We start from the raw sequence: 143,062 nt of genomic DNA, 5'->3' as shown, positions 1-143,062 counted from the left end.
GGTTGTACGATTTGGCAAAAACCAGCCATCCAAGTTAAATCTGAATTTCAAGTAAAGGGAAAAGTGTGGCTTTTAGTACACATAGCCCTCAAATATCATCCAAAGCAAATCTATCCTAGAACAACTATGTGATGCGTATCTGAAACTCAAATTTACCCAGGAGGTTTTATTGAGTTAATGCTGGGAGAGTATTTAGAATGGAGCCCATGTTGGTGGCTGGTGCCATCACTCTGTCCAGGGAGAGTTTCTGAGTTGCCGCTCACATACAGAGAACATGCTTCTGGAGTGAATACTGGGAGGGCTTAGTATCTGTGATATGAAAGGTTTAAAGCAGGGGTTCTCAACTGGAAGCAACCCCCACCCACCCATGTGACCCAAGTGGCTTTTGACAATAACTGCAGACATTCTTCGTATTGTCACAACTGGCCTCTACTTGGAAGCTGGGGATGCTCCTACAGGATTAGTGGGTCTAGGGCAGTGCTCTACCGAGAGAAGAGCAAGACAATGCAGTCTGAAGTGTCTCTGTCCGTGCAGGACTCAGGAACCTCCCTCCAGGCTGTCCTGGTCCAGCATTGTTTCTGAGATAGCTTGTAACTTTGGAAGTTGTAGGTAACTGTAACAACTTGAAATATCTTGTAACATGCAAATGACCCTGTTCCTGGAGACATCAAAGTGTCTTTCTCCCTGTGGCAGTTTGTCTGTCTGCACTGTCAACTTGCTGTTCTCCTGGGTGCCTGAAGCATGTCCAGTGTCTTTCTTCCACTTCTCTTTGGGGTCCTGGGCCCAGAAGAAATCAGAGTGAGACCAGTGGAAATCAGACAGCGGGGGAAAGTTAACAGCTTCTGGGAAAGGGCTGGGAAGCTTCAGAAACCATCCCACTGGCAACAATGGCCTGGTGCTGAGCATGGCGGCACACACCTTTAAATCCCAGCGCTGGAGAAGCAGGGGCAGGCAGATCTCCCTGAGTTCTGAGTTCCAGGCCAGCCTGGTCTGCATAGTGAGTTCCAGGTCAGCCTGGTCTGCATAGTGAGTTCCTGGTCAGCCTGGTCTGCATAGTGAGTTCCAGGTCAGCCTGGTCTACATAGTGAGTTCCAGGTCAGCCTGGTCTACATAGTGAGTTCCAGGTCAGCCTGGTCTACATAGTGAGTTCCAGGCTAGCTAGGGCTACAGTGAGACCCTGTCTAAAAAACAAAAGCACAAACAAAACACGATGTGTCTGGTTGCTCTATCTATATTTGTCAAATAAAATCTTTTAAAATGTGTTCATTTTATATCAAAACAGTAGCCACAATCTTAGCTTTAAGAACTACCCATACTGATACTTCCTTACCATGTCCAGTCTTGTCTTTGACTGGGTGTCCACTGTTGCCCGTGGCTGACCCTCTGTTTCATTTGCTCAGGGGTCTTTCTTTCCTTACTGGCTCCCCAGCTCCGCTTCCCCCAGGCCAGAGCACTCACACACGGAGCTGAGCGCCCCCAGCCCACCTTCAGCAGCTTCTGGGAATGGGCTGATGACCACCAGAACTTTCCCCTGCTTGGCTAGGCATTTCAAGTGTTTGTTCAGCTTCCCTCCCAGATTCTACCGGGCTCTGTTTGTCTCTCCTCTGCCACAGAAAGACGAGTCCCTCCCCCTCGTTCTGTTTGAATCTGAGATGCTTGCAGAGTCCTGAGTTGGGACTGTTCTGCCCATGACCACAGTCTTTCTTTTGAATGACAATCTCTCCCTACCTAAGTTTGACTTTATTTAGCATCCTCTAGTTTCAAGTTTCAACTCTTGGCACATTGCCTGATGGGCCCACTGCTTGTCACCACACTGTCTTGTGTGCCACTGAAAGAGTTGGGGGCACCACAGCAGCCGTTTGTAGTTTGGGGGTTTCCTGTGCAATGATTTCTGAAGCTTCACAGCCCTTTCCTGGAAGCTGTTAATTTCCCCACTGTCTGATTTCTATTGGCCTCATCCTGATTTCTTCTGGTCTCAGGGTGCTTGGGGAAAGTCTGTCCCAAACCTGCTATAGTGGAGTTTGGTTACCAGCTGGGGGAAGTGCCTCCTTCCTGGCAGCTGGAGGCCAGGCCCACTCCCTGATCCTTTTAGCAACAGAGGCCTGGGCAGACTACACCTGTCACTGTGATCAAGTCAGAAACTTGCAAGCCTGTGGTAGAAGAATGTCTCTTCTCACCCAGGGCTTCCTCTTCCGGTTTAGTGAACACCCTTCATGGTGCATCCAGGCAGGGCAGCAGCAGACCTAGCCAACTGTGTGCACAGAACTCTGCTCCCCAAAGGCCCCACACTGTCTAAAGCTCCTGCAATTGATTTGCAAACACATAAAGACTGACTTCACCATTTGGACACCGGCCAGTTTTTAACCCGAGTCAACGCTGCTCTTCATGCTTCCTAAAGCTTCCCTCACGATGTTATCTCAGGGGAGCTGGCCAAAAGTCTTCTCTTTCAGGGAAACATGACCCCTACCAGGGAAACACAAAGACACACACAGATACCTTCTTCCCAAATGAGTCATCCAGCTCAGAAGGGTAGCGGGTGATCAGAAACAGCTGGCATATCTGGAGTATGAGGGAGAGGGAGAGGGAGAAAGTGGGAGGTGTGCGTGTGTGTGTGTGTGTGTGTGTGTGTGTGTGTGTGTGTGTGTGTGTGTTGTAGTTCTCTGTTGGATTCACACACTTCACAGCTGCCCACAGGAAATCCCCGCTCCTTGTTTTAAGAGGGATATGGGAGCAGCTGACATGTGGTGAAGTAAGCCTCGCTCTGAAACCCAAGATCACAAGTCGCAGGGCCTCCCTTCCTGGCTTCAGACAGCAAAGGACAAGGCAGGTCTGGCATGAGGAAAACCCATGCTTTCTTCCCCTTCTCCCTGTTCCAGGTCTGTCGTATGAATCCAAAGCAGACCACAGACAATATAATTCTGATGTTATTAAAAACCTTTGGAGCTGTTGCTCAGTGGTGGAGCACTTGTCTAGTGTACACAGGCTGAGTTCCATGCCCAGTATCCGTGTGCAGGCAGTGGAAACAAACAACCCAGTTTTGTGTGCCAACTTCTGTTTGAACGTTAATGTCCCTCACAGGCGTGGGCATTGAATGCTTGGCCCCCCGCTGGTGACACTACCCTGAGAAATGGTAGGAACTTCAGCAGGCGGGGCTTAGCCAGGGGAAGTCCCTGGAAGGTGGCTTTTGAAATACACACGGCCTTCGGGTCCTCTCTGATTGCTTCCTGTCTGCAGTGAGGTGAACAGCCTCCTCCTCGCCAGGCTCCTGCCTCCATGGTGTTCAGCCTTATCTCAGCCCTAAACTAACAGGACCAGCCAAGCACAGACTGGAGTCTGAAACCCTGAGCCCAAACGAGTAATTCCTGCCATTAGTCTATTCTCCCAGTGCTGTCATCGGGGCTACAGAAAGCTGCGCAACACGCAGTGTGACTTCCTCTCCTCTGGAGAGATTATAGGATATATTCTTTCCTCAAGACTGCAGAGGATACCACGAGGTGAGGGGCCTTCCAGAGGGTGGCTGAGAGCTGAAGAGGAGATTTGACAGGGGTGTCTTTAATCTTACAAAATGTGGGGGTGCTGGGATTAGAAGGGGAGAGGAAACAGCCTGAAGAAAGTTCCAAAAGTTCCAAAGGCCCAGATGCTTTCGGAACTGAATCTGCCTGTGTCTCCAGCCTGCACACAGGGCCACAGACAACACACTTCAGGCACCGAAGGCTCTCTCTGAGAGGAGGTTTCCTAGGGGTTTCTCCTAGTGGCGGATCTGCTAAGGATAAATTATGTCTTCATTTGTGTGACCTCTTGACATTTTCAAAATACCAGTGCCCCCCCCCAATCTTCTGACCTCCTGTGCCTGATCATTTTTGTCAACCCAACACAAATTAGAGACAACCAGGGCGGGATAGGGGGATGGCCTCCATTAGACTGGCTCCTGGGCATGTCTGGGGTACATTTGATGGCTGATTGATGGAGGAGGCTCTGTCCCACTGTGGTCAGTGCCACCCCAGACGGGTGGGCCTAGGGTTGTAGAAGGAAGGCAGTGCTGCTCTGGGGTCTCCACTTCAGCCTGCCTCTAGGTTCCTGCCTTGAGCTCCTGCCCTTCCTTACCTCTATGACAGACTGTAACCTGAAGGGTGAAATAAACCTTTTTCTCCCACAAGTTTTGTGTAGCCGGTGTTTTATCAAAGCAACAGAGAAGCACATGAGGGCATCTTCTCAAGTGGGGACCTCCTACTGCCTGCTTTCCACAGTCAGAATGGTTACACGTATCAGCTCACAATGTCTGTGACATTGTCTGCGGTAACAGCAGGACCTTGGGCATTAGTACCATCGTCACCATCACTGCCACCAGCAGCAGCACTGGCTGGCACCTCCCTGTGAGGGCACAGGAGTGCCTGGGCTGCAGCTGCTGACCCTCTGTCTTCACAGTGCCTGACGAAGGGAACAGATATAGAGAGGTACATTGCCCCGTCTATGGTAAGCACCACAGGGCACCAGAGAGGTGTAGCCCCCGCACAGTCTCCGTCAGTAGTAGCCCCAAGTCCTCCAAATCCATGTTTTTAACCAGAACAAGTTGCTTGCTAAGCAAAAACAGCTACAAGGCAGGCCTCAAGACTACTCCTTGCCACTCCACCTACCCTCTGCATTTTTTTCCAATTCTCAAGTCCCTCTCAGAGTAGAAATTCTAGAACTGTCCAGATCTATGTCCAAGTTCACATGGAAAGAAACCAATGTGGCACTCAGTCATTTGGCTCCTGCGTGTGCAGTCTGGATGGTGTAATTTCTCTCAACACACCAACCACAGCAGTAGCAGTTTCCCGGTGCTTCTCAGAGCCGTCTTTGTTGTAAGCACCCCGGGTGTATTTGCACTGAGTTACTCTTTTTACGGTTGTGACAAGACACCCTGACAGAAGCAACTCAGGGTCTGTTTTCAGTTCCAGTTTGAGAGGTACTGTTCATCACGGCAGGGGGAGCGTGAGGTGTCTTATCACCCTATATCCCTGGTCAGGAAGCAGACACGGATTCTAGTGCCCAGCTGGTCTCTTGCTTTTCCCATTATTCAGTTTGGGAGCCTAGCCCATGGGAAGGAGCCACCCACATCCAGAGTGGGTCCAGCTTCCTCCGTTAAGTCTTTCTGGAAACATCCTCAGACATATCCAGAACTGAGTTGTTTCCAAATCCATTCAAGCTGACAACAAAGGTTAAGTATCACATTGGGCTTGTTCAGTTACGGTCTGGGGGGTCACAGCTGCAGGAGTGTGGATCTACCTGGCCGCTTCACTGTTTCCCTTCACCCAATTCCGTTCCTCTTCTCCATCAGCTGGTGAACAGGTTCATCGCCACGGAGTGGTGCTGGAAATACTGAATAGCCACTGTGGTGTCAGACACTGAGCCAGTGGAGGGTAAGCTGATATTGGTCCTCAGGCAGGAAGTCTGTCAGCCATTAATCATTCAGTGGATGTATTGGAGGGAGCATATGGGGCTTGCAGATAAGGGGCTGAAGGGCCAGGATGCTGGAATAGTAAAGGGACAGGAAGGGGCTGGGAGAGCCAACCACCCAACTTATGAATCAGCTTTCTACCCCTCTGACAAAACATCTAAGACAGTCAGCTGAAAGGAGGAAGTTCGTTTTTGGCTCATGGTTTCATTAGTCTCCGTTTTGTGGTCGCCTGGTCAGGTGGCTTTGAGCTAATGGTGGCGTATTATGTCATAGCAGGGGCATGTGGCAGGGTTGTCCATTCACCCGCGGCCTCCAGGAGGCAAACAGAGAAAGAGAGAGGCAGGAGAGGCTGGAGTTTCAGTAGCCCCTTAAGATTCGTGTTCCCAGAGACCAAATGTGCTAGTTACTTTTCTGTTGCTGTGATAAAACACTGTAACCAAGGCAACTATAGGAGGAAGAGTTTATTTAGGCTTATAGCTGCAGAGGGATGGGGTCCATCTTGGTGGAGAGGCGTGGCAGCAAGTGGCAGACACGGCAGCAGGAGCAGGAAACGGAGAGAATCTATCTTCCACTGCAAACATGAGGCACAGAGACCAGATTGGAAGTGGGGTGAGGCTGTGAACTCAAAGCTTGCCCCCAGAGACAAACTATCTCTAGCAAAGCCTCCTAAACCCCCTAAAAGGTGCCACCAACTGGAGGCCACGGGTTCAAATATGTGAGCATACAGGGAATAGTGGTGGTTTGAGTAGGAATGGCCCCCGTAGGCTCATGTATTTCGATGCTTGGTCATTAGGGAGCGGTCCTACCTGACAGGGATTAGGAGGTGTGGCTGTGATGGAGGAAATGCATTACTGGGGGTAGGTCTTAGGGGTTTCAAATGCTCAAGCTAGGCCCAGTGTCTCTCTCTTCCTGCTGCCTGCCGATCTGGATGTAGAACTCTCAGCTACCTCTCCAGCACCATGTCTGTCTACGTGCTACCATGCTTCCCAGCCTGATGACAATGGGCCAAACCTCAGAATGTAAGCAAGCATGATTAAATGTTTTCTTTTATAAGAGTGGCCGTGGTCATGACATTTCTTGACAGCAATACAACATTGACTAATACAAGGATGTTTCTCAGTCAAACAACCACATCAAATTTCATCCCACTGGGCCCCATCTCCTAAAGGTCCCAATATCTTCTAATGGTGCTGCAGGTTGGCATCTAGCCTCTAGCCTATAGGCCTTTGACAGGCATTTAAAATGCAGAACAAAGGCTGGGGAGATGGCTCAAAGGTTAAGAGCACTTGTTGCTCATACAGAGGACCTGGGCTTGGTTCCTAGCACCCATGTGACGGCCTGCAACCATTTACAACTCCAGTTTCAGGAATCCAATGCCCTCTTCTGACCTCTGCAGGTACCAAGCATGCATGTGGTGCATATACATGCATGCAGGCAAAATGCACACATAAAATAAAATGAATAGTTCTTTAAAAATATCCAAGCCACAGCAATCAATCACCTAACATGCTGGGTGCCCTGCCTTTCCTCTGCTTCCTGCTGTGGTCTACTGGGGGTCAGGTGTTATTTTCTTGCTGCTATTGACCTGCCTCAGTGACATAGCATTATTGCTGTGGTCCCATTTTTTCCCTAAGGCTTTGATTCCAAACACTCTTCTGGTCCCCACTCCAACAGGCCCTTTGGTATCCATCCATCTGTCAAACAGAGGGTAACTAGGTGACCACTAAAAATTTGCTTGACTGTGGACCTGAGCCAGTATTTTTAACTTCTTAGGCCTCGGTTTCTCTGTCTGTGAAAGAGGGACCATGACATTCATATAGTGCTGATAAAGTGCTCGGTAACTCTCAGGTGGATGAAGGCTTACAGATACATCTAAAGTTGCTGATGCAATGCAGAGGAGAGCTTGGTTTCCTCGCTGCAGAATGGCGCTCTGGCTGTGCCATACTCACCCAGGATGCTTCACAATATGAAATCTGCAACACAGAAATCAGGGCTGGATAGAACTTTAGAGGTGTTCTAGCTCAATGGTTTGCAACTTGACTCTGCAAAGCAACCTAAGTTTCATGAGATGTCAGTGGGTAGTCTGTGTGTGGATGTGGTTCTGTAATTTTCTTCTTTCATGGCCAAGAGATTTTGGAAAATGCTTCACATTCTATTTGCCTCTTGATGAGTCATAATGCTGTTTATATGTTAAGGACTCTGACCAGTCCTATAGTAAAGAATTATGTTTAACTGAGTGTACTAATTTGTGTCCTCTAGGAAGCAAAGTCCCCTCTCCAAAACAAAACAAAACAAAACAAACAACAACAACAACAAAAAAATCAACAGCAACCCCCTCTCCAAGTTAGAGGTTGTGATAAGCAATCTTCATTGTCGACTTGACACACCTGGGTTGAAGAATTGCCTCCATCAGAGCGAGCACGTCATTTTCTTCACTGCTAACTGATGTAGGGGGGCCCAGCCCACCAGGGGCCGGTGCTGTTCCTAGGCGAGCTGCCCTGCACTGTATAAGAAAGGTAGCTGAGAAAAGCCAGAGGCAGCAAGTTAGCAAGCAATGTTCCTCCTTAGTTCTGCGTCAAGCTTCTGTGTGATGGTATCGCGTTCCCCAAAATATTGTGCACTCTAAAAAACTTATCTGGGGTCAGAGAACAGAACAGCCACTAGATATAGAGGCCAGAAAATAGTAGCACACACGCCTTTAATCCTAGCATTCCAGAGGTAGAAATCCCTCTGGATCTCTGTGTGTTCAAGGATACAGTCAAGCATGGTGACACATGCCTTTAATCCCAGGGAGTGATGGCAGAAAGCAGAAAGGTATATAAGGCGTGAGGACCGGAAACTAGAAGCTTTTAGCTGGTTAAGCATTCAGGCTTTCAAGAAGCAGTTCAGCTGAGATCTATTTGGATGAGGACATAGAAGCTTCCAGTCTGAGGAAACAGGATCGGCTGAGGAATTGGCGAGGTGAGGTGACTGTGGCTTGTTCTGCTTCTCTGATCTTCCAACATTCACCCCAATACCCAGCTCCAGGTTTGTTTTTATTAATAAGACATCTAACAATTCATGCTACACTTCTGCCTTGAGTTCCTTCCTTCCTTGGCTTCCCTCCGTGATGAACCATCACCTCTAAGCCAAACATTTACTTCCTTCAAGTTTTTGGTTATGATTTGTTTGCTTTTGGTTATGATTTGTATCACAGCAACAGAAAGCAAACTGGAACAGAGGTTCAAGAGAGCTTGGGCATGGTGATTCACACCTGTGATCTCAACACTTGGGAGTCTGAGGCAGTAGGGGTTGCTGTGAGTTTGAGGCTAGCCTGGGGTACAGAGTAAGGCACTGTCTCAGAAAACACATGAAAGATGCAAGAGGCTTTGGGGGGTACCAACTGTGAAAATACAGAGAGCAGGGAGTAGAGGACACCTTCGGACCACAAGGAAGATCTCACAAGAACAATGAAGAGAGAGAAGAAAGAACTGTAGGACAAAAGGACGCTTAGCGTACAGTGTAGCTCTGGGAAAACCTCGGCCACCCAGAGGGAGACTTCAGAATAAAGCTGGCTCCACAGAGGTCTGCCCAGGTTGAAATGGTCAGTCCAGAACCTCTGTGTGCTGTCACTGGCTGGAGTCCGCTGGGGAGTCCATCTCTCCTTCTCAAATGTTTGGCACATACTCATTCATTAGATCCTCACAGTGGCCCCGTGAGCCGTGTCTTGCCATCGTTGCCACATTTACAGTGGAGAAAACGGAGGCATCAAGAGATTCAATGACGCTCAGGACTACCACGCAGTCAGGGAGTTGTGGCTTGGGACTGTAAGGACCGGCTGCAGCTGGGAACTCCGGCCCTGGGTGTAGAGGAGGTAGGACGGTGCGCTGGCATCCCGACTTCACTGTCACAGCACAGTGCAGACTGCAGGGCCGGCTGTGATCGGTCACCTCACTTCTGTGGCTTCCTGACACCCTCCCCCGCTAGCCCACCCCTCTCTCTTCTCTCCTCGGTTTTCTCCCGTTGTCCTACGCACAGTTTTAAGCTCCCCCACCAGCCCCTTCCCTCTGCTTGCGTCTTTGTGTAGCACATTTTGCCTTTCCTGCCTCAAAATCTGCCTGGCTCGTGCCTTTAACTTTCCACCCCAGGAGCCACTGGAGAATGCACCTAGGATCTGGAGTAAAATAACCAGGATGCTTCAGCTGGTGGAGACTTCCTCTCTTCCGGTCCCCTCCCTTTCGCCCCTCCTTCTTGCCCCTCCTTTTTTTCCTCCCCTTCTCCCCGCCCCTTTCTCCTTCCTTTTTCCTTTATACACCCAAAGAGGAGATTTTTCTATGGACTTGGGGTTGTCCGTTCGTTAGAGTATTAGCTTGGGCTCTCAGGTACAGCTAGCGGGGTTAAATGCTGCTCCTTCATCCCCTGTAGGATCATTCCTTGCACCTAGCTCGTCTGCGGAGCGAGCCTGAGAGCCGTAGGGCTCCTCTGAGGCGGTTTGAAGCTCTGTCCATGAGCATCTGAGAGAGATGAAGGACACCCTGCCTGGGGCCAAAAAAGGGCATATTCTGGGAGGAACCTCAGAGCTGAGCCTAGAGCTGAGTCACGCTCAGTTATGTGCCCCCACAACTTCTGACTCAGAGCACAGATTCCTCAATGTTCACAAAAGTAGACTCTGAGGGGACCTGTCACCTACTCAGTATCTGTGGCTGAGCAGCAGGGGGCCGGGTAGTGAAGTCTGACAGCTCAGCGAACATCTAGCCCTTACAGGAGTGCTTGGTGCCCGCTGGAGCTGGGGTCTCTAGACTCCCCGGAGACAGCTGATCTGCCTCTGCTCCTTAGGCTGTGCCGGGTCTGAACGGACTGAGGGTGTGTCTGAGGTCCAGCTACTCTGTCCTGAGCAGGATCTGCAGGGAGGCCTCAGCCTCCTGACTCATATTCAGAAGGGAGTGCCCCAGAGCAGACTTGGGACTAATTGAAATAAAAGTCTCATCAGGAGTGTGACTTGTGTCTCCTGAGACAGTTGTGGATGAGGGAAGCTGTTCTCTTCGCACTTTAAACTTTAATTCTATTCATTAGTTTATTATTTTTATTTGTGCGTGTGGAGAGCTGCCTGTGCCTCTCACAGGGGTCAGAGGGGGGCACTGGGTGTCCCCCTGTACCACCCTCTGCCTTGAGGACAGGCCTTTTGTCAACCTGGAATTCACATGTCAGCGAGGCAGCCAGCCAGCTAACCCTGGCTGTTCTCCTGTCTCCACCCACCTCAACGCTGAAGTTATAGATGTGTGCAGGATCACTCCCAGATTTTAGGTGGGTGTTGGCCTCCAGACTCCAGTCCTCATGCCTGCACAGCAACCGTGCTCAGTAAGCACTCTTAACTACCGAGCCACTGCTCCAGCACCGCTGCAGTCCTTTATATAGGACTTCTGTTAGAATACTTGTCCTCTGGTACCACAAATACCTGCCCAATTGTCCACTAGTCTGTGGGTTCCTATTCTCTCCCTCTCTCTCTTTCTTTGGAATTAATTTTTATTAGTATGTATTAGTTGTACAAACAATTGATTTCATTGTGACGTTCTCAAATGTTCACATAAAGGACTTTGATAATAGTCACCCCCACCCCACCCCTTGCTTCTCTTATGTCTGTCTTTTCCTCCCTACTCCTCCCCTTTGTCCCTTATTCCTGGACCTGGGCCCGTTTTTACTCTCATATGTTACTATTATTTTTAAGTTCTGATTCTGAAGTTGAGTGTGGTGGCACCTGTCTGTAATCCTGGCACTCCAGAGGAGGAGCACGGATCAGAGAAAGTGTGTGTGTGTGTGTGTGTGTGTGTGTGTGTGTGTGTGTGTGTGTGTGTGTAAGGGGGGGGAGCTTGTTTTGCCCACCACAATGATCTCTAGCTCTGTCATTTACCCGAAAACAATACAGTTTCATTCTTCGTGGCTAAATAATACTCTGCTGTGTGAAGGCAGCACATTTTCTTCATCCATTCATCCACTGATAAACGGATTCCTAGGTCGACTCTGTAACCTGGCTTTTGTGAATCATGCAGTGATAACATTCACTGATGGACTCCTAGGTCGACTCTGTAACCTGGCTTTTGTGAATCATGCAGTGATAAGCATGGTGTACAGGTCTTCACTGGAAGTGGACTGAGGTTCCTAGGTTTAGATAGATCATATAGCAGTTCTGTTTCATTTTGAGGGACCACCACGCTGATTTTCATAGTGGATTCACTAATTTGCATTCCTACAGCTGTCTATAAGGCCCCCTCACCCCCATTCTGGTCAGCATCTATTGCTGCTTTTCTTGATGATTGCCCTTCTAACAACAGTGAGATGGAATCTATGTAAATCTCCCTGATGGCTAAGGATGCCAAATGTGTTCTGTATGTTTATGGGACGTTTTACTTCATCTTTGGGGACTGTCTATTCATTTAATTTGTCCATTTACTGATTGGATTTTGTATTTGGTGTTCTTTATAGATTCTGGATATTAATCTCTGTCAGATGTATAGCTGGCAACAATTGTCTCCCATCCTGTAGGCTCTCTTCACTCAGTTAATTGGTTCCTTTGCTGTGCAGAATCCTTTTAAATTGATTCGACGCCATTTGCCAATTCTTGTTATTTCTTCCCGAGCTATTAGAGTCCTCAGAACATCTTTGCTTCTACCTGGAACTCCAAGCATCCCTCACCCCATGGCTTCAAATTTTCACCTCTTACATGAAGGTCTTTGGTCTATTTTGAGTTTATTTTTGTACAGGGTGGGAGATAGTTTTACTACTCCACAGTGAATATTCAATTTTCCCATTTGTGAAGGGGCTGTCTTTTCTCCAACTTACACTCTTGGTACAACTGTCAAAGACTCTAAATCCCAACATTGACAGTCAGGATTAACCATTCTGACGTCCCTTCATGGTAAGAGTCTTGAGGGAGTAGACAGGACGCACCGTGACATAGAAAAGGCTATATGCACAGCAAACTTACAGCCAATGTCGTACTAAAGCAGGAAAAACTTATAAAACCAGAATGAAACAAAATTTCCATTCTCTGTTCTTCTACTGTCTTAACTACTCTGGTAGTAAGACAAGAGAAAAAGAGATACACGTAGGAAAGGAGGAAGTCAAATGATCAATTTGTAGACAACATGATACTTAAAAGACCATTCTTTGGAATCTCCGTGGAAACACATTTCTGGGTGTATCTATGAGGGTGTTTCCAGAAAGGGTTAACTGAGCAGGGAAGACCCACCTTGACTATGGATGGTACCGTCGCATAGGTTGTGTTCAAGGATAAATAAAAAGGAGAAAGTCAGCTGAGTACCAGCATTCATCTCTCACTGCTTCCTAATTTTAGATGCAATGTCACTAGCTGTGATGCCTCACGCTCTTGTTTCCCTGCCTTCCCAGCTGTGATGGACTGTATCCTTGAACTCTGAGACCAGATACACCCTTTCTTCTTTAAGTTGCTTTTGTCAGGGACTTGACATCAACAACAGAACCAACGCATAGAGATGCTGAACATCATCACAGTCCTCCACATATATTGGGACGGCCATGTGATCTATGCTCTTAAGTCTGTTTATATGTTTTATTATATTTAATGATTTGGGTTGAATCATTCTTGCATCCTTGAGATGAAACCAACTAGGTCATAGTGTATGATCTTCTTAATTGCTGTTAAATCCAGTTTGCAAGGATTTTCTTGAGGATTTTTGCATCAGGACATTGGCCTGTAGTTTTCTTTCTTTCTTTCTTTTCTTTTCTTTTTTTTTTGTCTTTACCTGACTCAGGTGTCAGGGTGGTGCTGGCTTCATAGGATGGTTTGGTACTGTCCCTTCCTGTTCATTTTATGGGGCAGTTTGAGGAGTATTGCTGTTAGCTCCCCTTGAAGAGCATGGTGGAATTCAGCAGCGAATCGATTCAGTCCTGGCCTTTTATTTCTTAGCAAACTCTCAGTCTCGTTTGTTATGGATCTGTTTAAATTGTTCATAGTGTCTTGATTTAATTTGGGTAGGTCATGTATGCCCAGGAATTTGTCCATTTCTTCTAGATTTACTAGTTTGTTTGGAATATAAGTTTCTAAAATATTCCCTAATGCTCTTCTGGATTTCACTGGAATCTATTGTAACATTCCCTCTGTCTAATTTTATTAATTTGGATATTCTCTATTTATTTTGGTTAGATTTGTTAACCACTTGGCAATCATGTTTATGTTGTCAAAAAACAACTATTTATTGTTATTTTAGTCTCTATTTTATTAATTTTTGTTTTAATCTTTATTATTTATTGTTTTCTACTGCTTTGGGATTTGGCTTGTTATTGTTTTTCTAAGATCTCTAGATGCATCATTAAGTTATTTTCTTGTGATCTCTCTGATTTTCTTAATGTAAGCACTGTTAACTCTAAACTGTCCTCTTGGAATTGCCTTAGGTATATTCCTGAAGTTCTGGCAAGTTGTGTTTTCATTTTAATTTGATTCTAGGAATTTAAAACAATTTCTTGTTAATATTTTTATTGACACATTCCATTCCAGAGTGTATTCTTCAGTCTCCAAACATTTGTGTTGTTACTGTGGGCTGAGAAGAATGTGTATTCCATATCTGTTTGATGGAATATTCTGTAGATGTCTATTAAGCCGATTTCATCTATGGTATAGTTTGGGCAATCTATCTATACATGAAAATGGAGTATTGTATCAGGACTCATCTGACCCATCTGATGTTTTATGCAGTAAAAGTGTAGCCTGGATTGTGTTGGAGACCCCCAAATGTTGGAGATGCCAGAGCTGTGGATATCTGCTGGGGAGAAAGCTGCAGACAGGGAGTGGAGCAAGCCCAAGAGACAGAAGTGTGTTGCAGTCAGCAAAGCTAGCGAGGAGAGCCATCTGAGCCCTTTGACAACAGACATGGGGTTAGAAGATTTGAAGTTTTCCCTGCTGGGTTTCAGGCTTGCTTTGGTCCAGCATTTCCTTGCTAGACCTCCATTCTTCCCTCTTGGAAAGATAATGTGCAATCTGTGCCATTGTGTGTCGGAAGAACATAATTTGATTTTGATTTTACACGGGATGACAATTAAGAGATTGCCTTAAGACTTTGGATGTTTTAGCTATGTTGAGAATGTGAAAGACTATGGGGGCTTTTGAAGTTGAACTAAATGTATTTTGCATTATAATAGGTCCAGGGAGTGAAATGTGGTACCTTGAATGAGAATGGCTCCTATAGGTTCATCTAGTTGAAAACTTGCTCCCTGTTGGTGGCACTGTTTGGGAGGGATTAGGAGGTGTGGCCTTGTTGGAGGAAGTGTGTCACTCAGGGTGGTCTCAAAAGCCCTTGCCATTCCTGGTCACCCCTCTCTCTGCCTCCTACTTTTGGGTAAGGATGTAAACTCTTGACTACTGCTCTAGCACCACCATGCCTGTCTGCTGCCGTCCTTTCTGCCACGATGGTCATGGACTCTGACCCTCCGAGACTGTGACCCCCAATAAACTCTTCTTCTGTAAGTAGCCTTGGTTATGGTGTCTCTTCACAACAATAGAAAAGTAACTAAGAATAAATATAAAAAGGGGAAATATAAAACAAAAACCTGGTAAGAAAAACTCAAAACACTTCTAAAAGTATGCACGAATAAATGTACCAAGGGGGAATTCCAAATGGCATGTTGCGTGCCATGCTGAGTTGAACGTGTGATGAGCCTGGTGTTTGTCAGAGCTATCTTAGCATCAGTAGCTCCCTCCTTGTATACTGGCTAGCCACCCTTGGTTGTGCAGTCGGTGTGCCAAACCGGTTCTTCCACTCTTCCAAGACTCCCCAGTTTGTACCCCCTGGCATGGGTACAAACTGTCTCCTGAGCCCATTGAGAGCGGAGGAGGCAGCCACACGGAAAGACCATATGGTTTTCCCATACGGGAAAGCCTGTCTCCACACTTTCAAAGCCCTCTGAGTATTCATTACCCCACTGGAGAGATGCAGCCATAGACGCAGAGTGCTCTGCTGGGGCTTCAGAGTTATTTAATGACAGCAGCAAAACCTCACAGCATATGGCTGGCTCCAGAGGTTGGTCTGCTCTGCTGACCCCTGGCTCAGGGTCATCAAGCTCTGGAATTATTCTCAGCTACCAAGAGAGGAACCATCTTCCCTATGCACTTGACGGCCTGAGCCACGGCCATGGCTGCTTGCACTGTTTAGCCTCTTGCCAGCTGCCCTTCCCACTCTCCACAACTGGGAGGACTGCCCAGGGCTGTCTTCTCACCCTGCAGCTGTGGCAGTTTGAACTAGCGCCCCCAGACTTGGGACTGCTCCCTGTTCTCAAGCCTCAAGGGTACTCATCCTTAAACTCTAGGTTACCTTTCAAGCAAGACGGCATCCAGCCATAGTCCTCTGAGCCAGGGCGGCTTCGGTGATGGCCGACTCCTTCCACAAGAGAAGTCACTGTTTCAGCCAGACCTACAATGGGATGGATCTGAGGCTTGGGAGGGCTGTGGACTGGTCTTGTGGGTAGGACTGCCCTATGAGTAGGGCTACCATGATGGTCTAGAATAGTCTTTCTATCCAGGCCACCTTCTGCCTCACTCCTTGTCCCAGCCATAGAGCTGGAAAAGTGTTCAGCCTAGCTTTCTTCTTTTCAGGAACCCATCTTCCATTTCTCTGTACTTTCCCACTGCCTTATCCCTCCTTTTTCAGATTTCCAAAGCCCTTCCTTCCTCGTTTCTTTCTTTGAGATGGAATCTATTTCTAATTTTTCTCTTGTCCTGGTGTCTCTCTTTTGTCAGGCCACACAGAGGTAGGTTCTAGCCTGCCATCTTATCTGGAAGTCCTTTTCTCTGATTGTTTAGTATAGACAGTGATAATTAGTCATATACCTCCTTTTTTTTTCTGTGCTCAAAGTTATTGTATATGTTTTTATTTTCATTTGGTTCTAGAGAATTTAAAAATGTCTCCATTGATTTCTCCAATGGCTCAAAGGCATGTGCTTACTCTCACATTGCTGTTGAGTTTCTCCAATGACTCTTGCCATTGGTTTCTAGCTTTGGTTTTGTTTATGTTGGCTGGGCAGGGGTGCTGTTGGCCCTACATCCTGCATTTAAAACAGGGCATGACGTACTGTCCCTTCTTACAAAAGAACCCCCTACCCCCTAGGGTGGAGTGCTTATCTACAGGAGAATGACCTGGGACAAAGGCCCTGCAAACATTTCCTATTGTCTCCTTTTTTTCACTGACTGTAGTTCAGCTCATCCCTAAACTGAGTTTTGGCTGATATGGAAGTGTGAGGATAGGGCTAACAAAATCTTTGGGGAGTCTATTTGGGACCAGGCTGCCCATTCAGGCATGGCTCAGCTTCTCCTCACTTTCCTGAGGGCATTTTTGGAGCCAACTAGAAGATCATGGAAGCCAGGTAAACCCTGACAACTCTCTGGGCCGCTTGAGAATACTGTGTGGGTGGGATGCCTAGGGTAGTGGTGGTAATGGGGTTTTGAAGAAAAAAATGCTTCAATGGCATGTTTAAACATGATGAGGAAGACTCTTCTGGACCATCATAATAGGTAAAGGGCCCATGGCAATGGGGTTTGGAAGCAAGGAAGCCAGTCAAGTAGGAAGTACAGCCAAGGAGCGAGGCGAGGTCAGTAAGTGGAAGCCTCAGGGTGAGGGGATTGGCTTAACCCGGTAACTCAGTTACCCTGTTATCGCTGAGACTAAGTCCCTGGCCAAAAGCAACCTGTGGGAGGACAGGTTTTTTTGCCATGGCTTGAGAGGACGCCATAGTCTATCATTGTGGGAAGGCATGGCAGACTGTGGCTGGCACACCTCAGATCTGGGCAGGTCAGGAGGCAGAGAACAGGCAGGGCTGGTGCTCCGTGGGCTCTCTCTGTTCTCCTTTTTTGTGCAGCCCCAGCTTCGGCTCACAAAATGACGTCATCAACTTAGGGTGGGGGCTCCCTCCTCATTTAAACCACTCGGGAGACACTCTTGTAAGACATCTCCAACAGTAACCCTCACTACTGCCCTACATGTTTCTTAATTCAATCAAACTAGCCATCGTACCCACCTAACAGCATTTTTGATGAAGCCAAGTCAGGTGATCAGATGTCACTCAGAGGATAGTGGAGGGTTGAACAGAGTGGAGACGGAGGGATTCTTTATTTTCCCATTTAATTAATTAATTAATTATGTGTACCTCTGTGTGTGTGTATGTGTTGGGGGAGAGGTCATATACATGCTGCAGCATGCATGCACCTGTGTGTGTGTGTATGTGTGTGTGTGTGTGTGTTTGTGTATATGTGTGTGTGTGTGTGTGTGTGTGTGTGTGTATGTGTGTGTGTAGGTCACAGGACAATTTGAAGGGGTCAGTTCTCTTCTTCCATCATGTTCCAGAGACTGAACTGAGGCTGTCAGGCATGGCGGCAAGCCCCTTTACCATCCTGCCGGCCTGAGGATGGGCACATTCTTGATAAGGTGACTTAACAGAGTTCTTTGTTAAAAGCAGATTTTATGAGACATGCTCAGAAGGTTCAGGAGCCTGACCTGAGTTGGGTCGAGCGAAGAATCTTTGTTCAGGGCCTGTCGGAGGCCAGAAGTGAGGCGAGGAGGTACACAGAGGTCAGATGGTGTGAGGCCATAGAAGGGCAGTAGGTGTGGGGACCTGTGACACTGTGCATGAGAGGCGTGGCAGGAGAGATCACAATGGACACTGTCACAGGCATGCCCGGGGCAATAAAGACACATCCCTGGGGGCAAAGCTCTGGCCAGGAGCACTCTCCCACATCCCCAGCCCAGATGACTCCCTCCTCCCAGACCTGGGAAGGACTTGGTTTCCTTGATGATGATAACACTCTATGGCGTCTCCCAGCGTGTGCTCACTCACAGTGACACTCATCCCTTCATGCTGGCAGCATTCAGGAGAGAACATCTCTCTTTACTCTTGTGCGGAACTGGATGATTTCTGAATACAGGAAACTGGAAGGCTCCCTGAGATTTCCTGAACAAATACAGTCTTTACACCCAAATCACACAGGGAACAGTGGTGGGTAACTTCACAACCCGCCAGAAAGCCAGGGCAAAATGGCTGCTCTGAAGGTCTCTTTGATGTTTCGTTGGCTCCACCTTGTGGCAAAAATACAGTAAGTTATTTCAAGAAAAAAACATTTCATTCAGCAATGCAAATGGAAATCTCTATCTAAAAAGCCATTTCGGCATAAGCAATTAAAACCAGCAAAATACAGTGATGTATTTATCAAGATCCTGATTTCAAAGCCCTCTGGAGTCTAATACTGATCATTCACATATATATGTGATACCTGTTTGTCTATCTATTATTCACATACTTACCAATTATCTATTTATCTATCTATCTATCTACCTACCTACTTGTCTATCTATCTATCTATCTATCTATCTATCTATCTATCTATCTATCTATCTATCTATCTACCTATCTATCAATCATCTATCATTTATCTATAATCTGTCTATCATCTATCTATCTATCTATCTATCTATCTATCTATCTATCTATCTATCTATCCGTCTGTCTATCATCATCATCTATCTATCATCTCTACTTTATAACATGCACAGATGGAATCTGTCTCTAACAGCCCTTTGCTTTTATGTTCCCGCTGGCTGAGGCTCGGTGGCTGTGGTAGGCTGAGTAACAGCTTCCTGAAGACGACCACACCCTAATCTTCAGAACCCGCACTCACTGTCTTACTTTTCAGGGTAAAAGGGACTTTGAAGAAATGATATTAAGGATCTTGAGATGGGGAGGGATTCCTTGATTGTCCAGGTGGACTCAGTGCCATTACAAAGGTCCTTATGAGGGAGGCAGAGGTCTGAGTGGGAAGTGATGTGACATTAGAAGCAAGGGTGTGATGTGATATGAAGTAGAGACCCTAAGCCTAGGGGTGTAGTCAGTCTCTAAGCCCCGAGAAGGGCAAGTACATGAACTTCTCCTGCATGCAGGAGGAACTGTAAATTTACTCCAGCAAGGTGGTCCAGGATGTGTTCTGGGGGCTGGTTCTCAGACACACCATTCAGGGCATGGTTGTGAGCAAGTTCCCCAGTGAAGGCAGTGGAAGGAGATTCTTTGTGGGATGTTGGAGTGACACTCAGGTCTAGCTGCACCTTTGGGGTCCACTGCTTCAGGTGGCTAAAGATGACTGAGTCTGTCCAGTGTCAGGTTTCACTTTGCATATGTTAATTGTGCACCGTGGTTTTATTATGACAACATCATGCATGCATATGACGTATTCTAATCATATTAGCCCCCCATTACCTTCTCTGGTCTCCTCCTACTCTGATTATTATGTCTCTCTTCCCAATTAGTTTCCCTTCTTTCAAAACGTTCCCCTCATTTTGGGGGGAACCAATGAATATAATTAGCATCACTAACGGAAGCAAGGGTGAAAGATTGCTTATCGGCGCATGGGCATCTCAGCAGGCTGTGCCACTGAAGAAAACGTTTCTCTCTCCCAGAACAACCATCAATTGCCCGTAGATCCTCAGGGTGGGGCCCTGCGAAGCCATCCCTCATCCATGACACTTGTTTAAAAAAAAAATTTAGCAATTGTTTTTTATTAGCAAAAATATTTTATTAATTCTTTGAGAACTTTATACGATGTATTCGACCACATTTACCTTCCTCCCCCAGCTCTCCGTTACCATCCTCTCCATCCCTTCCCACCCAACACTGAGATGTTTCTTCTTTCCCCATTGAGGCCAGTCTATGTTGCCCTGCTAGTTCTAGGGGTGGAGCCTGTCCGGTGTGATGTCAACCTCCTGGGTCGTATCATTAAGGAAGACTGCCTCTCCTCTCCCAGCAGCTATTAAATACCAATTGCTCCTTAGTTTATGGTGGAGTTTTACGTCCATCTCCTACCCTCTATATTGTGATTTTTCTCTGGTTGGATTTGCACAGGTCTTGTGTATGTTGTCATAATTGTTGTGAGTTTGTTGTGGCATGTTCTCCAGAGAAGACTGCTCGGACGTGGGTTTAAGACAACAGAAATCTTTATTAGCTGACTGGCGAGTACACTGCGTGTTCAGGGTCCCAGTGTAGCACTGAGCCTTTCTCAGGATGAGCTTTAGGCACAAAAACCACATCCTGGGTTAGCATACTTCAGTAAATGAGAGCAGTTAGCCAGAGGCAGAACTACAGAAGCCAAAAGTAAGGTTAGTACATTTAGACTTTCCCAGAACTTTGGACGTTGATGGATTAGGTCTTTGTTTTAGTTTTGGCAGGTGGTGCTGTCTGTGTGCTGAGTTTTACAGCCTGAATGGTGTTTCCACATGGAGTCAGTTGTGCTAATGTGGTGATATTGTGTTCCCCAAAATATTGTATACCCTAATAAACTTATCTGGGGTCAGAGAACAGAACAGCCACTAGATACTTAGGATAGGCAGTGGTAGCACACGCCTTTAATCCTAGCATTCCAGAGGCAGAAATCCATGTGTTCAAGGATACAGCCAAGCATGGTGACTCACACCTTTAATCCCAGAAAGTGAGTCTTTAATCCCAGGGAGTGGTGGTAGAAAGCAGAAAGGTTTATAAGGCGTGAGGACCAGAAACCAGAAGCTTTTAGCTAATCAAGCTTCAGGCTTTCCAGCAGCAGTTCAGTCGAGAGCCATTGGGATGAGGACACAGAAGCTTCCAGTCAGAGGAAACAGGACCAGCTGAGGAATTGGCGAGGTGAGATAGCTGTGGCTTGTTCTGTTTCTCTGACCTTCCAGCATTCACCCCAATAACTGGCCTCTGGTTTGATTTTATTAATAAGAACTTTTAAGATTCATGCTACATGCTAAGGTCTAGGGACCCCTGTTACAAGTTCATATGTGTATCTGCCCTGTTGTTTCCTGGATGCCATTGGCCACCTCTGGCCCCTCCACCGGCTCCACAGCCTCTTTTATCACTTACTTTTATGACACCGTTTTGGCTGGGGTTCTGGGCTCCGGCCTCTGTTGTGTTTCTCAGGCGGATCTTCTCCGAGTGGGACAGGATTTCCAAGGGCCTCCGTGAGGTGGCCTGTGATCGACTGTCCTGTCCTCATGGAATGCAGGGCTTTCTTGTTCAGGAATGTGCTGAGAGTGGCTGAGAGTGAATTCCTTTCATCTGGGACCACTGTGTTTCCTCTGGAATGTGCTGGGACTGACTCACTTGGCTCAGAAGATAACAAGAGGGATGGAAAAATACTTCGGGGGCCCAGCTTCAAACACAATGTTGTTTTTCACTTTGCAGTTGTGTGGACCATGCCGGTCAGTCACGGCATAGCTGGATGTCCACAACCTCTCAGAACCTCTGAGGCTGGGGATGGTCAGTAGGTAGAATAAAGATAATAATGAAAACCCCTTTATCAAAAGATTCCTGTTTCTAATTCTGGATGTGATCATCAGGAGGCAGCTTCCAGGGCCTTGAAGGCAAGAGGAGTGTGACCCTCCTCTGAGGTGATGTAGCCAGGTGTTCTGTTTTCTGATGTTGTCATCATGCAGATAAATTCCTGTGACTTCTAGTTATTCTTAGAGGGATTGTATCTTTTTGTTGCATCTGTTTTTTACATTGATCACTACCCCTCTTGCTGGGGTCACAAATCTTGTTAGGTTAGTCTTTCTAGCATGTTCTGCACATTTCAGCACAGTCCCCTTTCCTCCCTGGAGGTTTAATCTTGGAGAATATTTTCTTTCTTTCATGAGAACATGCCGGGTCACCTGCCACTGATGGCTGGAACTATGGTTTTCTTCTTTGTCCTCATACTTACTGCAGGAAGTCCCAGACTCACAGCACCATGGGTCAGAACACATTTCCGACAGGCAGATCCTGTAGCTTAGAGTGTCAGGGACCAGAGGAGGGAAGATCTCTCTCCACTGGTCTCAGTGGGTGACTCTGCTGTGGCTTGGGGCTATTCTTCCTTCTTTCAAGGACCCCTGGGCCCTGTGTGCTGGGAGCTATTTGCCACTCTGACCCTTTCTATCTAGTGACCCAAAGGGAGGACAGTGACCCATTATTTGTGGAATTGTGGATTACTGCTCTTGGTTGCTGGCAGATCATTTGTCCAAGACCCACCCTGGGCTATGATGAGGCTGACGAAGTCTTTCTTGGTTTTCATGGAGGACTTTTCTTTTGACAAACACTGTGATTTGCATGTGATGTGAGTGACCCACACACAGGCTGAAAACACTTTGGTGTGATTGCTACCCCAAGGCATTATGGAGCAGAGAACTTCAGCCCCCTGTGGTGTTTAGAGGTGAGACCATGGAAGTGGTTGGGATTAGGTGAGGTGATTAGGGCTGATCTCATGACTGTGGGAGGGGCTTTAAAGAGAGGAGGTGCATGTGCAAGCTCCAGGATGGACACACACACACACACACACACACGCACACACACACACACACACAAACGCTTTCAAGAGAAGGCCATATGAGGTGAGGCCTTTAGGCCTTATACTTTCAGAACTATGAACCCAAACAGGCTTTTCCCCTAAAGTTAGCCTCAGGCATGTCTTTATAGTGATGAAAATAGACTTGTGTAATACATTTTAAACTTATGGAAAAATAGTACCAAACACCCCTGCATGCATCATTTGCCCAGATTTGCCAATTGCTTGCTTTTTGTTGTTTTTTTGCTTTGTTCTACTGTCTATATCTACCTATTGTATCTCTACCATCTATTTATTGACCTACTATTATATGCATATCACATACACATATCATTATTTATCTGAATATGTGTGAGTCTCTGTGTGTCCCTTGCCGGGAGCCATTCCTGGAGGTGAACTGGTCCCTGCAGATCTGCAGAGGAAGTAAGAAGGTGCCTGGGATGGCGGTGGGAAGGGGGGTGAATGAGCCAGGCCATGGTGATGGTCAGAATCTTGCAGCCTGACTGACTAGCAGCCAGAGAGCTTCTTTATTTATATAGAATTTAATAAGCAGGGATAAATTCATGATATTTCAACATAGATCATATCATTTTTGTTTAGGACATGTGTTTCACTTCCTCTTGCTTAGCTTTTAGTCATCATTAATAAAAACAGTGACAGAACAGAGTTATCATTTCCAATCATTTTCCCTCAAGTTTTGACATCATTAATAAACAGAGTTATCATCTTTAGTCATAAACCCTGTAACCCAATTTTTAAGAACCTAGAAGCATATGACAACCTGTTCTCAGGCTGGTAGCTCTGGTTGCTTCAAGCATGCTAGACCAAAACAAAATCTTCAAGCCAGCTCAGGCTTATTGCCATGTCCCAAGCAGTGTATTATTAACTCTTAATGGTCAGAGTGCCCAAGAACAATCCTCAGGCCAAAGCTGCTGCAATTATTATTCAAATTCTGGCATAATGCAATATTTATATTTTATATCTTTATAGAATTTGTCTATGTCTATTCCTGGCATTCCGTTGTTCCTTGGTCATAGGACACCACAGTGGCTCTGCATGTGCTAACTTTTCTGAGAAAGGGAAGTCCTGACATCTCATTCTTTTATTATCTTCCCACTCCATACTTTGCTCATCAATATGTCTCTGTGTAGGGCAGAAGTATATGCCACATAATTGTCTGAGTGTATAGTGGGAAGAGGCTGTGGCCAACTTCTCTAGCCCACCGAATCTTGTTGACCTTTTAAAGTTTACTTTGTTTTGAATATCTTGTTCCTGTGTAAGTACAGGGACAGATGTTTCAAGACTATCTCATAGCCTCATGTAGAGACCTCTGACTTCTTTATGTGTGTCACAACCTCCGAGGCATAAGGAAGACCTTCAAATAGATAAGGATATCTCCCTAAAATCAAGAGGGGTAGTATGTTCAGGACTTTCCTGGGGAAGCTTAGAAACAGGATTCCTGGGAGAAGGCATAAATGATTCATAAAAATTTTTCTGTCAATCCAATATGCCTAAATTGTACAAATATCAAAAGTCCCCCAAGTATGAAGCAGGTGGAGATGAAAACCAAAGGTGGCATGGCAGCCATCATGTGGCTCAGCTTTGCTGGATCTTTGTCAAGCACACGTGCTGGCTTTATGACTCCTGCTGTTCCCATCAGATATGGCTGTGGCAGTCCCTGTTTCTTAACACCTGAGAACTGGTTGCAGACATTAGGCGGTCTACCCCTAAAATAGTTGAAAGTATATTAGAGAAAATAGTTGAAGGTATATTAAAGAAAATAGTTGAAGGTATATTAAAGACTAGATACTTAACATTGATATATTGCTACCATCTAATCCATAGTTTATATATTAAATTCATTAGTTTCTTTTATGGCTGTGGGAACATTCCCTGGTAAAGGGCCCAATGCAGGCAATGGAATGCATTCAGATGTTATATCTTTCAGTCTTCTTTAAGCCACAGAGGTTTCTCAGCTTATATTGTCTTTCATGACCATGACATTTTAAAAAAACACAGAGTATGGTTGGTGCAATGCCTTCAATTTAAGTTTCTTTGCTCTTTGCCCGAGATTGAGATATGATTTTGAGCAGTGTGCTCTTTGTAGGACATTGCTTTAAGGAGGCATGTGACATTGATTTGTTTCATTTCTTGTGATGCTAGTTTTGATCAACTAGGCAGGGCAGGGACTGCCAGTTTCTCCATTACCAAGTTACTTCCCCCTTTGTAATTAATCAGTCATTCGTTGGGAAGTATTTTGACACCACACGCTTTTCCTCATCAAGCTTCCACCTACCAGTTTTAACCTTTGTAACAGGGGCCCCAAGACCTTAGCACAACTGACTCCATGGTGGAAGTACCACTCAGGATGTAAAACTCAGCATGTAGACAGTACCATCTGCCAAAACTAAAACAAAGACCTAATCCATCAACGTCCATATAGTTCTGGGAAAGTCTCTAAATGTACTAACCTTGCTCTTTGACTTCTATAGTTCTGCTTCTGGCTAACTTTTCTTGTTATCTAAGTATGTCAAGCCAGGACATGGTTTTTGTGCCTAAAAGCTCACTGTGAGAAAGGCTGGGCTACTCTGTGGTCCTGAACACGCAGTGTAGTCACCGGCCGGCTAATAAAGACTTCGTACGGTCTTAAACCCATGTCCGAGTGGTCTTCTCTGGTGGATGCCTCACAGTCTTCTCTGGTGGATGCCTCACGGTCTTCTCTGGTGGATGCCTCACGGTCTTCTCTGGTGGATGCCTCACGGTCTTCTCTGGTGGATGCCTCACAGTCTTCTCTGGTGGATGCCTCACAACAGCCTTCATCAGCATTTCTTGTCAGATTGTTATAATCTGTCATGATTGTTATAATCAGTGTTGCAAGTCTTTAACGAGGTCTTCTTCCTTGCTGGTTGCCATTTCATGATTAGAAGGAGCCTTGCTTCCAGCCCTTATGTAGATAAGGACACATGGAGTCTCACTTTACTCATGCCTTAGAATGCATTACCATTATTATTTATTTTGATGCTCCCTTTGGCCCTGATTTTCACAAGGATCTGTCCCTTCAAGCCACCTCCTCTGCCCTCCTGTCATGTCCTCATCATTCATGGAGAACAAAAGAATATTCTAGCGTCTTCTTACAGATGTTCTGTTGTCTGCTCAGGAATGAACTGTTTCTTGAGGACCCATGGTCTCTTTCATGGAGAAACTGAGAGCTGAGCATTGATTGCTAGGGAAGTAACCATATTTCCTGGTCCTTGAGGCAGGCAGAACTCTCCTGTGTATAGACAGGCTCCCCCAAGGATATTCTCATTCTCCAGTAAAATATTTAATTGCCTTTTTTAGTTTGTTATTCACTATGGAAGAGGGCCATGAGTCTATAAAGTCATATTTTGACATGCAGATTTTTAATCCATTACAGGTGTAAATGGTTTCTATCAGGTTAAAAAGAAAAGTAATAAAAATGGACACAAATCTCAAAACAAAAACCAAATTTAGAAATTCCCAGTTTTCTTGCCCTGTGCAGTGTTAACCAGTTTGTGCTTCTTTGAACCAGCTTTATTATCTGGATGGTTCTTTCATTCATTAAGCAAATCATAAAAAATTAGGTACATGCCAGGTGGTGGTGGTGCACACCTTTGACCCCAGCACTCGGGAGGCACAGGTGGGCTGATCTTTATGAGTTCAAGGCCAGCCTGGTCTACAGAGCTAGTTTCAGGTCAGTCAGGGCTACACAGAGAAACTGTGTCTTGAAAAACAAAAAACAACAACAATAAACATCCAACAAACAAATTAGGTATGTAAGAGGGGTTGTCACCACCTCAGGGCTGCCTGGGGCAGAGAACTGTGCTCTTACCTCTGTCAAAGCCACCACCCTCCTGGTGTCCTGACCATCCTGCAGCCTGGCCCTGCCCTTTTGCGGTCATGGGCTGCTTCCGAGGCAGTAAGGCAGGGCACCAGTGCAATGAGAAGGCCCTGTGAGAGGCCAAGGAAAGACAGAGAAGCAGTTGCAGAAGGACAAGCAGGGTTACCTGTCACTGCCTGCTGCTGGGTGCTGGAGATTCTGTTTGTGAAGCAGATGAGGATCCTGCATGTTAATGGATTTAATGGAGATAGAGAGAAGGCCACTGAAGTGCAGGTCATCAAAAACAACCTGAAGGAGGCCTCTGAAACCACTGTTACCTCCATGAGCAACCTGGTGTCCCCTGTGGAGCTGGCCAAACCTGAAAAGGAGTGGACACACTCTGAGCTGATTGTGCAGAACTTTGGCTTCCCACGTGAATTCTACCAGCATGCCAAGGCTCTGTGCTGTGGGATGTTCTGTATGTTAAATGTGCTGCTCTGATTGGTTAATAAATAAAACACTGATTGGCCAATAGCCAGGCAGGAAGTATAGGTGGGACAAGCAGAGAAGAGAATTCTGGGAACAGGAAGGCTGAGTCAGGAGACGCTGCCAGCCACCACCATGAGTACCAACATGTAAGATACTGGTAAGCCATGAGCTATGTGGCAAGGTATAGATTTATAGAAATGGGTTAATTTAAGATAGAAGAACTAGATAACAAGAAGCCTGCCATGGCTATACAGTTTGTAAGCACTGTAAGTCTCTGTGTGTTTACTTGGTTGGGTCTGAGCAACTGAGGGAATGGCGGGTGACAGAGATTTGTCCTGACCATGGGTCAGGCAGTGTTATGCCCAGATCACAACCCCAAAGAGACCACTGGAGACTGAAGATGTTCAGAATGCAAAAACAAGGTTTATTCTATAGATACAAGCTTAGGCAGGGAACTCGTTCCTACACTCAATATAGTGAGGCAGGGAGGAGCTCCTCTTTCTTTGTGAGGCTAGCTATTTAAAGGCAAAAACCACAAGCCCTTCAGGGTGGGTGGGTGGGGGTTGGGGGTTTGGCATGGGTTTAATTGGGTGAGGGTATGTAACCTTTGAATTTACTGGTTGGGGGTTACAATTATCATTTTGGGGGCAGTCTGGGACAAGTCTCAGGCTTTGTCCTTGAGCTGCCAAGGGGGCTGGCTAGCCTAGCACGTTCACATTGACCCATGCACATAGCTCTAAGTTGGTGAGGGGTCCCAGACAGTAAACAACTGGCTGAACTTTGAGCAGTCAGAGTACGTGCAGAAAGGGAGCTACTGCAATGACTATGTCTTTTGTCCATGGCCCTCCCAGAAACTGTGTGCTTGAGTCTCAGGAAACTGAAATTGAGGCCTGATCTCTGAGAGAAGACTGAGCAGCCTGTTATGGCATCTGCTTGGTCCTTTCAGCAGGACTGGAGAAAACTCCAGCTACAGCTCTGTGGGAGGTGGAGGGAGTGCGTGCCTGCTACCAGAGCTCCAGTGGGCACCAGCTGACTGAGCCCAGTGCTTCCTGGACAGGGTCAGTGTGATCGAGCAGCCTGACTACATGCCAAGTGACCAGGACCTGCTTCTCTGCCACGTCCCGACCTCTGGAATCTTTGAGACCAAGTTCCAGGTGGACAAAGCCAACTTCCACTTGTTGGAAGTGGGCAGCCAGCACTATGACTGCTGCAGTCATGTGACTGCCGACATCTTTGACCATGAGGGAGGACAACACAGTTCATACACCCGCAGGAGGCTCTGAACCTCTTCAAGAGCATCACAGATGGCTGCACACTCGCTCTTCGATCCTCTTCCTCAACAAGCAAGACCTGCTGCTGAGAAAGTCCTCACTGGGAAATCCAAGATTGAGGACTACTGGGAAATCCAAGATTGAGGACTACTTTGAGTTCGCCCTCCACGCTCTTCTTGAGGATGTGACTCCCCAACCTGAAGAAGACCTACGACCTCCTTGGGTTAGCAGCTACTTCATCCGGGATGAGTTTTTGAGAATTAGCGTTGCTAGTGGAGATGGGCACTACTACTGTGACCCTTACTTTACCTGTGCCCTGGACACTGAGAACATCTTCAGTGACTGCCATGACATCATCCAGTTCGTGCATCTCTGCCAATAGGAGCTGCTCTAAGAAGGGAACCCCCAAATTTAATTCAGCCTTAAGCACAATTAATTAGGAATGAAATGTAACTGTACAACCAGTTCACCATTCACCATAGGGCATGATTAACAATGCAAGCTTTTCTTTTTCCAAAGTGACTCTGAACCTGCACCCCCTTCCCTTTAGCCTGCTTAGATGTTCCAAATTTAGAAAGTTTAAGACCTACAGAAGAAAAAGAAATAGGTCACAAAAGTGCCTTCTCACTTCCAGTAAATAAAATAAAAGCAGCAACAAACAGTAATAAAGAAATAAATGAAATACATATTGTATTGCGTAGTATTAAAAAGTCAAAATAAAAATTAAATGTGAGCAAAAAAATAGGTACATAAATCCATGCTCACTTTGTGCTTATCAGAGTGAATAAGTAAAACTTAGTTTAGCCATAAAAAATTATACTTTGCTATGTGAGTTCAAGTTGTTCTATAATTCAAAATGAGTGCCTCGTAGTTTATTTTCACTTTTTCTTTCCATCTTTGTAGTTCTCAAATAAGAGACATGCCTTCTTTTTGGTATAGTTATATATTTAATCCAAGAATACATAGAAAGTAGTTTAAGAGTTACTAATCCATATGACTCTGAAAATGAAGAAAGGCTAATTAGTATTCAATATTTGTTTACAGTGTATGTGCGCACACTTTTCAGCACTGGGGATCAAACCTGAGGTCGTGCCCATTCTGTGGTCAAAGTTTCTTTGGTTGATTTTTTTCTCTCCCCTATCTGATAAGTAGTTTCTTCCATCCAAATCCTAACCAGGTCTGACCCTGCTTGCTTCCGAGATAGTGTGGAGATGGGATGAATTCAGGGTGATATGGCCCTAGATATACTTTCTAATCTGAACTATGTTTAGAGAAAACTGTCTTGGTTTTTTCTGCTATCTTTAGCTAGAAGATTCTCAACTGTGGCAGTTCTTTTCACACACAGACAAGGCTTTTTTTAAAAAAAAAATACAAGATGGTCATGCAAAAAGAACCAGTAAATATCCATGTTGCAGAATGCCTCTTTTTTAAATTGTGTATTCATCATCTCTGAAGAGTGGTTTGGATTTACCAATTTACGAGTGTCCTGGCCTTTGCTGCTCTCCTAATGACCCGTTAGTTCCACACCCTATGGGCAATGATTGGATTGGCACACTTTAATTAACTCCACATTATTTTCCTCTATTTAGGATTCTGAGAAATTGACACTTCTCCAGAGGACCCCAGATAATAAACAGCAGTTCTAGCTCCCTAGAGCCGAGCCATCCAGCGTCGATTTTAAGGAAGAGTTTGCATGATGTCTCTAGTTATTCAAATTTGTGTATGGCATTAGCATAGTTCTGGTGTAAGGGGGGGGGGTTTAATGCCTCATATCAATGACATCTTAAGTTTTAGTTTTTTATAGTTGGGCTGTGTGCTTTGCTCTCAGTTTTAAATAGCTGGCTGTGTGATTTGATTTACATCCTTGCCAGGAGCAGAACTTAACAGAGTCTAAGTGGGCACAATCTGGCATCAGTCTTTGGGACTCTTCTCCAATTTTATCACTGTTTCCTCTCTTAATGGTATTCCTTCTGTTGTCTGTCTTCCCTAGGACATTGTTTTACACATTTAAAACCCCTTACAGAAGCACCTGGAGTTCATTCATGTTAAGGTTTACGCAAAAGCAAATAGGGCAAGTGTTCGTCTTTTCTTCTGGGCACTTTTGAAATAACCAAATTAACATATGTGTACCTCAGTGTTATAAAAATATAACTTTCACCATTTTGTGCAAAAAGAAAACGTAGCCATCCCCAAACCCCTCCCAAAGTGCTAGTAACATCACTACAATATACCAAGTGTGATGGCTCACATATTTGGGAGACTGAAGCAGGAGGATTTTGAGTTCAAGGCAAGGGGGACATAATATCCTAGACCCTGCCACAAACAAAACACAATACAAAGGAATACCACAAAACTAAAATATAAAGCTATTTCCTTATTTTTTCCTAGGCTAGGGAGATGGTGCGGTTGGTAAAATGCTTGAGTTTGGATCCCTAGCATCTATATAAAATCTAGACAGCATTGGGGAGACAGCATTGGGGAGGCAGAGACAGCAGGATTCCCGGAGCTTGATGGACAGTCAGTCTAGCTGAACCAGTGAGGTCCAGGTTCAGTGAGAGACCCTGTCTCAAAAAAGCAAGATGCACAGTGATTGAGGAAGCCACTGAACATCAACCTCTGGCTTTCACTCACACACATACACACACAAACACACAAACACACACGTACACACACAAACACACATACATACACACACAAACACACACACACACCTACATACACACACACACACACACACACCTCCATACATACACCACACACACATACACACCAACAAACAAACCAACCTGCCACTGAACATCAACCTCTGGCTTTCACAGACACACACACACACAAAAACACACACACAAGCACACACAGAGACACAAACTTACACCTATATACATACACCATACACATATATACACATACACCCCTACATACATTTACTACACATATACACAGAGACACACAAACACACATCAAGATATACCACACACAGATACACAAACACATACACAGACACAAACATACACCTACATACATACACCACACACACATACACACACCTACATATATCCACCACACATACACACACACAGACACACAAACACATACACAGACACAAACATACACCTACATACATACATCACACACACATACACACAGACACACAAACATACACCTATATACATACACCACATATACACATACATACACACATACATACATTCACCACGCATATACACACACAAACACACACATATATACCACACACATAAACACACACACAGACACACAAATACACACACACACCTGTGTATATATACCACACATACACACAGACTTCTTTTGACTTATAAAATATAGTAAAAAGAATAATGGTATATGAGTAATAGGATAAATTAAAAATTATAAAATTATACCTTTTAATTATATTTTCTGTAACATAATGAATAATTAATACAATTGATCACAGAATTTTCCTGACTTATTTTTCTGCATATTTGTTTATTAGGCCATAAAACTTTATGTTTCCAACGCGGCAACAGCAGATCACTAAACCACCTGTAGACCCTGCACTGTTGTGGCCCATGTTGGTTCCCCAGAAGTAAATGCTGGGCTGGATTGGTTTGCAGTGTATTTATTGAAGACCAACATCTTTGGGTAGGAAGGGAAGGAATAGTTTCTGCCTGAAGGAGAAGTCAAATGTGACATAGTTGTGGCAAAGCTCTGTCTGCTCCCAAGGGACACTCTGGTCCATACATGGTCTACCAGAGATACTTCATTAGGCTAAATGTCTGGGTCTCTACACTTCTCTCTTATTATGCATTGGATAAGAGCCATTCCAGTGGTTGGGAACGTGATTAGCTGAGGGTTACACTTAGGCTGTTTAGAATTTGTCCCATTGTAGAGGGCTACCTCAACCGTCTAGCTTGACTGCTGTCCTCTGAAGAGAGCATTAGCAAACAGAGTACAGCTGGGTACATATGATGCTGTATCTCAACCAAGAGTTTGGGTCTATTCCAAAAGTGAGGATTGGTTTAACATTAGGGAACCGGGACCCACCATTGACTGGCTGATCTATGTTAACAGAAGTGTGTCTAAGGACAAATACAGAAAGGATAAAACTGAGATAACAAGAAAGATACATCATGTGGACAGTAACCAAAGGAAGCTGACATACTTCTGTTAATATCAGACAAAATAAAGCGTTGTTAGAGAGTAAGGTGGGTCACGTGTCATGACAGAAGCTCAAATCACAAGAGACAGTGAGGAGTTCAGAAGGTGCTCTAAGGAGACAGGCTGGGAGGAACTTCTCCACCCACTACCAGCTTAGATAGCTTATTTCTTTAGAGTATTGTTGTATAGTTAAAAATAAAGATAAGGATGCCATAAAGTTATAAAAAGACACGGTGGAGGCTTTAATGCATGCTATTAAGTGACTGACAAGGCCAGATGCTAAATGACTTCTATCAAAAGACTGGAAAAGATGAAACTATAGAGCCATTATGAAGATTATTGCTTTTTTGTGTGGTGGAGAGGGAGAGAGGGAGAAATGGTGGCATGTGGAGGTGGTTTAGGGTGTGATATTGTAGGTGCATGTTACTATACATTTGTACAAGCCCATAGAATGCACGGAACTGAAGACAAACCATAATTGAAACTGTGATGACAATATGTGCAATGTACCACTGTAGCCCAATCTGCTAACAATACAGCGACTGTGCCTGAGGTTCAGGGCGTGTGTGTGTGTGTGTGTGTGTGTGTGTGTGTGTGTGTGTGTGTGTGTGTGTGAGAGAGAGAGAGAGAGAGAGAGAGAGAGAGAGAGAGAGAGAGAGAACTCCTTTTTTCCCCTCTAATTTTTCTGCAAATCTAAAATGGGCCCAAAGTCTATAAATGTAAAGAGTTACCTGCAGACTGAGTACAGTGATTCTTTTGGTATAAGTTACAGAAATCTCCTCAACCTAAGCCCAAAGCAAACATAAATGCAGGATAGGGCCAGGTTCTGCCGAGTGCTGGCTTATGTCTAAAGGCATGGCAACCAAACTTCGATGTCAGGCTGTGAGGGTGCAGGCCCTAAACAGAGGCCTCATCAGGGATGTTAAGCAGTACGAAGCCAGGCTGGGAAGCCCACTGTGGATCTAGAATGTGAAAGTGCCTTGCAAAATCACCCATGTGATGAGGAAGAACTGGGTAGATCTTTAGTGGGGCTGCTACGCTTCAGAATAGAGGGTCAAACCTCAATGGTGTATGTTATCATTTCTCTTTCCTTCCACAACTCTGTTTTTTCTACAGTGGACCCCATCCTGCATATCCAAGAAGGCCTATGTATACACAAGCAATCCCAAGGGTCAACAAGGAGAAACTGAGTCAAAATGTAGTCCTAGAGAAGAATGGTGGCTGCCAGGGGCTGGGCAGAGAGGCGAGTGAGTGTTGTTTCATAAGTTTTGAGTGTCACTCTGGGAAGATTAGAAATAGTTCTGTGGATGGACGGTGGTGAGGGTGTACTGCAATGTGAATGTACCGAATGCCACCCACTTTACTTTGTTTCTCTTGCTTTAGTAGCCCAACAAAAACAACTTTGGAAGAAGAAGCGTTCATTTAGCTCACAATTCCAGAGCCCATGGTTCTGGAAGCCAGGGTGAAAACATGAAACAGTCACAAGCATAGTGAAGAATAGAGAGAAAAATGAACACATACATGCTTGTCCATGCTCAGATCTCTCTCTCTCTCTGCATTTCTACAGTCCAGGACCCACTGCCCACAGTGGGCTGGGGCCTCCCACTTCAGTTAACATAAGACAGAATCCCTCACAGGCATGCCTATAGCCAGGTCAGATTTAGACAATCCCTCACTGAGACTCTGCCCAGCTGATTCCGGACATTGTCAGATTGGCAAGACTAGCCCTCACACCACCAAACTGTTCACTTAGATGAAGAAGATAGAAAATTGTATGTGCTATACCTCCCGGTACCGTGAAAATTCAAAAGATAAAGGCAATGCGCAGATTCTGGAATGCTGTGGAGAACAGTTGGTACAATAAAGGTACATCTCAGGAGAGCAAAAGCAGAGGCATGTAACAGTAGGCTCCTCTCGCCACATCTTGTTTCTCGCTACAGGCCTGGAACAACACCGTCACCTATGCTGTTTAGATTGTCTGTGTCCTTGTCTGTATTTATCTGTTCATTTTACCAGTTGCTAAACGTATTGCATTAAGGTCTCACACTTGGACGTTATAGTTTGCCTTTTTGACCTGTAAAATTTTATTCCACGTATTCTGAGGCTGTGTTGAGTATACAGAATCAAACTGGTTACTATATCTTCCCAGTGAACCTATCTGTTATTGTCATGAAAGGGCTCTCCTTATCTCAAGCTTGTTTGCTTTCAAGGTGGTCTCTATGATATCAGCACAGCTCTACCCACTTCCTTAATATCTCTTACACGTTTCCCCTGTCCTTGCATTTTAACCTTTAAGCTGCATCACTTTCTGTTGTTTTTAACTAGCATAAGAATTAGTGAACTGATTGATTTTTAGTTCTGGGGCTGGAACCTAGGACTCTATTGATTAGTTTTTATTGTCAATTTGACATAAACTAGAGTCGACTGGGAAGAGGAACCTCAAAGGAAGAATTGCCTCAATGAGAATGGCCTGTAGCAGTGTTTGTGAGAGGTTGTCTTGATTGATGTTGGAGAGTCCCACCCTCTGTGGGATGTGCCATCCTTAGGCAGGTGGGTCTGGGCTGCACAAGAAAGCTAGCTGAGCAAGCCAGAGGATAAGCCAGCAAGTTCCTCCATGGTTCCTGCCTCCTGGTTCCTGTCTTGAGTTCTTTCCTGATTTCTCTCAAGGCTGGACTGTGACCTGGAAATGTAAAAGGAAGTAACTCTGTAAACCTTCCCCTCCCTAAGTTGCTTTTGGGGAGACTGCTTTATCATAGCAACTGAACAAAACTAGAATGGACCTTGAACACATACTCTACACTGAGCTACACCCCCAACAAATATTTTGTTTTCAAAATGTAGTTATTTAGACCTGACAGAACTACCAATTTATTGGTGTTTAAACTTACTGTTTTCTTTTTTACTTGCCTCATTGATTCTATGTTCTTTTTCTTTGTGTGTGTGTGTGTGTGTGTGTGTGTGTGTGTGTTTTCTTTTTGATCAGCTCTTTAAAATTATTCTTTTTCACGAGTAGGTTGGTATGGTGGTTTGAATAAAAATGCTACATGTTACAATCCACAGGCCCAGAGAAGCTAAGTAACAAGGAGGGTTCAAAGGTTGGGGGAGACACATGGATCTTCCTAGGAGAGGGAAATAGAATAGACATTGTGGGTGGATGGATGTGGGAGATGGAAACAGGAGGAATCAGGTGGGGGGAATGGAGGGAGAGAGTACTGGGAGAGACAACTAGATTTGGGGGGCTTCTAGGGACAAGCTAGTACAATGAAAACTCCCAGGAATCTTCAAAGTGACCCCCGCTAAGACTCCTAGTAAGGGGGGATACGAGGCCTGAACTGGCCATCTCCTGTAACCAAGCAAGACTTCCAGTGGAGGGATTGGGACAGCAACCCAGTCATATAATCTTTGACCTGCAATTTGTCCTGCTTACAACTTGTGCTGGGGTAAAGGTGGTGCAGAAATTGTGGGAGTGGCCAACCAATGACTGATCCAGCTTGAGACCCATACCATGAGGGAGAGCCCAACCATGACACTGTCTGGGGGGCCAGGACCAAGAGGCTAGGTAGCCCAGAGACCTAGGGTAAAACCAAACACAACTGAAAAAAAAAGTCAATGAAATAATTTCTAATGATATTCTGCTATACATATAGACTGATGTCTAGCCCAATTGTCATCAGAGAGGCTTTATCCAGCAACTGAAGGAAACAGATGCAGACCCACAGCCAAACATTAGGCAGAGCTTGGGGAATCATGTGGAAAAGGGAGAGGAAGGATTGTAGGACCCAGAGGGGTTAAGGACATCTGAAGAAATCCCATAGAATCAGTTAACCTGTTATCTTAGGGTTTCTATTGCTGGAAAGAGACACCATGATCACAGCAACTCTTATAAAGAAAAAACATTTAACTGGGGTGGCTTACATTTTCAGAGGTTTAATCCATTGTCATCATGGTATGACATGGTGGTATACATGCAGACATGGTGCTAAAGAAGAAGCTGAGAGTCCTACATCTTGACTTGAAGGAAACAGAAAGTGATCTGTCTCACTGGGCATGGCTTGAGCACATATGAGACCTCAAAGTCTGCCTCCACAGTGATATACTTTCTCCAACAAGACCACACCTACTCTAACAAGGTCATGCCTCCTAATAATGCCACTTTCTTTGGGGGCCAATTTCTTTCAAACCACCATACCTGGGCTCAGAGGGTGACTGAACCAACAACCAGGGAGCCTGCGTGAGACTGACCTAGGCCCTCTGCATATATGTTACAGTTGTGTAGCTTGGTCTTCTCATGGGACTTCTAATAGTGGGAGCAGGGGCTGTCTCTGACTCTTGCCTGCTTTTGGGACTGTTACACACAGATCATGAAGACCCCCAAATACCACCACTAAGAGTCCTGTATTTAAAGCAAAGAGCCTTTATTTCAAGCTCGAGTTTAGACTCTGTCTGTCTGACACAGTGGTGAGAGCAGAGATCACCGAGCCTAGGTGGGGTAGAGTTTTTATCAGAGTAGAGGTTGGGGGTGAGGGGATTTCCAGGGTTCAGGACCCTGATTGCCTGACATTTGTCTAGGGATGTCTTGGCAAATGGGGAATAGGTATGTGCTGGGCTCAGGTATCTGGCAATCTTATCTAACAGTTGGAATGTTTGGAATGTCAGGTACCTATCCTTAGATGCTGGCCCTCCCTGGGTGGTGTCAGCTTATGACTTTTCCTAGGTCCGGGTGCTGCCTGACAATAAACCGAAACTCAGGCCTAGGTTTCATAGAGACCCTTTCCTTCATGCTGGGTTGCCTCATCCAGCCTTAATAGGAGGGGAGGTGCCTAGTCTTACTGCAACTTGATATGCCATGTTTGGTTGATATCCTTGGGAGGCCTGCCCTCTTCTGGAGAAAAACAGGAAGAGTGGATTGGGGATGGGGTGGGAGGACTGGGAGGAGTGGAAGAGAGGAAACTGCAGTCAAGATGTATAAACAAAATACAGGAAATATAAACAAGGCAAGCAAGGGCAGATTCTATATAGTCCCCAGACACTATCTGTGTACGTAAGCAGCAGATTCAACAAAAGAATACGATGAGTGGACATTTCAGTAAGAAAAAAAAATGGCCTCCATAGGCTCATAGGGAGTGGTACTGTCAGGGGATTTGATCTTGTTGGAGTAGGTGTGGCTTTGTAGGAGGAATTGCATCACTAGAGGGAGGGCTTTGAGCTCTCAAATGATCAAGCCAAGTTTAGTGTGACATTCACTTCTGTTGCCTGTGGATCAAGTTGTGGAACTCTCAGCTACCTCTCCAGCATCATGTCTGCCTGCATGCTGCCATGCTCTCCACCAAGACAATAGTGGACTAAACCTCTGAACTATAAGCCCGCCCGAATTAAATGATTTCCTTTATAGGAGATGCTGTGGTCATCGTGCCTCTTCACAGCAACAAATCCCTAAGACAGTTGGTTAGTTCATTGTTCTGTTATTTCTTGGTGGTCATCAGACCATAATGTCAGTGGTTCAAGGGTTGAGAAATCCCACTGAATCTCCTGATAGTTACCACAGAGGTTTGGTTAGATTCAACTTGTTTTGGGAAGAAGACAGAATATCTCACAAGTGGCTCATATTGTCACCTGTCTTAGCACATTGCAAGGCAACAGTGTCCCAGGTGCAGATGCTCAGAATGACAATGAGGCTTGGGTGTCTCGGCCTGTTCCATCCATCCTAGAGCTTCTTATTAGCCTTTCATCTAATCATGCCAGCACCCTTGGTGACAGCTGCCTACGTCCATTGTGTCATTAAAGGCTGAAAAAATGTTGACTTCTGTCACCTGTTCCCTGATTGGCTGTAGTTCTTCCATAAGGAGAAACATTCATTATCAATTATTATTATTCTTAAATTAAAAACATTTATTTATTTGAGACAATGTATCACTATATAGCCCTGGCTGGCTTGGGACTCACTATGTAGACCAGGTTGGACTGGAACTCACAGAGATCCACCTGTCTCTGCCTCCTGAGTTCCGGGATTAAAGGCATGCATTGCCACACCTGGCAATTTAAAAAAGATTATGCATATTGGTGTTTTGCTTACATGCATGTCTGTGTACCATGTGTGTGCTGGAGCCAGAGAGCGTGCTGGATCCCCTGGGACTGGAGTTACAGACAGTTGTGAGCTGCCATGTGGGTGCTGAGCATTGAACTCAGGTGCTCTGCAAGAGCAGCCCTCTTAACCACTGGTGCCATCTCTCCACCCCTTATCAATTATTTGATTACCCTGGAATACAGCCCATGCATGAAAGCCAGAGAAAATGTACAGTTCTTTCCCTTTATCAATTTTCAGCATTCCCCAGTCACTTAAAAATGTGCTTAAAATATGCTTTGTAGGTGTTTCCCAAGGCACCAGTAGCAACTACCCAGTGAGACAAGAAGAGAGGTTGCTACAGAGCTAATGCTAAACCAGGCAGTTTTAAGCAAGCCCACAGGCTTGTTGGGAATGAACTGGGTCCTAGGGGGCAGCAGAGACCGCCAGCTGCTGCAGGGGGAGCAGCTTGGTTTCCTTACCTTCCAACATTTATTACCACTGATTTGAGCTAGCCAGAATCGCCACTGATCTAGCGTGCTGTATTCCTGGGATCCCTATAGAATACCCCTAGGTCCTTGCTACAGGATTCCTGGGGGGAGGGGATCTCCCAGGGATTCCCAGTGGGAACTTTGTAGTCCCTATGGGGAATCTTGTCTGTGACAAGACAGCAGCCTAAATTAGTCCAAGTCTTTGGGAACATCCAACATGCTGTAAAGTAATGCCTGACCCTTTAAGCCAGTGGTTCTCAACATGTGGGCTGCGATCTCTCTGGGGTCTGCCTATCACTTATTTACATTACAATTCATAGCAGTAGCAAAATTACAGTTATGAAGTAGCAATGAAATGATTTTATGGTTTGGGGTCCCCAGAACATGAGGATCTGTATTAAAGGGTTATAGCATTGGGAAGATTGAGAACCACTGCTTTAAGCAAAGCCAACACAGTATCTTCATATCTTGGTATTAGCTGAGGCAAACGAGTTCAGAGTTTGATTCTGCTATGGATGGCCAGTGCGATGAAGCCCCATTTCCTCATCTGCAGAACATGGCTGATGGTGGAAGGCATTGCACAGGACTGATGCACCAGCAGGCCGTGGTACAAGGAAAATCCCAGCTTTGCCTTTTGAGCTGGTCTCACTACATATCATTGGCTGGCCTGGAACGTTCTATGTGTAGACTAGGCTAGTCTTAAACTCACAGGGATCCTCCTGCCTCTGCCTTGTGAGTGCTGAGTTTAAAGTGGCCATGCACCACTATGGCTGGCCACTTTAATTTCTCTTACAATCAAATCAAACCAAAACAACAATGAAAAACACAAATCTTCAAATAAAGCTGGCAGTTAAAGGGAACACACCACACTTATGTTTCCAACATATCACCCAGAACCCCCTCTGGGGGGATGTCATATGTTGCTAGTGGCAGAGCTTCTAATGGCTTCTATGATGGTTGGCAAAGTGGCCCTGACTGCCTGCTCCTGTGGTGCCATCTTTCATAGAGGAAGGCAAGACTGGCTGCTGGGAGTGCTCATACACTGATCCTTGAGTGTGGGAATGGGCAGGGCTCTCAAGGCTATAGCTGGAAAGCTACTGTCCTACATCACAACAACTAATTCTTGGCTCAGTAAATGACCTTTAGGACCCATGTGGCATGGTTCAAAGAAAGATCTGGGACAATTAGGATCTCCCCTCTTGGGAATTTGGGTTGAGAAATGAAGGAATCCCTTGTCGCTTAGTAGAAAGAGAGTTGGCACTGGAAAGGCTGTGATGGACCAGTGGGAAGTCCAAGTTGTCCTGGGGCAAAGACAGTGAGTGTCTCAGGGAGCTAGCTGAGAAGAGGATTGGACTAGATGGTTGGCCCAGGCCAAGGCTAGCTGATGGAGGAGCAGTGGCATCAGGACCCACATGTCCTGCTAGGCCCCTGGAGCTGTGATTAGTCATATGAATAATCCACCTTCTAAGTCCTGGAGGCCAAGTACCATGAAGTCTCTGGTCCCTGACTTCCTATTCTTATAACTCTGTTTAATCCAGCTTTTTGTCCACACATGCATGACCTGCATAGTAGGACGTGACTGGCCTATAGTACACAATCAAGCTGCAGTAGTTTAAAGATGTGCCCTTAGGTCCTCTCTTTAAAGGGAGAGGCTAAAACCTCCCTGACTAGAGCAGGCTTGACACAGCCATTTGCTTTAATAGTAGAATAAGTCATAAGTAATTGCGTGTAACTTCATGCTCTGCCTTCTCTTGAGATCACGTGGCCTAGAATAAGGCAGTCCCTGTATCATGAGGACACACAAGCAGCCCACAGAAAGCCCCATTGAGGGATTGAAGGATCTGACTTACAGCCATGTGTGTGAGCCATCTTGATTTGAGATCCTGCCACTCTACTCACACCATCCATTAACTTCAGCCCCTTCCCTCCCAAACATCTTCTCAGAGATGCAGTCCCTTGAGGACTCTCCAGGCTAAAGTCACCCCTAAATTCATTCCCCTCAGAAACTGTGAGATAATAAATATTTGCTGTTCTAGACCATTAAGTTTGTGATAATTGGTTAGTATACTAGATAAATCATACATATATGGATTGGTCTCATGTTAAATTGGCAATTACCAACTCAAATGCCCCCAGATGCTGCCTTCTAGAATTATGTCTCTTGTTCTTTCTCTTGGTCTCAGTTTCTCTCCCTTAGTTCCCATCCCTCCCCACCTCACCACTGCATCATTTTCACTCTTCCCTAATGGCTTGAATGTCTATTTCCAAGAGAAAGTCAAAGCAATCGGAGTTCTCAGGCTCTGTGCTCACATCGCCCTTACCCCTGGATCTGCCTTCATACCTGTGGCCTGCCGTGCTCCTGGCAGAGGCCAGCCTCTCCCCCTATGCTCTAGGTATTCTCTTTCTAGGGTCTCCTTCCTGGGATCCACCCCACCATCATTTTCAGGAGGAAAGGTCACTGTCCTGTGTTTAATTTGCTACTTGCAGGTCAAATGCAAGGAGGACTAAGAGTCAACATTAGGTGAGTGATATCAGTGGCTCCACGGGGTCCTGGCCCATGGTTTTCCCTGAAAATCTACCTGGAGGGACAGTAAGGAGGAGACAGTGAATACATACAGTACTTTCCAGAAACTTAATTATGAAAGAAAAGTAGAAGCCAGATGTGATGGCTCCCATCTACCACTTGGATGGCTGAGGCTGCAGGATCATCTACCTTTTAAGCTCAGTCTGAGCCATATAGTGAGTTCTAGATCAGCCTGGACAAAAGAGTAAAACCTCTGTTTCAAAAAGCCAAACTGAGTGGTGGTGATAGTAGTGGTGGAATGATGCAGGTATGTCCATGACCACTCGGCATCAGGGACTAAAGGCAGGGAAGTATGACAGTGAGAAGTGCCCACCAAGAACAACCTCCACATCCATGTGATTAGCCTGAGACTGCATGTGGAGTCTATAAAGAGCTTGGGACTGGGAGACACTCTAGCTCCTGTCTCTATGACCTTTTCTAAAACCATAAGAACTCCCAGCTCAGTACAACTTCTTTCCTAGTGAGTGGCTTCCTTCCAGAGGAAATGACAGCATCTCCCCATTTTCTTAGACTGTGAATTCTGAGCTGCCCCGGTGTAGGGGAAATGAGGTTAGGCTAGTGGGGTCAGGGTCATCACCATGCTGTGAGTCATGGGGAACTTTCCCTGCTTGTCTCTGTTCACAGCCTACCCTGCTTCTGACCACAGATCTGGGGTTCCCCTCACATTGACTGATTCTCCAATACCAGCTGTGTGTCTCATATTTTTTTAGATTCTGCAGGCCCCCTGAGGTGAAGGTTCAGATCTACAAGGCTGCCTCCTCTTTAGGTCTCATTGCTAGTGTTGGGTGGTACCCTTTGTGTTCACTCCTGTTCAACTTGGTCAAATTTAAGAAAATTATCTTTTGAGACAAAATCTTGTCTTGCTATATAGCCCAGGCTGGGCTCAAACTCAAAATCCATTTGCCTCATTCTCTTAAGTAATGGATTCATATTACTTTAAGTGTGCCACCACTCCCTGTAGATGTAACCAACCTTCTTATTAAATAAGAAACACAGAACCAATGCAAAGAAGAAAGCCAAGAGGTCAGAGCTAAGAGCTAAAACCTTACTCTTCCTCCTGCGGTGGTCCTACCTCTCTGAACCAGAGATACCTCTGTGTTAAAGTCTTTATATAGAGTTCCTGTTCTGCCTTCTCATTGGTTGTAAACCCAACCACATGACTGCCTCATCATGGCCTGTCTGTATAGGCCTCCAGGTTTTCCATGATTGGTATTGAGATTAAAGGCATGTGTATCCAATAATGGCTGTATCTCTGAACACACAGAGACTTACCTAGCTCTGCCTACCAAGTGCTGGGATTACAAGTGTACGCCACCACTGCCCTGCTTTCCTATGGCTTGCTAATAGCTCTGACCCCTGGGCAACTTTATTTATTAACATACAAATAACATTTTAATAAAAATAAAATATCACCATAACTCCCTGTACAACTTGGTCACAAATGAAGGTTCCTAAGACACTCATCTCCTCATTGATTTAAATAGCTTATCTGACTTGACTCAAGGTAGGTTTACCTACTGGGGTGTCCATTTAGTGTAGAAGAATACAACTCATAAGTAGCCTTTTGGAACACATGCCGGGGGCTGAGTGTATGGGGAGGGGGCTGGAGCTTCCAAGCCCTCTTTAGATATTCCACCTTCCTATCATGCCACATGGTCCACAGCTTGGAGGTTTTCCAACTACACCATTGAACTTGTAATGTATTCAGGATAGAGATTAGTTCAATCCAGTACTTTCCTTCCTGGGGGATAGGACCCTAATGCAAGTTCCAGGCTCCTGATAGCCTCCTTGATTTTTATTTGTTTATTTAGTTTTTTTTTTTTATTTTTTGATGTTTTCTTTTTGTGACTACCCCTGATCCAGAAGCCCACCCAGAGACACCCCATTAAAAGCAAAGATGCATTAACACCCAGGAAATTCCAAGGGATTTAGGAGCTCTGTGTTAGGAACTTATATCAAAGACTTGATATTGGCATAAAAGATGTTCCTACTATCCCTAATTGCTTGGGAAATTCCAGGGCTTTTGGGAACTCTGTGTCAAAAGAAAGAAAAGAAGGAAAGAAGGGAGTGAGGGAAAGGAGATAGAGATAGGTAGATGGCTAGATAGATAGATAAATTGATTTTATTTGTACAGTAGTATGTACAAATTTTATATGTACAGTAGTGTGTAAGGACCCTGGCCACATCTCTTTCTCTTTACCCATCTCCCATCACCCATGGCCTCACAGGGATGGAAGCTTGGGAACTAGTCTCCCTTTTGTTCAATCCTGCGGCCACTACCTATTTAGGCTGCCACCAGTTCTTGCCTGATTCCCAGAAACTGTCTTCTAATTATGAGAAAATGTCTTTGTTGGGTAATACCCATCAGGGCCCCCCAGTGTCTATTCATTTTGTAACTCCTCTACTGCTCTGCAGTGCATCATGGATACTCTCAGTGTTGTGTGCAGGATTCTTCCTCACTGCCATGCTGTGTGCAGGGTTCCTCACTGCCATGCTGTGTGCAGGATTCTTCCTCACTGTCATGCTGTGTGCAGGGTTCCTCACCGCCATGCTGTGTGCAGGGTTCCTCATGCCATGCTGTGTGCAGGATTCTTCCTCACTGTCATGCTGTGTGCAGGGTTCCTCACTGCCATGCTGTGTGCAGGGTTCCTCAGGCCATGCTGTGTGCAGGATTCTTCCTCACTGTCATGCTGTGTGCAGGGTTCCTCACTGCCATGCTGTGTGCAGCGTCTTCCTCACCGCCATGCTGTGTGCAGGGTTCCTCACTGCCATGCTGTGTACAGGGTCTTCCTCACGCCATGCTGTGTGCAGGGTTCCTCACTGCCATGCTGTGTGCAGGGTTCCTCACTGCCATGCTGTGTGCAGGGTTCCTCACTGCCATGCTGGGTGCAGGGTTCCTCACTGCCATGCTGTGTGCAGGGTCTTCCTCACTGTCATGCTGTGTGCAGGGTTCTTCACTGCCATGCTGTGTGCAGGGTCTTCCTCATGCCATGCTGTGTGCAGGGTTCCTCACTGTCATTGCTATCCTGCTCCTCACACCTCATAGGCTTGTTTCTCTACTGCCTTTTTCCAAAATCCCTACCCTTAAGCCCCTTCATAACTGGAATGCTACCTGTTCCCTGAATACCTCCTTATTACTCACCAACCTCAGAGTCCATCATTCTGTCCTTGAGTGCTACCCCATCTTGCTATGGCACTAAAGTTTGGTAGGGACAGGCTACATTTATTTGTCCTTTATTCCTCTGCCCATCTGGACCTCCTGCCTTCTTAGTGTTCTTGTGGACAGTCCATCCCATCTCTGCCTGTTGTCCAGATGCCTTGGAAATTGTGGATCTTAGTGGTGAGAAGATAACAAAATATCAAATCAGAAGATTTGGCCTCAAATTTGCTATCTGAGTGATCTTGGGCAAGTCTGGCTGTGGAGATGCTATAAGTCTGATCAGCCAACCGATGTAAAAGCTCTGTGTAGACCTAGTTTATTCCAACGAATGGTTTACCACCCTCTCTTAGCCACAGTGGTTCAGCAGGACCTGCATTGGCCACTGGAGGGCAATCTCAGCCAGTCTCCCACCTGGGCTTGATTGGGTCCCTTCTTGCCAGGGATGAGGGCCTGAAGTATAACTCCAAGCTGTCATGAGTGATCGATCTCACAGACCTGGTGAGGGATACACCCCAATACTATCACTTGATCAGCTCTCTCTCTCTCTCTCTCTCTCTCTCTCTCTGGTGTGGCTAGAAAAGGTTCTGGGCACAGCCCCAGAACCCTGCTGCATAATGGACCATTTGATGTCCTGGGCAGATGGGAAGCCAGCCTTGTACTCAGATCACGGCACGTCTTCCATTATGTAATATTTTCCTTTCTTACTCCCTCACACCCTTCTCCCTCCTTTGTCCTTTCCTCCCCACACTCTCACCCTCATTATTATGTCATCTAGTCTTGTACCAAATTCACTCTGTAACTCAGGTTGCTTTAGCCTCCTAAGTGCTGCCATTCCAAGCAGGACTCACAATACTCAGCTCTATTTAGATTTTGTGTGGAGATATACTCCACATCATTGTTTCAGACATACATTTAAGGCGTGACTTTTAGTTGTACAGCCATCACCTCCAGCTAAGTCCATCACTACAAAAAGAAGCTGTGGACCTTGTAGTAGTCAGTCCCAATCCCCCCTCTTCCCAGTTCCTGGCTGTCACTTTCTGTCTCTATGGCTTTACCAGCTTTGGAAGTCTCATGTAACTGGACATGATGGTTAATCTTGGTGTCAACCTGACTGGATTGAGGAGTGCCTAAGAGATGAATGAAGCATTCTTGGATGGTGAAGGCATTTCTAGAGACTAAGGGGAAAAAAACCTGCCTTGAATATGGATGGCTCCATCCTGCAGGCTGGGAGCCCAGAAAATGGGAAGGACAAAAGGGAAGGCCTTCTAGAGAGCAGCCATTCTTGCTCTGGGACTGCCATGATGTAAGTCATGCTGCTGTCAGGCCCTCCCTGCCATAAAGGTTGAAAACTTTGAAACTTGATTGTTAGGTGTTTCATTACAGTGACTTTGAGAGTGACATGTCTTTGATAATTAGCTTTGTTTAATTTGCATAAAGTTTTCATGCATGCGACAGTCTTTCACTCTTGGGGGATGGAATTCAGGGCTTTGCTGGGTGTTACACTGTGAGCTACCCTTCCCCTCTGCCAGCTTGGGTCTTGGGTCTTGCTGGGTAATCTGGGCTAGCCTTGAGCTCATGATTCTCTTGCCTTTGCCTCCCAAGTGCTGAGATCCCAGGTATAGGATACCACATCTAGGTGCTGCACTCCTTTTAATGACTAAATATTATTCTGTTCTCTGAATGTACTACGTTTTGTTTTTCTACTTATTGATTGGGGTCTGCTTCTTTCTACCCTTTGGCTGTTAAGAAGAACTCTTTGTTGTACAAGCATCCATGTACAAGGTGTGAGCGGGCATATGCTTTCTATTTTTGTTCAGTTCTTGCTAACTTTGGAGTGCTGCTGGGAGTTACCATGCAACTCCACATCTGGCATTTTGCAAAAACTGCCAGACTGTTTCCCAAAACATCTGTACTGGTTTCCATTTTTGCCAGCCACATATGAGAACCCCAAAACGCTCTTGACACCAAGTCCAACCCCTGCTTTCCTTAGCATTCTGAACACAGGAGGCTCAGGGGACGAATCTGCTAGCTTTCACCCATCCCTTTTCCAGCACTGTAGTTACGCAAGACAACAAGCTTTGCAAACTTTAATTGCCTGAGAAGCATACTTGGGCCCTTGGGTGCAACCAAGGTGATTCATCTTTCTCACTGAGGGGCTACTACTGTTGCCTGGCTCCCTGTGGCCATGGAGGGCTTGTCTGTGGGTAAGGTTCAGGGGCTGAGTTGGCTGATGCGCACTTGGGCTGCTTGCCAAGAGGTGTTCTTATTAAGTAGGGGCTGCCAAGCAGGTGTCTGCACAGACTCCTTACCTCTGTAATGGATCCTGAGGCTTCCTGGTAGGGAGCTGGCTCTGTCTCTTGCAGCTGTCTCAGGCATGGGGTTGGGAAGACATCTGTCCAGATGGACAGAGACTGTGGGTGCAAGCTGCTTCCTCCTTGGTGCCTGGCTGGATAATAGGTAGACACTGGCTGTCTGATCAAGAGGGGCTGGTGAGCAAGGCTTCCCTCCACTCACCATTCATTTCAGGACTGGGCAAATGAGGGCTCTATTTGCTGCAGCTCAGACCTGCCTGCATGGCGAGGAAGGGCTTGTTGGTATAGTATCTGGATCGGGAGTGAGGCAATTTAGGAAGGGGGAGTGGGAAGGAAGGATAGATGGCTAACCCCGAAGGAGCTCCCTCCCAGGGAAGCAAAATTACCAGCTGCGCTGCTTCTGTGCTTGGAGGAGGAAGGGCTTGCTCATCTTTGTCAGTCTAAGGGGAATGCTTTGGGGAAGCACAGGGCAGAAACAGGCAGGAAAACATTCCCATGAGGCCTTTATTAATTAACTGGTGACCCTGCATGGGGTTGCCAGGTCTGTTATGTCTGGCTTAGATCTATTCAGATACTGGGCATCTTGACATGTGGTTGTTTCTTCATGTAATGGACATTTAACTAAATTTCTGGGAGTGTCCTGGGATCCAAGGATTGAAAGACAAATAAAGACCAGCCTGATGGGGCAGAGGGGCTTGAACTCACTGATTGCAGGAGTCTGTGCTGGGCAGGGTCTTGCATACTCATCTGATAGTGTAAGAGGGGGCGTGGCTGAATTTGAGGGATGGGGTTGGAGAAAACCTTTTCTGGGGCACAGGTCTGAAGGATAAGCAGAGGGCAGAGCAGAAGAACACTTCAGTTGGCAGGAACAGCACGTGCAGAGCCCTGAGGAGGAGCAAGCATGCCATCCCATAAATAGAAAGCAAGCCTTCTAGGGGAGAACATGGAGGGAGGAGAGACATGGAGACAAGTGCAAAGTCAACAGGGCCAGTGTGCTTGGACGCCCACTAGCCACACAGAAGCCCCATTCCCTTCTAAGCTTGCTGGGGATGGTCAGATCTGGGTTTGAAATGGCCACATTGTTCCTGTGACTCACTGTCAACTTCAGATAATTAGATGACAGAGTCAGAAATAAGAATAAGCCCTTCCCCTCACTACCCTACTAATAAGCTGGGCTTCTAGAATCTTCAGTGTTCTAGGCAACTTCAAGGGATAGGATGGATAGTTCTGTTTTAAAGAAAGACTGGGTCAACTTTGTGCATGGGTGAAAATTTGACTGTGAATGCTCAATGAACAGAACAGTGAGTGTGTCTTGATTCAAAGGAAAAGGAGTTTTGAGGGAATAAAGGGGGACTCCCAAGGCATAAGAGGAATCAAATCCTTCAGATAACTGACTTGAGCCTTTGAAGGTCAATCTGACCTTGTATTTCTGATGACTCCTTAGAAACCAAATTCTTTTCTTTTCATGCGTGGAGAGGTGAATGTGCTTTCTGCTCGCTCAGAATTACCTAGCACAGGGCTGAACACACGGCTTACCATCAGTATGAAGGTAAACAGTTGCAGGTCTCACAGACCATCTGGTTCAGAGTCTAGTGTGAACCCTTGTGTTAGATCATCTGAGGGGTAATGGTCTAAAGGACCGTGGGTTCTTGCATCTTACCCTAGATCTACCAACTATGATTATTTTATATTTTATTTTATTTCATTTTGGAGACAGGGGCTCATGCAGCCCAGGCTGGCTTTGACTCAATATGTAGCCCAGGATGGCCTTGGATTTCTTATCATTCCATCTCTACCTCTGAATGTAGATTCTCCTGCTTGTGTGGCAAGTCCTCTACCCACTGAGGCATCTTACAGCCCCCAGAACTCCCTCAGAGATGGTGGCAAGGGTTCAGGCTCTTAGAGAGCCTGTGCTGTAATTAAGAGGTCCAGAGAATTCTTGTCACACTGTATTAGTTGCCTGTGTTTTCTGTAACAAATAAAAACACATGCAGTGACTATAAAGAGCTGAAGTTAGGACTGGAGAAATGGCTCAGGGGTCAAGAGCACTGGCTGCTTTTCTGAAGGACCTGGGTTTGATTCCTAGCACCCACATGGAAGCTAACAGCTGTCTGTAACTCCAGTTCTGGGACTCTGACGCCCTCTTCTGGCCTCCAAGGACACGGCACACCTGGAGCGCACAGACATACACACAGGCAAAGCACCATACACATTAAAAGTAAAAAGAACGCAGGGTTATCCTTTTTATGTTCTGGAGGCTCACAGTTCCAAGTTTTTTCCACTGGACTAAAACCAAGGTCTGAGCAGGGTCACTCCTCACAGAGGCTCTGGGGGAGGGCCCAGCCCCTGCCCTACCCAGCTTCTGGTGACTTCTGATATGCTCCACCTATGGCCTCTGGATAGTTTGTGAACAGCAGGAGAAGGTGGGGCGCATTTACCTGCACCTTGGGTACATATTTGATCCTGTTTATGATTCATGTCCCTTCAGAGCAGGGCCTCCCTCGGGTGAAAAGTTTACACGCCCCGCCTCCCTGCATGCTGTCTTATAGGGCAGACGTCTGAAAGGACACAGAAGCCCTGCTTTCCTGTCCATCCTACAGAACTCACAGCCAGGCTATGGCAGCCCTGGCAGCTGGAGTATCCAAGCAACGTGCAGCTGCTGAGGGTCTTGGCTCTAACCAGAATGCTGTGAAGTATTTGGGCCAAGACTTTGAGACCCTGAGAAAACAATGCTTGAACTCAGGGGTCCTATTTAAAGATCCAGAGTTCCCAGCGTGTCCATCAGCTTTGGGCTACAAGGACCTTGGACCCAGCTCCCCCCAAACTCAAGGCATCCTATGGAAGCGACCCACGGTAAGGCGCAGTCGAATGTCACAGAGGGTGGAGGGCTGTCACATCTGGTCAAGAGTCAAATAAGTGTCAGTGGTGGATTTTATTTTCAGATTCCATAGTTCGGACTCGACCTTGCTTTCTAAAATTATTTCTAAGGAAGAACATATACAGGTTTGGAGCTGGACAAGGTAGGTCTCAGCAGTGGCTTTGCCAATGTGGCCTTGGGCAGATGGCTTAATCTCTCTGAGCTTCATTTTTTCTGCCCTTAAAATGGCACTGCTGGAACCATTGTGTTTCAGTGTTGTTATGAAAAATAGAAGTTAATCTCGGAGGGTAATTGCCTTGCATGTAAGAGGCACAGAATGCATGGTACTTAGGACTGCATAGTGCCCCCAGGCCAGCACATGGGGGAACAAACCCAGGTTGGGTACAGTCAGCTATGGGTAAACTATGATGGCATCACTGCTGAGAGGCAAAGGGTTACTGAAGATCATGGAAGGTTCCATCAGGGTTGGAGAGTGGAGAGGAGAGGTGGAAGCCATCCTAAAGGGCATGGGTGTGGTCATGCTGTGGTCTTGATTTGCATTTCCCTGATGATTATAGATGCTCTATCTTTTCATCTTTGCACTTATAGATCACTGGTGTATCCTTTAGAGAAATGCCCGTTCAAGCTCTTTGCCCATTTTTCAATGGTTCTGTTTACTTTTTGTTTCTTTGTTTGATTTGCTACTTTTGAGGATAACTCTTTGTTTAGTTTGGGAACTGTCAATTTTCTTCAAATCTAGTAATTCTACAAATTAAGGTGTTTTATTTCCTTGTCCACATCCTGAAAGCCATCCTTTTACTTCTACACTTCCCCAAGCTCTACATACAAGGGAAAATATGTATTATTTCTTTGTGAATTGGGCTCATTTTACTTACAATAATGATTTTTGCTCCTGTTCATTTTCCTACAAATGACACCATTTTTGTTTCCTTTATAGTGAATGATACTCCCTTGTATAGACACACACACACACACACACACACACACACACACACACACACACCCCTCCCCTGCATAAATACACAGTATTTTTTTATTCATTCATCCGCAGATGGTACCCTGACTGATTCTATAACATGGCTATTGTGATTAGTGCTACAATAAACATGGATGTGTTCAGGGGATTCAGGTGTCACTGTCTTAGCTGACTGTGATTCTTTTGGATATACACCCAGGAGGAGCATGGTTGTTTTGTTTCTGCTTATTCTTAAACTCCTAAGTAGAAGACCCAACTAGACTCTTGTTCCAAGGAATGGAAGACACATTTGTCTAGATGAAAGTTGTAAGGTCAGACCTGGATTCTCAAGAAGAACTTTCTGTTGGGAGGTTGAACTCCCCTAGGGCTTTTCTGCTTATGTGGGGCAAGAGCAGCAGCCTGCCCAAGGAGACAGTGGCTGGCCATGCTGAACCCGAGTGCTCTTAGCTCCTTGCCTCACCATCTGGGCTCAGTGTCCATCCCAAGCCCCTGTGATGTGCGTAATGGCCAGTGTGAATGGACTTAGTGCAGCCTGGTCAATATTCTTTTCTGTCTGAAGTGTCATGTCCTGCCCCTCCCCCTAGGCAATTAAGCAGTTTATTGATCTGAAGAGGAAATATGGAGTCAGGAGTGAAGTCACGCTGGGCACATAGTAAGGACCCCAGCGGAGAGACACATGGAGAGGTTGAATTGTGGGGAGGGTAATGGATGGCGGCAGGCTCAGTTTGCAGCTTCCATTGTTTCTCCAGCTGCTACCTCTTGGATTAGTGGCTTTGGAGTTTCCAATTCAGTCATGATTTGCTGTGCATTTGTCCTGTGCAGGGAGGTGCCTTGAGGAGCTTTGGCTAGTTAAGGAGGGACAGAGAACAGGCAGACAGCTAAGAGACACTGGGGTGGAGAAGAACATGGGCTTGGGTGTCAAGTGGTCAAGGTTCTGGTCCCTTGTCTGTCACTCACTAGCTAAGTGACTGTGGGCAAGTTACTAACTTCTCTGAGACCCCATTTCCTCATCCATGAAGTGAGAACAGTAGTATTATCCACCTCCTTTGGTTATGAGGAAATCTGGATGAAAGAATATGTAAATGTGTAGAAAGTAAGTTGTCTCTAGATAGTCTTACATGACAGAGTGGCAAGAGAGAAAACTTTTCAATGAACAAAGTGCATGGGTGCTGAGTGGTGGGGGAGGGGAGGAGCAGTGAAGCTTGACTGTGGAATTGGACAGGAGAATTATGAAAGACAATTAAACTGAGATTGGTGGAGAAAGAGGTCATAGGTGAGATCAAGAAGAAGGTGCAGGTGTGAGTCAAGGTGCTGGGCTGTGGAAGAGCATTCAAGCAAGAGTGTTCAGAGAAGGTCCATGGTCGTTAGAGCAGATGAAAATATGGTGGAAACAGGTGAAGCTAGAAACATTCAGTAGACCAGATCCTGGAGGGTCAGAAGTGCTAGGCTGAGTGATGGAGCGAGGATAGTGTCGCATTGGGCTTCTTGACAGGATCATTCAGAGCCCCTCAAATGCCAAACCAAGTCTATCAGTCACACTGTCCTGGAGAGCAATGTTTCTGAGTAGCCATCACTTCTGAGAGAGTGTGCCTTTACAGGACTTCCTAGCTTGAGTTCCTTACAGGAAATAAGGACTGTTTCCTGTCTTTCCATTTTTCCAAGGCTAGTGCAAGACTTGGGTAGTTTGTGTTAAGGAGTGCTTGGGATCATTACTTGATGGCCAGGAAGCATCATCCTGAGCACACGTGACTGATGCTGAAGAAGAATAAGAATAAGAATAAGAATAAGAATAAGAATAAGAATAAGAATAAGAAGAAGAAGAAGAAGAAGAAGAAGAAGAAGAAGAAGAAGAAGAAGAAGAAAAAACAGCAGTCCAAAAATGTAGGCAGAAGGGGGCCTGCCTTTCTGTAGGGTCTCCAGTTTTTAAATCTCTCCAGCTGCCTGTTTACTCATCTCCATTTTGAGGTTTAATCGGGCAGAAAGCACACAGCAAGTTCTCATGTCCTACAGAGACCTTATCTCCCTGTGAGTTTGTGAGGTGAGGACTTTCTGTGGCCCTGGAAGGATCCATGTAACATATCAGTCATGGCTAATTGTTTTTCTGGGTGGGGACATTTTGCATCATAATTAGTGAATAACATATTAAGATGAACATTCTACCTCCTTACCAACAGGTAGTGTTTTCAACTGCAGCCTTTGCCAACATTCTCTCTTCTCACCCAAACCTAAGACTGTAGCAGAGCTTGGCAGACTTATTGGATATGATGTGCCCTTTGCTTCTGTCACACGGATAGTGTGACAGGGAATTGAGCAGAAAGGGCAGGGGTCACCTTGAAAGCACCAGCATCGTCTGTAGTTAGTATTCGAAGGAGGGAGTTTGTATGATTTCCCCAATACTTTGTTCAGAAGGCTACAAATGACAATGACATGGGGCCATAATTGAGGCTGAGGACCGAGTCCAAGGGTTCCTGGATTCCTAGAGTGAGAAAACAGGAGTCCGCAGAGGAAGCCAAGATGGCGTACTGAGAGATGTGACACTCAAGAGCTAGTGAAGACGCACACCACACAGGAAGGCTTTTAGAGGGAGAGCGAGCCAATGGTAGCAGATGTTAAGGAGCAGCTAGTAAGATGGGGTAGAAAATGCTCGTTCTGGGGTTTCTGGTGATGTAGGAGAATCTGTTTGATGGAGCTGCGAAGAAGGTAGATTTCATGGGCGTGATGGATGAATGAACTAAAAAACTGCTTTTATTAATTCTTTGAGAATTTCATATATGCTTACAGTGGATTTTGATCATATTTACCCCCACTCCTCCCTCTAACTTCTTCCAGACCCTACCTCCCACCTTCCCACCCTGTTCCAATGTCACAAGTTCGTGAGTGCTGTGGTCCTGTCATGTTCAGAAGACACTGCTTTGCTCTGGTCCTCCCCAGCCACTGGCTCATACAATTGTTCTGACCCCTCTTCTCAGATGGTCCCTGAGTCTTGAGGGAGGGAAAAGTGATGTAGCTGTCACATTTGTAGCTGAGCACTTCAGTGGTGTGTAGTCTCTGCACTTTGACCAGCTGTGACCCCGCTGCAAGGTTCTCTGGTGTGGAGATACAAGATTAGGGGGCAGTTTGCCACTGTGCCCATTTAGCAGAATCATAGAAGCAGGGATGGTTAGATTTGAAAAAATTGTTTAAGGAGAGTCTTTCAAACCCCCTAGTCAACACTTCCTTCCCTTCTATCTTGAAGTTATCTCCTTCTTTTTAAGGCACAATCTAAATTAAAAGATTTTCCAATCTGTTATTTTTTAATTAGTTTTTCAAATTCCTCCACCTTTTAGTTGTCAGGAAATAACGGTCTAGAGGATCGGTGCTCTTTTACACCTGAGAGCAGATTGTAGCTACAGCTTTTATATTTAATATAGTGCGTGCGTGCGTGTGCGTGTGCATGTGCGTGTGTGCGTGTGTGTGTGGTGTATGTGTGTATGTATGTGATGTGTATGTGTGTGTGGTGTATATATGTGTGTGTGTTTGTATGTGGTGTGTGTTTGTGGCATGTATGTATAGTGTGTGTAGGTGGTGTGTATATATGGTGTGTGTGTGTGTGTGTGTGTGTATGTATGTGTGTGTGTGTGTACAAGTGTCTTATCAGGTGTGAAGGCTGAAGGAGTTGGTTCTCTCTTTCCTCTATACGGGTCCTCAGGAATTGAACTCAGGTTGTCATGCTTGGTGGTAGATGCTTTTACCCAAAGAGCCATCCCTCTGGCCCACCATTTCCACTTGCCACCAGAGACTGCAAAAGATTAAAACAAAATGGAACAAAAATCAAAGCCCCTCCTCCCCCCGGAGGACTGGCTGAATGAGTCATGGTGCTTTTAATGAAACTTAAAAACTCTGTTTTATAAAAGATGTAAAAGGTACATGACACTCATACACGAGACAGACAGACACACACACACACACACACACACACACACACACACAGAGAGAGAGAGAGAGAGAGAGAGAGAGAGAGAGAGAGAGAGAGAGAGAGAGAGAGAGAGGCGCTAGAGATTGCATCTTGTCTTTCCCAGAATGTCCACCCCTTAGCACTACTGGGGTATGTGGTGGTGGGACAGTTGACAGTTAGCTAGCAGAGGGAACAGTCACAGAGAGTGGTCCTCTGAAGGAGGGATTAGGACCCTGAGCTCTTCTCTCCCTCTCTCTTTTCTTCTTAGCTGGCAAGAAGTGATCAGGCCTCTTCTACAACACGTTCCTACCATGCTGTCTGCCTTACCACAGACCCCCAAACAGTGGAACTTTTCACGGCACTAGCTGGTCAGCCAGAATTCCCCCTGGACTTTTAATATGCACTTTTTTTTCTTCCTCTGTTTTCTAATAATGTCAGCTCAATTTTCCTGTGTAAACCAAAAACACTTGGAGGCCAGCTTTTTCTCTTTTTATTCCTTCACTTTACCATCCTCCCATCTCCCCTGCCTGCTGTGATACCATAAGACCCAGAGTGGGGCCCAGTAGGTCCTTTCAGGGTAAACAAAAGAAAAAGATTGAATGCATGCCACCTGGTCCCTCCTTCTAGTCTAGGGTGACGTCACGTGTGAGCAGATGCCAAGTGGGAGCTGGCAAATGGCAGATATAGGCGGGCATATGACCTTATCAGATCTGAGTTCTCCTGTCTGGAAATGGTACTTCCCTGACACCTCGTCCTTGATCCCTGACTTCCTCCTTGACACCTTCAGGATCAGATCAGCTACAAGATCCTGCTGCTTAGTCACATGTCTAAGGAATGCCCACAGCATGCATTGCCTTTTGCCAAACAGCCCTCTAAGTGGCCCTCTGTGTAAAGAGGGATGTTGTCCTAATGGGCAGGGTTATATCTCATTGTATTAGCATCTCAGCCTTTGCCTTTCTCCAACCACACCACACCCTGAAGCCTTTTCACACCCACATAGCTATAAACCCATACACCCAGTGTGCAAAGTAATCAAAATCCTGGTCATTACAAGGGCTCTGGGCTCCAGCTTACTGGTAGCTCTGTGACTCTGATGTCCTCCCTTCTCTGGTCTCAAAGACCTGCCAGAGGAGGAAAAGCATGCATATAGAGTAGTAGACAAGGCATTAGGCTTCTTCCAGGTCTGAATTCTGCACTGTGGGTTTTTACTTATGCTGCTTCCACCATGAAACAGTGTCCACTGACTTGTGTTTTCTCCTAAACTACTTTCAGGAATTGTGTCCCAACCCTCAGTTTATTGTTGATGGAGCCACACGCACAGACATCTGCCAAGGGGATCTAGGTGAGTCACTGGGTTGAGTCCTATTTATTGAGGGTGAGTGTGAGCAATGAGCAACATCAGATTAAGCTGTTAGGCACGGCCAACCAAACGATGCACACAGGGCTGTTTCTGCAGCTGCTTGCTTCATGGTGGCTCTCATGTTGCGGCTACCTTCTGGCTTTCCTCAGCCAGCGGATTTCTGGCAGCTCATTGAACTCCTTTCACAACAGAGTGAAGAGCCAGGAGTACAGAGCTGTAGTAGAAAACCTGTGAAGTTTTCCATAGCTGTCCTTAAGCAGGCAGAGCTTCCTGTGGAATGCCCCTGTCTGTGTGATTACAGCAGAGGAGATGCCTCCATCTTTAATAAGAAAACACGATCTTATCTCTCCAGTCAAGCATTCTTTCCCAGGCCTGGGATCCTGGAATCAAGAAGTTCCTTTTAGGCGGGTGAGGACTCACGCAGGAAAGGGTACCAAGCCAGGGTGAGGTCCTGGGTTCAGTCCTCCAAACAGATGAACAAAGAACACACAAACAACCGCCCCCACAAAACAAACAAACAAAACAAAACCGACCCACCATTTCCTCAAGTCTCATGTTCCTTTTAAGCCAGCAGCAGTTCATTTGGGGAAACAATTTTATCTTTGTTTTGCATGTTCCAGGCTCTCTGGGGTGTAGCTCCACTGCAGAGGTCACACTAGAATACAAGAGACACTGGTTCAATCCCCAGCCCCCCAAATAATAAATAAACAAAGTTTACTGATGAGCAGAGTTTGACAAAACAGCTAGAATTCACCTTGGCGATTACAAAGCTTGTATCTCATTTCCAAACAGAATCATTCAAGGCAGCTTCTAGCCACTAATTTCTAATATCTTCTCCTCAGAGTTTAACTATGCTGATAATATGCACAGAGATATACCTAGGAATTTATCTTTGGTGGGGGTGAAGTTTATCCTGAATGGGCCTCAGACTGGCTAAGGCAGAGGATGAGCATGAAGTCACCCACTATCTCTGGAATGTCTGGGTAGCCTGTGTGCCATGCCCACCACCCCATTATAGGTGATGGTAGAGATTGAATCCATGACCTGGTGTATTAGGCCAGCTCTCTATCCACTGAGGAACATCCCTAACCGAACTTTTTTTTCTTTTTTTAATTTTAAAACAGAATATTGTTAGGGAGAAAAATTTACCTGGATATGTTTCAAGTTTTGAATAGTTCTTAACTGTTTAAACACAAACTAGGAACAACTGTTAATCCCGTTTCTTTAAAAGAAAAATAAAGATTGGCTTGTTAGGAATAGCGTGACCGGGAGCTTGTGTGACTACTTCTTCTTACTCTGAGAGAACAATCAGAAATACTATTCTCAGGGCTGGGGCTGGGGCTGGGGCTGGGGCTGGGGCTCAGTGGTAGGGTACTTGCTTAGCATGCAGGAGGCCCTAGGTTTAATCCCATTGCCACCAGAACACAAACAAACACACACCACTCTTCACATGGCATGGCTCTGCAGTTCCATTATACAAATGTTTCAAAATATTTCAAATGTATATATCTTGTAAAATAGGAAGACGCATAGGCTATCCTTCTTAAAAGGTTAGCTCTGTTGACCTCCAGCTCTCCTAACCCCAGAGTCTCTCTGATGGAAGTTTCTACAGGGAGTTGGACAAAATTTAATAGGTTTTAAGGCCCAATGGGATCCTCATTTGAAATGCTAGGCTTCCATAGTGCCTTGCCACCTAGTTAGTGGGCAGCTACAAAACACAAAGTAGAGATGAAAGCAAAAGAAGAAGAAGAAGAAGAAGAAGAAGAAGAAGAAGAAGAAGAAGAAGAAGAAGAAGAAGAAGAGAAGAAGGAGAAGGAGAAGAAGAAGAAGAAGAAGAAGAAGAAGAAGAAGAAGAAGAAGAAGAAGAAGAAGAGAAGAAGGAGAAGGAGAAGAAGAAGAAGAAGAAGAAGAAGAAGAAGAAGAAGAAGAAGAAGAAGAAGAAGAAGAAGAAAGGGAGGACAGAAGGGAGGGAGGGAGGGGGGACGCCACTTGATGAAAATAAGCAACAGCCCCTGTTCACGCCAGCCCCTTGACCTTTTGTTTCTTGTTTCTACCTTTCCTCTCTACCTCCTTGTAGCAGCCAGGAAAACCTCTTTCTCCTCAGCCTGTGGGAAACCATCACGGCTTGGACAATTGCAGGGCATTTGATTTTAAATGCTTCCACTGTTCTGTCCTTTAGTGGGTCCCGCAAATAGCTTAGTTCAAACTCAGGCAGCACAACTGGGGTGCCACACTCGAGTGCCCCACTCCCAGACACTCACGCCCTGTGTCTCTCCAGCTCTGGTGTGCGGCTCCCAGAGGGGTGAATGTGCTGACCTTTCGTATGCTCTGGGTGAGGACACTCTGCCCTTTTCCTTCAAGCTAAACAGTCAGCCTAATTTAGCCCACAGCCCAGGGAAACACAACTTTGAATGTCTGCCTTTAATGGCTCCTTGTTAGAGACCTTTTAACTTTGGGAAAGGCGGTTAATGAATGCTTTTTCATTGATTGACTTGGTGGGATTGTCCTTTGATTACTGTTACGCCAGGAGGTCCAAGGGTTTCCAGAAGGGGCTGGAGCGTTACCATGGAGAACGGATGTGGTGGATGGAGACCCAGGCTGGAAGAGCAGGGAATGAACCTAACTGGTTCTCTGATTCCTGTTCACATCAAAACAAGTGGAGCTGCCACCATGGTGGCGAGTTTAATGACCAGAGCTAGAAAAGGGGGCTGTGGAGCATCTGAACAGACGGGACAGGTGCCTGAGAAAGGGCCTGGGTCCCTGTTTATCAAGATGGTATTTAGTAAGTAGAAACGCAGGTGCTTCAAAGCTGAGGCTGCAACCAGTGGCTGAGTGACAGCCGCTATCATGGCCTGTGAGGTCTGAGCCAGGGTCAGCGTGAACTATGACGAAAGATTCCTCACTGGATATAGCTCACCTTCCTGAGGGTCCAGGGAGCTTGCCACAGTACTTGTTGATTTGACTGGCAGAGAGTAATGTCTGCCTAATGTTTTGTTGGCATTCCAGAGTAGCTCACTGTTGGCACTGGGGTGTCTCTATTATTTTTTCTTTAATTAAAAATATAAAAGATTTGACTTATATGATAAAAGGGGTCATTTATTTGTTCTTGTACTGGGGGTTGAACCCAGGACTTTGGGCATGCCAGGCAGGAGTGGTATCACTGAGCTATGCCCCAGCCCTCCCTCCTTTTAAAATTCATTTTCAGATAGAATATCACTAAGTTGTACAGACAAGCCTCAGGCTCACTCTGCAAGCCAGGGGGAGCATGTACTCACGATCCTTCTGCCCCAGACTCCTCTGAGTGTTGGGATTATAGGTGTATATCAAAACACCCAGCTGAAAGTGATATCTTTTTGATAGAATTCTTATGATAATTTTCAGTAAATACATTTAAAAATCAAAACGTAACAAAGTTGTAGTATCTCAAAACAATACTTGAGCGTTGTAACACAGTCCTCCACTGCCCCCCATTACAGTGTTGTGAGCCTCTCTAGTGCCTCACTATTCTCTTCACAGTGCCTCACTATGTCACATTGTTCCATCAACCCAATCAGAGTGCTCTACTGTCCCATCAGAATGTTCCACCATCCCATCACAGTGCTCCACCATTCTATCAGTGCTCCACCATCCCATCACAGTGTCCCACCCTCCCATCATAGTGCTCCACCATCCCATCACAGTGCTCCACCATCCCATCACAGTGCTCCACCCTCCCATCACAGTGCTCCACTGCCCCGTCATAGTGCTCCACCCTCCCATCACAGTGCTCCACCCTCCCATCACAGTGCTCCACAGTTCCATCACAATGCTCCACCATCCTATTACAGTGCTCCACCCTCCCATCACAGTGCTCCACCATCCCATCAGAGTGTTCCACCATCTCATCACAGTGCTCCACCATCTCATCACAGTGCTCCACTGTCCCATCACAGTGCTCCACTGTCCCATCACAGTGCTCCACTGTTCCATCACAGTGCTCCACCATGCCATCACAATTATCCACTGTCCCATCACCATGCTCCACTGTTCCACTACAATCCTTTCCTTTCTTATCACAGTGCTCCATTATCCCACCTCAGTGCTCTATTCTCCATCACAGTGCTCCATTGTTCTGCTGCAGTGCTCCAGTGTCCCAGCACAATGCTTTCCTGTCATATAAAATGTTCAGCTGTCCAATCCTGATTTTCCACTGTCAAGTCACAGTGCTCTCTTATCCCTTCACAATGATTCACTATTATCGTGGTGCTCTACTGTCCCTTCACAATGCTTTGCTCTTCTGATTCATCACAACACTCCACTGTCTCATCACAGTGCTCTATTATTTTATCACAATGTGCACCTGTCTTATCACAATGCTCTGTCCCATCAGAGTGCTCCACTGTCCCATCATAGTGCCCCGTGTCCCATCATAATGCTTCACCATCCACTCCAATCACAGTGCTCCACTGCACTATCAGAAAATTCTGTTGTACATCAAAGCATTTCCACAGTACCCCACTCTCTTGACACAATAGTCCACAGTGTCATCTCAGTGTTCTCCTAACTAATCACAATGTTTTACCATCCCGTCACAGTGCTGTACTCTCCTTCTATGATACTCCACTGTCCCATCAGAGTGCTCCATGTCCCATCACGGTGCTCTACTGTCCACCACAGTTCCACTGTCTCACATCAGCAGTGCTCCATTGTTCCCAAACAGTGCTCTGTTCTCAAAGTACAATGTTCCTCATGAACTATCACAGTGTTTTAAAATTCTATCACACCATTATACCTTCCTTGTATAATATTCCATCACAGTGCTCCATTCTTTTCCCACAGTGCTCCACCATCCCATCACAGTGCTCCACCCTCCCATCACAGTGCTCCACCCTCCCATCACAGTGCTCCACCCTCCCATCACAGTGCTCCACCATCCCATCACAGTGCTCCACCCTCCCATCACAGTGCTCCACCATCCCGTCACAGTGCTCCACCATCCCATCACAGTGCTCCATGGTTCCATGAGAGCACCCATTTGTGCCATCACAGTAGCCCACTGTTGTACCTCAATGTTCCTTTGTCCCTAGCCTAGTCACGTTATGGCGTCTCCTCCTCTGTCCTTGCGTTTTGGCTAGTGCATGTCCCAGAGCATCTAGATGTCTTCTGTGGCGCTGAGCTTAGTGGCTTTCACACAGCAAGTCACATTTGTATCAGAACTCTTTGGTGCCTGGCTTTAGATGCCCTGCTCAACTATCCTAAGGGAAAATGGGAATATCCTGGCCCATGGATCGGAGACTGCTGGGTTGCCATTGGTGGAGCTGGTATCCATGGGTCTAAATGTTCCTGGCAAACCTCCCTACCATCTTCTGTCTGTGCTAGTCTGGATGAGCTGGCTGTCCTCTCTTCCACAGAAGAGATGCTGTGGATGGTGGGAAATCTGACCACTGCTGGCCTCACTTTCTCCCCAGCAGCTTCGATTTTATAGATGTCATAGGAGGCCTCTGATGTGATGGTTTGGATTGTCACCCACGTGTTGGGCCAGTCACTGCAGACAGAAGGGTAAGGGCCCTTATGGCCAATCCAATCTGGAGCCTGGCTCACTATTAGGCTTGTGAGCACTCTAAAAGCCCCAAGGGGGACTTTCCAAAAGAAGTGGGGAGTGGCTTTTGGCAGATGGTGTAAGAAAGGACAGTATAACATATAAACATGAGTCTGGGGTGGGGACAGGGGTCTGGTCCAGTTTGGGCTTTGCCACTACCAAGCCATGTCTGTCCTCTGAGCCTAGGGGCCTGGCTTCTTTCCTCCCTCCAATCTATCACCCTGTCATGCTCATCTACATATTTCCTGGGGGTTCCCATTCTCTCTCTGGATCTGTCATCAGCCAAGACTCTTTCAGCTCATGTCTGCAGACCTGGGTCTTCATGGTCGGCTAATGAGTGTCCTGACCACCGTTGTCACAGTTATAATTAAAGGAGCCGGGTAAATGTGGCTGGGGAACTGACACTTGGTTCCTATCTCCCCAGAAGTAGTCATTACCGTGGACAGAAACGGTTAATGATATCCCTGGGCACCGTGACTACGTGCTCCACAGGACATGGTGTAGAGCAGCATTCAGAGAGTGTCTGTGGCACTTTGATCTGTTGACCTAACTCTGTCATTGTGTCATTATTAAAGTACTTGAAAACTGTCATAACCAAAACTGGAGTCTTTATGTGCTTTTCTTCCTGGCTTTCCAGCATTGTCAACAATCAGATTGGATCAGGCGAAGAACCAAACTTTATCCTGAAGTTGTCTATGCCTCTTCATTTTCAAAGTCTTGTCGAAGGCTATCTGATGGTCTGTCCCCAACTTTCTGACATAGCTGGGTAGGGACATTAAATATAAAGGTGTCTTAGGCCTTGATCCTCAACAATGAAAGAATGTTCTAGAAACAGTTCATAAATGGATCCTTGATAACAGCTGTGGAAAAAGGCACACAAAGATGCCTCCACTCACTGCTACTGTACCCCTTATTAGGATTCTCAGAGATGGCTAGCCTACTGTACCCCCTGTTAGGATTCTCAGAGATGGCTTGTCTACTGTACCCCTGTTAGGATTCTCTGGGATGGCTGGTCTACTGTACCCCCTGTTAGGATTCTCTGGGATGGCTGGCCTACTGTACCCCCTGTTAGGATTCTCTGGGATGGCTGGCCTACTGTACCCCCTGTTAGGATTCTCTGGGATGGCTGGCCTACTGTACCCCCTGTTAGGATTCTCTGGGATGGCTGGTCTACTGTACCCCATGTTAGGATTCTCTGGGATGGCTGGTCTACTGTACCCCATGTTAGGATTCTCTGGGATGGCTGGTCTACTGTACCCCATGTTAGGATTCTCTGGGATGGCTGGTCTCTAGTAAGCTCAGTGGCAAAGGCTGACTCTTCCTTCCTCTGATCCATCCAATCCTTGCCTGTGCTCACACAAGGGGAGGAAAATATTAACATGGACTGTCCATGGCTCCCATGACTGTGGAAAGACAATGGACTCAAGGGACTTTAGTTGCTTATGGGCCCGAAATGCTACAGGAAGGACGCACTCACAAAGGCAGAGGCCTTGGTCCCTGGAAAATGAAATTCTGAAAGCAGCTTTCAGAAGAAGGGATTTTTTTTCCCTTAACAAATATGGAACCAGAGACTTCCAAAATGTAGAGAGAAGCCAGCGGGCTTTCTGAACAACATATTACAATGTTTATTCAAAAATTTAATGTATTGGATGATTTTCTTTCCTTCTTACTGCCTCCCTCTCTTTCCCCCTCTCTCCCTTCCTCTCCCTCCATGTCTACCTCTCTCTCCCCTCTTCCTTCCTTCCTTCCTTCCTTCCGTCCTTCCTTCCTTCCGTCCTTCCTTCCTTCCGTCCTTCCTTCCTTCCGTCCTTCCTTCCCCTCTTTCCTCCTTGTCTTTTCTTTTGTGTTAGGGAAGACACCCAGGCCCCCTGCACAGCACACAAACACTCCACCATTGATATATCGGTTCTCTCTTGTATTTCTCACAGTCGTGAACCTGATGTGCTTGTTTGTGCCTGTGTGCCGACTTCCCTTCACCCCTTTCTCTATTGACCTGGGTTTTTCCTTCCCCTCTCTGGAATTGATGTCTTATTCATCCTTGTTGCATTTATCGAATAGAGTTTTATATTTGGTATTCATGTTTCAAAAAGGGAAGGAGTGAAACGTTCCATGTCCTCTAAAGACAAACGGAAGCCCGATAGCGATGACCTAAACCCATCACCCTCTTGGATGCAGACCTGGCATTGATTTTTTTCTGTGAACCAGCACTCCCCCGTGGAGCAGGGCCTGGACTCCTGGAGCAGAGATGGGCATAAGCACTCGGCAGTAATTGAGAGCAGTGTCAGCAACCTTAAGACGTCTTCTGATCTGAAACGTCCTTCCAGGACTGGGGCGAAGTAGATCAATTCACTAGGTCTGGATGCTTCCTTTTAATGAGCAACTGGGGAGCTTCTGCTAATGCAAAGGACCAAACCAGCTCGTTGATTCTGGAGAGCAGAGGGTCAGAGCCCCGGGAGGCAGGCAAAACCGCAGCGGCCAGTTCCGTGTGAAGTGGGACATTGGCAAGTTTGATGCTGACGGGGTCTTTTCTTCCTTTTGCTGCTGTCCCCTTCTGCTCTCAGTCTCCCGTGCACGCGTGTTCTGTTCCACTGTGACCCCTCACGTTTCTATTTCGGACAAAGGTGCTGGGGACAAGCGTTAACGCTTGATGTGAATGTGACAGGATATTCGTATTGGCCATTATTCAAGAGCGTGGAAGAATTCCGTGTTACACGCTTAGTTCCGTTTGCCCTCACTTACCTATTTCCTCCTGGTGGGATGAAGGTGCTGGAAAGCAGGGCTGACAGCCCCAGCCCCTTACCATTTTCATATGGTAGAACAGTTGTCACAACTATATAAAGTATCACTTCTGGCTGGTATTTTGTCCCTGTCTCATTTCATTTCTTGTGCACCGTCTTTAAGACATGAAGAAAGCACAAACATTGTAATTTCTTTGTTTTGATCATTTTCAATAGAATTGGGCTTTTTATTCCACGCATTTAGAAACATTATTCTGAGATCAAGCTTCTGGCTTCACTGCCGTTGGGATCATGTTACAGGCAAGGTGAAGGTCACTTACAATACTACTACAATACACCAGCCCACTTCTCCTGGTGAAAATTTGTCAGGAGGACTTTTTTTTTTTTGTTCTTTATTTATGTGCACATATAGAGTAGTTCTCAGCTGTAAAAGGTGCAGGTGAGCCTCCGAGTCTCCAGGGAGACAGTCTCTTCCCCCCCAGGGGGGGGGAATGTGTGGGCCCAGGGAACAACAGGCTTCTCTCTAGGCTCTGTCTTGGCTGAGCAGTTTGAGTTGGGATGTATAAGCCATGGCCCAGAGTGTGGTAGATGCCTATGCAGGGGCTCCATCTGAAGTCCATCTGCGCTGTTTTATATTCCTCAGATGCCACCGTTCGTGCCCCATGGGCAGCATAGCTGCTGCTTCCCACTTGTGGCTTGCATTTTGAGGGGGTCACCTGGAGACCCAGAGAGGAAATTTTCATCACTGACAAACCACGATGGTTGGGCTTCTGTGCTCTGCCTGGTGCTTCAGGAACTCCCCACCTCAGACACCAGGCCAAGTCACGTGGCTGGTTAGAGGCCATAGTTCCAGGAGGCTCTGGGCTACCTGAAGACAGAGAAGCTGATGGAGCGCTGAATACTGGAAATTCAATGTCCCAGTCCTCAGAAACTGGGGAGACCTGTGTGTGCAGGCAACGGGGATGCCGTTGAACAGGAAAAGATGGATGCAGGCTGGGGGCAGGGCAGCAAGGGTGAGGCCCTAGGCTGTGCTCAGGTCCTTCACATTCAGGGAGCTCCGGGACTTTACTGGAAACTCCAGCAATTCCACCTGGGGGTGTAGTTCAGAGATGTATACTGCAGTCCCTGAGAAGCCAACTCCCACTACACAAGGACCGGAAGCAGGATCCACAAGAGCCTGGGCCTGCTGCAGTGAACTCAGCCTCCTTTCACAGGGGATGACACAGTTGTACCCTTCTTCCATGAGGTGAAGTCAGTCTGACACACAGAAGCAGATGTTGGTCCATGAGCCGTGCAAGGCATCAGACTCTTTTGGATGCTTTCTCTCCCCTGGTCCCTTCCTGCCATCTCTTGACTGGCATCTCTGAAGTTCCTGGTCATCTTCGGCTGTGCTATCCCTTATCAGTTCCCAGAAGCTGGTCAGGGCCTCCCTGTCTAGAGGCAGACTATGCTTCCCACAATCTCCTTCTATTCTCACATTTAGTTTGTAAAGTTACAGTAAGGTTCCTATTGCCTTGGGGCAACGTGGAGGGCCACATCTATCTCCCTTCAAATATTAGCTATTTGAGGGAAACCCCCCTGCTCTACATCCTAGTTTCTCCCCCTCACATGCTTCAAGAGGCCCTACAGGATTGCTGCGGGCCTAGGCATTTGTTCCCAGGATGTATGACCTAGGAACTGTCTGTATCACCACCCCAGCCGGGGTCCCTGACCCGGCAACAGCTGCACCTCCAGGCAGAGGCTTCCCCTCAGTAAGATAGACATCCAGGAGTTGCTCACCCCCAGGCCAGTCTTAGCATTCTTCTGTGCCCTTGTCTCTGTCTCCAGAACGGTTTCTCCGGCACTTCCCAGGCCAGGGCCTGCATAGTCACCCGTCACACTGGATGCGGAAAGACCCACACTCTGGGTCTTTCTTACCATTGTCTCTTGTCTCATTTGCTTGTTTAACCTCTTCTCACATGACTCCAGGACCCACAGGCGCTGCCTGAGTAGGCCAGGAGTGGGTAACTGGAGGGAGAAGTGGAGACTGCGGCAAACAGGAGAGATTGTGCAAAGGAGAAGCCATGTCCCAGTCTGAGCTGAAGTTACCCGAAGGAGTGGGAGCCAGACCTTCTCTTTGTCCTCTGTGCATTACCCCCGTCCCCGCCTCCAGTTGTCTCCCTGTCACCACCCGGCTTCACCTTCTTTAAGACATTTGTCACCACCAGGCATATTATTTATTGCTTGTTTTTCTCGCTAAAACAGACCATGCACGATGTCAAAGATTTTTTTTTGACACGCATTCTTAGGGCCAGGAGTCATACCCGGTCCAGAGTGGCCGCCCAGTGAGCACTTGTGAAATGAGTTTGTAGAGGAAGTCTTGAGTGGCTTTGGGGTGATCATGCTTCCTCTGCAGGGGCCCCTTCCTCCCTGTTCAGGTTCAGCTTTTCCCTCTCTCCTTGTACTCTTATGAACTGTACTCAGGATATTTACCCAGCCTAAAAATGCCTTGTTTTGATCTCTAACACTCTCTTGCACTTTGACCTGAGTTGTTTGCAGTCAGAGAGCCACACTTACTTTCCAGGGAGACCCCCTGCTACCCTGTGTTCCACACGTGCTATCCTCTAAGAACCCACATGCCACCCTCGGAAGCTTTACAGCTGCCCACTGACTTCCCAGCACCACCCACTTCCCAGCCAGCTCTGGAGGGGGCCTTAAACAAAGCCGTCCCTGGCTTCAACTGTGGCTGGTGCTGCTCACTGAGTCTTAGCACCCATCTATTCCCATTTTTCTCTTAACATTCAGTATTTCCCTGTTACACCTGTCTTATGACATTTTGCTGTATTTTTTATTCCAAAGGACATTATAATTAAACACAGTAAGCAAACTAGGCACTTTGTGATGTATTTACATAAACCCCAAATGTATTTGCCTAATAATGCCCCTGCTCTAGTGAATCAGTTTCATTTTTATAATCTACTAAGAAATTCTTTCTCTCTCAATAGCATTAAAGGTCTGATTTAAGTGCGGTGGCGGGGTGTGGGTGTGGGGTGGCGGCATAGGAACTCCCTGAACAGTTTCATGCCAGAGAGTCTAATTTCTTCAACAATAGCTCAAATTAGATGAGGATTGGTCTACAGGGCTTCCTATGTGACTCCAAAGTACTCTGAAGTAATCCCAGGAAGTTCTCTTAGCTACGAAGTATTCTCTCTCTCTCTCTCTCTCTCTCTCTCTCTCTCTCTCTCTCTCTCTCTCTCTTCCTCCCCACTGGTAAGTTAGAAGATAAAGCCTTGCGTTCACACATGGCTTGCTACCCTTTTCTGTTTTTTTCCTTCTTTGCAACTACATTACATTTGGGGTACTCTGCAGCTCCTGGAAGCAGAGACAGCCCCCATTCCCCCAGACTCAGAACTGTCCTTGGGCAAATGCTGTTATGTTTTATGGCTGTCCTCCATGCTGAGCTTCCCCACACTGCTGTGGATCTGCTGTCAGGTCTGAGGAGCCTTTCCTGAGTCACCATGGGAACCGGGAGTGGAGGCGAGAGGCGACCTGTGGGGCAGCAGAAGTGGATTATTTAGTGTGTGTTATTATTGTAGGTAGTACATCTGGAAAGAGTTATTTTGAGGATATAAAAATTATAGTTGCTATACATGAGTATGCTGCCACCACTCAGGAAAAAACACCAGGAGGACTCAAGGCAGAGTTTTGAAAGTAGCTGTCCTCCCAGGGTGACCACAGGACATCATCTCCCATTGAGAACCTGGTGCTGGGCCCTTGAGGATGTCTGGACATGCACAAAACACAGGATTGACTCCCATCTCACTTCTAGATCAGTGATGTCTTGCTGTAACGTGGCCATGGGGTCAGGATGGGACTCCAGAAAGTCCCACCAGACCCTTCACTTGCAGCTGCAGGGGCTGGTTGATGGTGTTGGGTCCAGGTTGGTGTGAGATGCTCGGAAGGGGGAAGGAGCATGTGGTTTACCTGACACACCTGTCAGAGTCAGGAAGAACAGTCATGGCTCTTGCATTCATTTGAAGGGGGAGTAAGTTTCTTTCTCATGCTAGGAAACAGGTAATGAGACAGGCCTTGTCTCTCCTCTTCTGGCCTGGGTAGGTGTGGGGAGTGAGTTCCTGGCAGCAGAAATCTGAACAAAGCCCTTTCACCTAGAAGAGCACGTGGTTAGGAGGATCTTCAAGGATGAGGTAGGGTAGGGCAAATGGAGTAAGGCCCGCAGAAGCTGCACACTGGCCAGATCCTGCTGGGCCCCGATGGTTTGTGGAGAAGTTGAAGAATTCTGGACATTATTCCTAAGGATAATGGGGAACCACAAGGATTTTAAGCAGAAGAGTGTGTGGCCAGATGTGGAGTGCGGAGAATGGGAACCCTAGGCAGGACACATCTGCACCATGAGAAACCCTTGCTGTCCTCAGATAAGCACAGGTGTGGACAGAACTGTAGAGTAACCCAGAAGCTCTCATTTCATAGCAAATGGTTTCTTTAAAAAGATGTGATTAGCACATCATTTTGATAAATGATAACAAGAGATTCTGAAACATTTTCTCATAACTCACCATACTTAGGAAATCATTGCCACGCGAGACAAGGGCATCACACCCTCAGTATCTCATTTGGACTGTCAAAGTGAGATCTTGAAAGCACTCAGGACTATGAGTTCTTCCAAGATCTCCCTTCACCCCTGAGCACTCGATCTACTCCCCTCCCAGGCATCTGTCCTGCCTGCAGCTGCTGAGGTTTCCCTTCCTCAGCTGGATCTCAGCTCTGTGGCTAATGGCACAGCCACTTCATCAGCTTCACCCCACACTGACAATGTGGCAAATCATTCAGTGCCACTGTCTTAATATATGTGTGCTACGGTCACTAACCACCACAGACGGGGTAATCCGCAAATCACAGAAATGCACGTGGCCGGAAAGTCCAGATCAAAATGCTGTAGGTTTGGCATCTCTGCCTCCAAGACGGCATTTTGTTGCTGTGTCCTCTTGGAAGGGGTGCACACCATGCCCTTGCATGACAACAGGCAGAAGGGAACAAAGGTGGCAGCCCTGTCACCTCTTGGGCAGCTAATCCCATTTGTGAGGGCTGACCTCCAAAGATTCGGTTTCCTGGGAATAAGCTCCAATGGGGAGTAAGTTCCGTGTGAATTTTGAAGGAGGCTCAGATGTTCAAACCATACCAGTCACTTTGATACCTGTTGGCCTTGTATTTGCAGGTTTGCTGGCTTGGTTGGTACTCATGTCAAGTGGAAGTAGGTGTTTGAGTGTATTCTTGTGTTGTGTAATATTCTGTTTGTGTTCTGACAAATAAGGCTTGACTGGAGATCAGAGGGCAGAGCTAGCCACTAGTTTACCGTAGAGGCCAGTGGTGGTGGTTCACATCTTTGATCTCAGCACTTGGGAGGCTCACGCCTTTAATCCCAGCACAATCGGAAGGTGGAGACAGGAATATAAGGTGGGTGGAAACAGGATCTCAGCCCCCATTTGGTCTGGGGATTGGTAGAGGTCAGAAGTCTCTAGTGGCTGCTGCTCTGCTTCTCTGATCTTTCAGGTTATTACCCCAATGTCTGACTCCTGGTTTTTATTGATAAGACTAATTAGGATCATGCTTCATTTTTGTGTCTCGGTAATTTTTGTTATTTCCTAGTTATAGCTCCTAGATCCTGACTATTTAGAGAAAAGGGTCCCTTGGGGTTGCAATATGAGATGAGATGATTGGGGGGAGGGGATTTTAGAGGTGTTTGGGACAAAAATCAAAAGCATTTGGGAAACAACTGGATGTGGAGAAGGCGAGCGAGAAGTAAGCGTTATGATTCCCAGGCTGAGAATGGTGATACCCATGGAGTCAGTGTTTGTTAGGGGGAGGAGCCTGAGTGGGGGCAGGCATGGGTGGGTGGGGGTCAGTCCGGGCACGGTGGGTGGGGGTCAGTCCAGGTGCGGGTGGGTGGGGGTCAGTCCGGGCACGGTGGGTGGGGGTCAGTCCGGGCGCGGGTGGGTGGGGGTCAGTCCGGGCACGCGTGGGCGGGAGTCAGTCCGGGCACAGGTGTGTGGGGGTCAGTCCGGGCACGGGTGGGCGGGGGTCAGTCCAGGTACAGGTGGAGGGAGGTCAGTCCAGGTACAGGTATGTGGGGGTCAGTCCAGGTACAGGTGTGTGGGGGTCAGTCCGGGCACGGGTGGATGGGGGTCAGTCCGGGCACGGGTGGGCGGGGGTCAGTCCGGGCACGGGTGGGCGGGGGTCAGTCCAGGTACAGGTATGTGGGGGTCAGTCCAGGTACAGGTGTGTGTGGGTCAGTCCGGGCACGGGTGGGCGGGGGTCAGTCCGGGCACGGTGGGTGGGGGTCAGTCCAGGTACAGGTGTGTGTGGGTCAGTCCGGGCACGGGTGGATGGGGGTCAGTCCGGGCACGGGTGGGCGGGGGTCAGTCCGGGCACGGGTGGGCGGGGGTCAGTCCAGGTACAGGTATGTGGGGGTCAGTCCAGGTACAGGTATGTGGGGGTCAGTCCAGGTACAGGTGGGCGGGGGTCAGTCCAGGTACAGGTATGTGGGGGTCAGTCCAGGTACGGGTGGATGGAGGTCAGTCCAGGCACGGGTGTGTGAGGGCCAGTCTGGGCACGGGTGGATGGGGGTCAGTCCGGGCACGGGTGGGCGGGGGTCAGTCTACAGCTGTGCTTCCAACAAACTTTGGTGACTCAGGGAGACCACAGCATCTTACTACCGTCATTGTCAGCTTCATTTACTTCTAGGCAATGGACACAACACAAATGTCTGCTGATTCAGTATTTCTTTTTTGGGACGCCCGGTGTTTGGGGTTCATTGCTGGGCGATAATAGGGAATAATGGGGAGGCTTATTGAGGGCTTTCCATATGTCAGGCATGAGCTAGATGTTGTCCACATCTTACCTCATTCTTATCTTCCTAATAGCTCTAAGAGGTAGTGACGCTTTCATGTCCCTGCCAGGTAAGTAGATGCCATTATATGAGGTAGGTGGCAGGGTGAGCTCAGTGTTAATGAGGCGAGGAGAGGGCGTGTTCTGGAAGCGAATGGAAAGTGGAGTTGAGGCGAGGCTGAGAAGCTGTTTGTGGGAGGCGGAGAGGAGGGGCCAGTCCTTTGTGCAGGGGTGTAGGCATCTATTTAAATGGTGATAATGATGCTGCTGTCAGCTTCTGGCCCTACAGGTATGGGAGAGGCAGCAAGCTCATCCATCCACGTTGGACACTGAGTGTCTGACCGTAGAGACAGCTTGGCTGGCCAGGGCCTCAGCTTTATTCATCTGCAAGTGGGCATTAAATTTGTAATCTACCTGTTCAAATTCCTTAAAGAGCCAAGTACAGAAGAGTTCTCTTCCATCTCTGTGCTAACAATGAGGGGGTGGCGTCCATGAGGGAGGGAACTGCTGGAGGATGAAGGGCTGAGCCTAGAATGAGTTTTCCTCATCTTTATTTTGCAAAAACTTGTTGGGGGAACTTTGGGGTTCCCCCATTCAAAATGTACTTCAGCAGGATTTGTGGCATGCGAGAGATGTTCAGATGTGCAAGGTCTGTTAATCCTAAGGACATTTTGCAGGCTGACAGGATGTGTGTGTGTGTGTGTGGGGGGTATTCTGAAGCTGGTGGGTGGTGACAGGGTGACCCACTTAGAGCAGAGCCCCAGTGAGGGGCTCACAGGAGCATATCTCTGTCCCCATATTGTCCCTTCAGGGAAGGTAAAGAGACCCCAAGACTCTGGCAGACACCTTTTTCCCCACCACCATGATTTCAGGAGGCAGGGAATACTGTTTGTCCTGGATACAGGGATGCCAAAGAATTTTCCATCTTGAGCAGAGAAGGAGTTGCTGATTGGGGGAGACATTAAGGTTGTTACCTAAGTGCATTTCCAGTTGCCTCCCCAGTAAACCCTGCTAGTCCCTGGATCGGTCATGAGGACATGTCTGATAACTCAAACCGCTTTGATCTTCAAGAGCCCTGGCCAGGGAAGTGGGACACTAAATGCACTCCAATCTGGTTTATAATTCTGTCCAATTTCAATAACTGAAACTGTAGTTCCAGCACGGCAGAGAGGTAAGTGCCCTTCTGCCCTCCTCTCTCAAGACGGTGCTGAGTGTGTGAAGAGCGGGCTGCTGATGTGGGGATGGCCTGGGTGGCCTCAGGGACCCTCTGCTGTGTTCCTTGCTGGCATCAAGTAATAATCTCCTGTTCCTTTTCTTTTGAGGGCACAGGGAAACTGAGGGGGTGTCTGGAGAGTCAAATAGGAATCTCTGTCTAGTTGTGGTTTGTTCCTTTTCTAACCCAGGGAGTGGCCCGGGTCCATGCAGGACTCATGCTCTCCATGTTGGCTTTCTCTGTGAACCAGCTGGAGTGGAAGCCCAGGGCCCCCTCCTCACTTCAGCACACCCAGCCGCCTCATCCCTGCTCCAGGAATTTGAAGACCACACCCCACTACTCTCCCTCATTCTTCTTGCTTCTCTGGAGTTGTATTGGTGGATGGGGTCAGGGAGAAAGATGCTCACTCCCCTATGGGAGAAGGCGAACCAAAGTATTTACCGGGGCTCCACAAATACCATGCTTCCTGGTTCATATGACTCATGTCCATGTTCTATGTCATCTAAATAGATGTCCTCTCTATCCAACCAGAGATATGTAGTTATAAACACCTAATGATGGAGGCAGATTCTGAGACATCTACTGATAGGCCAGTATTGAGTACTCACAAACCAAATGGTGTGGGTAATCCCTTGGTGTCCTTAGGAGATGTGGTAAATGCAAATGTATGAAGCTGGGGCTGGGGTAACAGGGGATAAAGTTTATAACAAATTCTACAAATAGGAGTTCACACTAATGATTAAAAATTATAGTGTAGTAAATACACAAACCATAACATAGTCATTTATTGTTATCAAGTACTGTGTTCTGTGTATAATTATACCTGCTAGCCTTTTGTAGGACTGGCCAGCCTCCACAAACAGGAATAATGGCTTGCATTAGAATACAGTGGCTTCAATGTTACTAGATGACAGGAAAATTTCAATTTCACGGGACCCTAACATGTATGTAATCTGTGGCACTTGAAAAACAATATATATATAAATATAAATAATTGTATAATATATAACTTTAATATAAATTTCATAAATTACAGAAATATATATACTTTATACCTGAAAAAGAACATGCCATTTTATATATTTTATAATATATTTACATACACACATATGTATCTCAGTATCAATTGTATGATAAGCCATGGGGCACAGACTCATTTTAGAGAGGAAAACTCTGAGATTCACAGAAGTTCAGCAACTGCTTCTGGCCAACCTGCACAAATATGGCTACCAGGTGGTGATAAGTCTTAGGGAGCAAGCGACAATAATCTCACAGTTAACAGGTGTCATGAAGATGCCAAAAGCCAGATCTGAGTTGGACCCAGGTGCCACCAGGCTGACCTGGGGAGAGGGCAAAGGTGAAGGGTGACCTCAGAGGATGGTCCAGCCCTACAGGTTGGGTGGGTTCAGAAGTGTCAAGCTTGTCTCTGTTCACAGGAGTGAAAGATGGTGTCTCTGTTGTTTGAAGAGAGCGAAGAATGACATGATTGTGTGGCTTGAAGGGTCTAATGGAGGCCAAGAAGCCAGCCACCCAATCCAGGTGGAGTGACCTCCATGTACTAAGTTTTCAGAGAAATGGATGTTGGAAACTGGGTGAGATACAACACATTGTTTGTTGGCATGCCAGAGGGAGGACAGGGCAGGAACTTCCTTTAATGGATAAAAATTTCTTTAACCAGAGAAGGCAGACAGGAGAAAAAGCAAAGGGAAGAAGAAAGCGGGTCTCAGAAAACTCCAGTGATGTCAGGCAAAGACGTATTGTGAGAGTCACCACTAGTGACATTTGTAATATTAAGAAACAGTACGGAACTGTGGTGGGAGCCATTTTGTTTGTCTGCCTTCCAGTGCGGGAGATCATTCCTCAGACTTTCAGCTGTATGTGTGTGTGCGTGCGCCAGAGGACATTTGGCAATATCTATACCAATTTCTGGTTGTCACATGGAGGGGCAGGGCACTGCAATTGACATCCAACCACTACAAATCCAGTCCACTGCTCAACATTCAAGATGGCTTCCACCATCAAAAAATATCCATTCTATAATGTCGACCACACCGTGGCTGAGAACCCGACTCCAGCTCATTACACTTCTCTTAAAGGAGCTTTACTCACCAAGAGAGCAGCTCTGACATAAGCCTGGTTCTTGTCTCACACAGCATTGCCGCATACCGCTCGCTTCATGTTTCTCTGTTGGAGAAACCTTATGCAGAATGAGGACCTCCTAGATGTAGGACCTCGTAGATGGTCAAAGCATGCACATTCAAATCACTTCTGACAGATTCATCCAGAAGCGATGGGATAAATTGTGTGCTGGCGTCTGGGAGAAGCATGAAGCCCACCATCTACCTCCAGCCAGCTTTCAGTCTAGGCAGAGAGACAGAAACTGTCAACAAAAGCAAAAAGCAGCCAAAAGCAAATGTGTGTTCTAATGCAGTCAAAACGGCATGGATGAAATGCTGTGGGCTTGAAAAGGCACGCTCGCCAACAGGACGGAGGAAGGATGCTGCTGTGATTGCTGCGCAGTGAAGTGCTGAGCTAAATCGGTGCCCTGTGTGTAAAAACACTTCGAGCAGTCTTTTGGAGGAAGAGCAGGCAAAGGGTGTCTCAGCTGTGATAAAACATTGAATATAAATTTTAAAAAAGCAACAAGCATTTGTTAGTGGGGTCAAAATCTTCGCATTACATTTGAATGTGTAATCAGAGAGATTGTTTTTCTCAACTATTTTCAGCTTGCTAGGGTGTCCCATTTCTAGTGACAGTGAGTGGGAGGGAAGGAGGGAGGTAGAAGCTAGCCAATCAAAGGTATCATGACTCTTCCTGTTTTGGGTTCTTGTCTCTTTGGAATATATATTCTTCCTTCAGTTATTCCATGTGAGAGCTATTATATATATGGACAAACGGTTTCTTTGTCCCTTTGAAATGCATGTTAAATTTCAACATCCGGTGTAGTAGTATTAGGAGCTGAGGATGTAAGGAGGTGATGAAGTCATGAGGGTGGAGCCCTTATGAATGAGATCAGTGCTCTTTTAGAAGAACCTCTGGCGAGCTCTCTCCTCCCTTCCATCATGTCAGGATGTGGTAGGAAAGCCCTCGTTTATGAACCAGGAGGAGCTACCAAGTCTGCCTTCCAGCTTGCAGAACTGGGAGCAACAGATCAATGTTGCTCATAAACCCCCTAGTACACTGCTTCTCAACCTGTGGGTTGTGACCCCTGGGGGGGTGAGAATGACCCTTTCACAGGGGTTGCATATCAGATATTTATATTATGATTTCATAACAGTAGCAAAACTACAATTATGAAGTAGCAATGGAAATAATTTTATGGTTGGGGGTCACCACAACATGAGGAACTGTATTCAAGGTTCACAACATTAGGAAGGTTGAGAACCACTTGGTCGGTAGTATTTTGTTTTAGCATCACAAGTGGACTAAAATAAGTGGCACCTCACTTCCTTAAGTCTTATTGCTTCCCAAGATGGTAGCTGGATACAACCAAGGCCAAAATAACCTGGCAATGAAGATGGACGGATGGTTTTCGTACAGCCTAGTGCTGTCCTCCAGGTTCTTGCCGGCCTCTTGAAGAGGTGATAGTATATTGTATGGTCTCCTTTCCTGGTTCATCAGGGCCCAGCAGACCTGTCTCAGCTCTGTCTGAGTGCCCATGAGCTCTACCCCCAGGAAACATCAGTTCTTCATCTGGTGCCTGACCCTGAGACCACCTGGCAGCCTCTGCGGGGGCATGGACCTGCCCTTCTTTCTCCTTGATTCAGACACAATGATAGCATCTTCTCCCGCTCCCTGTGCCTCAGCACTTCATGTTGCCATTTCCCCCTGCCTCTAGATGTCCGAGTTGTCAGTAGAGCATAGAGACTCTCTGTATGGGCTTCCTCTTCAAATTGTCTGGGGTCTTAATATCATTTCTCCGCCAGCCATTGCACTTCCCAAGGTGAGGAAGGTCCCTCCTACTGCGTTCCGATGTTTACCTTTCCCCCTTTCTCCTTCTCATCTGCCTGAAGTCTAGAAGAATCCCCACTCTACCTAGTGTTTGAGACACTCCTGTAAGCTTGAGTTCTTGCTACCTATATCTTATAATAACGATGGCTATTGACATATGCAGGCTTTAATTTATTTATTTGTTCATTTATCATTGGTTTTTGTTTGCATTGAGCCAGGCTTTTGCTATATTGTCCAAGCTAGTCTCCAGCAATCATTCTGTCCTAGCTCCCTGGGCAGCTGGATATATAGAACATGTATAAAACAGTAATGTCTCCGTTACTGTCATCAATGATCTTTGCATTGCTAAATGCAGTGGTCGGTTTTCAGTCTTTAGCATCTCAAATTTGTGTGCAATATCTGCCCTGCAGCTAACCTGTCTACCTCATGCCTTGCCCTCTTCCTTTGGTTGCCCGATGCCTCTTGCTCTTGCCCTAGCCGCTGCTTCTGAACCTTTTCTTCCCTGGAGGAACTGTAATTTAACAAGCTGTAATGTGGTGGCCGCATACTCTGTGTTCTAGTTTATCTTGTAGTGCCCATCTCAATGGTGAGTGGAGGCTCAGGGAGGTGCTGTCTCTTTCTGGGCCCACATAGCTAGTAAAAGGCAGAGATGGGAGTTATACCTACATCTTAGATCGTATTCCCATGAAGGGAATCATATCCCTTCACTAAAGTCAACTCAAAAGGGCTAGGAATCTCTTTCCCCTTGGCTCTTTCAAAGAAGCACCCTTAGCCTTGAGTGGGATTTTCTATTCCGGGTCATATTCTTCATGAAACCCAAAGAGGTCAACAAGCAGTGTCCCTCTCTTGATCTCCAGCAAGTCTCCTTTGAAAAGTGTCATGCCTGGGTGGGCAACCCATCTTGAGTGTTATTTTTGAAAAATTATTTTGGTGTGTATGTGCTTGCATGAGTTCATGTGTGTCACACTGGTGCAGGAGCCCATTAAGGCCAAAAGGGGGCATTGGATCCACTGGTACTAGAGTTATGGATGGTTCTGGGGCACTAGGTGGGTGCTAGGAACTGAACCCTGGTCTTCTGGAAGAGTGGTTAGTGCTCTGAACTGTTGAACCATCTCTCCAGCCCAGAGAACTTTATCTTAAAGAAAAAGTTCTTCCTAACCTGTGATGAGAGCAAGGCTCTTAGGACCCTCAGGATTCACTTGTGGATGTGCTTGGCCTGGTAAATGTTTTCACATGCCAAGCCCTCTCCTTCCCAAGGTTCTTCAGATGCCCAATCTATTACCAAAGCCTCTGCTGCTGGAGACACTAGCGGGAAAGGCTGTCTCCAGTGCGCCCTCTAGTGAATTTATTAATGTGCAATCTTCCAAGACTTTTTAGTTCATTCTCTGTTGGATAAAGAGAAGGCAGGCCCTTCACTTCTCTTCAGTTCAGTCTTGTCTGTTAGTTCTGCTCAGCTGGGCCAGGGGAATCCCAGACTCCTCTGTCCAATTCCTTAATTTCTCCCTCTCCTTGACAATATGCATGGCGTCCTGCTTACATTTCTTTTTGTCTCTGTGCCTCTGTCTCTCTCCCTCCCCACATCGCCTGGACTCAGAACAGTTCTTTCCAGCGCTGTGTCTTGGATAGCCAGTCCCCACTGAGACTCTTGACGTGTGCTGGTTTGGGAGAGGAAAGGCCCCTCAAGTGATGAGGTCATGTAGAGGGATTGGTGCCTTTTTCTAGAGAATGAGTTCGCCATCACGGGACAGCGGCCTTATTTTCTCTCCTCTGCGTGCACCGCCTTGCCTGGCTGCTTGCTGCCATGAGTTGACGCAGCGTGAGACATTTGCTGGTGTCATGCTCGTAGGTTACCCAGACTCCCGGAACCATGGGCTAACTATAGCCCTTTCCTTTCGAAATCACCCCGGCTCAGGTATTCTCTTACAGTAAGGAAAAAAAGAACAGAGATGCCCATGTCACTGTCTCAGTCTCAATTCCTGATGCTGTGGTAAAATACACCACCTAGAGTGTCTTTAACGAAGAAGAAGTCTATTTGGCTACAACTCCGGGCTCCAGTTCTTCATTGTGGGCAAGTCAAGACAGGAACTTGAAGCAGCTGGTGACATCCACCATCGTGAGCTGAGAAAGAGTGTATGACTGCTGTGTTCTGTGTTCCCTACTCTCAAGCAGTGTAGGGCTCAAAGCCAGGGAATGGTGCCATCCACTCTTGGGCTGGGTCTTCCCACATCAATGTCATAATCAAGCCTCCCACTGCCCCCGCCCCAGGCACGCCCACAGACAACCCAATCTAGTCAGCTCCTCACTGACTCTTACTAGGTGATTCTATGCTGTGTCACACTGACAATTAAAACTAACCAACTATCACAGTCCCTCACCAAAGCATCCTTTCTGTCCCCTGAAGCATATCTGTGCTTGTTGGGGTTGAGCGAGGGCCTGGGCTTCCTCAGCAAGCTCCCCCTCCCTGTCTCTGTTGAGTGGAGTCCATAAGCAAATGTTACTGTATGTAATTCCACACACCATGGTCCTTTGTAGAGATCAGCTGGACATCCCAGCCAGTATCCCTAGAACACAGACAGCCCAACCAGTGTATAGAATAATGTGCATATTTCAACTATCCCTAATCCCAATAGTTTAAAGAACTCCTTTAGTGGAGTTCTTTCAGAACCAATTTATAGGGCATACTAATCACTTTGTTAGTGTATCAGGAAAATGTTGGCTGCAAGCAGTATTAAACCTAACTGTAATAGCTTAAAAAAGTTGGGATGAGGGGCGGATATCTCTTTTGTAACAGGAGTCTGGAGGTGGGTAGCCCTGGGCTAGTTCTTAGAAACCCAGAGACACACTGGGCTTCTGCTCTGTTCTCTCAAGTGTGTTGACTTTCATCCCATGCTGTAGGGTTTACGAGAGGTCTCTGGATCTCCAGGCATAAGGCTGACTTCCTAGGTAAGAGGATGGGAAGAGCAGTGAGCAGAAGGATTGTGGTAGACAAATTTGCCACACTCCATGAGGAAAGCAGGTGCTTTTACCACATTTCCACTTCAAACTCAAGTTCTTGGGAACGGCCGCCGTGGTGACCATTAGCTAGGAGGTGGCTGAAGAGAAGACATTTCTCTGTGGAGACATTCCCAGGCTTTCTTGTCTACCTTATCTGCCAACAAACGTAGATCCCAAAGCTCCATGACTGCTTTTGTAAATCAAAACTACGTTCAGAGATCAAGGCAGACCCCTCAAACAAGTGTCTCAGGTGTTTTGAGCAGGTGAGTAAATGTCTGTCATTCCAAGAGTACCCTTGAAAGGAAGCACATTCATTTGGGCACTTTAGAAAAAGCATCCTGTAAAGAGTGTCCCCTCATGCTTTATGTAGTAATTGCCAGGGACCCAAATGTCTATACCTATGGCATTTCTTTGTGCTTACTGCAGCAGCTGGGTGGACTCTGCGAAGTGTCAGGAGAGAGGAAGAGAAAGAAAACATTAAACTCTTTCTTGGCTGGGCAGACCTGTTAGATATTAGCCACTGAGGGATGGTTTCTGGCATGCTCTATTGGAGCTGGAGTGGGGTGTTTCAGCAGCTTAGATTGGGAGTGGGAATCTTCTCAACAGAAGGGAGCCTCTCTGGTTTCCTTGAGAAGCTGCCTACCTCAGAGACACCACAGAGCATTCATTCTGTCCCTTCTCCAGGGACTGCGCCCATCTCACGTGCTGTCTCCTTCTGCCACAGAGTTTTGAGTAGTCAAGCATCTTGGTGTGTGCAGGTGTCGTCTGTGAGATCTGTGAGGTTCAATGCATGGCCATGTTTACTTCATCCCAGCCCTAGGATTCCCAGGTGGAAGCATGTGTGGGTGCTATTGTTGACTCACAAAGGGACAGAACATGATTCATGAATTCCTTTGGTCACTTGCTGACGTGTTTTTATTTGTCAAATATCTACAGGGTCTCCTCTATTTGTCAGCTACTGCCAGGGTTGCTACTAGGAGAGACTCCATGTTACTGCTTGGCAGGAAGAGATCAGAGAAGAACAGGGAGGAGAGACAGATGTATCATCAGGTGGCCTTGGCACAAGCTAGGAGCCCTGTGGAGGGAGGACTTGGGGATTTGGGGTTAATCAGGGATGGTAAGGAATGTGCCATCATGGAACCTCCATGTGAGTGGATTTAGGATCAGCTGAGAGGGATAAATAATGTCTCCAGAGCATACAAAGAACAAATGAGGTGCCTTCTGAGCAGACCTCAAGGCAGGCTTTATGAAGAGGGTAAAGACCCAACTGGTCAGGTTGAAGGAAGCACTGTACAGACAGATGGGACAGGTAAGGAAAGGAAGGTAAGAAAAAAGATCAGGTTTGACCGGAATCTGAACTCACAGAGGGAGGGAGACCAGGCAGGTAGGGCGGAGGCATTCTGGGCAAAGGTTTGTATTTTGTTTCTAAGCAAAGAAATGACATTATACCATGAGTTCATAGGAAGAAATTGAGCTGAGGGGAACCAGGTGGAGAGAAGGAAATTGTTTCCACTCTTGGGACATTGCTTGTTAAACAAGTTTTACCCCTGCTGAGGTTCTCTGTAGCAAGGAGCAGTATAGCCCAATGTATTCATACAAGCGCTGTCTCCACATTCACCTTGAACTTCACCTTGAACCCCTAATAATCTCAGGAATAGCGTTTGTTGGTAAAGGTCAGGTTACTTCAAAAATCAGAAAAATCCTTCAAAAAATAAGTGCATGTGTGTGTGTGTGTGTGTGTGTGTGTGTGAGAGAGAGAGAGAGAGAGAGAGAGAGAGAGAGAGAGAGAGAGAGAGAGAGAGAGAGAGAGAGAGAGAAAGAGAGAGGGGGTAGGGGGAGACTGAAGAAGAAAATAGTTTGGGATGTAATCTTGAGCCTCTGTTTTTTGAGAAAGGTTAGGGGTGACATTGGGATGGAGCTCTTGCTGGGGGTGACAGACCCTCAGAGGAGGGTCCTGGGTCAAAATTTGACTGCTTGCTCAAGCAGTCTGGAGTGTGAACAACCAAGTGTGTTCACTCCTGGCTTGTGGAAGCAGCTCTGTTTAGCCCCACGGTTAAGATGAAAATGTGAAGTTAGGAAAGGACCTGGGTGGCCTTTCAAATGTCCCCAGGCTTTTATCTGAAAGTACATAGGAAAGGTCAAGCATATTTATTTATTTATTAGAATATCTTTTATCTATTATTTGACAGCTTCATATATGTACACAATGTCTCTTGATCATATCCATCTTGAACCCCTTCCAACTCTTCCCACACCCCCCCAACACACCCCTCCCATCTTCATGTCCTGTCCTTTCTATTAGATTTATTTTATTTTATGTAGATGGGAGTTTGCCTGCATGTACATATGTGCACTGTGTGTGTGTGTGTGTGTGTGTGTGTGTGTGTGTGTGTGTGTGTAAAATGCCTGCAGAGGTCGGAAGAGGGTATTGAATCGCTGGAGTTAAGGAGCGTGGTAAGCTACCATGTGGGTGCTGTGAACCCAACTTTTGTTCTCTGCAAGAGCAGGGAGTGCTCTTAACTGCTGAGCCATCTCTCCAGCCTTCTCCTCCCTCCCTCCCTCCCTCCCTCCCTCCCTTCCACAAATATAAGCCACCAAATCTAACTAGAGCTGCATGCTGACTGTTGACTGACCTTGTTGTCTTGACTTTGTCGAGGTCTTGCGCAGGAACCAGAGTGCTGTGACTTCACAAATGCCATGGCCTTGCTGGGGAAGGATTGATATATATGTGCCACTTAGGACTCAATACTCAACAGTCTCTTAGTCTCAGCGCTTTGACCAGCTGAATCTCACTGGTGCCTACTGTAGAAAGGGGCTTTTCTGGCTAAGGCTGAGAAGGTCTAGTGTTTCTCATGGGGACAGTGATGCCTGGAGCACACAGGAGGTGTTAGAGCTAGAAGAACCAGATGAATAAGAGAAACAAGGAGTGCTTCACTAAACCCCAGACTCCTAGGGCCTGGGGTCTGCAGTGAAGTGGAAAGAGGCAGGATTGGGGGATATGATGACATATTGTTTTATACAATGTGAGGGACACTAAGGACGTTTTGCCCTCCGACTCCACAGTACCATGAACATATACACAAGTGTGAGCAAAATTATATAGCTTCCAGGGTGCTTGTCCCTCCCACTCAGAAGGTTAAGGTAAGCATGTAGTGTCTGGGGCTGTGACTCATCAGTTGATGTTGTCACTGAGAGTCAGCAATGCTGTCTCCGGAGGTGGCTTTCAGGAACCTGGGAGGTCTGTCTCACGCAGAAGGGTGTTTTCGATCTGCTTCTAAATTTACTCAGACATTCAAAGTGACCAACACCAAGCCCCGGGATGTTTAACCTCTCTTGACTTTCACTCCTTCTGCTTTAAATTATGGTGATTTCGTGCTCGTCACTATTGCAAGGGAACTATAACCAAGGCTCTCATGGTGAACTCTGAAATATAAAAGGACCATTATACTCTACACAGATCATGCAGAATCAACTGTCATTACTCAAGGCCATAGTGGGAAAGGATCGATCAATCGCTCACTCACTTACTCACTCACTCGCATACCTTATGTGCTCCTGAATAGCTTCAGTGTTCCTCCCCACCAAATGTATCTGAGTTAACAACAAATGGGACAGAAGGACAAATTCCTTTCTGTTTCTCTCTATTTCCATTCCACTGACTGGGAACCTGGGAACTGTGAAGTGGTCAGCATGCAAGGCACAGCAATAGGGATGAACAGAGAGTTTCCATGCCTGAGGAAAACCCTCCCAGTGAGGCCTCAGGAGCTGAATGTGTGTGCACTTCAGCCACGAGAGGAGACTCTGCATGCGTGACTTAGGTGAGGGGTATTGTGCTCTTTGGTTGACTGTGTCCTTCCAAGACTCAGTGCCGGGCACCAAGCCCAGTGAGATCATGCTAAGGAGTGGACCGTAGGCATCAGTGGTCCTCCAATGGGGTGGGAGAATTAGGCAGGTCCTTCAGCCCACTTACTTTTCTGTCGTGTATAAACCAGCATCAAGCAGAGAGGTAGAACTAGAGAGTGACTCTCACCGATACCAATTCTGTCGGCTTCTTGAACTTTGATAAGTACATTTCTGTTGTTGATATGTAACCCACGCTCCGGAATTGTATTACAGCCAAAGGCAGTCTACAACAGACATGAACTCTGGAGTGATGGGACAGTGAGGGTCTGGCCTGACGGGCTCCTGTCTCCTCTGATCCCTTGCAGGTGACTGTTGGCTGCTGGCAGCCATTGCCTCCCTCACCTTGAGTGAAAAGCTGCTTTACCGAGTGGTCCCCAGGGACCAGAGCTTCCAGAAGAACTATGCAGGCATTTTTCATTTCCAGGTATTAGGCCTTGCTTGTGACCTTGGCCACCACTTTTGTAACTTAGCTATTACTTCAAATCTGTGGAATCAGAAACTTTGGAAGTGAGGCCAATACTGACGTTAGATTATCCCTCTGGGTGACTTGGGTAGACACTCCCGGTTGAGAACCATTCCTTTATACATCTATCCAACCATCTTCTTTCCCTTTCCTTCTTCCCTCAGGCCATGGGGCCATAAGGGAATCACTCTGGACTAAGGACCAGGAGATGTGAGCCTGAGCCACCCACTTTGGCTCCTGGGTGATACTGAGCAAGCTCTCTTCTCCACAGACTCCCAGAAAGACTAGATGTTTCCTGGTGCCGGTGGCATCTCCTATGTGTGGATGAGGCATAAACCCTCTCAGGGCATTTAAGGTTCACAAAGCCTGGAGACTAGCCTCACTGACAGCAGAGACTGATAGGTAAATGGCGCTGGTGGCGGTGCTGGTTACCATGAGCCATGGCCACGACTACCAGAGTTACAGAGAGCTTTATTAGAAGGAAGGAGGGGCTAGGAGGGAGGAGAGCCAGGCCCAGAGGGAGGGAGAGATGGCAGGAGCAGAGAGCAGAGAGCAGAGAGGGAACAGAGAGAGAGCAGAGAGAGAGGGTGGGGGTCCGCATCTGGCTTTTTAAGGCACAGATTGCGTGACCACGCAGTGGGTATGTAGTCACCAGCGTCCCCTGATGACGTAACACCCCTGAGGAGTGAGGGCAGAATCCTAACAGAGACCCCATCCAAGGAGGCTGCTGAAGGACCCTTCTCTGCTTCTGCATGTGATAGGTGGTATGTTTTCCACCCCCAGTTCTGGCAGTACGGAGAGTGGGTGGAGGTGGTCATTGATGACAGGCTCCCCACCAAGAATGGACAACTGCTCTTTCTACACTCGGAAGAAGGCAGTGAATTCTGGAGTGCTTTGCTGGAGAAAGCCTATGCCAAGTAAGTGAGATGGTGAGGAACCAGAAGCCCCTGGGGCCTCCCCGAAGGCTCTCACCTGACCTCCCACTCAGGGTGCGACAGCCACATTTTCCCCAGCATCCAGACATGCCCAGGCTAAACCGAAAGCACCCTTCTGAAGAGAAATAGTAATTTGGGCTGGGAATTTAAGATCTCATCTCTGTGGCTGGAGATGTGTAGCTCAGTGATAGAATGCTTGCCTAGCAAGGGTAAAGCCCTGGTTCAATACTCGATACACCACAAACATAAATACATTATATGTATATAAAGATCCTAACTCTATCTCATTAAGACTGTCTCTCTAGCTACTATATTTTCTTCTCTCAGACCCCCTGGTAAGATCTTGGGGCAGAATGAATGTTTATGTGATGATGATGATGATGAAGAAGGAAAGAAGGGTTTTTAGCTACCAAATTCAATGAAGTTTCGGCTCATTCCTTGAGTGTCGTGTTCCTGACGGACATTCAAAGTTGAAAGGCTTCTTTGAATTAGTCTTGTTTACTATCACTCTGTTCTGACACCCTAATAATTTTCTCATTCTGTTAGGGTAATCCTTAACAGATACCCCTCAGCCTCAAGGGAAGGCTCCCCATTCCTAGCTGTGCTGGACACCCAGAAACCCAAGCAGTTAGGGCCAATTCTGGAAGGATTTTTGGTTTTGAAAGGGAGTGGGAGACCTGGAGAGGGGCTGCCTGAGGATCTGTTCCTAGTGAAATCCTGGGGTGTCTGTCTAAAACAGTGGCCTGTGCGTGTGCTAGGCTCCTGGTCAAAGCTGGCCAAGGTCTTTCCCTGGCCCTCTGGCCTATGTCCAGCATTGTCCCTTTCCAGTCCTGTGGTTCCCTTATTAGGTTGCTCATGACTGTGGGTGGTATTTATTCTCTTTCTTTTTCAATAGGCTCAATGGTTCCTATGAGGCTCTTGCTGGAGGCTCCACGGTTGAGGGCTTTGAAGACTTCACAGGTGGCATCTCTGAGTTTTATGACTTGAGGAAGCCCCCGGGCAATCTGTACCACATCATCCGGAAGGCCCTCCGTGCGGGATCTCTGCTGGGCTGCTCCATTGACGTGAGCCTCAACTCTTCCCTTTTTCTCTCTTCTCTGGTGACGTGTGGGTTTACAGTGCGCAGGAACTGGTGAAGACCTCATGCATGGGTGGGAACTAGGCTTAGTCACATTTTAAGATTATGTTTTGCTGGTAACTGTTGGCGCCACTTTATTACGGCTAGACTCCTCACGAGAGCACAGCCTTGTCTCCTGGATCGTAGGCCCTGTCTACTTACCCTCTGTTTGCTAAATCATCTTAGTCTTTGGGAAAGCCAATTGGCAGCTGACAATATTTGATGGACTTGGAGATCCCTGAAGAAAAGAGGAGGGTCCAGCCCTGACAGGAAGGTTGGCTGTATGGAATGCCAATGTGGCCTTAGAGACCAGGTCTGGAAGCCACCAGCCTGAGGGCCGGTTGTTATCTATCTACCCAGATGCTCTCTCTTCCTCTCTGGCTGTCATAATGGGTAGTTTCATTTGTTTGTTTGTTTGTTTTTGAAACAGTGTAACTATGCTCTCAGTCACACTCTAGGCTCCGCAGCCGCTCACTACCTGCCTGGCTTATTAAAAGGGGTCGTCTAGAGATGGGTCTCTCTGTCCGTGAGTTGTTGCTGCCCCTGTATTCTTCTCGCCTGGGAGAGCCCTGGCTGTGTGGTGTTCTTTTAGAAAGCATTGTAGTGCTGACTTCAAAGAGGTCAGCGTCAGCCTCCCTGACGGGACTCTCTCCTTGACCAGGTCTCAAGCGCAGCCGAAGCAGAAGCCGTCACCTGGCAAAAGCTGGTTAAGGGTCACGCATACTCTGTTACCGGAGTCGAGGAGGTAGGAAGGGATTAATATGAAATCTGGGGTGTCCCAAGAAAGTGGTAGGAGATCCCGCTGAGAAATTTTGGGTTGCCTTTGAGCTTTCCTGTTTACTCAGGGCAAGTTTCTCTCTGGATGCAGAGCCCCAGACAGATGTGCAGTTAACTCGTGTTCACTACAGGGTACCCGCAACTCTTAGCTTCTCAGAGGACAGTATCTGAGTCACCTTCACCCTAGCTGTCTGGCTTTAATTAAATTTGCCTCTTTTCTGAGGTGTGATCAGAAAAGTTATAGGGACTATCAGATTCTACACACACTCCAAGCAAATGTTCGTGTAGGCAAAGCAGTATAAACTCATAGGAGTCCCTAAAAGAAGAAATAATTTCTACTCCATTGTTCAGGATGATATTTAATAATGAGAAGGCACATAGATATTCTTCATTCTCTGGCCCCAGCACGGCCTATAATATTCATGACTTTTATTTCATATGGTCTACCTACATTCAAATGGGGTTTGAATAATTTGGTTTATAGTTAAAAGCATAGATATAAGTGGATGATAATGAAGGTAAAACACATCAACCCAGAAAGTGTCACAACTGAGAAATAAATTTTCTTTGGGTTTTCCAGTGATTGTGCAGAAATAGCCACACACTAAGTACTCCAGCTCTCACAGCTTATTGTAATGATGACGGTACTCACTGCACATCTTTCTATTGAATGTGGTATTGTTAAATCAAGTCAACTTCGTAAACATGAATGGAATGTGTGAGGAAACTATGGGCTAGTGTATGATGCAAATGATGGTGATAAAGACCTAATAGACTGACCTGTTTGTGTGAATTTGTGCCAGTATGTGTGCAGGGGTGCATGGGGACCATACTTGAGTGCTCATTAAATAGTAGCATGAGGTAGTATCTTAGTCCTTTTCTGTTACTATAACACAATACCTGAATCTGGATGATTTATAAAAGAAAGAGGGTTTTTTTTTATCTCATGCATTTGAGACTGAGAAGAAGAATACTGGGTAGCTTCATGCAGCTTCATAACAGTATCAATTGGAAGGATAAGTGGGCACATTCAGAAGAGAGACAAACAAGAGGAGACTTGCAATATAACACCTTTAGCAACTAATCCAGTCCTGAGAGAATGAGAACTCACACCAGAAGAATGAACTCAGGCTTGTAGGAAAGACATGAACCCCATCACGTGTTTTAGAAAGCTCCACTTGCAAACCCCACAACAGAGGTAACCAAATTTTACCACAAGTTCCTGACGGCATTTATACATTTAGGCTTTGGAGACACTCTGCTAGGCTCCTACGCTTTTCCTGGAGAGAGGTGAACAAGCATCTACTCAACCCAGATAAGGCACCAGGGATGACAGATCAAGGAAACAGTTCCACCAGACCCACCTCAGTAGACCAGTGGTCATACTGTGCTGGCTTACAGAAGCCTGGATGATTCAAGGGCAGCTGCAGCACCAGAAAGCTAGCATGGGTGATAATACATGAAAACTGCATCCCTGGAGCTCCTTGCGTGACTTGTAGGCAGCACGCAATGAAGAACCTCTGCTTGCTCTGCAACTGTTCGCTGCTTTTACAACCTTGGGGAGGGGCTTTGTGAATCTTGTAACTTTCAGGAACTTCCTGGGCTCCCAAGTTTCCTTTACTTCCCAAGTCTAATGAGCTTTCTTGAGGAGGGGATAGTTATACAGCTAACTAGGTAGTCTTGAATAACTGGGCTTCTCTGGGTCTCCTATTGTTGAGGTCAAAGTATAAAGTTTAAATAAAGCAACCATGCATTTGAAATGTTTAGCACTGTGCCTAACCCAGTAAGTAGTAAGCAATCAATAAATGTTAACTTCCACAACATTGGCATCATTTAGGGGGAATTTATTAGAATGCTGTCTCCAATATTCAGAACAAGGTCCAAGTTAATCAACTGCAAAATCTAAACCTAAGTTTAAGTAGATACATAGTTGGTTTTGTGGTAGACTCACTCTTCATTTGTTCTAATAGCTTGTGAAAGCAAAATATTTGACCGAAGCTTAAACATAGAATGGTAAAGAAAAGGAAAGTGTGGTCTTTTGGAGACATTTGAAACACTGAACACCCTGGGTGCCGTCATGCACCCCAGACAGCAGCAGTGTGGTGATTTCCCTGTGTGTGGCTCTTGCAGTTGGATTTCCGTGGCTGCCCAGAGAAGCTGATCCGACTGAGGAACCCGTGGGGTGAAGTGGAGTGGTCGGGAGCCTGGAGTGATGCGTAGGTCCCTCTCTCTCTTTCCTGATGCTCACCTTCCCTGTATAAAGGTGTCATGTAACACACACCATAAGCAATGAGACCCATTGTTCAGTGGGTTCTGCAGCACTTACTGTCTGTAGGTTACACAGCATGCTGTGGAAATCGTATTCCATGGTTCCAGGTTGGGAAAAGCAGAATAGAAACCACTTTGCTGCAGTTTTTGATTACGGATTTCTGCTTTGGCACTTAGAAATTTGGCAGCTCCATGAAATTTTGCTTAGTGTTAAAGGCTTACCTATTTCCTACCACACTGGTTACTACAAGGTAAAATCAACTACTCACAATCTGCCACAAACACTATTCTCCTGAGTACTAAGAAAAAAAAAACAAAGATGTTGGGAGAACCTTGATCCTGGGAGCTATGGCCCACTCAGGCAGTGATGAACGGGAGTGTCACTTACCCCATGAGTTCCTGACTAGATGGGTGTTGATTACTGGGTGGAAGGACAGTCTTTGGGCTGCCTATCTTCTGGTAAGGGAAGTCAGTCCAAGGAGATGAGGGCCTGGAATGTCTATACTCTGGCATCTATGTCCCTGATGTCCTCTACTAGCCAGAGACACAGTCTGGGCTATTTACCTACTGGTAGTTGGAGGAGGAGGACATGGACACTCTTAGGTGACGTGTCTGAACCTCTTAGCATCCAGCTGTGTTTTGCTGTTGTTTAATTTTGAAATATCAACATTAACAACAATAAAAATCAAACCAACTGGGAGATTAGATTAGATCTAGAATTCCCAATCAGATCCCCTAACTTTTGCTTGTAACAAGCACACTGTGGGACTTGGTACTGACTAAATGAATGTTTTGATGGCTCCAGAACACTTTTGCTGGTCTCCAAGTGTTCAGAAGCCAGCTGGAGGGAAAGGCTGGGCCCGGCTGTCTTCTTGGCTGGGGAGGAAGGATAGGGGCTTTTGCTGAGTGTGCCCAGGGTAGGACTGAGTGTGCTCAGGGAAGAGCTTCTGTTTGTTTTTAGGACTGAGTGTGCCCAGGGAAGAGCTTCTGTTTGTTTTTAGGACTGAGTGTGCTCAGGGAAGAGCTTCTGTTGGTTTTTAGGACTGAGTGTGCTCAGGGAAGAGCTTCTGTTGGTTTTTAGGACTGAGTGTGCTCAGGGAAGAGCTTCTGTTGGTTTTTAGGACTGAGTGTGCTCAGGGAAGAGCTTCTGTTGGTTTTTAGGACTGAGTGTGCCCAGGGAAGAGCTTCTGTTGGTTTTTAGGACTGAGTGTGCCCAGGGAAGAGCTTCTGTTTGTTTTTAGGACTGAGTGTGCTCAGGGAAGAGCTTCTGTTGGTTTTTAGGACTGATCCTGACACTGTTCACTTATCTAGATAAGCATTTCAGGAAAACCCAAAGGTCAGGCAGCTATAGACAGCATTTGAACAAAGTACATGGACATTACCACAGAAAGGTCACCAGCAGGACACAGGGGAACATTACTTCAAGGAAATTCCCATAAAAATGGGCCTGATAATCAAAGCTGTAGACTTGGGAAGTGGACAGTGTCTGTGTCCCTGGAGCTGGCTGGGTCCTCTTATAAATTAGTCCACCCCAGTCTGATAGAAGATAAGAGTGACAAGTTACTAATGGATACAGTAGTACTTGCCTTTCTTGTGACGGGTCCTCCTCGTTCCAATGGTCAGAGGTCTGTGGGTCTTAATTGGAATGTAAAACTTACCCGGATAGTGAAAATTAAAATAAAGTCATTACATTTCTGCTGCATGCCCTGGCTGCCCCTGCAGGGGCCCATGTCCTTGGCTTCTTCTTCCATCTCCTTCTTCCAGTGGTACACTGCTTCATACCAGGTCCAGCCTGTCTTCTTTCCTTGATGGGGGTGCATCCCATTTGAGGTGCTTTAGGGCCATGTAGCTGCAGCCAACAGCTTGCATCCCAGCCATGGCCACCTTTGGTTCATTTCTCCCCCTCCACAGTGCACCTGAGTGGAATTACATAGATCCCAGGAAGAAGGAAGAACTGGACAAGAGAGCAGAGGATGGAGAGTTCTGGTGAGAGGCTGTGTCCCCTAGGTGGTCAGTCTGGTCTAAGGTACTCAGGAGGACCAGTCTCCAGGACTTCCAGGAATGTGATGAGGTTCTTAATTCAGGGGCCACTATTTTTTTCCTGCTCCCTTGCCCTAGTATAATTCTCCTCTATTCTCGTATCTAAAGCCTTGGGACCCAGATCTCTGTGCCCACAACAGGACCTGGCCTGTATGCCTGTTGTGAGTCTAAAACAATGCTCTCCACCCCCCGCCAAATTCTAAGGCCTAGTTTACAGTCAAAACAGTATTCTTTCCTTTGCCTGGGTTGGGAGGGGGTGTCTGTGGAAGATACAATGTCTTAGAGGATATCTCCACACTGGATATCATGGAGAATTCTTCATAAATGAACCTTTACTGGGTTTAGCTGTGATCCAGCCTAGAGGCGAGGGCTGCACTGGCATCCCGTCCTGGGGGAGTCCCTTTGGTTCATGGTTCCAACTCTGTGTGGCTGGCAGATACAGGAGAGAGATTTTTAGGAACTGAGATGCTGACCACAGTGACAAATTTAGACGGTAGCTCTGTTTGTTTGTGTCACTGGGCTGTAGACGGAGGGAACCCAGGCAGTCTAGAGCTGCTGGAAGACAGGGCTCTTTCCTGGGCCTTCAATCTCTCTTCCAGTCCAGCCCACTTCACTCACTCCCTTCTGGTCCCTCTATTCTTCAGGATGTCCTTCTCGGATTTCTTGAAGCAGTTCTCTCGACTGGAGATATGCAACCTGTCCCCAGACTCTCTGAGCAGTGAAGAGGTCCACAAATGGAACCTGGTGCTCTTCAACGGCCGCTGGACACGGGGCTCCACAGCCGGGGGCTGCCAGAACTACCCAGGTGAGGCAAAGGCCACCTGGCTTCTCCTCCTGGGCTGCATGGCTTTTAACGTGGATCTCGGGACAGTGAATGCCCTTGGATCTGAGGTCCTGTTTCTTCTCTGGCTTGGAGGCCAGGCCGGCAAGGGGGGACAGTGGGTTTGCAGCTGTCTACCTGAGGCCTTGTCTCGGCTCCTGTGTGTTTTAATCATCCTTGCTTCAGCCACCCCAGCTCTCCCAGCATGCTGCTTTTCACACCCTGTTCTTGGACCATCACTAAGGCCTCCTGGGCTTCTCTTGGGTTTCTGCCTGCCCTACCTGGTTCAGCTGGCTGACACCGGCCCACTGAGCTTGGGAGTAGAATAGTTAACAATGTCAGTAGACAATCTAGCGTCTCAGTGGGCCGCACTCAGAAGGGCGGCCATTCTGCTTTGTGCTGCCTGAGTTACGGCTGAAGGGGTGAGGCTGTGGGGGTCAGGAATGGACATACCCAGGCTATGTGTGGGTCATGTTCCATTCTGCGTGGGGGTCATCAGCGATCCATCCCTGCTGGGGATATCCCGGGGCAAACCACTGCTTTTGCCTTAACTCTGGCTCCCTTTGAGAGTGGCCTCCCTGGTTCTCCCAAGATGACTAACATGTCCTTGTGTAGACTCCTCCTAGGTCGCGTCCACTGAGACAGCTGCTGAGGAAACAACTGAGAAACGACCCCCAGCTCTCAGGAGACACAAAGGAAAGAAAAACACACTCCCCTCTTGATAGTCCCCACCTCCGTGCTTCCCTGGCTGCTGTTGCTCCGTTGATTTGTGTTGATTGACTCGGCGTGTCCATGCAGGGGTCAGGGGCAGCTGCCGCCGCTGCTTTCTTCCCAGCCTGAGCACTGCATGCTGTAGAAATGGTAGCATTGTAAACCCCCATGTGGGTACAGATGGAGCACAAGGTCTTACCTCCTTCCCCATCCATCTCCATCTGGCTGCAGAGACCAGCTGCTGACAGACCTGAAGGGGGAGCTGGTGGCTTGCCCCCATCAGTCAGCTGAACAGTTGTGAGGCCTGAGGGGCGTTCCTTTCCTGGAGCTTCCATTTTTTTCAGCCCTCACAGTGGTTCATAATTCCTACCTTCCAACTCGCTGGGGCGCAGTGAGCCTTGTAACTCCAAGCACACGAGGACGCGCTTTGTAAACTGTGCAGTGTTATACAAATGGGATGTATTATTTTTATGGCCCATTCTCTTCCTCTAGTACTGTTAAGGAGTAAACAAAAAAATGTAGGGATTGCAGTAATGCTACATTTGGGAGAAATTAAAATATGCTCACCATTAACAAGCTCTTAGAAAAGACATAGGAAATTCGCATGGATCAATCTGGAAGCTCAGAACCATAGGGGGTGCCCAAGGTATCTGCATGCACCAAATCATAATCCCATCTGCGCTGCCAGCTAGCTGTCAGGAAGAAATGGATTGTTCTTGCCTCGTGGTAATGGAGTAAGTACAGAAGATTACCGAATTTTCTGTCTCCCCTGGAATTCACAGACACCTGATCTTAAAATCCATACACACCTGTGCCGTGAGTGAAAAAAAAAAGTCTAGAAATGGAGGCTCTGAGAAGGAGGAATTAAATAAGTACTCTCACTGTTACGGAAAAAAAAAATAATGAATGGGCCTTGGACATATGTGAACGCTATGCTGTCTTATAGAGTTTGCACCATCACACAGAGATTGTAAAAACACCCGCTGACCCCTGCTCACCCGAAAACAAACACTCCTCCCCAAGTCTTTGTTGCGATTGAATGCCTAGCATGGCGGAGCCTGTCAGACCTGTCTTCAATTATATATACTCTCAGCTTAACTCCATCAAAGAACTCTTGTGTGTCTGTGGTGGATCCCTTAGGCTTCTCTTGGCTTAGCTTGGGTAGTTGCTAAGTTGAGAGATCTTTTTCAAAAGTTGTCTTTGAATAAAGGTGTTATGTGTGTGTGTGTGGAGTGTTGCTTTGTGCACGTGTGTGCGTGCGCACTTGCAGATGTTAGGTGTCCATGCTGTCTCTCATTCACCTCTCCTTATTCATTCTCTTTCACCCTCTGTCTCTTATTCCTCTGAGACAGGGTCTCTTGCTAAACCTGGAGCTATGCCAACAAGGCCTAACAAGCCCCCTGTTTGTATCCCCAACAGCACTGGGTTTACAGGCACATACATTGTAGGCTTTCTTAGACCACCAGCCCCCAAGTCATGACATGGACACTTATTATAAATTATGAATGCTCGCCCTTAGCTTAGGCTTGTTTCTAGCTAGCTCAAATCAACTCATTTCTATTAATCTATGTGCTTCTCTGAGGCTCATTTACTTCATCTACCTACTGTCTATCCTGCTTTTTTGCTTCCTCTGTGTCTGTCTGTCTGTCTGGCCCCTGGCTGGCTGGCTCCTCTTTACTCTCTGCCCACCAGCCTTGTCTGTTCTTCCTCTGCCTAGCTATTGGCAATTTGGTTTCTTATTAGACCCACCAGGTGCCTTAGGCAGGCAAGGTGAAACAGTAACATATCTTTACATAATTAAACAAATGCAGCATAAACAAAAGCAACACATCTTTACATAGCTAAACAAATATTCTATTCTACAACATTTACCTCTTTTTGTCTGAATAAAAAGGAAAGGATTTTAACTTTAATATAGTAAAACTATATATAATAAGAATAATTATCAAGTAAGAATTGCATTTACAATATCAAGTTCATTTATATTTGGCAAATTTAGAGAAAATACTCCATTATTTGTCCTATCTTGGTGAACCCAAAGTTTTGTACCTAATTCATCTTCTATCATAACTAAGGAAAACTATAACTATAACTATCTAGTCTTCAACTTCATCAAAGACCCCAGAAGGATATAATGTTACCTGAGTAAAGAGGAAGTGCAGTGCAAGCCACTTCCAAAACTATAGAAATGACAGAGACATCTGGCTTCCTGGACAGTCACCCAAGGTTCCTCTGCAACACTGGGGCATCCATCTTCAGCCTACAGGCCTAGAATATCTGGCAGACATTTCTATGAATTAGGAATTTGGAAGGACTGTCCCACCTTGTCTTGGCAAAGTTCAGCTTTCCTTTGTGCCCTGCATGTCCTGTTTGGATGGTATAATGTTAGCAGTAGAGGCAAGAACAGTTTCTTGCCCACTTTGGCACAATGAAAGCAAATTCCACATGGAGGTCCTTCAGTGCCCATCTTTCTTTTATGAAGTTGATTGATGCTGTCAGGAGCAGATGTGTCTCACTTCATGAAAAGCCTTAGGTTATTAAGCATTTTAAATGCCATATTTTGTAGGTATCTGAAGCATTTGAAAATCACCTATCTAAAATGTATGGGTTTAACTTTGAAAACATATTTAGCATGACTACAGGTTTGATTATTATAGATGAATAACTACTAATCTGCATTTCTTAATTATACATTACATTTTAAAATGAGCTACATAGGTATAATACCTTAAACAAGAGTAGAAACATACATACAATATAACAAAAATCATTTTAAATTTGTATCAATATACCAAAATCCATACCAATGTAAACTATTTGAGATTAATAGTTGTCTTTTTACCCTTTATTCCTATATTGCCCCTAAATGATTATATTTATAACTCACCAAATGACCAAAAACCACCCACCACACCTCTTGAGAATGTGAGTGTGGTGTTCTCTAGACTGCTTCCTGTTGTCTGAGGGTGACAATATCTCCAGGGGACCCTGAGAAAATTGAAACAATGGTCAAGTCCTGGGGAAATCGGTTGTAACATTTTTTTTGTCCTGTTTCAGAATTGTTCCCATGCAGAGGAATCAGTATAAATGTCACCTGTCTTGTAGGTTTTTTTTTTTTGTTGTTGTTGTTTATTTCTTTATGTCTGTAGCCAAGATTTTCAGGAGGTCTCCCCTGATCAAACCTGATCTCTCTTAACCTGGAAGGAATCCACAGCCTTTCATTTCCTGTGGAAACAAAAGCAACAACTCTCCCCCAACACAATACATCTTCTGAATTCCATTTTAAAGTGAAGGCATCCCTAAAGTATCTAGGCTGGTTTAATTCAGCAGTCCCTGTTATAGTCCAGTGTCTTTCAGCAGCTACCATTTGCTCATCAGCATTCAAAAATTCAAAGTTAACACCATATAGGATCCAGATTCCCTGAGTATTTCCCATCTTTAAGTGGCCTTTTCCCTTTATATTACTTTACTCTCTCTTTAAAGACTTTATTATTTTTAAACTATTTTTTCATATGACTGTCTATGCCCATTTTCTTTTCTTTCTTAAGAACAACAAACATTTTTTAAAAAACGCTAACATGTTTAAAGGTATTTTTTGATCTGGACCTGCCTTACTGTCTACCTGTAGTGTTCTCTGACCATGTGAGCCAAACTTTAAACTTGCCTGTGGCTTAGTGCTGGTGATTGACCCTCCCTGCTTGGGTCTGTGAGAGCTGAGCTTTATGCCCCATGGGCATGGCCAAGAGCTGCATTTAACTGGGAGCTGCATTTAACCACCCCAGCTCTTGGTGCCTGAAATATGGCAGGTGTTTAGTTAGCTTGCTGTTTCTGCTTAACATGTTGGCTGCTCAAGTGCTCTCTGTATGGCAGAGATGTGCCTCTGTATGCTACAAGCGCCAGGCTACTAGGAAGCCATTTTTTTCAGCTTTCTTATGTGCCCCACATTGGGTGCCAAATGTTGTTTTAACTTCAGCACAGTGGCTTTGCCTTAATCTGCTGCTATCTCAGGCAGCAATTGCAACTCTGCAGTTACTGGGCTGTTTCTCTAGCAGTGGCCTGGCAGCTCAGACTACAGCCTGGTGAGAATTCTGTTCCTGCAAGCACTGGCCCTATCACTGCTGCTAAAAGTGAGAATTCTGCTCCTGGAAGAACTTGGCCCTATCACTGCTGCTAAAGGTAGCTTTAACTAAATCTCTAGCATTCTAATTATGAATAAGACTCGAGGTTCAAAGGCTGGGGTGAAAACCTTCAAGCTCAGAGAGGCTGAGTAACAACTACCTAACCCTTTCTCCTTTCTGTTGTCCATGGAAGACTGATGCTTCTGCTTTGCCAAATGAGAAAAAGCTGAGCCACTCCAAACTCCACCTTTTTACTTCCTGTGACTCTCTGTTCCTCCAGGATGCCCTCTGAGGTTCTATTGATTACTTTCTGTTAACCAGTTGCTAACTCAGCCTCTTTACCCAAGGTTAATTTTATTTAATTAGCAAAAATGCAAACTTGGGGTTCACAATGTGTTCGAATATCCCCCAACACACATGCATAGCCACAACTGACATTTTGACATGGTGCTGGGATCTGAACTCAGGTCCTCTTGCTTGTACAACAAGCCCCCCTACCCACTAAGCCACCTCCCCAGCTCAAAAAGTCATCTTTTTAAGTATCAATAGGTGGTGTAGCAGGAATGCTTAATGACCTTGTGATTTCTCTTACATTATTGAATGACTTGTCTGGAAGGTCGTATGTCTCATAAGCAGGCTGTAACACTGGACATCTCTGGAGGCCCGTTGGGCTGAGGGATAGAGGATGGGTCTTAGGGCATCATGGGGTTGTAATCCAAAGCTGGGGCTTCTCCTGGGCTTGGTGGAGCACATGAGAGTCAGATGGCTTTCTAGCTATGAGGCAAAGGCCTTCTTGGTTCTTCTGGGACTCTATTGTCATCCATCCCAGAGATACACTTCTCCCTAAAGAGCTCCTTCCAGGTGGAATCTTCAGCTAAGAACAGGAAGAAATGAAGACTTCCAGGAAGGCAAGATATTGCTTCCTGGTGCAGTACAGAGCAGCCTGGGATGACAGGATCTCAGATTTCACCACAGTTCTGGGCTACTGGTTGATCAAGCAGACAAGATAGACATTCTAAGCATCTACCTGTGGGGCAGAGCAGGGAGGTGGGGGACTGCTTTCCAGTTCTACTGGGCCAGGCAATCTGGCCAGTGTTACCCTTTCACTGGGACGATGGAGGTTCTTTCTTTCTTTCTTTTTTTAAAATTTCCATTCTTCATCTCCTCACCCCTGTTGGACCATTGTCCCTGGATGGTTTCCAGCCACTTACTGGACCAACCCCCAGTTCAAAATCCATTTGGATGATGTGGATGAGGACCAGGAGGAGGGCACCAATGAATCCTGCTGTACGGTGCTGCTGGGTCTGATGCAGAAGAATCGCAGACGACAGAAGAGGATCGGCCAGGGCATGCTCAGCATAGGCTACGCCATCTACCAGGTACAGCTGAGTCAGGTTCCTCCATCAGGGTGCACTGATGTCTTCGATCAGGATGTTTCGGTCAGTGATTGGAGTGCATTTTCCCTATTGCTCAAATACTCTTAATAAGATGTTGTCCTTGCTCCCTTACATCCATAGAACTCTTACCGAGGCTTGGATTCCATAGTCAGAGATTCATCCCTATGGCTGGAATTTCTGCTGTTAAGACTGAGATATGCAACTAACTCATTGCACTTTACCTGTCAGTAAGAACTTAGTGCAAATTTGCATATTCGACTCTTTTCCAAGAAGAGGTGTCTCAGGGGCACAGGAGCCCAGAAGATGAGGGTGGAAAACATTTGAGCAATAAAATGCATTTCAGAGTGGGAGCAGATGGCTGGATACAGAAGCCAAATGTATATAGTCCCCTCTTCCTACCATAGGAAGTCAACTGGAAACACACAAGGCACCCGCTTGGGTCCGAGGAACCACACAGCCTTTTTTGGTTCTGGAGTCTCTGGATTGAGGAACACAGCTGGTTCTTGTCTCAGACTTCAGTCCCTAGTTCAGGATGCCAGGCTTCTCCAGTGACTGCCCCTCTGTGGACTTCATCTCCCTGACACAGTAAATCAAGTCTTCGGGGTTGACAATCTACCTATTACCATGCTACAGTCCTACTTCTTTACCCAGGCAAAAACTCCATACAACGTATCCTATGGGAACTCAGTTTTTAGCTTTTTGGTATATTACAAGTGAAATTTCTCGGTTTAAAAATACAATTCTAATCAGGAAGACCCAGAGCTGCTAGGAAGCCCAGCATCTCAGTATAAATTAATGCACATAAAATAAGCATTGTAATAAATTTTGAAACAAGGAAAAATTCAGTTGCCAAGCCCATACCATCTTCCTCCGACTCCATTTATTATAGTCTTAAACTTAAAGTTTCAGATGTGTGTGTGTGTGTGTGTGTGTGTGTGTGTGTGTGTGTGTGAAAAACAAGTTAAGGAAGGGTTTATTTTAGCTTACAGATCAATGCACAGTCCACCATGGCAAGAAGTCAAGGGAGCACGAACTTGAAGCAGCTGGTCTGCAAAGGGAAGAGAGCAGCAACTGCACACTGTTTAGCTCCCTTTCTGCACTTACATACTCCAAGATCCTGGATAGGGAATGGGGCCACCCACAGTAGGCGAGTCTTCTTATGTAAATTAACAATCCTACACAAGCCCACAGGCTTATCTTCCAAATGACTCGAGTCTATCAAGTTGGCCATTAACACTAACAATGTATGTATGAGTGTGCATGTGTGTGTATGTGTAGTGTGTGTGTGTGTGTGTGTGTGTGTGTGTGTGTGTGTGTGTAATTGGAAGAATGGGAGGAGTGGAAAATAATTGCTACTTAACAGCAAAAGAAAAGAATTGAAAGTAACTCAGCTCCATTTTATTCCAACCTATCTCTTCCAGCCCTGTCTAGGCACAAATACTGTAAACCCACCCTCACTGCTTACAGAGATAATAGCCCTGCATGCACCCCAACACAGCAAACTTGCCTGAGCCTCTGCTCTGTGCCATGTGCAAAGCCAGAAGCTGGGGACACTGAGTGCTAGCACACAGTTCCTGTCCTCTGGGTGCTCCCAACCAGGAATGGGACTCTGATGGCAAGGCAGGGGGATCTGTGATGGTGAGGGAACCTCAGCTTCGTGCTGGGGGAGCCTTTAACCAGGTCTTCAGAAGATGACCTGCATTTACAAGGTGGAGAGGAGAGAACATTCTAGCCTGAAGGCACGCCATGTGCTCCCTGACAGCTTAAAACTTAGTGACTGTTCCAGAGAACCAACAGTTGGCAGAGGCAGTTGCAGGGTGAGCCACTCAGGGATGGTGGCCAGGGCTTCATCTGTCAGGCCTCCTCATTGTGCCTGATCAACAGAACATTTTTTTCTCAATAGCTGTGTGTGGTATGGTGTTTGCACCAATAAATAATACACACAGCATGTCAGTTTCATGTATCAAATTATAGCTGTTTATAAAATACTCCAGCGTATGTGATCTGTGGTCCCACTTCTTGTCATTGGAGGCATATAATTTAGAGCCTGAACTCTGTGAACAGATTGATTTTAAAGTCAAATTGAGGAAATGGATGTAGGGAACAGCTGGGGTAAGGGGAGCAGCTGGGGTGAGGGGAGCTTCTGGAGTGTGGGGAGTAGCTGGGCTGCAGGGAGCAGCTAGGGTGTGGGAAGTAGCTTGGCTAGTAGGGGATATCATATTTTTATCCCTGCCGGTGTCTCTCTTCTCTGGCTGTAACTGTCTGAAACTAGACTCAAGCCTGAGGCTGAAAACCTGTGGCCAGTTGAGAAGCTGCCAGGTACCCCTGAAGGCTAAAGAGCCCCCCTCCTGCCCTTGCAGTCTCTGTGGGCAGTGGCTCTTCCTGTCTGGCTCAGGGGACTCAGGGCCAGGTGGACTCACAGCATATTGTCAGAAGCATCCAAGTTGTGGAGGAAAAGCTGGCCAAAGGAATTACAGAAGCTCCTGATGGGCGCAGAGGCCTCTGTGTGGCTGACTGTTTTAAACTCCAGATTAGAGGAGTGCCATGTCCCTTGACCACTCTAGCCCTGCTGAGGGGATGCCAGGCAGACCCTACTTCCCCTCAGAGTAGAAGGCAGTTGCACAATGGGCCTAGGCTGTCAGCATGCTCTTCTGGATCCAACAGCCTGTGTGGTGGGGCAGAGGAGGAAGGACCCAGCAGGACTAGGTTCTCTTTTCCAGCCTGACACGGGAGCACTGAGCATAGCAGGGCTCCCCCTCGGGTCTGAGAGCTCTTCTCCATAGTCTTCAATTGTGTCCCCGAGAGCTGCAGCTGAGCTGGTGAGAAAGAATTCACTACCTCGTGTAACCAAAGCAAAGGACAGAGAGGAAGGATGCTTGGGGTGAGGGAGTCAGGCCCCCGGGACACTTTCTCTCCACACCCTTCTCTAGTGTCAGTGACATTCTCCTAATCTAGCTTTCTTCACTGCCCAACGTCACCAGCATAAAGGAAGGAGCCCCTTTCCTTCCAATTTAAAAATCTGGGAGGAATCTCCTATAGGCCTAGTTTGGGTCACCATGGCTGAAGACAGGATCAGTTGTGACTTAAGTTGAGTGGAATTTTCTTTCCAGCCAAATCCTTGTTCTGGCAGGCCAGGGTAGGAAGTCTCTGGGAAGAACTTGGATCCAATTTAAGCTCAAACATTATTACTTTTGAAGTATTTGGGAGATCCTGATAGATTACACAAAGTAAAAATAGGGGCGTCCCCAGCCTCAGATTTCTAAGACTCAGCAGTCTGCATATGGCCTTGAATCCACCGGGCACTTCCAAGTTCAGAAATGCTCACCCCCTTTCATTTCAGCTAGAACTTCCTCCCTGTGTGTTGCTGTCTGTCTGTCTGTAAGGTGTAGGGAGAGATGCCCAAAGGGAGGGACTTGAGCGCTCAGGTGACCTGCTCTTGTCTTTTGTCCTGCAGATTCCCAAGGAGGTACGTGAGTATCGCCTGCCCAGAGACTGCCTTTGGCTCCTTCCTGCAATGGAGTCAGGCTCTCCTGTGGATACCCTTTTGATCTGGTGAGCTGGTAGCCCTGAGAGCCAGTGAGAACAAGGCCAAGTCCCACCCTTTGGGAAGGGGACAGGGGTGATCCTTCCCCCTATATGAATGGCGGCTTGGTCTGACTAAGGTGATTGCAGCGTGCTATAGGTCCCCTTTTGTCTGGCTGACAGAAACAGGTGCCCTGGTGGCTGGTTAGAGAGGGAAGTGCCAACTTCACCCTCTGCTCTGGCTTGTCCCATGCTTCTCAGTAAGTCACAACTGGTTTAGGGAATCCCATCAGTAGTGTCCTTATGGTCCGAGGTTCCCTCTGACCTCCTGAGCCTTGGTCACTGGTACCACCCACCTCAGCTCGTGGAAGCACTCCTGAGAGAGGACCTGCATGGCCCCAGAGGAGAGCGCAGTCAGCACAAAGCAAGGACCCAGAGTGTGCTTGCCCAGGGCGGTCTCAGCTGCAGCCTAGGAAGTCTTAAAAATCTCAGTGTACAGGCTACACCCCAGCCAGTTATATAGCAGCATCTTAGGGTCAGGAGAACACAGGCATTGTAAGTTTATAAACAGCCTTGACTCCAATGTGTAGCCATAGCTGGGTTTTGACCTGGAGTCAATTGCACTAATTATGCAGTGGTGTGTGATGGGCTGCTGCCTTCTTTCCTCTGCCAGGTTCTCTGACCAGGGATGTGGGTAGACCCACAGGGCGAAGATTTATAGGCTTGGGCCCAGACAGTGTTCCCAGATTGGGACACAAATGCATGCTATTTGTCATGGAGGGAACAGACAGGGTGGTGGTTTAGTGCATTATTTTCACTACTAGGAAATACTGGAAACCATACCCGAGTTAAATGTGGTTAATGGTGGCTCCCATCAGAGATGCTCCACTGATGTGAGTGTGGGGTCCTATGTATGAGTGGTAGAACTTTCCCCAAGGGCGCTCACTACAACCTTGGCATAGATCCGGTGATCTGCAAGTGTCACAGAGACTTCTGGTCAAACTTGAATTTGCCTCAATCTCTAGAGGGATTGTTAAATCACACACCATTGGGCCTCACATCTATAGCATCTGGCTCTATGGGTCTGGAGTAGATATAACAATTTGCACGTGCCCTACCCTGCAGGATTCACCTATTGACCTCAGCCTCACACTTTGAGAATCGCCGTCAGTTGAGTCCCCTTGATTCCCATACCATCACTGCTAGCTGAGTTATGTCAAGGGAAGACATGAAGGCCAGAGATCCTTGACACCTAACTGGATGGGGTCTCTGATAGCACAGAAGAAATCCAGTTCTTGCCTCAGTGGCTCCGGGTCCCACTCCACTCTGGCCTCCTAAACAGGGATTATGTGGTTGGTTCCATCCTTGGATTCTTCTAGAAACTCTGACAAGAAACCTAGACAAGCCCAGGTATCAGTTAGCCGCCCACCTGTACTGACAGCTCCTTCTCCTGCTGGAATCTTTCCTCCCTCATTTCCATCAGGGAGGCCAAGAATGACATTCAGCTTGTTACACTTAGATGTTGGCTGTGGCCCTGTGGGTGCCCTGGCACGCTTACGTCCAGGGTGGAAACATTTTCAGAGAGAATCCCAAGCATTGTGGATGTCCTAATTGTCACCTGGAAGGATCCCTGAGGAGTTCCAGGGAAATGACAGGGGACAAGGGGGTACTACTTTTGTCCCCTTATCAGCAGCACTGAGATTCAGAGGAGGTCTGGTGACCGTGCATGGACACTGACCACTCCAGGGTGGGTATTTCAGCTCTTGCAGCTTGCCTGCACCTGCCTCTGTCGTGGGCATCATGTAAAGATTGATTGCAAAGACGCAGGGCTCTGGGGAGGCTTAATTACAGCACTAACCGTGTTGGCACCTGTGGGTTCAGAGCACTCGAGGTTAGTAATTAGCCTGTGTCACACACCAGCTGCCTCCTCCCACCCTTCCTCACGGCAGACGCATGGGAGTATCTTACCCTTTCCGAGGAAGAGCCCTGATCCCCAGGAGGCCAGGAGGGACCCAGCACAAGGCCTGGATATCTGCCTTCTCTGTCTCCTTCAGAGCCTGGTCACGCTAGTCGCCTCACAGAGCACATCACTTGAGGACCAGGGTTAAAGTTTCCTTCTTCAGCCCCTGATCTGGACTGTGAGAGTCAATGCTGTTCTCACAGACAGCTGCGGAGTATTGGCTGCTGCCATCGCGAGGAAAGAATTGCAAAGCCTACACCAGACACCCCAAGCTCCACTCTTCATTTAACTGGGGAGACCTAGAAGGCAGAGGGACTGGCCAAGGTCACAGTTAAGGCCACAGCCTCACGGGGCTTGACACTCAGGAGGCACTCCAATCCGCTTAATGCTTGAGACATAGTAAGCTAGCTTGTGACTGGACTGAAAGCCTCCTGATTCTTACACATTAGGGGCAGGGAACAGTCCCTAGTTTGACAGGGTTGGGCTGAACTCCAAGGAGAAACTGACTCTGCCCATTGCTTTGCACAGCGGGAGAGTCACATGGATGCACACTTCGGCCGGGACTTCTTCCTGGGCCGCCAGCCCTCTGCTCACTCCAGCACCTACATGAACCTGCGGGAAGTATCTGGCCGGCTCCGACTGCCCCCAGGACAGTACCTGGTGGTACCATCTACCTTTGAGCCCTTCAAGGATGGCGACTTCTTCTTGAGGGTGTTCTCAGAGAAGAAGGCCAAGGCTCTGTGCGTCTACTTTGTGGGGGGATGTCTTCTGAATTAGGCCACAGGTGGAATGCAGCATCGGGAGGCACCCACTGCTGAGGAACCTGCCCCTGGATCTTGGTTGATGGTTCCAGAGGAAGTTTGACAGCATGACACCTCCCAGGGGCCTTCCCTGGGTGTGCCTCCTGCTGCCTCCACTTTCCTCTGTAGTACTGGGAATTTCCTCATCCAGAAAGGTCAAGGCTGAGGAGAAGGCACCATCAGCAGCCTATTGACTAGCTGCCTACTGCCTGGCAGAGGCTTTTGAGATCTGGGGCAGGGATGTGTACACAGTATACACATCCTCAGTATACATACTATACACATTGCACACAACCTACATACTGTATGTACATTAGACATATATACAACATATGTACCAAATATGTACCATTTGTGCATCCCCCATCTTTATGTACACAGTATAATACCACATACACACTATAGACAAACATATACACATGTACAGCATGCACACCATGTATATCATGTATACACACAACACATGCATCAACTACATGACACAAACATGTAACACACAAAACACACATATATTATACATACCATATCATATAAACATGCCACGTTATATGTTCCCAGAGCCCCTTGGGCAGATAGTGAATCTCCTAAACAATCTTGCTGTGGTGATGAAGGTCCTAGAGACCCTTGGGCAGATCTAGACAATTCTGGACACAATTGGACTGATAATAAAGATCCCAAGGTCCCTGGTACAGATTGAGTAGGTCCCACTGAACCTTTAGAAGACAGAGAAAACTGAAGAGTTTCCTGGAGAGATGTTGATGATCCCACGCCACACACCACATACATGCATAACACACACCATTTACTTCAATACCACATACCACTCAGTATGCACATGTACCACTAATACATAAATCACATACACACACCACGCATACATCACCCATAGAATATTTACAGAGACATCCAGAAATTATATACATATCCCATGATCCACATGCACCATGCACACATACCATACCACAAATCCTCACGCACATCACATACATACTGCACATCCCCCTGCTCTGTACCCACCCTCAAACTTCACATTCTCCGAAAGGCTGGCAGAGGATCTGGCAGTGAGGTTTTCAGAAGAAAGAAGGGTAGCAGCTGGGGTAGATGGGCAGTCTTTCAGAATTCTCCATGCTCAGCACTCTAGAATCCACGGGAGAGCAGAAATCCTTATCGCCGATGAAAACTTCAGGGTGGGTTGTGGGCTGGGGCAGTAAAGGGGAAGGATTCCTTTCAGGGGGTCAGCTCTATAGATTTTTTTTTTTTTTTAGCAAAAACTGAAAAATCCTGGGTGTGAAATCAATTTCCCAGTAGAGGAAGTTGCCTCTGAAAGAACCCAGCCATTGCCTAAACTTCCTTTCTCACGTTTAATTCACTTCTGTCTGAATTTCAGGGAAATGGGGGACGCTGTAGCTGGAAACCCACACGAGGTATGCTGTAGTAGTAGTACTTTCTCGCCGGGACCGCCAGCCCCCAAATAGTGACACGGAGACTTATTGTTAATTGTGAAAGTTCGGCCTTAGCTTACCCTTGCCCCACTAGCCCTTACAACTTAAATCAACCTGTTTCTACTAATCCACGTTCTGCCACGTGGCTCTTTACCTCTCCTCTACTCTGTACGTCCGACTCTATGCGTCTCGCTGGCGTCTTGCCCACGCCCAGATTTAATCCCCCAAGTTCCTTTCTCTCCCGGTTAGTTCTGCCTAACCTCTTCCTGCCTAGCTATTGGCCACTCAGCTCTTTATTGAACCAATCAGAAGGCTCCTTGGCAAAGACACATCTTCACAGTGTACAAAAAGATTACCCCACAACTGTGTGCAATCCTGTTATGCTAAGCTCTCACACTACTGCACAGCAGACATTCAAGTTTCTTATTCATTTAATAGAGTTCTTTATATATTAAGAATGGTAACATTTTATTTCTCTGAGACCTAGTACTATAGTGTCTAAGGAATGATGCCAGAGGCTGTTCACTAGTCTACACACATACACATAGTCACACATGTGCACATGTACCCTCTACATGCAATCACATACATGAATGTGTGTGTGTGTGTGTGTGTGTGTGTGTGTGTGTGTGTGTGTGTGTGTGTAATATCTTTCTGCTCTACGGCACAGGACCCAGGGGTGAGGGAATGTCTTCACATGACACAGGTCCAGCTGTGCCCCTCTGCTGTTCCCCCAAATGGACTGAGTATCTGTATACAGCTGCTACTAAAAGTGCTCTCTAGTGGCTGAGCCTGCCTTTCTGAACAAATGGCAGGGGATGGACGCGTTCTATTATTGGAAATAACCAACCGTGGAAGCTCGTGTTTCTACAGATGAGTGGGGACGTCCCACCTGAGGATCCATCTGCCTGGGGCTTGGGTTTGAGTTTATCTGGCAGGAAATGCCCTGTCATCTGCTCCATCTTCCTGCAGTTAGTCTCCATCCGGTGTGGCTGCTCCCTGGGTCTGCAGTCCGCTTGTTAACTTCCGGCAGCACTAGTTCCATCTTGGGCTCCACTCTTGAGCACTAGCTGCAGGCGGTAGCTCGGGGTCTGCACTCCCAGGCTCTTCTCATTCTCACTGTGGGACAAGGAACGTTAGAGGAGCCACCGTGTGTCAGGGCAGACACCACAGAATCTACAAGTCTGTTTCGGTTTCTGTTAACTGAGCCAGGCTGGCAGCAGCTCAGTCCTGGTCATCACTGCGGCTCCCTGTCTCCATCTCCCGTGGTCTCAGAAGTCTCTTCTGGCCATTGGTCTGCCCTGGCCGTCCTGTGATCTGATCATATGTTCCTTCACAGGTTACAGTTCACAGGCTGCTGCATTTGCTGCAGCTTGGTAAAGCGCAAGCCTTCAGGCAGAGAGCCTTCTGTGGTCTCCAGAGCATGATGATGGAACCATATGAGGGATTCTGGGATTCCAAGGCCTGGGACTTCCAGCATATTCTGCTCCACAGAAACTTTCATTCTCTTTCTCTCTGAGTCCACCTCTGTCCCAGCATATACAAACCACACCACACACACCAAACTTTATACACATACCATACACACAAACTCACCATACTCCACCACATCCCCCCCATAAAACGTACCACACATGCTACTATACACACACCACATACATCACAGATGCACACTATATACCACAAAATCACTACATACACATACCACACATTCATACTATACATCACATACACCACATACATGTACCACACATGCATACTATATCCACACTACACACACATCACACATACATACTAGATACCACATATACCTATCAAAAAATATCACACATGTATACTCACACCTACCACACAGACTGCATGTTTTCACATACACACACCATATATGTATATATACACTCCATCATAACACTATACATATGTGCATGTCTAATGCACACATAGCCAGACTTATGCCACATACACACTACTCACATGTATTTGTACATGCCACACCCACACACAGCACACCATAACCTCATGTGTGCACAGCACACACACTTCAGTAGTAACGTCTTTGTTGAACTCAGGACTACACAGGAGTTAGGAAGGCCTTGGCCTTCTGGAACTCCTGTGTCCTCACCTCCAACTCACGGACAGTTAGAAATTCAAAGGGCCTGGCTGCCTTGCCTGGAGTGAGGGAGATTCTCGAGGTGAACCAGCCACTCTCGGGGTTCAGCTGTGTGCCTTAGAGCAGAGCTGCTAAGATGACATCAGCCCAGTGTAGTCACAAGACTCCTTCCTTGCCTTTGTTAGGCTACCACATCATTGCCATTCTACACACATTCTCCCCGGGGAGTAGACACACAGAGATAAGAGCACAACGTGTTCGCCACTCACTGTGTTCACTCACAGACCCGGGGCAGTCTCCAAGATGCTCGAGGTAAATGGATGAACACTTTTGGGGTCCTTTGCCATTATGTAAACACAGCCTCCCATTCCTTGGGTCCCAGCATTCCCACATCCTGTGGATGGTTCTCTTTGTTGGCGGACTGTCTGATACAGACAGCGTCTGTTCGTATGCGCACACTGGATTGTTATGTATGTGCCTGAGACATGGTCTTGCTATGTAGCACAGGCTGGCCCTGAGCTCCCTTCCTCTTGACTTTGTCTCACATGGGCTGGGATTCAAGGGTGTACTACCTCACTTGGATCTGCCCTTTAAAATGCAATTTCATATCTTTTCTCCCCAGAATTGTAGAATATTATGCTCCATCTAGAATTTATGGGCTTGTCACTAGACTTTAAAGTGCATGACATGAACAATGTAACGACTTTCTCTCCTGAAAAACCACTTGAAATTGTATGTGTGAAACTATCTTTTTTTTTTCCTTTTAAAGAGCCCATGAATGGCTTTGGGTTTGTGCATCTTGTGTGTGATGGTAGCATCAGTAGCCTTGTGGTAGAGCCCTGGGGGCTGAGAGTAGGATGGAGGAGACAGGAAGTCTCATGGCCTATCAGAATGGGCATTTTCTTCCTGTACAAATCTCCAAGTCATGGTTTGGTAACTCATTCAGCAGTCTCTGGTTGTCACACTAGAGGATGGTAGAGAAGGACATTTGAATCTTGGCTCCATCATGCATTAGCTGGGTGATCTTGGCCCCTGCGACTTAACTGTTAGTTTTTCTGTTTTAATTCTATATTCTTTAGCAATGTATTTAGATTATACCCACCCCAATTCTCCTCTCCAGTCCCCCAACTTCATCTTTATTTCTTTATCCCCATTCTCCTCCTTCACAACCCGCTGAGTACAATTAGTGCTGCCCGGAAGTGGGAGCAGAGGCATTCATTGGGGCATGGACAGTCTACCAGGGCCCATTGGCTGAAGAAAACTGACTGACCTTCCCTTCATCAGCATCCATCATTAGCGTGAGACCCACTAGGGTCTCATGTACCTCTCACCTACCCATTGGCATGCTGACTGGTTCCATCTTGTGTAGGTGTGTATAGGTAAGACACAACTACTGTGAGTTCATGAATGTATCAGCCTTCTCATGTCTAGAAGACATCACTTTGGGGCAGTCCTCCCCAACCTCTGGCTCTTGTTATCTTTCTGTGATGTTACTTAGCTCTCTACACCCCGTTTTCCCCGTATGTGAAAAGTGTATAGTAATGAGACAACCTTACAGTGTGGTCACACTAAGCCACAGGCAGTAAGCAGGGACAACACCATTCCCACCACTGTAATTAACGATTACAGCATTGTTAAGCTATCCTGGGCTTTGTGTACTTGCCCTAGGGATGGCTTTGGAAAATCAACCTGGTTTCTGGAAGCTCTTCAGGCTCTCTGGGAAGCTTTGTCCTTTCCATTCTGTCTGGTGATGACAGTCAGGGATGATTTTGAAAGCATTTGGTAAACGGCATTCATAGAATGGTTTGTAATTTTTAAAAGACTGACACACTAGCTCTCATTTGATTTTCAGAATGACACTATGAAACAGTCCCAGGTAATTTAATATTTGCATTAGGAAGAGGATGCTCCCAGAAGCGGCCTGTCTGTACTTCAGCTCTTGGTCTTCTGGCTTCCGGTTCCGTTGTCTCTACTAGGTTGTGGTCTTAACTACATTTTAGCCTTTTCTTTTTTCTTTGATTCTGCAAAAGCTAGGAAAACACATATACACAGTCTCATAGTTTTCATAGGATTTCTGGAGCTCAGATTCCTATGAGGTTGTTGGCAAAATCCTTAGACATTTTCCAGACCCAGCCTGAGATGTCGATGTGTCTTTTTTTTTGTTGTGATTCAGGGTTGAAACCCAAAATTCAAGGTCTAGGAGTCTGGAGAGATGGTTCATCAGTTAAGAGTGTATACTCCTCTTGCAGAGGACCCAAGTGTGGTTCCGGGGACCCATGTAGGGTAACTTACAACTGCTATAACTCCAGCTCCTGGGGATCTCATGCCTCTGGCCTCTCTGGGCACCTGTGCTCAAATGCACATACCCTCTCCCCACACATATAGATAGTTAACATTAAAATAAGTCTTAAAGGAAGAAATTCAGGGCTTGTAGACTCTGGGACGATCTATGGATCATGCATGGCAGCCTGCTGGACTGCTAGTCCTCTGGATGATTCCCTTCCTTACCACCCGTATTCATTACTTATCTGTAGCTTTAATACGACACTGTGCCCAAGGCAACTTATGTAAGAATTTATCTGGGCTTATGGTTCCAGAGGGATGGGAGTCCGTCACGGCAGGGAGGCACAGCAGTGAACAGCAGCCAGGAGTAGGAAGCTGAGAGCTCACGTCTCCAAATGCAAGCCAAAGCAGAGAGGGCAACCCGCAAGCAGAATGAGGCTTTTAGTCCCAAAGCCTACCTCCAGAGACAAACTCCCTCCAGCAAGGCCACACCTCCTAAGCCTCCCCTGCGGCCAACTAGGAAACAGAGTTCAAATGCCTGAGACTGTGAGGGACATTCTTCATACCACCGTAGGTCCCTACTCAGCCCGAAATCTGGCCCAGTACACTCTCACATAGATGCTAACGGGTTGCTTGGGAGTCTGCATGTTTCACTCCACAGTTCCTGTTTTAACTTTGACTGTCCTCCTTTCCAGCCACTTCCACGTGACACGGATGGAGAAGATGAGCCTTTCCGGAGCCTGTTTGAGGAGTTTGCAGGCCAGGTGAGCGGAGGGCAGGTGCCTGGCGTGCTGGGCAGCAGCAGGCTCAGGTCACGCTCGTCTGCACTCCCTCGGGTCTGTAGGAGTGCAGAGGGCGAAGGCGCAAACTCTGGGTCTCCAGCCTGTGCCTTTCATTTGCCACTTCATCCTGTCTGAAGCCAGCAGGCTTTTCCTGTGTTTTGGGGAGAGAGAGAGAGAGAGAGAGAGAGAGAGAGAGAGAGAGAGAGAGAGAGAAACTATTGTCCAGAGGCCACTTTTCTTCCTGCGTTGACTGACTTGAGAAAATAGAAAAGCCTAATATCCGGGTCTCGCCAAAAGCCTTTCAGTTTGTAAATTGGTCCTGTCAGATGGGGCCTCTGACTAGAAAGCCGGGGCAGTGTGACCTCTTTAAATCAATAGCCTTCAGAGGTGGAATTGCCCAGCCTCAGCAGCAGGCCACTCAGTTAACCTGCCCTGGGAATAGAGACTCAGCCCGGCCCACTGGAGACCAGCGGTGCTGTGGAATATAAGTCTGTCTCTGGTGTGTGTACGAATGTGATCATGATCAGGGTATGCACGGCTGTGCACGCACCCCCCCCTCCATTTCTTCTCCCCCTGCTCTGCAGTCCAGGGTTCATTTTGATCCCAGTCATTCAGCAGTCATAAGTTTGAGCTTACCTGAGACCCAGTGTGGCCTCACTGGCCTCATAGAAATTGAGGATCCTTAATGGGTCATGAAGTGCTAAGAAGACCCTGAGAAGGGAAGAGTCCTACTTCCTACTTCACCCTCACCTCCAACCCCAGTGAAGCTCCAAGAGACTTTCTGGACTTAAAAATGGTGCAGTGGTCTGTCATCCTAGGTATTTGGGAGTCCGAGGCTGGAAGCTTGCATGAGCTGGGAGTTTGAGGACAGCTTGGAATATGTGGTGAATCTTCTGTTGGGGTGTGTGTGTGGGGGACAAGGGAGGAATGGAAAAACACAAGATATACCAGAAACCTTTGCGACAAAGGGAAGCAACCCTGCAAGCAACCCCTCTGTGTAGCCATTGACAAGCACTCCCACAGAACACATCACTTTGCTTTATGCTGATGCTCAGGCCAGTATTTTTTCCCAGCAGAGGCTTGTTTCCTCAGCTGCCAAGGGGCCATGTTTTATTTAGCACATCCAAAACACCAGAGGGAAAAAAAACCTCCATTGTTTGTAGATCTCTTCCTTAGTTTGTCTTAGTTTCTCTCTGGTTGAGGGGTGATGGAGAGGGGACACGGGGCACTGTCCCCTCCACTGCTGGTAAAGTGACAGAAGGTTAAGGTGGTCCAGGGTCACAAGAACTCATGAAGGTCACATCCAAGGTCCAGTATGGACTCTGAGCATCCCATTTCTTTCATGGTAGGTGAATGAGATTTTCTCTTCAGAGGTTTTCCAGAGGGGTCTCTGGTGTTATGATAGAACTAACCACCCTATGCCCCGGGGAGACCATCCAGAGACATTGCTCTGGGCAGTTTTGGTCTCACCTTTCCAATGCTAAGACCTGGCTGGGGCACTGCAGGAGGACCAGAGTGACTGGGCTAAGGTCACAGTGTGAAAAATGGGCAGAGTCTAGATTGGAACCCAGCTTACAGCCCACTCCTTCTACTGTGCCCCCTGACCCTCACCCTGTGTGAGGCTTATCTTCTATTGGATGTTAAGACATGCATCTCTCTGGCTCAATGTTCACACCAAATATACATGGGCTGCTTCATTCCCTGAATCCAAATTCCAGCCTGAAATGTGTTCCTGCATGGAATAGCAGCCCCCACAGGTGGGAAATCTGGCCAAGACTTGGTGCTTGTGAGCCCCAAGCCATTACAGTACAATGATACATGCTGCTGCATGTGTGTGCAGTGATTAGCAGTTTCTACAGTCATGGCTCTTTAACTGTAGCATGGATGCAGCTTTTTAAAGATTTAATGATGCCGCAGATAGGGCATGTGGTACATCAGTGCTAGTTCCCACTGTCACTACTTGTCACGCTCTGTTCTCTGACTAAGCAAGTCCCATGAAGCACAGCGAGAGGCTGGGCTGGCAGCCTCTGTGGAGCTAGGCACCAAGTGTGTGCCATTGACATCTCTCCCTCTTCCCTATTAACTCTTCTGTGCTCTTCCAGGCTGTTGGACCCCAGAGGAAATGGGAAGGCTGAATTTCTAAAAATATCACATGCTTTGAAAAACCAAAGGGCTGGTAGACCTGGAGTCTGATCGGGGAGGGAGCGCTACATTAATTGGATGCCATGAAATAACTGGTTGGGTCTGACACAATTCATATTTGGGCTCTTTGTAGGATTCTGAGATCAGTGCTAATCAACTCAAGAGGGCCCTGAATGGAATGTTTTCTACACGTGAGTTCTCCCCTGGGTCCTATCAAAAAGTCCATGGGCATCCAAGAGAGGTGCCAGGTGGGGCTGAGAGAGGGGGTAGACAGAGATTGGCCAGAAGTACCCCAGGCAGAGGGGAGGGAGTTCAGGCTGCCTCCGACCTTAGAGATCCTGATTCTGTCTGGTGAGGCAGTATCTGGCCTGTAGGAGAGGCTGGGCAGGAGGTGGCATTGGGAGAGGTGAGACTCACTGGTAAGTACCCAGACTCTGCAGGACCAAGAATCTTGACATCAAATGCAATTATCTGTTAAGTCCTGAGAGCAAGGAAGCTGGGCTGTGTTTGATTTATGTGACACTTTCCTACAAAATTAATGTTGCCTGAAGATCCTTTACCGAGCTTCTTTGGGGAAGTAGGTGGGAGGGGTGATTCTGACTGTTCTTGCCTATATTCAGTTGCTCAAAGTTTCAGATTTTGCTAGCCTTGGGGACCGCCCAAGTGTCCAACTGTTCCCTACGGAGGGTACGGCACCCTATTTCAAGCCTCAGTGCCGTTGGGGCCAGCATGGAACCAGCCACTTTCTGTTCTGGTCCAGGCATGGCCAGGATTAAGTTGTTCAACTGCTTGGGTGATGGGCTCTCATGCTAGCCTAGTGACAGACAGGGGCCTGAGCAGTGTCCTGGGGCTCAGCTAGCTTAGCATAGCCCTTCTGCTCTCTGCTCTGCTCTTGTGACATTTAAAGGATGCACGCTCTATGTCTCAGAGCAGAGAGGAAGAGGGGACTGCAAGGTCTTTAGCACCCAGGTGAAGGTGGAGGGCAGGGATGTCTGGAGCTCCAGAGAGATGCCTGTGACTTAACAGTGATAGCTTCACTGAGCCACTGTGTGTTGTGACTGTGGAGCCAGGTGGCCGATGTTTAAAACCCAGCTCTGTTCCCTACAGGTCAATGACTTTGAGCAAACTGTAGAAGCTCCCTGGGCTTCAGGGTCCCTGTTTATAAAATGAAGATGATGATAACATCTGCCAAGCAGGATTATTCTCAAGAGTAGATCATATAGTGACAGGGAGAGCCAAGGAGGGGCTGATGTGGGGATGGAGAGTAGGTGGGCTCACACCAATATCCTGGTAACAAAGCAGAGCTGTTCTAGTAAGAACTTAACACGCTTCACTTTTTGTACCACAATGCTCAACCAGTTCTTGGTGGCAAATAGCATCATTATCACCATTGTATTTCCATTTGATGAAATAGGAAGTGAAACTAAAGCTTACAAACATAACTCTGTGGCTAGCAAGGCTGAGGCTCAGAGGATGGAGCACAGTGCCAGTGCTGGCCAGCACTGATTCCTAGGGTACCAGGAGGCTGGTGGTATCTGTCCTCAGTCTCCCATGATGCTCTCACCTTTTCCATTGAAACTGTACTCTCTGATGGTCTCCTACTGTCTAGATCATTTATTTTCCCTGTCTTCAAACAACCCTGACTCCCACCTTCTTTTCTTTTTAAATATTTAGGAACAGACATGAAATTTGATGGATTCAACATCAACACTTGCAGAGAAATGATCAGCCTGCTGGATGTATCCTTTAAATGTCACATTTTTTTTTTCTGTTTTAAAGACTGCTCTACCTTCTCTGAGTAAGGAGGGAGAGGAGAGAAACTGAGAAAGGAAACACATTTACTGATCATGTCAGGAATTGTGTTTGAGCTTTAAAAAAAATGCATCGTTTTGTAGATTGTCTTTACCACACTCGAGGCTATCTCCCAGTTATTAGTAAAAAACCAAGATATTCCATAGTTGAGTACCAAGCCTAAAATTATGGAACTTAGAGACAGCAAATGGAGGTATGTGCCTCCTTCTTCCTCCACACTGTGCTGATATCAGTGCCCCCACCTGCTGAAATTCATCCAACTCTCCATCCTCACCCAAACCCCTCCTCGGCTCTCCCCATCACTGTATAATCTTTGTTTCAGACTCTCAATATGGCCTTTGGATATCCACTACCAATAGTTTAGGATTACGGTACCAGATAAAACCTATTTGCTCTCTCTGATCTAATCTCCTATTGAAGCACAGTCTTTGCAGTGTTTGCCAGAACGCTATTTCACAAGACCTTAAACTGTGGCTTATAAATAATAGACATGTCTTACAGTTTGAGGTGTCGGGAAATCTAGGATCAAGATGTGGCAGCGGAGGGCTTGTCTCCTGGTTCCTGGCTGTAGCTTCACAAGGTGGAAGGGGATTTCTCTGGAATTACCTTTTATAGAAGCACAACTGCATTCATGAAGGGTTCCCCTCTGGGACCCAATTACTTCCCAGAGGTCCCGTTTCCTGATACCCTCATGCTGGGCTTAAATGTCAACACATGAATTTGGGGGACATGACTAATCTATTATAATAGGTAGGAGTTTTCATGATGAATAGAGAAAAGGCATTCTACACGTCAGGGAAGTTCTATAGGAAGGTGCAGGGCACTGATGGCTCAACAGCATTTCCTTAAGCTTTGCCTGGAACACGTCCAGGTGAATTTGCCACTTACTGGTGGTGAAGGTGAATCCTTTAGCCTAAGGAGGCTCTCTTCAGTTCTTAGGGCCTCATTCATGATGAGATCTGACAACTTACTACAGGATCCCTTTACCAGCCCCAGAGAGGACAGGAAGAGTGACTTTCCTTTGCACAGGGCAGAGTTTGTGCAGAGTCATAGTAGTGGAGTGTGTGCCAATCTCTGCCCAAGTCATCACTGATGGATAGGTGGCCCTGTCTGGAGTCCCAAGTGGCCAATAGCTGAATAGTGCTGAAGCCCTTCTGTCCTTGTGTCCTTCCATTGGGGAGTGTGGTTAATAGTTCAACCTGTGGTCACAGAAAACTGTTTGGTTCATTTTGCTGTGATGAGGTCCTTCCTTGGTTTCAGAATTATTCTTATCAAAATTTTCTGTTGATTCCAATTCAGATTCGGATTTTGTTGTAGTTACCTGCCCATGTTCCCAATGGCACCATATCTCTTATGGCTGCAGAGGATGCTGACTTAGTGACTCTGTCTTCTTCTGAAGTCTTTGCTCCAGTATGGTATAGCACTTGAATCTCCATGCACAGTGAAAATGCCCGTGCAGATTTAGAAAGATGACAAGTTTGTTAAGATGTGGTTCATATGTAAGAATATGCTTAGTTGGAATGGGCACTTCCTTCTGTGGCTTTTATTAGATTTGGAGTTGTGTAGCCATCACCTGGTTTAGAACACTTTTGCCCACCCCCCAAATCCTGTACTCATATTAACAGTCACTCTTTATTCCCTATCCTCCATGGCAGCTACTACTATATGGTGCTTCCATTAGCATGATGTTTCAAGTACTAGAACACACATCAGTATCCTCTCACCCATGGAAACTTGAAAATGCCAGCACTTAGATTTCAGTCCTGGAGACACTGACTCAATAGGTCAGTCATCTGGACTTTGGGACAAGCAAAGGTTCAAATTCTGTCTTCCTTACTTATCAGGTATATGAATTTGGAGAAGTTACTAAATGCTTGCACTGTCAGGGTCTTTCCCTAGAGAAGAATGGAATAAGAATGTCTAGTTTGTACAGCCGTTGTGGAGGTGATGTGAGATGCAAGCACGGGAAGTGCCACAACTCAGGGTGCTATTTCCCTGAGCTCAGTACCCTGCCAAGAACGGCTGTCTGTGTTACAGTGAGGGTGTGAGCTGTGGTCCAGCCAACATTCAGTTCTCTGTGTAGACTGGTTGTCTGTGTTACAGTGAGGGTGTGAGCTGTGGTCCAGCCAACGTTCAGTTCTCTGTGTAGACTGGTTGTCTGTGTTACAGTGAGGGTGTGAGCTGTGGTCCAGCCAACGTTCAGTTCTCTGTGTAGACTGGTTGTCTGTGTTACAGTGAGGGTGTGAGCTGTGGTCCAGCCAACGTTCAGTTCTCTGTGTAGACTGGTTGTCTGTGTTACAGTGAGGGTGTGAGCTGTGGTCCAGCCAACATTCAGTTCTATGTGTAGACTGGTTGTCTGTGTTACAGTGAGGTTGTGAAGGATGTGGTCCAGCCAACATTCAGTTCTCTGTGTAGGCTGGTTGTCTGTGTTACAGTGAGGGTGTGAGCTGTGGTCCAGCCAACATTCAACACTAATCAGAGATAGAGCCTGAGACTGGGTGCTCTGAAAGCATGAGAATGTTAGTCAGCCTTCCATGATTTTAACAGAATATCTTAGACAATGAACTTGTCATGGGAAAGGTTTATTTGAGTTCACAATTTTGACTGTTTTGGCCTATGATGAGGCAGCACTCAATGGTGAAAATGAAATGGACCATTTATCTCATGGCATCCAGGAAGTAAAAGAGAGAGAAGAAGAGGAAGAGGCAGGGTCCAACATCTCCTGCAGGGGCATGCCTCTGATGACCTGTGGTGTTCCACTAGACCTATCTCTTCAAAGTTCCACCACCTCCCAAGAGTGCCACACTGGGCACTGAGCCTTTATCAAGTAGACCTTTGGTGGTTACTCTAGATCCAGACTGAAGCAGAGAGAGAACTTTACACTCTTGGGTGCAGACTGGACTTCTATTTGGCTGTCTAACATACATGGGGAGGATTGATGGTCTGTTCTGTAACACAGTGGTGTTTATTGATTTATTGTGATTGTGAGAAAAGAGACTAAAATTTATGAGTGTAAAGACAATTTAAAACCAAACTCCCATGTCTAGTTCAGCACTCAGTAAGTACTCTTGGAAGGAAGATAAGTCGGGTATGGAAAATTCCACATAACCTCCCCCCACATACATACCTCTTTTGGTTTTGTTATGGCCTTTGAGAAGACCCTGTGGTTGCAACACCTGGTAATTTTTCTTTTTTGACATTCTGACAATACTAACGTGATTTGAATGAGAAGTTGCACCATCACAGAAGTTTTAGTCTGGAAGTGAGTGTGTAAGTCACGGAGCTCCACCTGCTGTCATCTGGGATAATGAGGGGATGGTGGCAGGTAGTGTTGATGTTAGGAGTTTCAGGCTGCTGGTTTGCTCTTCCTTCCCACCTCTGTGCCTGGCCTCTGGAGTGAGTGTTTAACTTTCTAATCTTAATTTGAGTTTGCTTCCCACCATCACCCCATTGTGTGGCTTGCTTCAGACATGAAGATCCGCTAAGGTTTCAAGGCACTCTAGTGAGCTCCTAAGAGAAAGAAACTCTCTGATGATTCAGGGTTTGTTTGTGTTGGCCTTTAACAAGCTTAGACGAATGGTACCGGAAGCCTGGGACCTGAAGAGTTCAAGACACTCTGGCTGAAGATTCGCAAGTATCTGGTAATTAATTCTTTTCTCTCTCTCGGGAGAGAAGGGCATCTCCCTGGGCCCCATCCCCTTTCCTCCCTTCTGACCCTCTATAATACTCATCCCTGGACTGTTCTAGACCATGGTCTATCCAGACTCTGGTCAAAACCATCCAAACCTGGACACACTGTTCAGAAGGGAGCCTGAAGGCAGTGGCAGTGAGAGACGCAGATGTCAGCCCTTCTAATGAAAGTCCCGTTCAGAGGACAACACACTATAATGACCTCTAGCCCTGTTTCTATTTGTTCTGGACTTTTTTGAAGATGTCAATACAGTCTTAGAGTGCATCCTTGGCCCCCCGAGAGAAGTGTAGAGTGGAGGAAATTGTTGTCCAGGGCTATGCTATTCTCAATGTGCAATTTCTCTTTGGCTTCAGGAGATCTACAAGGAAATGGACCACAGCCATGTAGGGACCATTGAGGCCCATGAAATGAGGACAGCCCTCAAGAAAGCAGGTGAGGACCTGTCCTGTAGGAGAGGTCTTAGGCCCAAGATGGACCCACTGTAGATGTTTTCTTCCCATGATGATAGTGGTTCAGGGTCATCCCTGAGAGCGTTCTTACGTTGGATACCAGCGTGTCAGCAAAGCCTTGCTGAGGATCCGTCTCTCCCGGAAGGGGAGGATATGGCAGTGTTCTGCACTCTGCCTGTCACTGAGGCAGTGACAGAGGTTACAAGGTGTAGAGCTCTGCAGGGGCTCAGGACACTTTCTTACTTGTACTTCCTGTGGTTGTGTAGTTATGACTGTCCTAGGGCTGAGCTGGTGCTGGGCCAGAGAAGGAGCTGGTGAGACATCCCCAAGAGTGGAGAGACTTGTTGGCAGAGAATCTCCTGGGCCTCCCTGGAATAGGCTGAGTAGTCCTGATTTATGGATTTACACAGACTCCTGGGGGGGCCCTGTGACGCCAGCACCTTGTAGTTTATCCGGAAGATGCTAAGACCTTTGTACCACCCGTGACACAGTCTCTCTCTGCCATCAGGTTTCACTCTCAACAACCAGGTGCAGCAGACTGTTGCCATGAGGTATGCAAGCAACAAGCTTGACATTGACTTTGACGGCTTTGTGGCTTGTATGATCCGCCTGGAGACTCTGTTCAGTAAGCCTCGGTTTTCTTTAGCCTCGATTCTTTTCCTCAGAGACACAGAGCATTGGAGGGGCCAGGCCAGGAGGTGAGGCCTGACAGTGCCTTTGGAGCCAGGGGACTAAGGAAGTAGAGACGAGATTTTTATAACTGTGATACTCAGGAGGAAAGGGAGGTAGATACTTTAGGGGCTACAGATGTCTGGGCTGGTCACATCTAAGGGCCAAGGTTGCTTTTCCTTGGAGACCTGGAGACCGCTATCCTGATTATTGAGCTATATGAAGTCACTAGGTCAAGGCACTGAGTCTCTTAAGGGTCCTGTGTTAGGAGCTTATGGTGTTTATTCATCTGTATGGCACCATGAGGGTCATTTGAGAGACTGTGCCACCTTCCAGGAAGAGGGTGGGCTCCCTCAAGAAGGCAGTAGCTGGATTTCTTCCTTGGACATTGGGGTGCTGTTGTCTTATAATCAGTATGATATCTTTTAAAGGGAGGGGACCTTCCTTTCACTGGGAGAGTGCAAGGTGGGAAGCCTTAGGGGCAAAATCAGTTGGCCAGAGATAAAGCCAAGGGACTGGACAATCTGCAACCCACTCACCAAAGAACTGCCAGTTTCCCGGCTGAGCTTCTGAAGGTGAAGACCCAGAGGAACCATCTCTGCTGACACCTTGGTCCATCCATTCAGTCTGGGAGACACCTGCTGACACTAGAGCTCGGCCTGACTGCTGTTCCCTGGGGTTAGATGAGATCTGGGGGGGCATGGGTGGAGGGCGTGGGCTGGCCAGAGATGGCTCTCTGAGGTCCCAAAACCCAGAAACAGACCTGACTTTCTTCCTTCTCTGGTGTTTCAGAACTGTTCAGGCTTTTGGACAAGGACCAGGATGGCATTGTCCAGCTCTCCCTGGCTGAGGTAAATGAGCTGAGATTTAAGGAAGTCCTGGTAGACAGAACTCTGAAATCCCTGGACAGCATAGGGGCTAAGCTGTGTTTATTCCTACGAACCAGCTTATTGCCATGGAAACCCCCGCATGTTCTGTGGTGGGCGTGAGGAAAAGGAATGGGACAGTCTCTTAAGGAGTGTGTTAAGCATTCTAATTAATTAATATAATTTAATCAAGTGCCTCCCTCTTGACTCTTTCATCCCTTTCTTTATCTCAAGGATAAAAGTAATAGCTAGCTGTATCTAAAATCATTTCAAAGAGGCAAACTCTTGTTAATGTGGACACACTTGTACGTGCATATGTGTCTGGTTGTGGGGAGTAGACATAATTTAAGATGCCTGAATTCTGCGACTTCTGAGTTGACATATAGGATGGCACTGGAAGCCAAAACTGAATCTCCAACAAGGCAGAATGAAGGTGCAGAATAAGCGAATGTTCCCGCTGTGCACAAGTCACACCATGCTTCATGCAGGAAGCACCGGTCCCTGCCTGTAAGGGGCCTGCTTGGGATAATGGAGGCTGTCACTTCCTGCTAGGGAGGGCCGGTGGGGAACAGGAAGTGTGGACATACCCCAACGGTCCAACTTATGAGGCAGCATTGGCCTCTGATCTGCTTCTGGGGCGGTGGAGCTAGAGAACTGGATTATTACCATCCATGCCATGGTAGAGGACTGGGTTATCACCCTCCTACCATGGTAGAGGACTGGGTTATCACCCTCCTGCCATGGTAGAGAACAGGGTTATTACTCTCCTGCCATGGTGGAGGACAGGGTTATCACCCTCCTGCCATGGTAGAGGACTGGGTTATTACTATCCCTGCCATGTTGTCTGAGTCCAACATGCTTTCATTGTTCTTGTGAATGAAAATGGCATTGAGTACTTCCTAAGATCAAGGAAAAGCTTTCTTTGTAACATACCTGTGGGTTCCTGTAGACACTTGGAGACTAGTGTGTGTAGAATGAAGTGTTCATGTAGAAGTATACAGATACATATAAGAACATATACACACACATATATATGAAATACAGATATAATGCAGGAATATACATATATAGGGATGCATATAAATATATTTGAAATAGACATAAATGTAGGAATATATACATATATGTAAAACATAGAGACATAAGAATATAAGAATACATATATAAGGATGAATGTATGTCTGTAAAAAAATATATATATATAATTATATGAATATAATTCTCCTTTATGAGCTTTTGTTTCCAGAACCCTCCTAAGACACCTGGATGCATCAGACCTTTGCATAAAATGGCAGTGTTTGTACAGGACCTATATCCATCCATCCTCTTGCACACTCTGCATCCCCTCTAGACTATAGTTGATGCCTAATAGAATGCTGATGCTGGTTACAGAGCGGTTTTCCCCACAATGGTCAGGGAGTCAACGACAAGGAAAGAAATGTGCTCCTATTCAACACAGATGAAATTCTTTCTTTGTAGAGTTTTAATTTGCCCTTGGTTGAATTATGAATGCGGAACTTGCAGATCGACAAGACCCATTGTATTGTACTCATTGACATACCTCCTTTTGGAAGCCCCTTTTGGGTATAGAGTTTTTTTCCTAAGTCATGTTTCCTGTAGTGCTCTGAGTTGTTAAGTCACTAGCTTCCTGTAAGTGAGCATGGCACTGGCTGGAGGGTGGAGCTGTGACAAGTGGTGGCTCACAGGGCAGGAGGACATCTGTGGCCACAGCCCACACGCTCCCTAGAGGCCGCACACTGACTCTGTCTCTTCTTCTGCAGTGGCTGTGCTGTGTGCTGGTCTGACCTGCTGTTTCAGACGTCAACAACTTCCCTGCATTCCGCTCGTCTCTTTGCAATCTTAAGAACACGTATACTCAAGTGACATTTTCTGATTGTTGTATTGTTCCAGCTAATCACTGTTCCTGAGACACTGGTCTGTCCCGACAGAGCGGGCTGGGGAGCCCCAGATCTCTCAGCAGCACAGAGCTATGAGCTATTTGAGCTGATCTCAGGGCCCGGTGGAAGGAAATCAATCAATTAAAGTTGTGGGCCAGAATGGTTTCTGCCTTCCTCTGGAGACGTGCAATGCTGAGGGCAGCCTGGGCTTTTCATGAGATGGGGGAAGATAGGAGTCTAAGCTACCAGAAGGCTGAAAGGATGGACGTTTCCTTGGAGGGGAGACCTTCTGGGAGCAGGCCTGCTTCTGCGGGTCCTTGGGGGGAAAAGGCAGGGTTTTAGCTCTGCCAAGAAAGGGCACAGGCCTCTCTAGAGAAAGTATGTCACTGGGGGTGGGCTGTAAGAGCTTCAACTGTGCTTGTAGTTCAGGATTCGGGCCCTCGGCTTCCTGCTCCTGCCACTGTAACTTTGCTCCATCATCGGAGACACTCACCCTCTGGAACCATAAACCTAAATAAGCCCTTTCTTCTCTAAGGTGCCCTGGTCATGGCAATTTGTCACAACAGCAGCGAAGTAACTAATACACCTGTCTACACGCTGAGACGCTGTGACTGTGGTCTCAATATTCCGTCCAATTTCAAAAGTCCCCATAGTCACAACAGCCCCAATACTGTTCAAAAAATTTAACATTTCTTCTGAGACTTGAGGCAAATTCTTAACTGTGAACCTCTACAAAAATAAACAGGTTATAAACTTTCAATATATGGTGGCACAGAGGGAGGGATGGGAGGCCAGTAAGGAGAGATTAGAACAAAGCCAAACAAGAAAAACACTAGATTATAGAGCTCCGTGTCTGGCATTTGGGACATATAGTGACATCATTTGAGTTTCAAGTGGCTGGGGTAGCCCCTCCCCAGCTGCCTCCAGTACACATGGGCTCCTTTTGGGGCCACCTCCAATTACTGCCTCCAGGTTTTATCAGCATATGTCACCTGCTCTTGGTGTTTCCAGTGTCCTGGAGTCTCCACTGAAATTTGTTCTTCACCTTTACAGCCTACTCAGGGGGTCTGTGTAGGGAACCCAAGTCTGCTGCACATTTCCTGGCCTTGGACTTTACTCTGGAATCTCATAGCAAAGCTCTATAACATTTGCATTCTTTGCACTCAGCTCCATGTGACAACACTCATTTTTGTTACCAACCCAGGATATAGCCAAGATTCCAAAAATGATGGTGGCAGTGGATTCTGTGTACCTCAAAGCCTGGGGAAATACTTCTTGACTGGCCCTTTAGGCATTCTTTTATAGACATTCTCATTTCAAACAAAAGTCTTTCAAATGGGTGTTTATACCCTGTAGTCTGCAATAGGTGGGATCTTTGCCTAGAGGGTTGCTCTTGTACCAGGGCAAAGGGCTCAATTTGTCTTTAACAAATGCCATGGCTTTGCTTGCAACATTCCCTAGGTTCACTATATTTAGACTCCTTTGCCGAATGTTTAACAAATCCTTCTGCTCTATTGTGGCGGCTTGAAAGAAAATGGCCCCCAAAGGGAGTGGCACTATTAGGAGATGTGGCCTTGTTGGAGGAAATGTGACACTGTGGGGGCAGGCTTTGAGATCTCAAGCTTCTCTCAGTGTGACAGTAGTTGACTTCCTGTTGCCTCTGGGTCAAGATGTAGCACTCACTGCTCCAACACCTCATCTGCCTGCACATACCATGCTCTCTGCCATGATGATAATGGTCTATAAGAGAGCCACCCCACCCCATTAATGTTTCTTTACAAAAGTTGCCATGGTCATGGTGTCTCTTCACAGCAATAAAACACCCTAAGACATCTACTCTTTATTCTCAGTGGTTCTCACTGTAAATCTGGTTAAAAACAGCCAGTGATAACCATGCCACAGCCTGTGTGCTGTGCTGGCTTGGAATTTCCTTTATGAGATAAATTAATCCATGACTTTTGAATTCAGCTTCAATTAACGACATGGGTGAAATTCATCCAGAGTCTTTGTCAGGGTGTAACATCAATGACCTTGAGTCCTGTTCCCAATATGGTCTTCCTATCTATCTGAAACTTTATGAGCACAATCCTTACTGCCGAATTTCTGTTGGCATTCTGATTTTCCGCACTTCCACCAGAACCTACCATTTAGCAGAACTTATACCACCCTAGCCATTCTCTAGCCTGCATTTCTAAATTCTTTCAAATTTCTCCTGCAAAGCAGTTCCAAAGGCCAGAGAACCACACGGTCAGGCTTATTGCAGCAGTGTCCAGTGGTGGCTTTTCTCATAACCACGACAAGATCCCTGACATCAACTTCAAGAGAAAAGGTTTCTTTGGTGTCACAATCCCAGAAGTTTCAATCCATCCTGGTGGGGAAGAGATGGCAAAGTTCACAGTGATGGGAACACGTGGCCTGGGCACTTTATATCAGCATCGGACAAGAAGCAGAACAAACAGGTTGGGACCAGAACCATACAACCTTCAAAAGCACACTCTTGCTCCTAGCTAGTGCTCACATCCTAAAGGTTCCACAGCTCTCAAAATAGTGCCACAAACTTGATGGTACAGACCTGAAATTCCAACCACTTCGAAGATGAAGCAGGCAAACTCCAGGCCCATGTGGGAGTTCAAGGACAGCCTGGACAATGTAGTGAGATTGTCACATAAAGTAAGAAGCCCTCTGAGATGATAAGTCAGTGGCCGGAGGTGGTGGGGTTTGCCTAGCATGTAGGGAAGCCCTGGATTCAACCCCTGGTACTGAAAGAGAGGGTGAGGGGCGCAGCATGAAATGGGTGACTGAATGTTCAGACACGAGCCTGTGGAAGATGGTTCTGTCTTGTTGTCTGTTGCTGTGACAAACACCACGACCAAAAGCAACCTGGGGAAGAGAGGGTTTATTTCAGCTTGGTGTTGCAGTCCATTGTAAGGATAAGTGAAGGTACCACTCCTCTGCAGGTGGTCCTGGGTTCTATAAGAAAACTGGCTGAGTAAGCCATGGAAGGCAAGCCAGTAAGCAGTGTTCCTCCATGGCTTCTGCTTCAGTTCCTGCCTCCAGGTTCCTGCCCCGACATCCCTTCAGGATAAACTGTGAACTGAAGTAAATCCATCCCTTCTTAGGTTGCTTTTGGGAATGATGTTTATCACAGCAATAGAGAGCAAAGCAGAATGCAAACCAGTAGAGTGTGGACTGCTATGGTGAGAGACCTGACCATGTTGCTTTGGGGGAGGATTATGGAAGTGTTTGGAACTTGGGCTAGAAATGCCATTAGTGCTCAGAGCTTAATGGGGAGTTCTGTGGGACCTTGGAAGAGAATATTGAGAGAAATGCAAATGATAGAGGCCTGGCTTGTGAAGTTTCAGAGGGGAAGCAAAGATTCTATCAGGATCGTTCATACAATATTTTAATTAAGAATCTGTGGTTGCTGGAAAGCTGGGACAGAAGAATCAGCTATGATTAATAAGAGACCAGCAACACCGACATGAAAGCTTTGCTACATAGGGACAACCAACGCTAGTGAGCTGAAGCTGAAAAATCAGTTGTGGTTGTGCTTTGGTTATAACTGTGCCCTGGTTCTCCCTTCTTGGAATAAGGAAGTATGTAACTTAGTTTTGATTGTGAAGGGGCCCACAATTAAAAGATTTTGGATATTTTTAAAGAGACTGAACTCTTAAAGTACTTAAACTTTTAAAAGACTATGGGACTTTTAAAGTTGGATTGTTTTTTATGTTGTGTATTAACTAGAGGTATTGGGGATAAACAAGTAAGAAAAGGTTATGGTTTAGTAGTGATATGTTTGTGTCAGTTGAGTAGGGTTCTGTTGTCCTGGTTAGTGTCGATTGCACATGAACTAGAGTCACTTGGGAAGAGAGAACCTCAACTGAGTTATTGACTCCATCAGACTGGCTTGTGGACATGTCTGTAGGCATTTCTTCATTAATGTTTGACATGGTAGGGCCCAGTTCATTGTGGGCAGTGCCACCCTGGGCAGGTGGTCCCAAGTTGTCTAAGAAATCAAGCTGAGTGAATCTTGGAGAGCAAGCCAGTCAGTAGTGTTCCCCCCGCAGCTTCTCCTCAGTTCCTGCTTTAAGTTCCTGTTCTGACCTCCTTTCATGATGGACTGTAAGCTGGAAAGTGAAATAAACATTTCCTTCCTGAGTTGCTTTTTGTCCTGGTGTTTACCGCAATCACAGAAAGCAAACCAAGACAACAATGTTGACTACTGTTTGGTATTTACTGACTGCCTGTGTCCAGAAGCCCTGGCAACAGTGCATTGCAGTGTCTTCTTATGTTCTTCTTGTATTCAAGCCCCCAGTCCAGAGCTGTGGCTTGCTGTCATTGCCCAGCACTGTGAGAGACTGCCACACCACATTTCTCTAGCCTGGAAATAGATCAAAATTCTGAGTTCAATGTATGGCATCTACTGAGTGTGTGGAGTGTTTAGAGACTGTGGTGTAGTTTTACGTGGCTGCATTATAATCAACTTGCAAGTATTTTGTTTTAAGCCTTCAGGCTTCACTTACTTTAGGGAATGAATTGGTAATAAAATCGTCTCATTACAAAAGTGGCATTTGCTTTGATGTCTTACGTTCCACCACAAAGTGGGCTGAGGATCCCAGTGCTATAACTCCTGAGAGTTTGCTTCAGGCCTCCTTTCTCTGCTCTTCTCCCAGATGAAGGCATTAGAAACGTTGCTTTTAGGCATGGCCGCTCCCTCGCTCCTCACTTTAGTTGGCTTCCTGTCACTATAATGAAATACTGAGACAATATATTTATAAAGGGAAAAAGTTTATTTTCTTTGTCATTCTGGAGGTTTGTATCCAAGATTTGGCAATCTCACACCTCTAGATCCCCGGGGACAGCAGCACATTGTGGTAAGAGCAAGCAGTGGAATGAACAAGTTCCACCATACGCCAGGAAGCAGAGAGTGAGCTCCAACCCCCCTTTGAAGACACAACCTTAAGGGTCTCTCATAATACCTTACTTGCTGCAGATTTTACCATCTCTCAATAGCACTGCCTTGGGAACCAAGTCTCAAAATGTGGGGCTTTGAGGAATATATCCATACCCCCACAAAAGCTCCTGTAGATGTGGCTGCATCTCAGGAGACGTAGTGCCTCTACAGCATCCGGCAGTGCCCCACTGGAGCCCATGCCACACTTTACTGAACTAGCGTGTTGACCTGGGGCCTTCCATGTTTCCACTGGATAGTCTGTGGATGCAGGAATGGTGTTTTCCTGGTTCCCCACCCCCACCCCACCCCTGAGCCTACTGCAGTGCCTGGCATAAAGCAGGCAATCGATGAGATGACATCCTTACCAGGGAAGAGCTCTGACCATCAGGCACTTCATTTGGTTTCCGGGTAGAGAAGATGGGTCTCTACTGGTCCCATACAGATGACACAGGAGTTTCACCACATCAGGAGCCCAGCCTGGATACAGTTGACAAGCGGATGTTCTGAAGCCAGGACACTGTCCAATGTGAAGGGCATGCTTCTCTTGGAAACACGTGATACTTGCAAGGTCCCTGCCGAGCTCTTCCCTTGCCACCACCACCCCCAATGCCAGAAAAAGAGGAAGTTGTAGTCCTGTGGGTTGACCCTCAAACCAACAGGCCTTTGATTCATGCACGTATTTCCTGAGAGCTCCTGGGTTCTCCCACCTCCCATGAGGAGAATAAAGCAGTTTAGTGGGGTGCTTACCTCAGCTTGGAAGGACATGGGGGTGTGTGGAGAGTCAGGTTGCTCATCGCTTATTGTACCTAATCCTCTCTTGCTATTTAACCATTGACTTCACTTCTTAAAGGTACCATTTATTATTCACTAGTCAACAGGAAGAAACCAAGGCCACACACAAACCCCAGACTCATTGGAGCCTCCTCCCCGAAACTGGGGAGCTGGCATCTAGGTGTCAGGCATTCCAAGTGTACCTGGTATTCTATGCAGCTCCATAGCAGCAAGAACATCACACTGAGACAGTCTTGTGAATTAGCTTTCTCCTCACATCCTCCTGCCCAGGCAGGGCTTATTGTAATTATACATAATCACAGAAGCAGCTTGGAGCGGGGCTGGGGAGAAGCAGACACACAGTCCATCTACAGGCCATGGGAGATTCTCCTGGGCTGGCTCTGCAGAGTTGCACCTACATCCAACACATCTGGCCGAGAGCATCTCCCCCTCACGTGGGTGCTCCCTCTCTGGCTCCCTTCCAATGGCAGTTGCTCTTCAGTGTGTCTCTGGGACAAAACCTTCTTCCTTATGTCAGCTGTTCATTCTCTGCTTAGCCAGGTTTCATCCCTCGACTTTCTTCTGTCCGACCTGCCTGGGTTCTCAGATGTCCATCATCTTTTCAATTTTACACATAATTCTTGTGAGTCCCACCCACTTGTAGCCCTGCCCTAGGACATGGCTGTCCTCCTATTCCATCGTGTTGTTCAAACCTTAGATGATCTTTTAATTAAAAACCCCAGAGCCAGATATTGAGGTAAAATCTGAAAGATCAGAGAAGCAGAACAGCCAGCCACTAGCTCTTACCACTATGAAATCCTCAGTCTAAAAAGAGTAAGTTCCTGTTTCCTCATGCCTTATATACCTTTCTCTGCCCAGACATCACTTCCTGGGATTAAAGGCATGTGTGCTTCCCAGTGCTGGTATTAAAGGTATGTGCCACCACTGCCTGGCTCTGTTTCCAGTGTGGCCTTGAACTCACAGAGATCCAGATGGATCTCTGCCTCCCAGTGATAGGATTAAGGGTGTGTGCCATTACCATCTGGCCTCCAAATCTAATCTAGTGGCTGGCTCTGTCCTCCCATCCCCAGGCAAGTTTATTAGGGTACACAATGTATCACTACACACTGCCTATCTAGTCTTTTCCCACAAGCGCCCCAAGTCATAAATGAAGTGTTTTCCATCTGCACCTTAATCATGTGACTCTGAGTCAGCAGTGTGGGTGACTTTATGGGACTTGCGAAACACACAGGGAGTGACCAAGTCTTCTGCTTATCCACAACCTCTTTGATTTCAGAAAAGATATCAGCAGGACTCATTTAAGGGGACTGACTTGTCATTGTTCTCCTATTTTTTAGTTTTACGTGACTACAAGTCCATCATTAGCATAGCAGGTGCTGTAGACTAGAGTCTGTGTCCCCTCCCCCAAATTCATGTGTTAGATGTAGTGTTATTAGGACTAACTTTAGCATGGCCGTGGAACAAACACAAGTGGGTTGAACGTCCTTATAAAGGGGCCCCAGAGAGCTCCCTGATTCCACCCAACAAGTGAAGAAGAGAGTAGAAAGCCAGACCTCTAGGAATCAGGGACTACGTTCTCACCAGACACCAAATCTGCCAGCGCCACCACCATGGACTTCCCAGACTCCACAACTGTGAGGGATAAATGTCTGCTGGTATGAGCTGTGTGCCCTACAGCATTGCATGAGGACAGACTAACAGAGCGAGGATAGAGCGAAGTGTCTGTCTGGTGGGCAGCCTGAGCTTCCTGCCAGTACCTTCAGTCTTTGGGAAAGGACACGCTGGCCATATGCTGGTGGCACTGCATAGAGAAGGAGGGCCCACAGCGGGGGACAGGTGATGATGAGAAGTTTGCATCCCGTGGAGATGGATGCTGGCTCCTTACATCTTGGGGAGGCCTGTCTTGGTTCACCAGTTGCCTAAGGAAGGCCTTATTGGGGATCAGAAATAAGGCAGAGGCGCTGTCCCCTCCACAGAGCTACTTAAAGCTGACGACATGTCTCCTCTTTCTGTTACCCCTAATACACCGGAGGAGTACAAGCACACAGGAAGAGCCTGAATTAACTGCCATCTACTGATACTTACAAACATTATATTCTGTCAAGACTGCTGGTGCAGGCCTGTAATTCCAGCTGCTCAGGAGAATGAGGCAAGAGGATCACAAGTTCAAGGCCTGCCTGGGCAATTAAAATAAAAGTAAAGGAAGTGTTAGGACACAGCTCAGTTGCTGTGTATTAGGATGTACAAGCTCTTAAGATACTGAACACTGTATATTGTACTTATGTTCCTTTACCTGTAAACTTCAGTGCTTTCATGGTGCCAGGACTCAACCCGGAGCTTCAAAGCCTCAATCTCGATAAGCACACTCTCTGCTACTCCGCTATGCTACCAATCCATCTTCCTTCCTTCCCTCCCTCCCCTCGGTCCGCATCCTCCCCTTCCTCTCCCTCCTTCGCCCTCTCTTTTTCCTGCCTTCTTCCCTCTCTTTCTTTATGGTACTTGGGATGGCCCCTCATGCTAGGCAAGTGCTCTAGTTGCTTGCATCTCTAGCCATTTCTTTTGAGACATGGTCTCCTTATGTAGCCCAAGTGGTCTCAACCTCACTTATGCGACTGCCTCCAAATCCCAAGTGCCAGGATTATACACATGCATCACATGTCCAGCTTCCTATAAATTATTTCCTATAGAAAGTAACATTATTTAATTATTAAAATATATAAAATACCATATGTTTATGAAAGTCTAATATGAATAAAATTGAGACAATAGTGTACCAAAGTCCCATATATTACCAAACACATTGAACAATTTTTTTTTAATGTTTGGCAATATCTGTTTTTTGATTCTTTTTTTTTTTCAGTGAAGACATTTTTGCTAAAGTAAAATGTCAGCTATCATGCCATGGAATCTGACATTTTACTTTATTGCACGCTTCCCTGTGAAAAGACATTATACAGCCACAGCCCCTGATCCAATGCAACAAAATTAACAACAATTATTTAATCACATGTACGAACCAATCTCCATTCAAATTTCACTGATTGACGCCAACATCTATTTCTTTTTTTATAGTTGGTTTATTTGGATGGAGATTTAAATACTCCCCTGTCATGCACTTCATAATCTACAACAGTCTTCCTTTTTTCACGCCCCTGAGTGAGTAAGGAATAATTGGCGTTTGAGAAGAGAATGCTGCCGATGTGAATTTGTTCTACAGGTTTGTTTCTTGGTCTAATTAAATCTCACGCAGGGTTCCCATTCTATCGGCCCCCGATGCCCACACAGTGTGCTCCACAGGGCATAGCATAGTGGGGAAGGATGTCTCATTTTCACTCTGACAGGGATGCTGTCCAAGCCTGCCTATCCTCGGAGGTGGCCTCTGTCTCTGGGGTCTGATGACTGGGGACTGTCTGGGCTAAAAGCTAAATGCCCAGGGCCCACACCCAGTCTTTCTCAGTCATTTACTTTCCCTGAGCCCCTCCTGAGGATGGGGAACAGGTCCTGCTGGGAGCATGTCCTTCCTGGCTTCTAAGAACTTCTATTTCCTTCCCACCTCGTTCTCAACCCCCCTACCCTCTAGACTACAAGCTTTCAGACAAGAAAAGCCCCGAGTTGGGTAGAGTTCAGGGTCCAGTGCTCATCTGGCATGTTTGGGGTCAGGGTTGCATCTCCAGCAGTACAAACATAAAGGAAAGCCCAGTAGCCATGCTCCCCAAATTGCTTGTATGCTACAGTCATCCCCGAGTCCCGAGAGCACCAGGCTAGCTCTCAGAGGGCACATGGGAAGGGACATCATAGAAAAGAACATGCTAGACTTGAGGTCTTGTGAATTGTTCTGCATGTTAAAGCAAGCAAGGGAGTCCAGAAGGGTCTTCCTGGCTGGAATTTCCTGTGACCAATTCCTTCATTTACTCAAACATATCCAAACAAATGTCTACATCTTGCCACCAATTTTATGCCTCTTTGTCTGTAAAATGGGCTGAAAACAGACACATACCTTATGGGGTTGTTGGGAAGGTCTGTGGATACAGCTGGAAAGCCCTGGCCCTAAGAAGCCCGCTGTGAGCTCAGGTGTTCCTGTTGGTTAGCCGAGGCGTTTCAGTCTCTTGCTGATTTTGAGACTCACCTGCCTTCCGTGCACTAACTTCAAGCCTGAGGAGCCTGAGGTTCAGCAGGCCTCTCAGAGTTGTCTCACAAGTGCTCCTACTTAGCATGAGCAGAGCTGGGCTCCCCCCCCCCGCCCCCCCCCCCGTGGCCTTCCAAGGCTCTGAAAATTCCAGGCTCCAGGAGGGGAACTGCTAAAGCAGTTTTTGGCTGTTCTGTAGGTAATGGTTAAGAGGGAAAGCAGATGGGAATGCTCCAGGGTCTTCACAGGGCACTGCAGGCCACAGGCCTTCAGCTCGGGGTCTTCACAGGGCACCACAGGGAACCCCTGTTCCCTTCTCCTCCTGGTCACCTGAAGTAGAAGTGAGTCACCATCTCAGTCATTCGATCAGTAAATGCTTCTTAAGCAGCGGCCACGTGCCAGGCTCAGCCTTTGCCCGGGGAGTTGCGGGTGGGATGCACAGGGCAAGCATGACAGCTGTCCGATGGGGGAGACGCTGGCACAGGAGGAGCAGTCATTTAAGTCAGCAATGCATGGTAAAATGCACAGAAAAGGCCAGTCAAGCGGACAGGGAGGGTAATGGTGCCTCAGAAAACAGGGGCTTCAAGCAGGTTGAGGAGGGACTTGGAAGATTGTAGCCGAAGTTTTCTCTGGTCCTGCCCAGCCCCACAGACCCCACAGCCACTTATAAAATAATCACTCAGAAGCTTGTATTAATTAAAACTGCTCAGCCATTAGCTCAGGCCCACCACTGACTAGCTCTTACATTTAAACTAACCCATAATTTTTATTTATGTTTAGCCACGTGTCTTGGTACCTTTTCTCAGTTCTGCCTTCACATCTTGCTTCCTCTGTGTCTGGCTGGCGACTCCTGACTCAGCCTTCCTCTTCCCAGAGTTCTCCTCTCTGCTTATTCCACCTATACTATACTTCCTGCCTGGCTACTGGCCAACCAGCATTTTAATTATCAACCAAATTAGAGCAACACACATTCACAGCATACAGAAAGACATCCCCAGCAGAAGATGGAGCTCCATTCATTCAGTAAGCTTATGCACCACACATTTCTAGGGATGTCTGAGACACTGGGGAGAGGGGGAGGTTTTCCATAAGGAGGGAACAGCACAGGGAAGGTGAGGGGCCAGGAAGATACGTCTGCTTGGAGACTCCAGAGCTTCTGGAGGATTCACAGTATCTAGGAGTTTTCAAGCTTGCCACCATAGTTCTGCCTTCGTTCATGAACTAACCTATGTAAGTCACATGGTGCTCCCCCCATCCTCCCCGCTGCCGCCCATAAGTGGAAAGTTATTGTAGGCTACTCTATGTTTCTTTAAGCTCAGGTTGCTTGGTAATATCTGTCCCCCATTATCTGGACTGGAACCCCAAGAGCTTTCTGAGTAGCCGAGAACACCTTCTATAGTTGCTGTCCAGCAACAGCCAAGGCCCCTTGATGTGTGGCCAGCTTGTGGTGTTTACAGGTGTGTCCTTCCTGCCCACCGGGCGTGAGGAAGAGAGGGCCCCTAGCATCTCAGTGGCCTGAGTGGTGTTCCTTGATAGAGGATGTACTAGAAAGGGTCCCCAGGAGCTAGAAAGCAATCCAGCTTCATGGCTGATGGAACACAGTGGGTTCCCACTTCCACCTGCATCCCTGAAACATTTACTGCTAATTAATTTCTGAATTACACAACAATGCACTTCCTAATTACGCAGGGGAAGCCCGAGCAGCTATAACGGGCTCCTTATCTATCGCACAAGTGATTCTGATAGATGCCACCAGGCTGAGCAAGGGGAGGGGAGAAGAGGGGAGAGGAGGGGAGGGGAGTAGATGAAGCTGGGGAAGAAGATCCCTGACTGACAAGCCCTTCTAGCCCTGGAGCAAGGCTTCTCTCTGAGGACCTCAGCAGCCTTTCTGGGAGCTGTGCATCAACCTCTGGGCTCAGCTCGGAAAGGCTTCCTTGGGAACTGTGCCAGCTGCGCAAACACCAGCACAGAAATGTAAATAATAACATGCAGACTCAATGCAAACATAATTATAGCCCTGCATTAGGAGGAGGGAGACTCGCTGGGGACCTGCGTGTCTTCACATCTGAAAGTCCCGATTTGCATGGTGGTGATTAAAGCAGAGGCCCCTGTTCTCTCTGGTTTTTCTTTTCATTGCCACCTGGATTTTTCTTTCTTTTTCTTTCTTTTTTTTTATTTACACCAGTTCGGACAGCACATAAAAATGAGGGGTTTCATATCACATATGGGACTATCTGGGCTATCAAATGTTTATCAGACTCAGTGAACATTACTGAGTGCCTACTATGGACTAGGAAGTATTCCAGGTAGCAGGCTTATGAATATAAGATGGGGGCCTGATCTGGTATGTGTCACAAGGGGTGACAGATGTCAAAACAAATAGCTTCAAGAGATGAGAGGGGGTGAAGAAGGATTAGGTGTGGACAAGGAGCCACGAGGGCATAGAGGTCCCGAGCTCTGTCTCAGGGTTTAGGCAGGGCTCCATGGGACAGCGGAGAGTATGAAGCAGGAGTTAGCATCCTCAGCTGTGAGGCCAGGGGAGCCAAGGCTGTTCTTCTGGATCCAGGCTCCCAGCAGAAGCCTAGGCAGGGAGGCTGTGGGTGTCATCCTGAGTATGAGCTGTCTCCACCCTGTCTTTTGGGAAGCAGAAACCACACCAGTTATTTGAACAGAAGAAATGAGACAGAATATATTTAAATCCGTTAGAAAGATCTAAGTAGACGCCGAATGGGTAAAATGAGAACTTCGAGGTTCGGTGGAGACAGCAGCTGCAGACAGTTCAGTGAACAAAGGCGTGAGGCTGGGAGTATTAGTCTTGACTGAGTCTTGCTGCGTGGTCTAGACCCGAGTGTTGCTCCTGAGTAGCTGAGAGTGTAGGCACACACCGGTCCCCAGCCATCACCGGGGTTATTAAAACTTAGGAACTCACTGGAAAGATCCCAGTGAGTGGACCCTCAGACTACTATGGAGCTGGGGTCTTGAGGAGGGAACGGCTACGCAGCTGAAGGAGGCTGAAGCTGTAGATTATTGGGGAGGTTGCGGTGGACTGCTGCTGTTTGCATCTATTGACAGTCTCTGTGCAGCCAGGCCTCCTGTGGAGTCCCCTCACAGCAGTAGCTGTGGAGTCAATGCCTCTCAAGAGCTGGAAATTCAATCCACCATTGCCAGTCTCTTGGAGCACCCACAGGGTCTTGGGTACTTTCTAGCCCCAGAGGCACAGCAGAGAACAAAACATTAAAAGAAAAAATTCTTGTCTCTGAGGAGTTGCATTCAAGCTGTTGAGGGACCAGACAACAAACGGGCAAATTATATACACCCCCTTGTGTGTACACATATGATATAAGGAGAGAAATAATCACAAGTGGGGGAGAAGATAAGGTGTGTCTCTGTGTATGTGTTCACTTTCACACAGAAAGTTCTGGAAAGGCCGGTCTGAGGTTATGGTATTTGAATAAAGATGTGGAAAACACAGGAACCTGCTGTGTACCTGTTCAGCTGAGTGCTTCGGGCTGAGGTAGCACAAGAAACACAGATATGCAGCAGATCTGAAGAGCAGCAGGGAGGGAGTGGGGGCGGGGCAAGATCACAGCAGGACTTCGGGTTGGAATAGGAAGTGGCTCTGGTCTGAATGACAGTGTCCTGTCAGAACTCATGTGGAAACCAAATCTCGCTGCGGTGCCTCTGGAGATGAGGACCTTTGGGAGAGGGTTGAAGTCATGGGGGCTGTGCCCTTGTGAATGGACTTGTGTCTTATAAAAAAGATTGGAGAAAACCGTTTTAGGGCCTTTTTAAATTTTGCATCTAACTAATAACCTTTGCCAGTCTTCTCACCAGTGGGGACAAGTCTTGAAAAAGGAGCCTTGAGCTCCTTTTTCTCTTGTCCATGATCCTGTTTGAGTTTTGGGGGACAGAATGGGGTCTTTTTGGACCCCCAGTCCCTTTGGCAGGTTTAAGATATTCATCCCCTTTTGTTTCCCCTGCTTTATCTCCAACCGTGTCGCCAGACCAGTCAGACTAGGATTGCCTGCCCCAGGGCTATGCCCCTCGGACTACCCAAGACGTGGTTACACAGCCCCAGTGATCTCTGCACTTGGGACCAGTGGCTCATTGGCTCTGGTTCTTCTTAGGAAAGCCCCACCTCCTCCAGCACTCATGCCTTCCTCCCACAGGCCCTTGGCACCCTTCATGCAGCCTGGGCTTGCTTATGCACTTCAAGGGTGTTGGTTATTCAGTTTTAATTTGGAATCCACAAATTCTTCTGTTTTGCCGGCAGAATCATTTGAGACTGACATGCAAATGTATGGAATGCGACATGCAGAGGGGGCATCGGGCTGGGGCCTTGTGCAGCACAGGCAGGCCCTGGGTTTGATCCCCAGCATTGCAAACAAGGGTATGCGACATTGGGTAGGTCTCCGGGGAGCTACCCTTTCTGCCAGGCTCTGTTCTGATCGACTCACTAACTTTTGCAGGCCTCAGTTTCCTCATTTGTAGTGCGAAGGACTTGGGCTGCCCCCGGGACTTGGCCTCCCTTCCAGCACTCCAAAACACTCTGTGTTTGGGGAAATCAATGACTACAGAAAGTGCAACTTCTAAAGTGGACCTCATGAGGATGACCGCTTTGGGCAGGGATTTGGTGGGCCGTAGGAAGCACAGAAAGTAGGAAGCATGGCTGGCAGGGTCCCGTTTGACCAAAGTTGTGTTTGCAGTCGGTCTTTCCATCCTGGCAAGCTGCATCGTTAGCTAGAACTCGAGCTGACAGCGGCTAAGTTTTTTCTAAGGGTGGAGACGCTACGAAAAGGTTTAGGCATCTTCCCATCTAATCCACGAGGCACAAATGAAGAGCAAAGGTTGCTGAGACAACCATCCAGCTGCAGAGCCTGTCCTGGACACTCACCAGCTGTGTGGTCTGGGTCAGCTGGCTGTTTGATCTTTCTGTCTGTCTTAGTCAGCCATGTATTCCAATCCTTTCAAATAATGCCACTCCCTATGAGCCTATGGGGGCATTTTCATTCACACCATCACATTCCACTCCCTGGCTCCCAAAGGCTTGTAGTTATATCATAATGCAAAATGCATTCAGTCCAAACTCAAAAGTTCCCATAGTCTGTAACAGTCTCAACATTGTTTAAAAGTCCAAAGTTCAAAGTGTTCTCTGAGACTTGGGGCAATCTCTTAACTGTAATCCCCTGTGAAATCAAAGCCCAAAACAGATCACATACTTTTATCATACAGTGACACTGGATTTACATTACAGTTCCAAAATGGAGGAAAGGGAGCATAGTGAGGAAATACTGGACCAAAGCAAGACCAAAAACTAGTTGGGCAAACTCCAAACTCTGCATCTCCAAGTCTGATGTCAAAGCGCTCTTCAGATCTCCAACTCTGTTCAGCTTTGTTGACTGACTGCAACACGCTTCTTTCTCTTGGGCTGGTTCCACTCCCTGTTAGCAGCTCTCCTCAGCAAGTATCCCATGACTCTGGCATCTTCAACATCTTGGTGTCTTCAAGGCAATCCAGGCTTCACCTTCATAGCTTCACACAATGGCCTCCCTGGGCCTCCATGCAGGGACACCCCTGACACACACTTGGCCTCAGCAGCTCTCCTTAGTCATGGAGGGAGATTCCATAACCCCTTTCTTGTATCCTTGACTCTAAAGTCAGAACCATGTGGCCAAAGCTGCCAAGTTCTGCTGCTTGCTGGTGCAGGAAATGGGCCCCTTGTTCAATTACCAGCTTTCTGTTTTCCATGATTTCCTTCACTGCCTAAGCTTGGCTCTCCTGGAATTTGCTCTGTAGACCAGGCTGACCTTGAACTCAGAGTCTGTGTCCAAGCGCTGGGATTAAAGGCATGTGCCACCAAGCCCAGTCCTAAACTTTTATTTAATTCATTTTCACAAATTGGAAACTTAGATGGGTGGCGTCTGGCTCTGAGGTCACCACTCCCTTTATTCCATTTAGCATCAGGCTTTTCTTCAATCTGTTTACCTTCTTGAACACAACATGGGATTGAGTGCCATTAAACTTCCTGTGCCCCTTTTTTCTTCAAGCTGTACATTTTGTATTTTTCTTTGCTCAGCTTACTCCTTTTCATTATAGATCTGCATAATGCTGGTCACTAAGAACCATAGAGCACAGTCAATACTAGGCTGGTTTGAAATCTCCTCTGCCAAAGCTGTTTGTTAATCCATAGTTCTTCAGTTTAGCCTCAGGCAGATTTTTGGAGAAGGGCAGAAAGCATCCACATTCTTCACCAAAATATCACAAAAACAGTCTCTAGGCCACATGCCAACATTCTTCTCCTCTGAAATCTCTTGAGCCAGGACCCCTCAGTTCAAATCACCCTCAGCACCACTGTCTTCCATGTTTCTACTAGCATGACCCCTATACCCTGCTTAAAGCATTCAACTGCTTTCCTAATCCGAAGTCCCCAAGTCAGAGTCAGGCCTATCATAGCAATCCCCCCTCCTGGTACTAACTTCTATCTTACTTGGGCTTTCTGTTGCTGTGAAGAGACATCATGACCAAAGCAACTCTTATAGAGGAAAGCATTTAGTTGGGGATGGCTTACAATTCAAAGTTTAGTCCATCAGAGTCGTGGCAAGAAGCATGGCAGTGTGCAGGCAGACATTTGCTGGAGAAGGAGCTGAGACTTCTACATCTGGATCAACAGGCAGCAGGAAGAGAGTGAGCCACTGGATTCAGCTTGAGTATCTGAAACCTCAAAGCCCATCTCCAGTGACACACTTCCTCCAACAAGGCCACACCTGCTAATCCTTTTAAATAATGCACTCCCTATGAGCCTATGGGGACCATTTTCATGCAAACCACCACACTGTCCCTATGTTTTCTCATCTGAAAATGAGAACAATGATTGTAGCAAGTTCATAAAGTTGGGTGGTCAGGATGAAACCAATGTCTCCTCCCTGTGTTCAGATCAGTGCCCACTGTACAGTAAATACTCCATGGAATTTAGTTACTAATGTTTGGAGGTACTGAGGTTTGGAGAGGTTAAGGAGTGGGTAGACCTCAAGCCCTTGTCTATCCACACAGCTGTTATCATCCCACCCATTGCTCTCCCACAGCACTTATTGTCTCACATAGGGCTAACTCTGAGAGTTTTGCCCCTCTGCTCAGAGCATCCTTTCCCATTGTCCTCTGAGACTCTTGGGTAGAGGGAAGCAGTTGACATGCTAATTTACACAGCATTCCCCAGGGAGCCCTAGAGAGGCAAAGGACTGAGTCAAGCAAAGAGGAGGCTATCTGCCCTTGCTGCAGCACTCATGCTGGAGACCCCGTGCATGAGGTCAGCCATGTTCTCCCAGCTGTATTGCTCACTGCAGGTTGGAGCTTCCCCAGATGTGCTTGCTCTGGTGTACTTAGGCTTCTGGTAGTGATCCACCGTGAGGGGGACTCGGCTTGTCTCTACTCAGTGCTTAGAAACCCACTGGTTTGTCTACAGGACTAATGGATTCTGCCAACTCGATAATCAGCAGGAACGAAAGAGTCAACCATAGCTAATTCTTTCTGGAGTGCATGGTAATTAATTTTAAATGACTTATTTAGTAAGATGTAATGATGAGGCTAATGTTATCTCCCCAGATGATGAGCCTATTAGCTGTATACACTGCCTTTGAGGTGAAGCAGGGAACAGGGCAGCCACACAGGAGTGAGGGGGCACCTTGGAGGGCTTTCTCTTCTCCTTCAACCTTTGGTTCTGCCTTGAGTGGGGCATTGGTGGACTGGTTTCTGTCTTTTCCTAGGATAGAATGACAGCCAGAACCTGCTTCCCTCATCTCGGGAGACATGGGACCACCCTGGCCAGCTGTTCTCTTCTTGCTTCATTCGGGTGAGATTGCTCCTCTTCAAGGCACCCATGTACCCCATAAAAAGCCAGCCAGCACTGTCAGTAGAGCTTCAGCCCAAGAGCTGCTGCCTCTGTATCCATTTACCCACAAGCACCCACTCTGACCCTAAACACCAAGTCTATATTTTAGTAAAGAGCTCTGTCTTTTCCATCTGACCACAGTGACCGTGACAACTGATGGATGCTGATGGACCAGGAATTCAGGAAGGGGCTGTGGCCCTCGTTGACACTGGAGTGTGTTCAGAGAGTCTAAATATAAGACATCGAAGTTCAAATCTTTCCTACCACCTCTTAGCAGTCCATTGGATGAACTGGTCAACTTCTGGTCACTTTCTTACCCCAGGCTGAAAATGACCTCCTGGAAGCTCCCTGGGTCTCTTTCCCTACCATATGCCAGGGACATTAGAGACACCATGATGGCTTCTACCTAATGAAGAATTTCTATAGCACACGTTGCACTTGAATTTTACTTTCTGTGTCTTGTTACTTCTTTTTCTTTTCTAGCTTCTACTCCTCACTCACGATAAGCTGGTCTCTTATGCAGTCTCATGGGGTTCTTTCATCTACTTCTGGAATAAAATGTAGGATTAATAAGTCACATGTTGTAAAGATTGACAGTCGCCAAATGTCCGGCCCCTTATGGATGCTCCTTCCCTTTGCCGATCATAGAAACCCAGGTCTTCATCCCATTCTCAGTTTGGGAGGTCCACATAGAGGGCTGAGAATCTTTAGGGGAAGACTGTGAGGAGTAAGGGAATGTTAGCCAATGATTAAAAAGGAAACAGACAAGGACTGAACTGGACAGATGGTCCAAGTAGGTCACCATAGAGTCAGAAAGAGCCGAGTCCTGGTATAAAGGTTGGAGCTAGTGAGTTTGGGGTCAAAGCGGATGGTTGTGGGTAAATGGTACAGCCTGTAGCAGGGCTTGAGCAATAGAACTCATGGTGGAGATGGCTTTTTATTGAGCATGTGGATACCCTAAAGAGGTTGCGAGTGAGTCAGCTGTAACTGCATTTGTAACTATGGCACACAGACATCTAAGAGGTTGCCATGTGCTCCAAAAGGACCAGAAAAATCTGTTTTGACATAACTGAGCTAGTAACCAAACCTAGAATGGCAATCTGTATCCTGTAGGTCAGCAATGGTCTCTCTCTTGACAGAGTCCTGGGACCAGCACAACCAAGTTTAGGAAGCTCTTTTCAGTATCATTAACTAAACCAAAAATGTTAGTATAAGCCTGACAGGAAGATGTGGCTGATATGGCCAGAGGGACACTTGGTCTTTGGTCCTGATACCCTTGGCCAGTGAGCCTTGAGTCCTTGGGATTCTGGCTTACTTTAGCAGAGGACCTACCTTCTGTCTCAAGGGATGAGGAGCAGAGGTGTGGAGGAAGGTATAGAAAACTTTTTCTTGGGCTGAGCAGAAGTCTAGCTCTCTCAAGCTTGATGAAAATGAAATATTAGTGATGAAAATGAAATATTAGTGGTATCAGAAAGACATTTTTCCTCCTCCACAAAATGAGTACCAGTGGCATCTGCTGGGCTGGGCTGCCGTGAGCTGGATGGAAGAGTATGTGAACGTTCAGCCCAGGATTCAGGACAGACACAGAAGACACTCTGTAAGCATTCTCTCCTCTCAGTATTACAAGTAAACGCATACACAGAAAGCCTGGAAATGTGTTCATTCTTTAAATCCCATGTTCTCTCTCTGCCTTCTTGACATCAGAAGGCACTTATTCTAGACCTCTACAACAATTTTCTTTGTCGTGGTAAATGCAGATAATCTCTTCCTGGACTTTTGCTCAGTTTCTCACAACCCAGTGAGAAAGGGGTGCAAGGCTGCTGAAGGATTCAGCAATTGATCGCTCTGATTGAAATGAGAATTTAAAATGTTTTGGAGCAGGTTCAATTACACTTTGAAATGTTGTGTGAGGAGGGAGACAGTTACGTTGAAGCTATCAAGTGTGATCACTGTAAGTGCAAACAAAATTAGATGTTGTCTAATTTCAAAGTCAGGATTTGTCTGAGTAGCAGGGGTCCACAGTAGAACCTGAAGTGGCCGAGTGGAAGGTTTAAGCTGGTGTGTGTGTGTGTGTGTGTGTGTGTGTGTGTGTGTGTGTGTGTGTTTAGGAGATGCCAGAGATGTGCAGATGCTTCAAGCATCAATTTGCCTGAGATTTCCTCCAAGGCTGGCCAGGGAAGAAAGGAACACGGGGCACCAGGCTTGACATTGCTACAATGAAGGTTAGACCGTACTAGACTCTCTTGTGACACCCTCTCTGACCCCATTCTGCCTGGAGAAGGGACAGTATGCCAGCATCACAGAGAATGTGAGAGAAGAAGTAGAAGGCCTCCTGGCCAGGGGCTTGGTAAGGATGGACATGAGCACCATGTTACTCTTACCCCTCTGGTGCTCTAGGTGTGGAGATCACCAGCAGAGAGGGTGGGGCCGACATCCAGCTTTCTCATGGGAGATAGCAGGTCCAACTGGCCATGAGCACAGTGAGATGCCACCTTCACATGTCTCTCAGCAGTGGTCCCCAAAAGGAGGGAGTCTAGGAACAGGACAGGAAAGAACTGTGCCTGGGTGTGTGTGACACTGTGCCCAGGGACCACCAGATTCCATTCCCCCAGGACTTCTAACTTGGTCACCATGTGTTTATCTGATTTCCAGTTTTCCCCTCTTCTTCCTCCTCCTTTTTTTTT

At 46.8% G+C, this 143,062-nt stretch overlaps 1 protein-coding gene, 1 long non-coding RNA gene and 1 pseudogene across 2 annotated transcripts; 2 read left to right on the top strand and 1 right to left on the bottom strand.

The window, feature by feature from the left end:
* Positions 1-26,693: 26,693 nt before the first annotated feature.
* Positions 26,694-28,767, top strand: LOC131925679 (guanine nucleotide-binding protein G(s) subunit alpha-like; annotated as a pseudogene).
* Positions 28,768-49,758: 20,991 nt separating this feature from the next.
* Capn8 (calpain 8) lies at positions 49,759-122,781 on the top strand. The gene is made up of 21 exons (XM_059280317.1): positions 49,759-49,995; positions 56,203-56,272; positions 83,855-83,973; positions 84,796-84,929; positions 85,843-86,011; positions 86,726-86,809; positions 88,972-89,057; positions 91,021-91,095; positions 91,794-91,954; positions 98,002-98,177; positions 101,650-101,661; positions 104,206-104,417; positions 105,865-105,901; positions 111,008-111,076; positions 113,370-113,427; positions 114,911-114,975; positions 118,621-118,689; positions 119,093-119,171; positions 119,697-119,813; positions 120,650-120,708; positions 122,505-122,781. Exons 1-21 carry the CDS (start codon positions 49,759-49,761, stop codon positions 122,526-122,528), a joined length of 2,112 nt encoding a protein of 703 aa, XP_059136300.1. The 3' UTR covers positions 122,529-122,781.
* On the bottom strand, positions 67,881-80,461 carry LOC131925062 (uncharacterized). Its single transcript, XR_009383134.1, has 3 exons — positions 80,290-80,461; positions 74,811-75,062; positions 67,881-68,134 (listed from the first exon to the last, which is right to left on the bottom strand). It is a non-coding gene; the product is annotated as an uncharacterized LOC131925062 (long non-coding RNA).
* Positions 122,782-143,062: the final 20,281 nt, after the last annotated feature.

The sequence above is a fragment of the Peromyscus eremicus genome, chromosome 15, assembly GCF_949786415.1.
Source record: "Peromyscus eremicus chromosome 15, PerEre_H2_v1, whole genome shotgun sequence".
In the NCBI taxonomy this organism is placed as follows: Eukaryota; Metazoa; Chordata; class Mammalia; order Rodentia; family Cricetidae; genus Peromyscus; species Peromyscus eremicus.
This window is presented reverse-complemented; position numbering and strand designations above follow the sequence as displayed.

What these genes read in the sequence shown, in the direction of transcription:
- Capn8 (XM_059280317.1), top strand. Translation starts at nt 49,759, where the DNA reads ATGGCAGCCCTGGCAGCTGGAGTATCCAAGCAACGTGCAGCTGCTGAG. An exon ending in CAGGCATTTTTCATTTCCAG is followed by an intron (nt 83,974 to 84,795) that starts GTATTAGGCCTT and finishes TTCCACCCCCAG; the next exon opens with TTCTGGCAGTACGGAGAGTG. An exon ending in GAATGGAATGTTTTCTACAC is followed by an intron (nt 113,428 to 114,910) that starts GTGAGTTCTCCC and finishes TTAAATATTTAG; the next exon opens with GAACAGACATGAAATTTGAT.